The sequence below is a fragment of the Schistocerca serialis genome, chromosome 5, assembly GCF_023864345.2.
Source record: "Schistocerca serialis cubense isolate TAMUIC-IGC-003099 chromosome 5, iqSchSeri2.2, whole genome shotgun sequence".
Classification (NCBI taxonomy): domain Eukaryota; kingdom Metazoa; phylum Arthropoda; class Insecta; order Orthoptera; family Acrididae; genus Schistocerca; species Schistocerca serialis.
The window spans coordinates 379,967,375-380,092,701 of NC_064642.1; the positions used below are offsets into that span (position 1 = coordinate 379,967,375).

The 125,327-nt window shown below is 42.0% G+C and overlaps 1 protein-coding gene across 1 annotated transcript; it reads left to right on the top strand.

Moving 5' to 3' along the window:
• Positions 1-10,331: 10,331 nt before the first annotated feature.
• On the top strand, positions 10,332-64,097 carry LOC126481952 (gustatory and odorant receptor 63a). Its single transcript, XM_050105911.1, has 3 exons — positions 10,332-10,506; positions 43,251-43,504; positions 63,831-64,097. Exons 1-3 carry the CDS (start codon positions 10,332-10,334, stop codon positions 64,095-64,097), a joined length of 696 nt encoding a protein of 231 aa, XP_049961868.1.
• The last annotated feature ends 61,230 nt before the right edge of the window (positions 64,098-125,327 follow it).

The following is a 125,327-nucleotide window of genomic DNA, read 5'->3' on the forward strand; positions in this document are numbered from 1 at the left end:
ATGAGACTTAACATCTGAGGTCATCAGTCCCATAGACTTAGAACTACACCACTGGCCATTAAAATTGCTACACCAAGAAGAAATGCATATGATAAACGGGTATTCATTGGACAAATATATTATACTAGAACTGACATGTGATTACATTTTCACGCAATTTGGATGCATCACTTCTGGCCATAATAACGGCCTTCATACGCCTGGGAATTGAGTCAAACAGAGCTTGGATGGTGTGTACAGGTACAGCTGCCCATGCAGCTTCAACACGATACCACAGTTCATCAAGAGTAGTGACTCGCGTATTGTGACGAGCCAGTTGCTCGGCCACCATTGACCAGACGTTTTCAATTGGTGAGAGATCTGGAGAATGTGCTGGCTGGGGCAGCAGTCGAACATTTTCTGTATCCAGAAAGGCCCGTACAGGACCTGCAACATGTGGTCGCGCATTATCCTGCTGAAATGTAGGGTTTCGCAGGGATCGAATGAAGGATAGAGCCACGGGTCGTAACACATCTGAAATGTAGCGTCCACTGTTCAAAGTGCCGTCAATGCGAACAAGAGGTGACCGAGACGTGTATCCAATAGCACCCCATACCATCATGCCGGGTGATACGACAGTATGGCGATGACGAATATACACTTCCAATGTGCATTCACCGCGATGTCGCCAAACACGGATGCGACCATCATGATGCTGTAAACAGAACCCGGATTCATCCGAGAAAATGACGTTTTGCCATTCGTGCACCCAGGTTCGTCGTTGAGTACATAATCGCAGGCGCTCCTGTCTGTGATGCAGCGTCAAGGTTAACCGCAGCCATGGTCTCCGAACTGATAGTCCGTGCTGCTGCAAACGTCGTCGAACTGTTCGTGCAGATGGTTGTTGTCTTGCAAATGTCCCCATCTGTTGACTCAGTGATCTAGACGTGGCTGCACCATCCGTTACAGCCATGCGGATAAGATGCCTGTCATCTCGACTGCTAGTGATACGAGGCCGTTGGGATCCAGCACGGCGTTCCGTATGACCCTCCTGAACCCACCGATTCCATATTCAGCTAACAGTAATTGGATGTCGACCATCGCGAGCAGCAATATCGCGATACGATAAACCGCAATCACGATAGGCTACAATCCGACCTTTATCGAAGTCGGAAACGTGATGGTACGCATTTCTCCTCCTTACACGAGGCATCACAACAACGTTTCACCAGGCAACGCCGGTCAACTACTGTTTGCGTATGAGAAACCGGTAGGAAACTTTCCTCATGTCTAACTCTGTCCCCGTTGCCACATGGGATTCGTAGAATCTCAGTAGACACAGTTGCGTTTGTTCATTCTGCCATTCACGTTAAAAGCCTCGCTGTCAGTACAAAGAATACTTTTGTAAAGCTTAGGATCGGCTTCTCGTCAGATTGTGTACAACCGGCATTTGAATCTGACTGCAGAACGATTCTACTGCCGTCATTTTGTGTGGCACCTAAGGACCACGAAGATATACGGCTCATACGGAGACAAATAGGCAGTCATTTTCACTCTCTTTGTTTGCGAGTGGAACAGGGAAGGAAATGACTAGTAGTGGTACAGGGTACCCTCCGCCACGCACCGTATGGTGGCTTATGGAGTATTTATGTGATGTGTGTAGATGTAGATTTCATAAGCCACTACAGAGCATCTCCATTTATGCCTCGAAGTCAAGAAAGCATATATATGGCCTCCTTTGTAAGCTTGTTCCTACTATTCCATGCCCCTTGGACGTTTTTCCTTGAGCGTTTATCCGTGACTACACAAAACACTGTACGACAACATTAAGATCCTCTTCTTTAGTAACAGATTTGCCCTACCTCCGCTACTGGACCAGTCTCCCTAAATCTCAAATTTAATTTGCGAATATCTCGTCGGGATAGAGGTTTGATGTTTGGAGGATGTTCCGCAAACAAATCACAAACACCACTGTTATCATGGTCATGTTTCCACCACGTTTGTAATATAAAAACACGCTGTTCTGTAGTTACTTTTCTATTAATTGTTTCTCAGGTAACAAACAACACAATCTCAAACAGCTAGTGTCACGGTACACTCGTGAAATGTTCGTAAGGGAAAATCCCCACTTTAACGCTGCCACGAAGATGCAGTGTCCCATCGCTCATGCGCCGACTATAATGCCACGTTCGAACTCACTTAAATCGTGATAACCTTCCACTGTACCAGCAGTAACCGATCTAACTTGTTGACTTCTACAGGCGTTGCCGATAGCAGCTGTCACCAGCATCCTTAGTTTTTGTTTTGTGCATCATAGTCCTAGTTAGTTGTAAACGTGACAGCTGTACTATGGCCACCTTGTACACTGAAGCGCCAAATAAACTGGTATATTCAAAAACAGAGATATATAGGCAGAACACGGCGCTGCGGTCGGCAGTACCTATATAAGTCAACGAGTGTCTGGCGCAGTTGTTAGAGCGGTTACTGCTTCTATAATGGTAGGTTATCAAGAATTAGGCGAGTTTGATTGTGGTTTATAGTCGGCGCACGAGCGATGGGGCACAGCATCTCCGAGGTAGCGATGAACTGGGGATATCCTGTGCGACCATTTCACGCGTGTACCGTGAATACAAGGAATCCGGTTAAATATCAAATCTTCGACATCGCTGAGGCTGGAAAAACATCTTGCAAGAACGGGACAAACGACGACTGAAGAGAATCGTTCAACGTGACAGAGGAGCAGCCCTTACGCAAATTGGTGCAGATTTCAACTCTGGGCCATCAACAAGGGTCAGCGTGTGAACCATTCAACGAAACATCATCGATATGACCTTTTGGAGCCGAAGGACCACTCACGTACCCTCGATGCCTGCGCGACACAAAGCTTTACATCTCGCCTGGGGCCCGTCACTATCGATATTGGACTGTTGACGACTGGAAACATGTTGCCTGGTAGGACGAGTTTCGTTTCAAATTGTATTGAGCAGATGTAAATGTAGGGTCATGAATCTATGGACCCTGTATGTCAGCAGGGGACTGTTTAAACTGGTGGAGGCTCCGAAATGGTGTGGGGCGTGTGCAGTTGGAGTGATGGATGTGAGGCCCCTGATACGTCTAGATACAACTCCGACAGATGTTTGATCACAGGCAGGTGTACCAGTTTCTTTTGTTCTTTAGTGTATTACAGCAACCTCTGAAGGGACGACAAATATCTTATAACAGGTGTAAGACAGGTGTGGGACCATACTTGTATACGTGATGAACGTTGAAAGTCTTGAAATAAATATTGGTAAACTCCACCCAGTGACAAATTTATTCAAAATGAATGATTAGCTAGACGATATTGTGAATATACCTGCTATCGATAGGCCTAGAACGGATTGCCGGATAAATAACAGTGGAGAATTTCCTCCACTGATGAGAACAGGTGACACGCATCCGGAAATAAATGTAAGCCAGCAACCTCACCGAGAGCAGCCAATTTCACTCCATGGGGCGACATTAGATTAGTTTTACTGATGTGACAAGTCCTTGATTCTAAGGGCCTTAATTTTTACATATGGACATACAGACCGCTGCCTATGCATGTCATGTGCAGACAGTTTTTACTGAATGAACTGCTAATGCGAAGTTCGTTTGTCCTACTGAATAAGACTGGTTTAAATCCGTCGAAACCGTGGTCAAGGTTATTTGTAAACCACTTTTATTCCTGCTTTACTAGTTTTTGTTTCTTTGAGATGTCTACAGTCACCGATACACTTTACAATTCCAATGCTTCCACTGTCACGCTGAGCACATTAATCTGAAGCTAAATCCTCTTTATTGCTGATGTAGAGTCCTCAAGAGACTTTGTCGAATTCAGTTTTGATTTGAACAGCAGAACAATGCATCAAATGTTTATAACCTCTCGATAGAGCATTTTCTCGTCCGTATCCTGCAGCAGGAGTTACCTTGACCCCTTCAGGTCGTGTCAACAGTCAACTGCTTGTCACATCTGATTCGAATTTTGTTTACAATTGCTTCAAGCACAGCACCTACCAAAAATTATGTCATTTAACAAAATTATTTGTTGTGTTATAGAAATTTAACAGACGTATCACAGATCTTTCGAACTGTCACTCTTGAGAGGATAGCTTCGAAAATGAACAGGTCAGGTCCAGACTAAAGGTCGCCTCTATAATCAAAGTTGTGTTGCATAGCTAATTGTCCGATTTTATGAAATTTTCTGACACATTAGAACCGACTGGAGCTCGAACTCAGACCCCTTTCAATTAGCCCAGGGAAATTGAAAAAAAGGGGGGAAAATTTTATAAAGTTTTGAAACTTTGGGAAAACACTCTTAGGGGATGTATAAGCAAAAAACAGAAAAGTTCCCTCCCCTATTGGGGGAGCTTCCCCCTCCTCCACCCCTTAACCTAATTTATTTTCCTTTTTTCAAACTTTACGAGAAACGGTTCATTTAAGGAAGTTACCTACATGACAGAAAATATTTCTGGTAAAATTATACTCAGAGGGAATCAAATGAATGTTTAAGCAAGGTAATTAGTTTATGAGTGCTAAAATTTGAAGGTAAAAAAGTGAAATATCTTTTAGAGCAGACTTTTATTTACACAGGACAATTTTGCTTTATAGTCTTTTACTTTAGATTTGTGCAACGTAATTACTGAAATGAAAATCATTTTTCATGAAAATTAAGAATTACTGTAAAACTAATCAACAATTGCTTTTGTTGTAATACATTTAAATCAGATATGCAGCATGTAGACAATGAAAATACCACGGTATCTACCAAACAATTAAATTCTTGTCAATATGTTTTTTACATAAAACCCTCATCGAAATCTTCTGTCGAATCACTGCGAGGCACACTAGTGCAGCTGTGTCCACGACAGTTTTTGCACATTGTTGTGTAATGTGGGTCAGCCTTCACACATCCGCACTTTCTTCTGCAGCCTTAAGTGCAGCCGCATGAAATCAGTAGCAGTATTTTCTCTGGAGCTGGTGGTCGTTTCATGTGAATCGGGGAGTGGGATGAGTTTGATTCCCTCCCGCCCCAGTTTCTGGGACCCAAGTGGTTCCTCAGTCATAGCTGAACTTGTAAGTAAACTCGATAGTGGAGGCGTCCTGAATTAGTAGTCGGTGGAAAAAGAGAGTATGACAGCATTGTTTGCCTGACTCACAAGTACATTAAAATATTTAAATCGAATGGCATGTAAGTTGTCATCATCAGGACTTTCTACTGTTTTTGTGTAGAGAGAGAGTATAAATTTCTCTCCTGCTTTTGCAGTGGTATCAGGAGAGGAAGCAGGATTGTTGAATATCCGTGGAATATTACGAAGTTGGGGATATCGGTTGAATAGTTGGAAAGCTTGGCGCTTTCCTTTCCCAAACAAGGCTGAAGTCCTGTCGCAACCACATACTGCATGAAGAAACAGTATCGAATTCTTGCATTCAAGAATGAGTGAGGAGTTACGTATATCTTAAGAACTTTAATACTTAGCTCTAATGCTACCTTTACTTTTCTTCAGCAGGATTATGTCTGTGTCGTCTGGAGCAAGAGCGGTAAGTAGCACAAGAAGATCTACATCTTGACCCACTATAATCACTTGCTGGTAAAATTTTGAGGCATTTATTGCTTTTGCAACAGTTTCAACATCTGCATCGTCATCCGCAGTCCTGGTTTCAATACCAAAACTGTCTAGTTTTTGCACAAGCTGTGTATTAAACCTTTCCTTATTGCTGAGGTTACTGAGAAAGGCGGACTGTGATTCAGCACACAACGTTTCGTCATTATGGCGTTCAATAGTTTTTATGTCCTGAGAAGTTTCTGAGTATCCGTCAAATACAACAGCAATATCATCTTTATAATGTCTCTGAAATCGGCTATTAAGGTTTTATAAAGGTCACCAAAATTTCCATTCTCGAGCCACCCGACATGGTGGATAAGAAATCCTCCATCTATAACAAAGAACTTCGAGTCATTATTGTCAATATTCCATTCAGGTACTTGATTGAAAAGATTGTACAGCGACAATTTTTTTGTTTTGCTCATCAATCCACCGCTGTCAAACAGAGGCATTGGTACACTCGATAATTCGCACATGAAGCAGTCCTTTAAATCATCAGGTGAATGAAACGTGCACAGTATTCTCTGAAATAACTGCGTTGTATCTACTTCCGTTATATTTTTTAAAGCCTTACAGTTGACATGCTGGGTCGCTTAAGCTTAAGAGAACCAAATTTTGGCGAGACAGTTTCTTCACCAACAGACGTAGCTTTGAAGTAGTTTACTTCCTGTGAAGCTACTAATCCAGATCCTAATGAATACAGTTCTTCTTATAAACAAATTGAATGTGTTGTTGCAACCATAGCTGACATGTTCTGCGAATTTTCTCGTCAAGTTCTATCCTCCCACTCCTCAGTTGTCCGCCTCCGTAGCGTAGCGGTGGCGTTACCGCCTGTCACGCAGGGGGCCCGGGTTCGATTCCCGGCAGGGGACTAGGTGTTGTGTGTTCATCATTATTGACTCGCAAGTCGCCGAAGTGGCGTCAACTAAAAACGACTTACAATACGGCGGCCGAACTCCCCCAAATGGGGCCTCCTGGCCAACAATCCCATACGATCACATCATATCATATACTTCTCAGTTCAACATGTTGATCACTCGAAGCCGAATGCAAATTGGAGAACTGTTCCACAGCTTCACATATGTGATGGGCTATTGGTATACCGCAAATCAATCGGTTCAACACACTATCGGTGAAACCTCTTCCATGTGAAACACCTCAAACACTCTTGAAGTTCTTCATAAGTGTTTGTTCTATCGTCATGTCCGTCCACACTCCACACCAGTCCTTATCAGAGAGTCGAACCGTGAAGATGTCCTTAGTGAATTTATCGAACTTCGCGGGTTTCATGGTTTCTTTCAGTTTTTCCATGTCCTGGAGGTACAAATGAGACGCCTTAGCATACGGAAAGTGTCCAGTTGCGTGGAATATTGGTAGCATGCAACTCACACATTCTATATGGAGTTCCCAATTCCCCATACTCTCTGCCACTCAAATCAGAAATACAGTCTTTAATATGTTGCTCCTCCTCCTCCATGACTGCCATTTACTCCCGTATTATGACGGAAAGAGCACACATGAGTGCAGATTGAGCCTGAATTGCCCTCGTGTATGCATGACCAGAAAGTATATGGGGAACAGAACCTGCAGCATATACAGTCCCCAAAAGTTGAGAGAGTTCACTGTCTCTCATTAAGAATCTGTTGCTCCTAGAAAAGACGTTATCTAGTGAAAGCCAACTAATCAAATAACTATATTAGTGAATAGATCATTCCCTCCATTAACCTCCACTGCAACTACATCTTTAGCTTTCATGTCGAGTGGTTGACAAACGCCGGCTTGGGCTACCGAGCGGTTCTAGGCGCTACAGTCTGGAACCGCGCGACCGCTACGGTCGTCTCGGGCATGGATGTGTGTGATGTCCTTAGGTTAGTTAGGTTTAAGTAGTTCTAAGTTCTAGGGGACTGATGACCTCAGAAGTTAAGTCCCATAGTGCTCAGAGCCATTGGTTGACAAACGTCACGACACATGTTTGCTGTGTGGTCTTCTTGCTCTCCGTGATGGCATAAGTAAAATCAGTTAAAATAGCATTATAATCTGTGGGCGGGTTGATGAATGGAAGCACTAATACATTTGATTGCGTGTAAGGTTCTATACTTGTGATTTTCTCCGTAAAACTTTGCCATGCAGGAATAGAAATCTGTAAAAACTTTTCCATCCTCCAGGTAAAATCGTGATTGGTAGGCACTGTTGGTTTAGTAAATGATTGTTCCGAGTAGACATTTTGCAGAACGATTTCTTCAATTCCAACTCTATTCTGCCTTCGGAATGTTAGCGGACTAATTCTTTGGGTACTTGCTGTTTCAGTAGAGCTCGGCAAGACACAGAGTTTCGTTACTTTCTGATGTTCTGTCGCTTTCCCAGGAGTCACACACCTGATTCCACCTATAGCATGGAATCTACCTCTGCCCGTTATTGTTGCAATGTTGAAGTCAGCATTATCGAAAACGAACTGCGAGAAAGAATAATTTGAGATATTTGGTTTCCAGAACGGAACGGCAGAAGCCTCAAATAAAGCCGCAGTGCTGTATGAAGGGCAGAAAGCCATATTCGAGACAATTTCAATAATATTTTTTGATCCCACTTTACGAAACAAGTACACTGCAAGACCAAGTTGCAGTGGGGAGATAAATGAACGAGACCTGGTAGCTGACAAACGCATTGGATATTGCTGTACATTTTTTTAAAGGGGGCTGTTCACTACCTTTGACTACACCCTTCAAAAATTTGTGTAAAGTGTCAAGAACCATAACTTCAGCCTTCTCTGTAATGTCACTGATATCTGGATAGCCGACAATTCTGTAAAGTGTCATTCTTATACCTTCACAGACGATAGCTGCTGCTGCTTCTACTATTCTCTTTCTGTCGTCTTTTTCATTAACAGCTCGTTCATTGTACCATTGATTCAAAAGTTTGTGGCCACTGCCACGAAAACAACTGGGGGAGTTTTGTGGCATTGCGGCACACAAGACCCCATCATCGAAATGTTCAATCAGTTTGTTTTTCAGAGTTTATATAGTCATTGTCCCTCTTTCTGGAAGTCGTTCATTAACTTTCCGCTACAAATCGAGCAGTGAAAATTGACACTGCTCGGAACTATCCATAAATTTGCATAATTCTGGAAAAGTGGCATCAAAGTTGATATTTTGAGGGCGGCCTCTTTTTCGAACAGAGGAGGGGTTCGCACCAGTTTAGCGTAGCAATCTTGATGATAACGGGCTTCTGCAGCTACTGAACACGAAACACTGTTGGTGCGTTCGGCAACCTTTCTACCGAAATCATCATCGCGTTTCCTTGCTTTCTCAAGCAGTGTGTGTTTCACAGTTAAAGAGCGAACTTCAAACACTCCACGGCGTCTGTGGGGTGGTTTTTTTGTTTCCACCTCTATGTCACGCGTTTCAGCACATATGAAATGGTCTTTTTTGAAATTGAGTGGATAAGAGGAAGAGGATCTCAAACTTTTATCATCTGCTTGTGCAACATTCTGATTAATTAGTTTCCTTAATATATTCAAGTCGACATACATTATACACTTCAATCAGTCAAGCGTTCTGTAGAAGATTATGAGCCCCATCATTCCGTTCCTTGCTGACACGTATCAGAATTTCCAAGCCTTTCGTCACTTCCGAACCAGATTTACCACAAACAAAACAGGTAGTAGGGTCCAGCATTATTGTTTTCTCAGACCAGGCAAAAGAAATGAGACTAAGAAGAAGGTCTTCATAACACCACGAAATGATACTGTCACAAAAACAGAAGTCTCTGGCACTACAGTTCACAACATTAACTCAACGGAACTGGAGACTGGGTAGGAAGAAACGGCAGCGACAATAGTGGTAGGAGAGCGCTGAGTGAATGGGAAGGGGAACTTGCCGTTTTCATTATTGGCACATACCCGTGATTTCAACAATACTCAAAGAAATATCATCAAGTAGAATATATAGGCTACGAAATATTTATATACCCTAAATTTCGCTTTTCATTTAAATACTTTGCTAAGTAACAAAACTGCAAACTATTACGTTAGCAGAATTCAGTTCCAATTATCATACCCCATATACCAATTGTATAAATGGAAAGATGCACAAGATCTTTTTCGTGTACAGTTTTGCAAGGAATATATTTAATAATAAGAACTCCGTTCGAAAAGTGAGCCTTTTTGTGTACAATTTTAAAAAATGGTACAAATTGACTTTTGGAGGGGGTAAACGAGGGACGCCCACCCCCATACTAAGGGGAACTTTTCTGTTATTTATTACTACACCCTACATGAGTATTTTCCAGAACTTTCAAAACTTTATACATTTTCCCCCATTTGCTGATTTTCTTACTAATTTACCTGGAGTAAATGGGAAGTAGCTTAACAAATATACTACATCAGCATGCACCTATCACGTTCACGTCATATTTGCACTAACTACTTCCACTTCTGAAGGCTAATGACAGCTATTGTTCGAAGGATTTACCTTTACGCATTGCCTTCATCTTAAGGTTTGGGGGGAAATTTGTTTATCTTTATTTTTGTGTGTTTTACAGGGCAGTGCGTGGGCGGGGTTAGGAACTTAATTTGTTTTTGGTTTCTTCTTTCTTCAGTGCATTAGTTTCTTAAGGTTGCAGTGCTTTATCGATCGAGCATTGCAATGGGTCGATTTGCACTAGCAAATGACGACATAAATATCTGTTCCAGTGTGTCAAGAGCACACGTAACAGACCGTCTGGAGCACGATGAGAACCACAGCATGGGCCTTCCGCTCGCAGGTGACAGATAGCGTGCACTGCAGCGACGCTAGACCACAGAAGAAGAACGGTGATGCACTGGGGGTCTTCGCGAGTGACTTGAAACCTTCCCTCACACTGATGAAGGCGTTGGGTCTGCTGCCCATAAAAGGCCTGCAAACAGGTACCACTACTGACGTTGCCACGTTGTCTCTTTGCTTTTGGCAGCTGAACGAACTTTTACTTTTTTCCACTTTTCTCATTTATTTTACTGTTAACGAAGAAAAGTCTGATATAGATAGTTAATACTTTTAATAGTGTGTTTTCGGTGCTCTACCGTGTTGTTCCATTGCCTGATGCCAAATGTGGACTACAACAAGAAGATGTGCGATCTTTTGAACAACATTGCTTACAGACAGATATACGAAGCATATTTGTTAAGCAAGTACCGTTTTGCCACACCGCGGCCGCAGCGCTGCGGTCGGCGTTCTGCACGTGCGCACTGGGTACCTACATCTGTTGTCTACGCACTGATGCCATTACAATCTGATTCTTCCTTGTTTACGTTGTGTACTGAGTGTTTAAGATGCCTCCGATAATCGTGAGTCCCACAGATTGTGAAGTACGGGCTCTTATAAGATTTCTTAGTGCCAAAGGCCTAAAAGCTATCGATATTCATCGTGAGATCTGTGCAGTTTACGGAGAAAACATTATGAAAGATGGGATAGTAAGAAAGTGGGTGAGAGCATTTAAACATGGCCGCACAAATGTGCATGATGAACAACGAAGTGGGCATCCTTCGGTCGTTAATGAAAGTTTGGTGCAAGAAGTGGGCAATAAGTTGAGAGAAAACAGACGCTTTACGATTTCCTCCTTGCGGGATGACTTTCCTAACGTCTCTCGTAGTGTTTTGTATGGCATTGTGACCGAGCACTTGAATTACCGAAAATTGTGCGCACGTTGGGTACCGAAAATGTTGACGGATGTGCACAAAACCAAACGTTTAGACAGTGCATTGACTTTCCTTGAATGGTACCACAACGACGGTGCTGATTTCTTAAGCCAAATTGTTACGGACGATGAAACATGGGTGGCCTACGTCACACCAGAATCAAAGCAACAGTCCATGGAATGGTGGCATTCAGATTCACCCAGAAAAGTGAAGTTTAAGCAAACAATTTCTGCCCAGAAAATCATGTGCATAGTTTTATGGGCCGGAAAAGTAGTATTGCTTGTGGAATTTCTGCCTTGTGCAGCTTACTGTAAGACATTGCACAATCTGCCCCGTTCAATGTAGAACGAAAGACGTGGCAAGTTGAGCAAGGGCATCGTTTTGCTGCAAGACAATGCCCGTCCGCATGTGGCGAATCAGACCAAAGATCTCATCACATCTTTTCGATGAGAAACTGTAGATCATCCTCCGTACAGCCCCGATCTTGCGCTCAGTGACTGCCATCTGTTTCTGTACCTGAAGAAACACCTGGGCGGTCAGCGTCTTCAATACGATGACGAACAGTGGTGATGCAGTGGTTAACAAGTCAGGCGACAGACGTCTATGAGGAGGATATTCAAAAACTGGTACAACGTTATGACAAGTGCCTCAGTATTGACGGAAATTATGTAGAAAAGTGTATTAAGGTACAGGCTTTCATGCAAAAATAAAATTATTGAGATATCTTAGCACGTCTTTTTTTAATTTCGAAACGGTACTTATTTAAAAAAAACACGCCTTGTATACTGGTTCTACAAATAAAATCGCAAGACATATGGCGGCTCTTCTCAGTGGATTAGGCGTTTCAAGTAACTTCATTAAGGATCTTAGAACACAAGTAGTGGTGGCACCATGACTGAATAGTCTTACTAATGTACACAAGGGAGGAATTCCTCTAACACCTATAGTTAGAAATACTGGTACCCCTGCATACCAGTTGACAAGCTGTGTGAAACATATTCTTAGCAAATATGTGGGGTGCAAACATTAAATGGTAATTCCACTGACTTTGTACACCGCCTCATCAACTGTGGTCCTGGGATATGCATATTCTGATCAGTTTAAATGTAGTCTCCCTCTTAACGAGGATCATACTTTCTAATTCCTTGGAAATAAACACGGAAAAGTTCGAGCGGTATTTCACAGACTTTTAGCTACAGTCTGAAAAAAAGTGCATGAAATGGACAACAACTCGGCAGGACACCCGAAAGCACAGCATTAATTACTCATTCCAAGAAAACTTGAGAGATCACAGATTATGCACAAGCCAAAAAATTAGTCATGACTAGAAACCATCACGCTAATATTGGGTGACCTGAAAGCACGCCATTAGTCATGCCAAGAAGTCATTAATAAGTACACAGCCCAAAAATTAGTCATCACTAGGAATCATTACTGGGTGACACGACTTCTAGCCTTGATAATGTCCTCAGTCTAGAGAGGAAATGAGTCCATAAGTTTCTTTAGATATCTCAGGTAGGCTGTAAATGAGAGTTTCCGCACAGCCTTCATTGTTACCAAATTTTCTGTGGCCTACTTTGCTGTGTCACGTCAGGCAGCCTTGCCAGATTTCCCTCCTTACTACTCCCCACCCTTCTGACATCACAATCCAAGATGTCGAAACTACGTCACTTGCCTCACACTACTGACGTGTCTGTCGAATAGAAGAGGAACGTTTTTTTTATGTATACAAACAATCAGGGACGACTGCAGGCCGCCAACGGGTCTGTGGGTGCGCTGGTGCGAGAGCCATTGCATTGGTGAGGGCAGAATGACTGCCACGACTGGTGACTAGAGAGCCTGGCGCAGCATGACGCTAACTGCACGACCACCGTCTGCAAACTGTGTGACATCAGATAGTTTATACTATGACCAGACACAGCACAACCTCTGAATGCAAAGCTGTAGATGGTTATCTATTAGTAACACCTACTATGCCTATTTTCTTTCCTCAGGAATGAATTCATGTCTCTGCAAGACAGAAATGCAATAATGTGATAGAATCAAAATGTATAAACATTCTGATATACTCAGGCAAGAAGTATTTGAGTTTTTTGTGCACTCAGACACAGGATGATATTGAACTTTTTATCGCTATGTGTGAATTCACTCTTTACTGCCAAGTTTCTAAGCAATTACTAGCACCAGAATGCACGAACATTATGATACACTTAGTGAGCTATTTCTGGCGAGACACAGTGCCAAGCCTGCGCTAGAATACACAAATATTCTGAAGAGAAAGTCATGACCAATACAAAAGGACCAAATACCAATTTTCATCACATTTTCAGTTTAAATGTTAGCAGGAGTAGATATGATAATATCGAAAAGCTGTCATATGATGAATTCAACTCTTTTTGAGGACCCTCAATATTGTGGCAGTAAAGTAATATTATACTTGGGTGGAATCGCCTTTGTTATGACTCAGTTCTAACTGTGGTCTTGTGTGCTCAGAATACTCAAACTCCTGCAGCGTTGTTGGGTCGTCATAAAAACTACTAAGGTGACATCGCATGAACAGCGTAACTGCATAATAAGAGAGAGAAAACTTATTTGTAAGAAGAGACATTTAAGTCTTTAATATACAATAGCTACTGTGCTCTCAGTCAATAAATAACCTGGCAGCCACGTGTGTACAGATTTTACGAAAATTTGTATACCAATTTGATAGAGCTAATATGGCAAACTCTACATATTGCAGAAGAAACCATTGTTCAATAATATGATGCTTGCACTACATCGCTACATTATAGTGTGTACAAATGCAATACACCGGATGTAGGCGTAATCATGTTTATATATCCAGGTGTATGTAAGAGTTCATAAATAAAAATGTGTAAGACATGATTGTATGTCGTTTTTCCCCTATAAAATCACAGAGCGGGATGGCGCAGTGGTTAGCTCACTGGACTCGCATTCGGGACGATGATGGTTTAGTCCCGTGTCTGGCCATCCTGATTTATGTTTTCCGTGATTTCCCTAAATCGCCACAGACAAATGCCGGGATGGTTCCTTTGACAGAGCACGGCCGACTTCCTTCCCCATCTTTCCCTAATCCGATGAGACCGGTGACCTTGCTGTTTGGTCTCTTCCCCCAAACAACCCAACCACTTCCCCACCCCTATAAAATCCCTGGTATGCTAATGTAAACATGTAGTCATCACTATAACTGGATGTATGGAATATTCTCTTCACAAAGTCTTCGTAATAACTGACCAGTCTGCCAATACTGCAGAAAAATAGAAGAAGAATGGAACATTCCTGCTTGACGGTATACAATTGATAAATGTAGGTCCACTGGATTACAGCAAGACGAACGTTAATTTGTTATTGCTGATGCACCCAGATGGAGTTCAGTTCCAACATCTGTATGTATTTCCAAAAACATCATTCTAGCCTAAACACTATATACGACCATCAAAAAAATGTTTTGTATCACCCCAGTTCCCAGAACTCCTGAAGATAGACGTTGACGGTGGATATTGTATCACAGACAGAGTCCCTTTGACTGTTCAAAGATATCACTAAACCCAACCAAAGATGTAAACAACCATGCAGTTCAACCATGCCTAGAATTCCTATACCGTGGTTCGATCGCGTCCAGTTACTTTGCGCCAGGAAGGGCTCTCAACAAGGGAAGTGTCCAGACGTCTTGGAGTGAACCAAAGCGATGTTGTTCGGACATGGAGGAGATACAAAGAGACAGGAACTGTCGATGACATGCCTCGCTCAGGCCGCCCCAGGGCTACTACTGCAGCGGATGACCACTACTTAGGGATTATGCCTCGAAGGAACCCTGACAGCAACGCCACCATGTTTAATAATGCTTTTCGTCCAGCAACAGGATGTCGTGTTACGACTCAAACTGTCCGCAATAGGCTGCATGATGGGCAGCTTCACTCACGACGTCCCTGGCGAGGTCCATCTTTGCAACCACGATATCATGCAGCGCAGTACAGATTAACCCATCAACACGCCGAATGGACCGCTCATGATTGGCACCACGTTCTCTTCACCGGTGAGTGTCGCATATGCCTTTAACCAGACAATCGTCATAGACATGTTTGGAGGCAACTCGAACGCCTTAGACACACTGTCCAGCGAGTGCAGCAAGGTGGAGGTTCCCTGATGTTTTGGAGTGGCATTATGTGGGGCCGACGTACGCCGCTGGTGGTCATGGAAGGCATCGTTATGGCTGTATGATACGTGAATGCCATCCTCCGACCGACAGTGAAACCATATCGGCAGCATATTGGTGACACATTCGTGTTCATGGAGGCAATTCGCGCCCCCATCGTGCTCATCTTGTGAATGTCTTCGTTCAGGATAACGACATCGCTCGACTAGAGTGGCCAGTATGTTCTCCAGACATGAACCCTATCGGACATACTGGGATAGATTGAAAAGGGCTGTTTATGGACGACGTGATCCACCAACCACTCTGAGGGATCTACGCCGAATCGCCATTGAGGAGCGGGACAGTCTGGACCTACAGTGACTTGATGAACTTGTGGATAGTATGTCACGACAAATGCATCAGTTCAAGAGGACGTGCTACTGGGTATTAGAGGTACTGATGTGTATAGCGATGTCGACCACCACCTCTGAAGGTCTCACTGTATGGTGGTACAACATGCAATGTGTGGTTTTCATGAGGAATAAAAGGGTGGAAATGGTGTTTATGTTGATCTTTGTTCCAATTTTCTGTACAAATTCCGGAACTCTGGGGGAACCAAGATGATGCAAAACTTTTTTTTGATGTTTGTATAACAGGAGGTGTTGTCAGGTTGATGTTATAACATACATGCAATCCAGTGAAAGCAGCGATATTTCTCTGTCAGAAACACTAAAGCCAAACACTATGTGTATATCTGATGATATTGCAGTGGAAAACCAATATCAAACATGGAACTATTTCTGCTTCAGCTGTCATATGGGGTACATGTACTCATATTTTATCTGAGCCAAACATACTCTAAGATACTGAAGCAGCTCTCAAACAAAGTAATAAGATGGAATTTTCTCATTTTGAGAATACTGAAGGACGATCTGTTTTAGTTGTTAAAAACCATTCAACAACTAAGATTGCATAAAATACTCCTCTATTTAAGGCACCTGGTTTCAACAGACTTTGCTGTCATCTCCAGATCTCAAAATCTTTTTGTTGTAAAACATGTTTGCTTTATGCTGAACCTCGTGCATAAGACGTCAAATGGATTTTTATCCACCTTGTACGTGAGGTTCAGCGTAAAATGAACATATTTTACAACAAAGAGATTTAAGATCTGGAGATGACAGCTAAAGTTAGATGAAACTGGTTGTCTTCAATAAAAAAAAATATTTTATGCAATCTGAACTGTTGCATGGCTTTTAATAAGATAACATAAATTTAAAATATATTAATCAAGCACATGTAGAAACTGCCATGATGTTCAATGAATTTATGACTTAATGTGGAGACTGTTGTAATTACACACAGTATGGGTTTTTGGTTATTCATAAAACAAGACAGCTGTATGACAGGCGACACACATAAAACTTTCAAGAGTTGTTAAAAGATGGTGGCACATGTATAGTAAAAAAATGGGTAATTACACTATTATACATCACACTATATACAAATTTTCACACATGTCTCCCAACATGCAGTTGGAGAGGAAGCAAACTATCCGTTTGTAAGTCGACACAAGAATTGAGATGATCAGTGATAGCAACAAACTCCAATCTACAAATATTCAAACGCCCAATGAAGGTTTCAAATGCCATACTACAAAAATTGAAACACTCAACAAAATTCTAATGGACACAAATGCTTGAGTAGAAACCCATTTTCTAGTAATTTTGAAGTTAATCAAGTTAGTTGCAAGGGGTGAAAGAGTTGAAAAAGCTCTGAAGAAGTAAGAGTATATAAGTTGTATACTATCTGAAAGTCTGTTTTGTGTATACATCATGTCAACAAGACATAAAGTCATTTCAGCACGCAAGGCTATCCAGGGAAATTATGACTGCTAAGGTGAAGGCTTTTAGAAAGGGGGTAATGTCTCAGAGAAACGTTTAGGCCTATTACTGATTCCTTTGAACAGTTCTCAAAGGAAGATGATGGCTGCAAAGAAGAAATGCCATTGGCTCTTTCATTAACCATCACAGTGATAGTAAGGTAGATAGAATATATGGAGTAAGCAGGGAAAAGCTGTATATCTTTGGTTCACAACCCATAAGTTTAACCAAGCATGCAATACAGATTGACGATAGAGAATTTGAAAGAATGATAAGATTACTAAATCTGGCATTCTTGAAAACTCCAAACCTTGACAAATATTTACCAAAATATCCGGAAGTGTGTGCTCAACTATTATCTATGACTGACGTCATGGAGGAATCGAAAACCCAAACAGTGCAAAATACCAAAATACTAAAATTTTATTAAACTGGTGTTGCATGGTTGACCTGCTAATGACAACATAAAACAATGGACAGTCAGTCTCTGCAATGTATATATATAGTGATATTATGACAATCCTAACAGAATAGTTGAATGATTAAGACAGCTTATAGCACTGACCACACCAGGAATAAACCTCATTTGAATGAAATCTTTTCAATCACTTCAGAGCCTCAAGGAAAAGATATTACTGAATAACTGTGGCAGTAGTTTAAGAATTCCACGAAATATTCCTGCATGAACTTGTTATAATGTAAGCTTTAGATGACTTATGGGATGTGGATCTTTCATATAAAAGATAATATTCATGGAAAACTAAAAGTTTTAAAGATATGTTAATGATCATTGATACGTATTCCACATGTGCTTGGACCTTACTCGAGAAAACAAATATGTGGAAAGAGCTTTCAGAGACGACAGATCAATTGTTGCAGACAAGCATGAATTGCTGCCCAGGTAACCTTCAAAGTGACAATGACAGTGAGTTTTAAAACAGATATTTCAAGATAGTACCAGAGCAGTGTATTCGAGGTTCTCCAAAAGGAAGCAAGTATCATAGCATGTTTGAACGCAATGATAAAACCAAACATGGATTCATCTTAATCTCCAGAGATCACAGTATCACTGAATAATAAGTCTAACAATAAAAATAAAACCAAATGATGTTTGTGGTAATAAGCTTCTAAATAACATATACAATTATATTAAAGTGGTGGATCAGAGCAAACAGAAATTTAATGTAGGTGATTTAGTATATATTTTAAAATTCAAGACTACATTCGAGATAGAACATCTATCAGACTGGTAAATGGAGATATTTACAGTATTCAAGGTTCAGTGGATGAATCGTAGAACTTAGATTGTGGAGGATAGCAGAGGTAGCGAAATAGCAGCAGGTTTTGACACTGAAGAATTATACAAGGGAACAGACTAAATATGTTTCTCCTAGAGCACACATAATCAGTCATTGAGGAAATAAGGCCAGCACTAACTGTGTGATATAAGTAAAAAAAAAAGAATGGGAATAGTATTTGTCTACCACTTTGATTCATTCTGAGACTTAAGGCTGTCTGAAGAATTACACTGCTACTTTACAGCCATGTGTTCTACAATTTTCAGTGTTACCAAAACTTCAATTCATATCTGTGTAGACATTTATGCCTCATGTTTCTCCTGATGAATGCAGAGAACAACAACTATACATTAAATTTCTGTGTTGAATTCAGGTCCATGCTATAGATTCTTTGAGAAAATATTTGGATAAAATATAATCAATTGTTTCAAATTAAAATGTAATTTAGTTGCTGATGTCTTTAAAACAATGGTTCCACTATGTAGTATAATGGTTACAGAAGAGATACTCAAAAGTTTGGACTGTATTCCTGACGGGCTATCTACATAACGATTTTGTGACATTTTACCATTTCCTTTTCGATACTGCCATAGCTCTTGCATTCACTCAGCTCTGGATTTTCTTGGCTTTTTGGATTTCTTTCGACGTGAGCTTTCCTCTAACTTGTGTTTTCTATAGTTCCAAGAATACTTACAAGTAATGTGAGATGACATCTTTCGTTTTTTAGAATTTTCAATTTAATATCACTTTTCACATGTATTCTGGCAAACATTTTGTCTCTTTTTGAGTCCTTGTAGTGCTCCACAAGCTCTTCTCAATGACACCTGAATCAGTGCCCTGGATAAACACATTACTACGCTGTATAAATTGACATCTGACAATTGTACTCAAAACTAATTCATAAGAGTCACCTACAGCGGCTATACTGCTACATTTATGTGATAGGCGAAACACATATCGCATGACAAACACATACAGACATGACCTAACTGTTCTGGGTTCAACAACTGTTTATGCATTATTAGTCTCACAGTTATTAGCATTTCAAATCCGACAGTATTTTGTCATGCAATGTAGTTTGATCATCAAGCAAACAGATGTTAAAACGTAAAAATGAAAGTCACTACACATAAGTTTGTCAATTGAGCGTCAGGACAAATGTCATACACTCTGACTTTAAAAGAGTGATCATCGTTATTATGCACGACTTAAGAAAAGGCGACTGGATTACTGCATTGATAGGAACATACAACACATCTATAACATCGCAGCACCACACTGAAAACTACAAGAAGGAAGTGATGGAGTTGTGCAAATATCCCATCGTTCATGCGACATCGATGATTTAAACATACAGGGTTATTACAAATGATTGAAGCGATTTCACAGCTCTACAATAACTTTATTATTTGAGATATTTTCACAATGCTTTGCAAACACATACAAAAACTCAAAAAAATGTTTTGGGCATTCACAAATATTCGATATGTGCCCCTTTAGAGATTCGGCAGACTTCAAGCCGATAATCAAGTTCCTCCCACACTCGGCGCAGCATGTCCCCATCAGTGAGTTCGAAAGCATCGTTGATGCGAGCTCGCAGTTCTGGCACGTTTCTTGGTAGAGGAGGTTTAAACACTGAATCTTTCACATAACCCCACAGAAAGAAATCGCATGGGGTTAAGTCGGAAGAGTGTGGAGGCCATGACATGAATTGCTGATCATGATCTCCACCACGACCGATCCATCGGTTTTCCAATCTCCTGTTTAAGAAATGCCGAACATCATGATGGAAGTGCGGTGGAGCACCATCCTGTTGAAAGATGAAGTCGGCACTGTCGGTCTCCAGTTGTGGCATCAGCCAATTTTCCAGCATGTCCAGATACATGTGTCCTGTAACGTTTTTTTTCGCAGAAGAAAAAGGGGCCGTAAACTTTAAACCGTGAGATTGCACAAAACACATTAACTTTTGATGAATCGCGAATTTGCTGCACGAATGCGTGAGGATTCTCTACCGCCCAGATTCACACATTGTGTCTGTTCACTTCACCATTAAGAAAAAATGTTGCTTCATCACTGAAAACAAGTTTCACACTGAACGCATCCCCTTCCATGAGCTGTTGCAACCGTGCCGAAAATTCAAAGCGTTTGACTTTGTCATCGGGTGTCAGGGCTTGTAGCAATTGTAAACGGTAAGGGTTTTGCTTTAGCCTTTTCCGTAAGATTTTCCAAACCGTCGGCTGTGGTACGTTTAGCTCCCCGCTTGCTTTATTCGCGACTTCCGCGGGCTACGCGTGAAACTTGCCCACACACATTCAACCGTTTCTTCGCTCACTGCAGGCCGACCCGTTGATTTCCCCTTACAGAGGCATCCAGAAGCTTTAAACTGCGCATACCATCGCTGAATGGAGTTAGCAGTTGGTGGATCTTTGTTGAACTTCGTCCTGAAGTGACGTTGCACTGTTATGACTGACTGATGTGAGTGCATTTCAAGTACTACATACGCTTTCTCGGCTCCTGTCGCCATTTTGTCTCACTGCGCTCTCGAGCGCTCTGGCGGCAGAAACCTGAAGTGCGGCTTCAGACGAACAAAACTTTATGAGTTTTTCTACGTATCTGTAGTGTGTCGTGACCATATGTCAATGAATGGAGCTACAGTGAATTTATGAAATCGCTTCAATCATTTGTAATAGCCCTGTATAATTAAAACAGTCTGTACCAGGACTTGTTTCATGCATGATCTCCTATGTGCTTAAAACGGAAATAGGAACAGTAAAAGTTGTAACAGAATTTTGACAGGAAGGCTCATTAGTTTCAGTATAAGGTTTCTCAAAGGAGCAAATTTTGCAGCAGAATATTGATAAATTTTATGAGCCAGCTCAATCAGTAGGGATACAGTTGGTTTATGTTGGTTTATGCAATGTGTGTTGAGCGCAATGCTGCTACAAATTCATATCTCAACTACAAATTGATGCACACAATCTGCGGACTCATCCCTACAATAAGGCCAGGATGGACTCATCCCCACAGTCAGGCTAGGATGTAAAAGTATTGAGGCACCAGCTAATGCAAGACACTTCCCTGCGACTGTTCAGACATCTGAAGTAGAACATTGTAGACCAAGGCAGACATCTCATCGATTTTGATGGTGAAGAAATCATAATACATACATATAAAGCAGGATAGGCATACAGTACAAAACCAGCACACACAGCCAACAGTGCATCCCTTTGTAGTGGAAACACACGTTAACATAAGAAAAAAACCAGTTCCTTAAATCGCTTGGCTTGCAGCTGTGCAACTTCTTTGATGAATTGGAAATTGTTGTTTAATATAACTGCTCCAGTCAACTATGACTAATGAATTATACATGCATTGACATTCGTGATTCAGGAAATAAGATACGAAGTGAATGGGGCTGAAACATATCACACACGAAATGTAAGGATCACATTAACGGTAAAAACGTATGTTTCTACATCAAAATCAGATTTGAATGGTTCAGAAAATCCATACTGGTTTATGGAGAAAGTGACAGCAGGCGAATACAAATGAGTCAGGATGCATATACGTCTCATGGTGCTGTGAGCGTATACTTTGAAGCCAGGAAACATGTTCCCGTCAATGTAAAGCAAGAATTCATTCTGGTACATAGACAGTAATACATACATCCAGGTAGTGGCTGATCCTGAACAAAATAAAATTGTGCTTGACTAATTACTATGGAAATCGTACTGTCTCTGTAATCAAGGAGGAGTACTTAAAGCTCTTAAAAATATAGGGCTGCTATAAATGATTCATTCGTTTTCAAAGTTCTGTATCTTCCAAAGTATTAGATGTAAAAATGTGATTGCTACATGAACAGAACCACAAACTAACTGAATTTGTATTGTGCCCTCCAGTTGGCGATGCAAGTGCAGTGCCTTGACAAAATGGCGACAGTCCAAGGAAAGAGTTTTTATGTGTTACAATATGTGAGATGTTTCTCTGTTATGACAGTGCAGTTGCACTCAGAAGGGCTTGTGAAACCGAAACACCATTAAACAGAGCACTGTGTGGTAGTGAACAGAAAAGTACAAGTCGATCATGTGTGCCAGATACAACTGTGGAGAGAGTGAGGGAAAGTTTCGTATACAGTCCAAAAAAAAAAAAAAAAAAAAAAAAAAAAAAAAAAAAAAAAAAAAAGGGATGGTTCACGGAAACACACAATGCAGGAGGCACTTGAGGATGAACATTGCGCCTCCAAACTGATATTTAGTGATGAAGCGACCTTACATTTATCTCAAAAGTTTAATTCCTACAACGTGAGAGTGTGGGGCACTGAAAATCCTCACAAAAATATGGTACGTTCACGAGATTCTCCCAAGATTAATGTTTTTTGTGCAGTGTCATAGATGAAGCTGTATGGGCCGTTTTTCTTCTGTGAGAAGACTGGGATGGGTACCTCTTACCATGATATGTTCCAGTTATTATCGTTTACACAACTGACTGTTGATTCTGAGAATTTTATCTTCCAATAAGGCAGGGCACCCCCTCATTGAAATATTGATGTTTGTTGCTACCTAAATGACAAAAACTTCTGCATCGCTGGATTGAGTGTAGCTTGAAGGTGATGTGGCTCTGATACCCTGCCTTCCCTCAACACACCACGCCCCCTCTGGTACATTAGTGACTGTACATGACTGTATTTGTGTGTTCCCACTGTTAAGAACACTGAAACAGCTCAGGGAATGCATCAGTGCTGCTGTGATGATAATTGACAGTAGTTGCAACATAAAGTATGGAACAAACCTGATTATCACTTGGGCTGAGTTGTGTGATCAGTTTGTAGAGTCCAAAACGCAAGGTTGGTGAGTTTACAGTTCTACTCATGAGTAAGTCATATTTGTACATGTAATATTTTGGAAAGTATAGAGCTTTGAAAACAAATGAATAATTTATAGTAACACATTAAGTTTTCATTAGTGGGAGCATTTTGAATAATCCCTCTTCCAAATGCCTCCAGACAATCATGGACTGCTAAAACATCAATTAGAAATGCCTCAGTTAATTGTACTTGTGCCTCAGACTGACAGGAAGGGGAACTGTAAGCATAGCTTGAGCGAATTCAAAAATTGTATATTAACAAACACTAATGTTTACCTCAATTCACAGTTCTACACATGTGACAGTTTACGCTGGGGTAATAATGTCTACAACTTACTGATCGATATGTACACAAGGTTTTGTTCTCCTTATTATGAGAGAGAAGATGGACATCTGCTCAAAATAAAATAATTAAAGAAGTTTGCATCCATGGCCTTGATAAATTACTCTAAACATAATGAAACTATGAAAACGTGAGTAATACTCTCCATTCATTGGTAATGTACAGACTTTTATGAATTAATAGGTGTAGTACCACATCTCACACATTTCACAATGGCACCTCAAAAAAATGAACATTATAATTTACACTCAAAGCTTCCTCAACAAAAGTGAACAATCCGCATTTGAAGGTATTGGAGGTATTTGCTACCTTTGCGATTTTGGATATATTATCACGACATTCTCCACAAACGTCACAACATGAAAACCTTTCAGAGATGTTAAAATGCCTCAAGTGCATGGAAATGCACTGTGGAGAATGTGTAATTATCATGGAATACATTGGAATGACCCTGCAGTGGCTTATGAAGATACAATGACATCGCTTTGAACTTTTGATTATATTCATAAAATTGTCTGTATGAAAGGTAGCAACTAATCGTTATGGATTTGTGATATTTGCTTGATTACTGTAGTTAGAATTTTAGAATTGTACGGGTGCCCAACATTTCATCTACGAAGAAAGAAAAATTATTCAATTTCTTTTTTTGTATACTTGTGATAATGTGAAACTACTGTTAAGCTGTATGAAAATATATGATTTTTTAAAACAACATCTTGTGTTATTATTCCCTGCTACACTCAGCAGCACTGCACATACCTATCCCCACCCTTGCACACACTCATGGCTCATGTCTGATCCAGATACTGATTCACATGGTACTTCAGGTTTCTTTCCCACACCATGCCTCCTTTGACCTGAACCGTATAAGGTGAACTCGCCCATAGGTTTTATATCATTCTTCAGAGTGACGCCATTTTGAAGTGTAGCAACAGCAGGAGAAGCAGCAACTCCAGGGAATTGTCATATGGATGGTTACGTCCACAATGCTGTGTTATGTAAGCAATGAAAAATTTTGTTTGTTTGTGTGTATGTGTGTGTGTGTGTATGCAGTCATGATCTAACGATTTTTATGTTTCAGATTATGATGATGATGACGATGGCAACCAGTTGTCCATGCAGGTGGATGAAGCTATTGCATCTTTTTTAATGTGACGGATAGCCGCTCCAAAAGTGGGGTGATGGCTGGGCATTGCTGAACCAAACGAAGTAACTTATTATAGGTATGAATGAAAACTTGGTGGTGCATGCACCCAGACCATATGTAAGTAGAATGACTCGCTTTATAACATGTGTGTGTTAAAATAATAATATATGCCATACTCATGGACTGTTGTCTTTGTATGTTCTAGAAGCAGTGGGTTATAATGTGAGCCTGTTCACGGTTTCAGCACCTTCGATGTCACATGCCTGGCGTATTAGTGTGGAAGGGCTCCTACACATTGTAGGTGAGGATTTTGCGACACAGCCACCCACCTCACTTACTGTCAGGGACTGCATGCATATCCTTGATGATGAAGTGGAGGGTTGTTGGCAAGTCCAATTACAATCCCCACAGACAATATAAGGGACTGAAGGTGTAAGACGGTGTTAGACTAGTCTTTGCATAAGTACCAGTTTCCCTTTTTTTTTACACTTGTATACACATCCACAATTCTTATTCACAACTTTTCTTCTTAGAAATGGTGAATTATTGTGGTCTATCATCATCGTTGCCCAGACCATCTCCATTAGCACATACTGCCTACACCCACAACCTCACAGGCACCATGAACACCTACATCTGCAGTGCTGCTATCATCATCGTGAGATTATGCACCTTGAAACCGCTGCATATCTATGCCTGGATCATAATCCTTGCAGACAGCTGTGCCTGGACTCTCGGTCTCCAGAGATGGCTTGAATAGTAACAATAATCAGCTATTAGCCAGCAGCATCTTCTCTGCCTGTTTTATTAAAGATAAGCATCAAGTATGTCACGCCACAATACTACCATATTCAGTGATTCAGTGTGCACTTGGCAAAGGATATCGCCTGTCCTGATCGACATTCCTACTGGTTATCATGATTCGATTCTGTTCCTGAATACCTACCAACCGGTTTAGGGTTTAGAAGTTTCCTAGATCTTATATTATCAACAATATTCCACTATTAAATGAAATGCAGTGCTGTGTTACAAATTTTTAGTCGCAAAAAATTACATAGTCTGTAAAGGTCACATATGTTTGTGTTGGCACATTGGCATATTACAGTGGAACACCTGCATACTGAGTGGTACAGGAGGTCTGTTGTGACATGAAGACAGACTTGATTCTTTGAATTTCAGCAAAGAGATCCTTGGAAAGCCCTAAACAGGAACCTGTATTTGGACATTCACGCACATGTGATTCTTGAGTTTCTCCCGGCGTATTTGATAATCAAAATATCCACGGGTATGCTGCCGGTCTATAGTGTCCAACGGGCACAATATTTCGGCGATCAAACATGTCGCCATCATCAGGTGAACTGACGGACTGAGTTCCTGTGAACGTGCCGGCACGGAGATCCGTACGCTATGGCTGCTCAGCGGGAACTGGCGGAGTAAATCGAGCAGACGTATAGTTGTGACGACCACGGCGGACAGAGCCATCACACCGACGTCATCTCAGACGCCGTCGCAATCTGTTCCACCGCGCGACCGTGGCGCTGGGCGCGGACGGCGGAGGGAGCGCGCCGCGGGCGGAGGGTATTTAAATCGGCCGCCGCCGCGACCGAACCCAGTTCCCGCTGAGCAGCCATAGCGTACGGATCTTCGTGCCGGCACGTTCACAGGAGCTCAGTCCGTCAGTTCACCTGATGATGGCGACATGTTTGATCGCCGAAATATTGTGCCCGTTGGACACTATAGACCGGCAGCATACCCGTGGATATTTTGATTCACGCATATTTTGATGATTTCTTATATTGAGAGTCTTCATATATCTCTCTTCCAGGGGACAGAAAACAGGGTGTTATTAATGTTAAAAATTCCAACAACTTTAGATTTTCGTGGACACTTCTGGCTTGTGAGAGAGATTTTAAGAAAATGTTCAGCATATAGGTCAGTATCGTATGTGTTGTTTTTGTAGGTATAATAATCATGATCGTATCGAATTCCCCATCAAACTTCAGAAAGTTACAATATTTGAGAGGGAGAATTCTCACATGTTGATTCATGTATAGGCACAGAGAAGTGCGAGTCTAATGAGGATGATGTACAGAAAAGCAATGAGTGTAAGGTTGTTGAGAGCCTCCACTTTTTCCAGTTTACAGGTAATTGCAAGAAACATGCAGATCTCAGGGGACTCTAAGGGGGCTACTGCTAGATCTAGAACATGCCTCACCTAATTTTGCTTCCAACTGAATGCATAGAATGGTGCAAAGCATGTCTGTTTAAGGTGCATGAATTCATTTTATTCGGGAAATTAACACAACACCAGCAGCGTGTTCTACCCAGAACATGATATGCATAAAGATGTTCACTGAGGTGGAAAAGTTTTTAAAGTTTAAGAATTTCCCACACAACGAGCGGGTACCTTTTGTCACGTGTGCTTACTCTAATGCCTTTTGCTACTGTTGAGGGCTGTGAGGACAATGCCTCTGCTCACATACAACCCTCACAGAATGACACAATTTGAGCACTGTACTAGGTTTTATTTCACACTTTTGGGTTGTAATTATTTTAAATCTTATGACAGGGAAGAACTTGTGAAGTGTTTGTTCTCTGAGCATTAAGCACTTGCAAAGGAATTTGTTGAAATTAATCACACCAACATTGCTTTATCACACAGAAAATTCAATCACTGTTCGAGAAAGCAGCTGACTGTTATATTTATGGACTACCAAAAGCAAATACCAGTGAAGAATTGGTTCTGAGTCATTGCCACGTCATCAGTAAATTTTGCAGGGTAGTACACAATTCATGCAGTCCGAAGTGTAAACTCCTATGACACATATCTATTTTTTTCACAATTTGAGATGGTGTGATGCTCATTTTATTATTAAGCACTTGGTCGATTTCGGTTGAGCAATTCATGAGGTTAGTGTCCTAGTTGAGAGGACATAGAAATATGGTTTGTTTTCTAAGAGAACCACCAGTAAAATTATACTATGCTTCTTAGAATTGTTGAGATTCATGCAGGCAACAGAAACTTTCTGAAACCATTTATCAGGGGGATATGCACGTCTCACAAGCTGCACGTCTAGATGAGGCTTAGTTTTAGCTCATAATGGAGAAAAGGATCTTCTCCTAGGAATATCTGGATTCGATGGCAAAACTCTACAAAACTGCATTCCTGAAATATGCACATTCTCCAGCCAGTGCCATAACAGATGCTGAATATCAGCACAAAATACATTTTTGGCAGGAGTTTAATATATGTAACTTTGGGAGTTATGCTTTATGTGGAGGCATATGTATGCCCTCTTACTACATGCAGGTATTTTCATGAAATTCTGGTGTGTATGCAAGCAAATATGCTCGGAAACATACATGCTGGGCCTTGTTGTCTACTGAACAACACTAGGGTTATCACGTTACGCTATGCTCGGGTAGACCGGCGTCAAACTTGAGCTTTAGCCAGTACTGACATGCTGTTGTTATTTTAGCGGGGTATCTACGGTAACTTTGCCAATATGTCGATGGATGTTCCAAAAAGATAGTAAATGGCTAAATTGCATAACTAAGCAGCCATCGATTCAAGTTTTATCGTATATTTTAATGAGAACAACTTACTTGGGTTCATTATGCAACAATTTCTACCTCTTGGAGGGTTTCGATGGTTGACCTATGCTGAAATCAAAGGAGTAGATCTCTCAGCTGTGATGGATGATCCTGATGTGGGATATATTTCGAAGGTAGACTCTGAATATCCTAACAGCCTGCACAATGCACACAGCGATTTACAGCTATATTAGAACACCAAGTTGCACAATATGTTTCTCACTCAAAGTTGACGACAAAGCTGCAAAAAACAAAGTACTCAATACATTACAGAAATATGCAGTTGTGTCTCAGTTTTTGGTTGAAATTGACTATAACCACCTGCATTAATAAATTCAAGTAGAGTACCTGATTGCTGATGTATGTGGACAAAAACCTTTTTTCAGCCACAACATGTATTTTGCTAAGAATTTTTACAAATTAATGAATGGATTTTTAGAGTACTGGGCTAATGGGAAGCAGCTTGCATCAACCAGTCTGATATAGAAAAAAGCCAAAATTGCGAGATTCATTTTTTTTATTTAGCTGATTACTAGTTTTGGTTTATCTGAACCCATTTTCAAATCATCCAAACAGCATGCAAAACAACATTAAGAATGTATGTAGATTATATCAAAGTCAAGATTTTCCATGTACATTAGCAGGACAATGGGACTGGAGTTGTATATTTGTCCTGCCAATGTTCATAGACGAATTTGACTTTGAGATGCACATATGTACAGTTTTAACATGGTTTGCATCCCATTATGGAATACACCATTTTTTCTGTTTGGATGATCTAAAAATGGGTTCAGGTAACATGAAACTAATCATTAATAAAATAAAGAAACTGAGTCCTGCAACTTTTCTGCATGAAACATTAATGAGTAACTCAGTATTAAGTAAGGTAATTATGGTAATTTTATAAGGAAACATCATGATATTAAATTAATCAGTTGTTGGGAGTAATGTTATGGCTGGAGACAACTGATTGCCAAAACAACACTGAAAGGGCTACATCTGTCAAGAAGAATTTGGGGCTCTGGAAGTGGTGAAGGATGTAATACAGTTCACGGAAGCTGTTTATATCGGTATGTGCGTCAAAACTCCACATGTACCGCTCTCATTATGCGTTTGCTAAAACTCATTCTCATTTTGAACACCCAGAATTGCTTTATAAGGACACTTACAGCTTGATTTATTGGGTAGAGGGGTAAGGTGCAACCTTGATGCATTTGACATATATGGATACACAACTAACAACCCTGCGGCTTAAAGCAGGCAAATAATAAAGTTATCGTCGTGGTGAGAGACAAGTCGAGTGGATCGCATATCGAGCAGTTTGTGGGTCTATGACCCAAAATGTACCCATAAAATAGATTGTCACGTGCCTCCCTAAGGTGGGCTGAGGGTCTTCACTGTGTGGCTACAAGGGTTTCATGGCTGACGATTATTTGGTGTTGCTGTACAGTGCTGCATTAGGTCAATTTTCAGCTGAGAGCACATATTCTCCTTAGAGTGACACAGCAGAAGATCAGGATATTGTGTCACGGCAGTAAGGAGTCATTTGAGGTGAGATTGAAACCCTGCCTTATTTGCACTATTCACTTGAGTGATAAAGAGTGAGAGAGCGGATGTATGTGTGTATATGACAAAAACTAATGTATGCATGTTTGTATGTGGAATAGAATGACCTGTTTGTCATAGCATGTAATAGGCTGTCAGCCCAAAAAGTATCGTGACTGGATTAATAAAAAATATGGAAACATTAAGATAGTAGTTTTAATGCTTCAGGTGTTCTACATATTCTACATCTGATCCACCCAATCCCCAAATGAGTAAAATACACACAATGTTCATAAAACTATGTGAAACTATCAGAAAAGTTCTTCTTTTGGATGCTGTTCCACTCTTACATCACCTTAACTTGAATTTCGGCTATGTCGTAAGTGCATTAACACTTCATATGACTTTCTTTGCTTTGTCGTTTTGTGGCAGGTTTGTATTGGTAATATTAAATATGACCCATAATGACTTTTTACAGGAACAATTGTCAACATTTTGCGTTGACATCAAGTCGCAGCAGGCGTCCACAAGTTGTCGTTTTGATTTGAGGTCAAAGAGTTTAGTACAAACATTGTACCTACTTTTTCTTCTTCAAATAGATTCTGGAGCACGTGGAGATGTTGCTCCATTGAGCTCTGTGACACAATGTTGACACACTATTGCCCCAAGTCCACTACTTAAAATTGGCTGCTGACAACCGACTGGGCGAAGGTGCATATGCTGTTTACAGTCAATAGCTCAAACTGCCAGCATAACTATGGTGATGACGTCGTTTATACACCAGAACTAAAATCAATCACAGAAGTTCTTGGATGGATGATGTATAGGTGTTAGATGTAAATATTACATACTGTATATGTTTGAATTGCATACTGTGTATGTGACTTGGATAGTTTGAATTGCATACTGTGCATGTGACTTAAATTTTTTATACTCTAAGTATGGTTGTATATATGTGTTTGAACTGAATATTATGTATCTCATGTAGAATTTGTTCACACTATTAATTTTTTCATGCTATGTCAGTTATTAAGCTATTATTTGCACACCATGTGTGTGTAGTTTTGCACACTATGTGTGTTAGTTAACTGTTTCTGATGCACAGTATGCATACATGAGTGTAGTTGTTCCTGCTCTTGGCCACAGAAACCATGATGAAATTTAGTGTTGCATATTTTCCCAAGTACTCTTGTGAAAAATGAAGGTTAATCTGTAAAGTGTAAAAATGTGCTACACTAATTGAACCATAAAGTGTAAACTGTGCTATGACACTGCAACTGTTGAATTTCATCTCATGTAAAAATGTCTACAACAACAACTACTAACACTCTTATCTCCAACATTGCAACAATCTGATAAATCTAATGGGAAATATCTAAGACATACTGTAATTTGCAAATACACACACACACACACACACACACACACACATATATATATATATATATATATATATATATATATATATATGTGTGTGTGTGTATTGATACAATTATTTGTGCATTATAATTTGTAAAAAAGCATTGTTATTTAAAAAGTTTTTTTACTTTGTTAACAGCAAAAATAAATCTGTCTTGTTAAACCAAAGGCATTCCTTTTTCTTTCTGCATCAAACATGCTGTATTTTTACACTCATTCTACATGTATCACAAAATCTCGGAGATTGGGCCCAAGGAAATAGTAAAACTGCTTAGAGACAATTATTTATTCAGTTAGTATGGTTCGATGTAGTTAGATGCTCAAAGAATTTCAAATATGCATACAATTCTGCTTGAATACCTGGCACTGATGCTGATGTGTCATACTTACTGCATACTGATGTGCAACACTCTCTGAAATGCTTAGCAATGAATTCTTTCATTTGAAGACAAGTGTTTTAATGGTCAAGCTAAACGTTTTCATAAAATTCATATATATAAGGATACCACTCAGTACTATCGTCCGCCGGCCGAAGTGGCCGTGCGGTTAAAGGCGCTGCAGTCTGGAACCGCAAGACCGCTACGGTCGCAGGTTCGAATCCTGCCTCGGGCATGGATGTTTGTGATGTCCTTAGGTTAGTTAGGTTTAACTAGTTCTAAGTTCTAGGGGACTAATGACCTCAGCAGTTGAGTCCCATAGTGCTTAGAGCCATTTGAACCATTTACTATCGTCCACCATTTGCTGGATGGTTCTAGCATACGTCAACTTTGTGAATGTAGATTCCTGACGGCGTATGCACTGCGTGTTATTTTCACTGTTGTATAGTTTCACTGTCGCCATTTAAGCAATGTCACCACCATCATGGAACATTCGTGCCTTTTTTTTTTTATTCTTGCATATCTGATGCCATTTACAATCTGATAACGCCACTTTCGTGTAAAAAAATCGTGGATTATCAAAAATTACCACTGTATTGAAATCTCACTCTGAGGAATGCGTCAGCTGTTATGTTGAAGAGAATAAGAACACATTCATTCATCAGTGCATTGCGCAAAGCTAGAGGCTCAATGATTGGTGCAGATATTGGTGACATTGGAAATTCAAAATCTGGAAACAATTCTACGTCACCCCCCACAGACACACATCCACATACGCACAAACATACAATGAACAGAACACTGAGAGAGAGAGAGAGAGAGAGAGAGAGAGAGAGAGAGGAGGGGGGGGGGGCTTAATGCTTATATTCAACTCTGTGAGACAGTTTCCTTGTCTGGAATCGACTGAATGAATTTCTGACTCTTCATCTTTCACTATTATGCACAGAACACATCTGCTATGTCTTATACACAACAATCCCATTCCCTGGCTGTCTGGAGTATTAGGTGTGATGCCAGAGTAGTGGTAAAAGTAGGTAAGGGAGTGAGTGCAGTGACCCCACAAATAACATACTATTGGTGGAAAGCAGAACTACTGTCTGGAAGGCCATCTTGGATTCTTTTAATTTAGAACTTAATTAATTGACTAAGTAGTATAATGTAACAGCTGTTTACATAAGGGGACAAAACTATTAAAATACGAAACTAAATGAAAAGTCCAATAGTCCGATGTAGCTGTATTTATATAAGTCGATTAGACTTATATAAGTCGATTAGACTTTTAAGTTGCAGCTTCTGGAGCACATAATACTAAGTCATATGATACAGGAAGTTATTACGGAATGCCACAGAGTAACAGATGGCATGGCTAGGCAAAGTTACCACTCTTCTTCAGTTGATAAAAGCCATCACCAACGATGAATGTCTAATCTATGTTAAAATCACGAACTGTCATCACTTTACAGATTAAAATATATTTCTGGGTGGGTCTGTGTCAAGCAGCAGACGATGCTCATGGTAAATGTTACCCAGAAAAGTGTTGAGCCTGGAAGCCGACATCCTTCTGTGTGTTTGCCACCAACATAATAGTTATTGTACCAGCTGGCAACAAAAGCTGTGAGTTGTCCAGTATGTTGCCAGAGTGTGTGCAGTGGCTGCCATCCAGATAGTGTGACCATATTCATGTATAATTATTTTGCTATGGCTGCCCTGGTTTTAAAATTATCTGTAAGTTTGAACAAGTGGACTTTTTAAGTTTCCAAACTTTTTCAAACTTAAGACAAATGGACTGTTTCCACCATGTTCCATTTGTTGAATTTCTCACTTAAACTCAAGACAAGTAGCCTTGTTCCACCATCTTGGGTTATGATATCATAGGGGTGAGTGGGGGTGAGTGGGGAAGAGGAAATGTGGCAATGCTGCTTGACAGCAGAGGGGAAAGTAGGTCATAAGAAATCTGATAACAATGCATATCCAGTCGAAACCAGTCACTGATGATTGGCGCCCTATATGTGTTCCATCAGGTTCAGATAAGGCGAATTTGGTGACCGACAGCAACGTGAGTTCGCTATCATGCTTCTCAAAAGACTGCACCATAATTCTGGCCTTGTGACATAGTGAGCTATTCTTCTGGAAGACGTCGTCGGGGAAAACATCAAGTACGAAGGGGTGCATGTGTTGAGATGCAGGTGCTCGCTAATAATGTTCATATACTCTACAGTTGCCCCCTATAGCATAATACACCCCACCTAGTAGAGTTCTAATGAAGGAATTCACTTGAACAATTATAAAAGTAGAAAAGAAGCAATGTTAAGTACTGGGAAGATCAATGATTCTTCATTGAGCTTTCGTACACACGTTAGCTTCAACTTCTAGAACATGAAAATTTCAGTGTCAGCTTTGTAACTTACTAGCTATGGACGATATGTCGATACATAATAAAGGTCAAAAATTTGTATTATGGAAGGCTACAGTATGCAATAACATAGCTATAGCTGTGTCGGATTCGAACATGGAGCCCTGCCATCGTCACCTGATGTGCTGTCAATTGCATTGCCTGTGTTCATGGAAGACAGTTGGTAGCATAATGCCCACTGAGGCAGGGATTCGGTTTCAGATCTGCAACCAATACAAACTTCTAACTAATCACAAACGTTGACTGCAGCAAAAGATTAAAATACATAACATGTCAATGAAGAATAGCTTTACGATCCGAGTATTATAGCAACGAAATGTCCTCATAGTGATAACCAACTAAATTTTGCCACGCTATTTCATTGCAGAAGCTCGGTATAGAACAGCACCAAAGATGGTGCATTCGCTTAGGAAGCTGTGAGCTCAAAATGTGATTTGTTTAATGTTTTGAAGAGAAAAACCAGTAAGGCAATTTATGATAAAGTTAATACCCTCCACGAAGAGAATTCCTCAAAGCCTGACAATGTGGTTAAGTGGTTTAGTTGTGCCCGAACTTTCCTGGAAGACAGACCCAGAAACTGTCGTCCGTAGCTCTGCAAGGACCCAGGAACTGTCACCTTAGTAGAGACTCTGGAGCTTAAAAAGCGTCATTTATATCGAGACAGAACTAAGAAAGTGTACATTGGTCCTGGGGCAGTGATAAATATCATTCACAAGCTTGTTCGCATCAAAGCAAAGAAGGTGCCCAAAGAAAGCATTAATCAAACAGCTTTGCTAGCGCGGCGCTGGTGGCTGTTTTGAGCATCTGTGTCTCTATGGACTCGACTAAAAAATGCAGAACACTAAATGGAAATACTCAACATCGTTATAATCACATGAAGCGACGTCCCAGATGTAATTGGGGAAGCATGTACACTGTTTTTCTAGGATTGCCCTGTCAGCCGAGTATGCCAGTGAAGCGTAGGGGATTACTAGGAAATGTTATCGTTTCTAGATATCCGAAAGGCGTGGCACTGAACCTCATTGTTGACTACCAATCAATATATTATCACATAGAGTACCTTCGCAAGTACGTGACTGGCTTGATACTTGTTTGACGTATAGAACCCAGTAGGTTATGCTGGATGGACACGAAAGTAATGTTAAGTGTGGCACATGAAAGTGTAATAGTTTGCATGACGTTCTCTTCTTCTTCTTTTTCTTGTGCCTTAATGCTTCATTAGCGAAGAGTCGACACGGCTATGAACGGAGTTGGCATGGTTAATTTAAGGGGTTGCCGGATATTCTTCCTGTCGCCTCTCCATTACCGCCTGGGATGGAACATACGTACCCCAAACTGTCTGCGTGCGGTGTTACGTGAAAGTAAGCGAAAGTTTTCTAAATGCGTAGCGGTCGCTCGGTTCCAGACAGTAGCGCCTAGAACCGCACGGCCACTCCGGCCGGTCGTCGTGTAACTGAGGCCTACCTTGGGTACCAAACGGGATATGGGAAGCCACCTAAAAAGAACAACCCGGCTGCTTGGCCTGCACACGCACTCTCATCGACATTCCGCTGGGTGGATTCGATCCGGGGCCAGCACACCTACTTGTCCCGATAGTGATGCTTTGACACGAACGGCTACCCAGGCTGTCAACGTCAGTTATCTTCTCAATATCCACAAACGATTTACCGGACACCAACAGCAGCATTATCAGATTTTTCGCCTACAGGAAGGTACCTTTGTTGGACGATTGTAAGAAAATGTGGAAAGACTTCGTAAAAATTTTCAGTTGGTGTAAGGAGCTCTCTCTAAATATGTATAAATAGCAGACAATATCTGTAATAAAGGGAAAGAACAGAACAGTACCCAATTACCAGATTAGTGGTGAACATCTTGAGCATGTCACATCGTATAAATATTAAGTTGGTTCATAAGTTTCTACCGTTTTTGTTTTGCGTGTTGGTACGAGGTGGAATCCAAAATTTTCGGGACGGGTGCTGGCATATGGAAAGTAGGAGTAGTAGATCTTTGCACTGCTACGTGGCTAGAGCTGCATATCTGATAAGTCAGTGTGCGGAGTTGCATTCAGCTGGGAGAAAGTTTTGCGTGTCCATAGTGATTTCCGTAATGCTCTGTGCTTAGTGTGTGGCGATTTTACGATGGAACAGAACAGCGCATGTGTATCAAATACAGTGCAGATCTCGGGAAAAGTGCTAAGGAGACCCTTGCAATGATTCAACAAGTGTTTGGGGGACAGAGCATGAGCCGTATGTGTGTGTTTGAGTGGCTTGCTCGGTTTAGGGCCGTACAGATGTCGAAGATGATGCTCACACTGGAAGGCCCGCTAGCTGCACAACGCCAGACATTGTTGCCAAACTTCAAAAATCGTGCACCGAGCGGTTCTAGGCGCTACAGTCTGGCACCGCTACGGTCGCGGATTCGAATCCTGCATCAGGCGTGGATGTGTGTGATGTCTTTAGGTTAGTTAGGTTTAAGTAGTTCTGAGTTCTCTGGGACTGGTGACCCCATAGTGCTCAGAGCCATTAAACCATTTTTCAACAATCGTGCGGATCGACGTTAAACCATTTAAGAACCTTGCGGATGAAGTGGGTATTGGTTACTGGAAATGTCAACGAATGTTGTTGACTGACGAACTGGGCATGCATCGTGTCGCCACAAAATTTGCGCCTAGGATCTTGACCGCCGATCAGAAAGCACAGCGTGATGAAGTGTGCGCGGACCTTTGTCAGACCGCATCTGAAGATCCAACCGTCTTGTCACAGGTTATCACCAGCGACGAGAGATGGTGATGACCCAGAGACAAAGCAACAATCCTACCAGTGGAAGAGACCGGGCTCTCCAAGACCCAAAAAAGCGAGACAGGTGAAGAGCAAAGTGAAGAGCATGATCATCGTTTTCTTTGATACCAAGGGAATTGTGGACAAAGAATTCGTCCCACCCAGCCAAACAGTGAATTCCGCGTACCACTGCAACGTCTTGCGACGGCTCCTTGAAAACGCGCCCTGTCACATGCCCTTGCTCACCTGGACCTTTTTGGCAAAAAACAACTTGGCGGTTGCACCCCACCCACCGTACTCGTCAGATTTGACACCTTGCAACTTCGCGCTATTCCCAGAACTGAAACTCGTTGAAAGGCCGGCGGTTCGACGCTCTAGAGAGGATTCAAGAAGCATTGCTGGCGGTGATAAACATCCTCAAAGAACAGGACTTCCTGAAAACGTTTGACCAGTGGCAGAAACGCTGGGACTGGTGTGTACGTGTGGATGAGAACTACTTGGAGGGTGACGTTTTCAACAGATGGCAGCACCAGTCCTGAAAATTTTGGATAGCACCTCGTATTTCGGTTGCTGTGGGTTTATTTATCGATTTTAATTTCTTATTTGTATTTCACTCTTGCTGTTTGAGTTTACATGTTGTCATTTTGTCATATGGAAATAGCGAATGGAGCTGTGGACGCTAGAAAATGGAGCGCCAAGTGGAGAAATCGAAACATTTCCAACATATTCTTCTGTTTGAGTTCTGCAGAAGGATGACAGCAGCGGAGGCAGCCAGAAACATCTGCCACAGAGCACGGCAGGAAAGTAGTTTTCTCGTCTCGAGGAGGATCTTTTTGACGTTAGTGGCTCTCCACACTCAGGAAGACATTTGGGGTTTGATGAAGATCTTTCAAACGCATTAACACACATTGATCCGTGCCAATGTACTGGAGAACTAGAAAATGTTATCATTCCACCATCGTGCGACATTGCGTGCAACGGAGTATGTTCGAAAATCGGATGTGTGGGTACTGCATGATCTAAGCTAAAATAACAAAAATCAGTAAGTGGCCATATGTGCAGCTCTGCTTTCTCGGCACCAGTTAGCTGGTGAACAACACTTACCATTCCTATCCTGTATCGTTACTGGAACGATAAATGGTGTCCTTATCCTAACACAAGGAAAAGAAAGGAATTGTTGAACCCAAGCAAAGCAGTATCTCCCCGCACAAAGACCACAGAAGAGCAGCGACGATGTGGTGTACTACGAATTGTTTCCCCGAGGTGTAACCATCACTGTTGACGATCACTGTCTTTCACACGCAGTCCCAGAATAACGACCAGGAAGAATGCGTGAAGTGATGCTACTCCACGGTAACGAACGCCCGCATTCTAGTGGATTGACAGAAAACACTATACAGGACCTGGTGTGAGAAATCATTCCGCATCCACCTTATTCACCTGATCTTGCACCCTCTGTCTTTCACCTTTACCGCCCTCTATCGAACAACCTTCAAGGAATTTTCTTGCCGGATGACAATCCGTTCCGAACGTGGGTCGACGAGTTCTTCGCCTCAAAACAACGAGATATCTACAGTCGCGGAATCGAAAAGTTACCCCAGCGTTGGCATGCTGTTGTAAATAGAAAAGGACAATGTGTTATTGACGACTTAAGTCTCTGTCATGTGTATCTGTTGTGTTTATTAAACTTGTGGGAAAACGCTGCCCGATATTTGAAGGTAGTATTGAGAAAGAGAAATTTGTTAACATCGAGTATAGATTTAAGTGTCAGGAAGTCGTTTCTGAAAGTATTCGTATGGAGTGTAGCCATGTATGGAAGTGAAACATGGACGATAAATAGTTTGGACAAGAAGAGAATAGAAACTTTCGAAATGTGGTGCTACAGAAGAATGCTGAAGATTAGATGGGTAGATCACATAACTAATGAGGAGGTATTGAATAGAACTGGGGAGAAGAGGAGTTTGTGGCACAACCTGACAAGAAGAAGGGACCGGTTGGTAGGACATGTTCTGAGGCATCAAGGGATCACAAATTTACCATTGGAGGGCAGCGTGGAGGGTAAAAATCGTAGAGGGAGACCAAGAGATGAAAACACTAGCAGATTCAGAAGGATGTAGGTTGCAGTAAGTACAGGAGATGAAGAAGCTTGCACAGGATAGGGTAGCATGGAGAGCTGCATCAAACCAGTCTCAGGACTGAAGACCACAGCAACAACAACTGAGAACAGATATGAAATGTGACAGACGAGTAAAATCAACGTTAAGGAAGCCAGTTAGAAATATTTGTTGGTATGGTTCTGGGAGACTGCAGTATGTCTGCAATGGATGTACGATAGAAGACAATAGTGCGACCAATTGTAGAGTATTTTTCTTATTTTGGAGTGCTTAGGAAGTAGGAATCAAAACTGACACCGGCAGGATTCACAGACATGCTGATGGGATAGTAGGAGGTTGATATAGTCCACATAAAAGGGTTACAGAAATACTCGGTAACTTGGCAGAGAGACAACATAGTTCTCACGAAACCCCGCTAGACTAGAAGAAGACTGTGCGTCCTTTATGCTGTCACCATTGTATAATTCGCGTAGGGATCACAATAGTAAGATAAGAGCCATTGGTGGGTGTGCAGAGGCATACAGATACTCTTTTATCTCTCGCTCAATACGCGAATGTAACAGGAGAGAAAATCAACATTGGTACGAAGTGTCTTCGGCCGCGCATTGTGCAATGACTTGCTGTGTGTACATATATGCAGTTATAGATATCATGATCTCTTGATCAGACTGTGGGCGGCTGTCAAGCAAGCATATTGTAGGAAGCAGTCCAAGAGAACATTCCTTTTACCCTCCTCCATATGGCCAGTATTGTCAACTATACAGCGACATTTTCTTTCCTTCGAAGAGCCAGCTGTGTGGCAGGCTGCGCATGAGATACGGGGCGAGTCTTCAGCAGCCAGTGTGAAGAGATCATGCACGACTGTTTTACTGGTGTGCGCGTAAGAAGGCAAGTGATGGAGTGATACGCCATAGCAAGGGGCCGTGTACCACGTGATGCACCGGCCAATAGCGCCATTCTGACGGGTCTGTCCGTAATGTGCACTTTAGGTGCACATAGAACATTTACCACTGATTTTCTTGTTAGGTAGGTATGGTGAAGGTACTTTGCCGTTGCGATGTTCATTGTGGGTGGTATAAAGGACACACGCAGAGTATTATGTTGAGACGCGGCAACGATATCTTTCAGAATGAATAAATTTCTGTAGAGAAGCACAAACAATGGCCCACTGTGGCACTTACCCCAACGCTGCTACTCATAGTTACCAGGGTAGGCAACAGTTGTAGCGTACAGCGTGGGGCAGAGGCAGAGAGCACCATGTCGACGCTGCTAAGTATTATTTTCTCTTTTGCGCAGAACGCATCACGCTTTCGTATTCTTACTTACACACCACTATACTAACTATACTAACTATACTAACATTGAGTTACTGTTATGTTGTGAAAGATTAACTCAGAACACAACTCTTTAAAACAGCGAGTATATTACGAGGGTAAATCAATATCGGAACTTCCGTTTTAATCATTCTTAGGTTAGCAGTACTGCTTACTGCGCTAGCCAACGCTATATGGCACAGTTCTCTTCGCTTGCGGCCAAGGTCATCATATTCATTGCTTGCGGCAGCTTGCAGCATTTTCACATCAGTTCGCCCGGAAGGTCACAGTAAAAGCTGCGCAGAAGCAAACACGTTTTTGCCACTGTGCGCATGACGTCAGTGGAACACTTTGTGCCCAAATTTGTATGATGGAGACTGTGTCGTTTTCGCTTAGCTACTTTTGTCAAGTGGGTTAATTGCAAGTGAAAGTGCTTTGAGTGTGTGCAAGCAACGCCGGGTTGTACTGTTGTTGGCTGTAATTCTCACAATCGCAGCACTAAAGGGACGGGAGTAGTGCTTCATGCGTTCTCTCGTGATGCAAGTTTGCGGAGGATTTGGGTGTCGAAATGCTGTAGAAAAGTCGCGTTGAATGTTGCAAACGCTGCAATATGCCCTCGTAATTTCACAGAAACTGCATTAGAGACTTGCGTCCGGAACTACTAAATTTACCGCGGAAACCGTGCTTAAGAGTGAAGCATTTCCGTCATGTAATTTAGCTTGAAGTATTAGCACTAGTGCTAGCATACCATGTGTAACATAAGAAGGGAAAGATCCTTTCAACAAATGTGAGATCCATAGAAGAAGCATAGGGACTTTGCAAAAGCTGTCACCATGGGAGAAGGGCGCTGATCAATATAGATTTACACACGAAGTTGTTTCTAATACAGTAATTCAGATAAAGTCAGTTTACAGATTTATGTAGCGGCATTACGCAGGAGAAATGCTTGTATGAAAATTGTAAAAACGTATTAAAGATCTTCAAAGTCAGGTATCATCAACGAAACGACGTTTTCACAACGAAGAAAGTAATAAAAAAGTGCATTTGTGTCTGGAGAAATTAATTGAATACTGGGCAAAATATTTTCACTGAATCAAATCAGATGTTTGTTAGAGGGATCAAAACGGGTTCTAAGAGTCAAAGGGGACATTATCTGGTAACTCGATTTCCTTGAGCACTGTTGCGCAGAAAAGTTACAATTTTTTTCGAGGAAATAATTCGGATATTCCCTGCCTACAGTGTCAACCTTACCTTCTCGGATAAAGTTCAGTTTCAGTTGCCACTAGATATTTTGAAGGATGTTCTGGTTTGATTAACTAATTCAAATGCTTTCTACAAACAAGGCACCTGTATAATTTCTTGAACGAAAACGACAATGTTCACTTGTTAACTGAAGTTCTTTTGAACTTATGATGAATTTAAAATGCAAATGAGCGTTGTATAGGTCTTGTTTACTTATTAAAGCTTTTCTCAGAGCAAACTCAGTAAACTGAAAGCTCATTTGGAACTTTTACTTTGATCGAAAATTGCAAAAACAGACTATACTTAGCACGTTTTTTGCTTATTTTTATTCGATGGATACGTGAATTTAAAAATCAGCACTGTCTGTTAAAAAGTGGTGAAGTTACTCGATGTAGAAGTAATGTTCTAGCAATAGCAGAATATAAATTTGCATTTCCTTATTTCATTAGAAACTAAAACATACTAGAAGTACATCGCATAAATGCGCGGCCCGTAAGTTATAACGCTGTTGACGAGGCAGACACTGCTCTTTAGTGACGCCACAGCGTCAGCCAATAACAGCAAATAACGCTCACTGCCCAAACTAATTTCTCTACAGACCTCAACAACAGTGTTTCATAATGAGGTTTCTTATCGGGTGAAGCTGTACTAGGAGATGGAATCTATAGGAGAGTTTCGGCACAATTAAGGGGTAATGTCTTATTGTGCCAAAGTGTCCAGCTGAACAGCTGAAAAGCGGCGGAATAAGAGTGAAGGACGAACAAAGAGGAGGACGTCCAGCCACTTTCACCAATGTTGCCAACAAGGAGCAGTTCCGTGACCAGAATTTGAATAACCAATGAGTGCCGATTAAGTGGCAACTGAAATGGGAAGCACAAGGGAAAATTCTGGAACATCCCCTGGAAAAGGCGCCAACAATAAAGAGTCGAAGTTATACTGAAATGCTATGGAACGTGTCGAAGTACACAATTCCAAATGTGCACCGAGGCTTACTGTCAAACGCCGTTCTTTGTTTACATTGGAACGCTCTTCCACTTGTCAATATACATCTCGTGCTATTGGAGCGTCTTGTATACAGTCATGACCTCGCCCAGTTTGTTTTCCATTTGCTTAGTCCACTTAAAGATGACTTAAGAGGTCTTTGACTCACCTCAGATGACGAGATGAAAGAAGTAGTGCATACATAACTTGCAGCTCAATCAAAATAATTTTTTTCAGTGTGTACTGTGTTTTGGAAACGTTGAGCAACGACAAAGTGCATTGGAAATCAGGGTGAATATATTGAAAAATTATGTGATTGTAAATTTTGTACTGCTCTTGTAATAAATTAGAAATTTTTTAATTTATCCGCATAGCTTATGCTGATAATATGAACTTCGTGACTATCATTTACACTGGTGCATTTTAAAAAGACTTTTTTAAATTATTGTAAGGGAGAACTGCCACGCTGTTAAACACTGGACAATAATTACACATGTATTTTCTATCTTCGCAGCGAACCCTGTGTTCCGGCCAACTTCTGGTATCTTCATGTACTCGCTGGCGTGTTACCTGGTGATGTCTGGCTTGGCGACCTCCGTCGTTGGCTACGTGCTCATATACCTGAGGAAGCACCAAGATAACTATGATGGCAGCGTCTTCAACGTGATCTTACTTGTCTCTCTTGTGCCAGGCTTCTTGTTACACCCATTGTACTGGTTCGAGGCAAAGAAGGTCGTCGCACTTCTGAAGAAGTGGGCGGAATTTCAGGTACTTCTTCCTTTCTGGTGTGCCTTGTGTGAGGCTGTTTGTTGTATATCACTGAAATTAAGCTGAACGCTGGTAGGAGCTTGTTTCGCCTTGCTGATGGAATAAATTTACGGTATAGTGATGTGAAGAAGGAAGTCTAGTTACAATTGAAAGGAATATATTGAAATAGAACTTCTGCCAAAAATTATTATGGACTACCCAACACCTGGCAGAAGTGCAATGATTTCTGTTTCTATAGAAAAGTTTTGATGTGCCTACAGGCACAAAAAGTTTTTGGATTTATAACTTGCTTAAGAGTTACGAATACAAAATTATACTAATCAAAGCAGGGCAGTTAATCATTCTGCCTCCAGTTCACGCACAAGTGGCATGGAAAGAAATCCTAATACAGGACACAATGCACCCCAGTGATTTGTAGAGCATAGATGTGTATGTAGAGCTATTTAGGTCAGATAATTATCCTCCTCATTGTAAAGAATTATTAGTTTTCAGGTACAGTACTTTGAAATGACATGTGTTTTTGTCAGTGTTCAACTTAACTGACATACAATGAACAGAAATTTTGGTCATTCCTTTTATTTGAGGACAATTCTCCTTAAACTTTTGGTTTCTTAAGAGCTTGGACACTATTGTATGTAGCAAGTAGTAGTGGATGAAGGTGAATATGAGCACAGTTTTGAGTCCATCTGCATCATTGTTATGAGGGTTTAAAGTTTACACCTTAATTACTCCCCCACTCCTCCCCCCACCCATATGATGTCACTTTCTCCATCCATCACCCAACCCCAATCTGGCATGGCCACTTGTGATCCTTGGTTCAATCCTCAGCATAATTAATTTTCTGAAATTTCATCTGCTTTCCATGAATTTCGGGGTGCAGTTATGACATACTTAAATGATACTGTTGGGCTATTTCAATAATGTGTGAGGGTTCAGGAGTGTAGAGCAAGAGCCCCCACATCTCCACCACACTAGCATAGATATTGCAGAGCACTGTCCAACATCATGGAGATAGCCCATTTCCACTACTCAGAATTCTACCTGCCTCTGTCTGCAATGAATTTGGAATTGCGTGTTCTGCTGTCATGAACGAGTAAACTGGTCATGATGGTCGATGTGTAGGGTTCTCACTTTACACAATTATACAGACTGAGCAGTGACAGTATGGGGTTTCATTTTATGTATACAATTCAATGCAAACCCCTGCATAACAAGCAGTGACTGCTCCACCTAACGACATACACATACACTTCACACCAGTATAATTGCGTGTATTATTATTTAAGCAATTTATGAAGCACCAACATGCATGTGTGCATCTACCACCACACTTCTCTTTTAAGCACTGAAAACGTCAAACTTGACAAACAATGGAGAGAGCATGGCTACATCATTTACAATTGTACAGAATGAGCAGCTAATGCATTGCACACATGCATGCTCACATGTGACTGATCAAGACAGTGGCTACTACATATACTTCTGGAATATAAACAATTACTACTGCGTGTGGCAGCATGTCACCATGGCATGGCGCCATGGCACACACATGCGGCTGACAGCCCTCTGGCTAGAGTCATGGAGTTATAGCCTCCAAGCTATTGTTATGGGGATGTATAATGGTCGACTCTTCTATGGGTGACAGTGGTAATTACTGAGCGTCCCACCTGTTTGGAAAGTGAACATCTACTTTATACATACTTCTTTGCTGTAGAAAGGGACAGCTAATGCTTAACAAATTATGAGAACCTTAGGCTAAGTATGAAAAAGATAAATACTCTGTCAGCAGTTTATACTGCTGAAGAAACAAAACTTATTCATTGTACAATTGCTCGCAATTTCGGCAGCTGCCATAAATTTTGAGAATCATCACTCGTGTTCATCAAGCTGTTTTGTAAATTTGTATCAACTGAACCAACATACGACCTGTTTGTACAATGAAACAGATAGGCTAACATGGAGATGAAGTCAATCTTAGTTTGAAGTGAATCTGACAGTTCCTCATCTACACCTAACATTTGAGCAAGAACACACACGTTTTAGGTGATATACAATTTTTCATATTGTCTGAGACAGCGTTTGACGTGTAATCAAGAGAAGACAGGTTTCAGTTCACAGTCATTTAAGTTTGCTGTAGATCCCCTAAATTACTTCTCGCAGTTGGCTGAGTGGTTACTTTGAGTAATGAACATGTCAAATCCACCAGTGCTTGGCAGGAATGAAGATAGATACGAGTAGATCACTATCGAAACGAAAAATATGTAGCTGCACACCTCGCAGAATAGACAACGAGTAAAAACTCCACACGAAATTTATGACTACACAAGAATTCCTACCACATTTCCATAAACACACTTCGTAATGCAACAATAGTGCATATTATTGTTTCAATAATTTACAGTGCATGTGTTTTAGTGGCGGATCTAGTGATTCCAAGTCAGCATAAACAAATTAATGCTTATGTAAGCATGCACCATTCATTATTATTTGAACTGTTTTTATGGAGTGCAGTCACATGTGTGTCTTCAATATGTACTTAGCTAGAAAACTGGTAGGAGCTCTCACGGTCATGCTCTGCTGCAATGTTAATTACAAATGGTAAAAAAAGTTTTTCACATCCTCGGACTTTTATCTCGTTATAAAATTTGCAATTTTCTGAATAAAATGATATACACACCACTTATAATCTCACGTGGGAAGTATTTAATTTTACCTTTTAAATATAATCTACACCTATCCAAAATGTTAAAATTTTTATGTGCATTACTTTGAGAGCTAATAAGATCGGTAATTTTTTATATAGAAGGCTGTGGATTGTTGGCTATAAAGGTCATGTCCAGAAGAGTATGGGCACCAGGTTGAGGAAGTTGAAACAAAGTTTGAGAGACAGGAAACTTTCTGATGGTAAAACCATAAGAGGCAGGTTGACAGACAAAATGACTGATGAACTACAGCAGTATTATGAGATGGACATTACAAATAATACTGAGGATTTGTTGAAAATGAAGCAAGCAGTATGGGCTACCTTCTCCCACAGACTGTCAACTGATGAAAAATCAGTACACCACTTTTGCCCTCCTGGACCTGATTAATGGAGTAATTACCACAATGCCCAGTACTCAAACACTTCATACAGCTGTAAACATTCCATCCCAGCAGCAGTTATGGATATTATAAAACGTACTTACAGAGCCTTGACAAATCCTGAATTACTGAAGAATTGTCTGCATGATCAGACTCAAAATCCCAATGAGTCGTCCAATAATCTTATATGGACTCACTTAACAAAAAATGTTTTGTTGGAATGAAGACACTAAAGTCGGGGGTCAGTGATGTTGTTATTGATTTTAATGATGGCAACATTGGTAGGGTGAAAGTGATACAGCATAAGGGAATTAATCCTGCAGCAAACTGCATCAGAGAACTTGAATGGATGGACAAGGTTCACTTCGATGAAACAGAGTATGCAGCACAGTTGGCCACTATGGAGTACAGAAAGAAGAAAAGAAGAAAGAACTTGAAAAAAGATCAAGAGGTTGATATACAGTATGGTGCAGGGTGCTTCTGAGCGACTAAAAATAAAAAATTAAGCATATATTAAATGAGTTACAGTCTCGTGAAACTTTAGAGGTTGTTCCTGAATATTTACATTTTCTGTTGCATTTTCTCCCTAAATCTCAGAAGCTACTTCGAGTAGAGTATTAAGATTTTCAGGGAGTAACAACATACATATCCTGAGTCTACCGAAATAAAACAAGATCATAATGTTATGTATAGTTAAAATTATTTAGGATAACGTACAAAAAAGTACACAAAATTTTAACCATGTAATTAAAAAATTGTATTTCCGAAAGCAGTGGCTGAAATGCAATTATTGTAGTTCAGTAGACTCAGAACATACAATTTAAAGTCCTTTAAAAGTTTAATGTCAATGACTAGAGTGGTTCCTGAAATACAGGGAAGCCAAGTCACTAAATTTAACATTGTCGAGAAAGGGCGTTCCAACTCCCTTTAATAACAGATGTAAAGTGACAAACATACAAACAAAGATCCAGCAGTACTCTTACAGACATTATGAGTGGAAGGTTTGACTCACATCAAGAGCTCCAAGGTATGTGGAGCCCATCAAACTTACCAGTGTGTGGCAGAAACGAAGATAGACAGATCACTGTCACAAAGGAAAGCAACGCACTGTCTGAAAAAGAGTCGCATTACCACTCGACAGGCACAGCTATGGAATCTCAGGTTATAAAACTGAATCTTAGAAGCACCTATATGAAAAATCGATAACAAGTAATAACTCCATAGAATTTGACGTCACTCTAAAGTGCGCTAAATATGTTTGACAGTGTTCCATTGGACTATTATGGTTGACAGTTACCAAGCATACATGTATGGTGGTGCAAACTGAAAACCAGTCTCTCGCAACATGGGAATAAGAGTATCAGCTGTGAGGATGAAACTGGAACACTTCCACACTCGCACTATTCACTGGATAGAGACAGTGAATGCATGTGATATAAATATCTGTAAAATGTCTGGAATCATGTGATCTTTTATGTATGACTGTGTATAATTTGGATTAACTTCATGACTGTAGTAGTATACTAAATAGACTGATATACAGGGACCCGTGGTCTGGGGGTAGCGTCTTTGATTCATAATTAAAACGTCTTCGGTCCCGGGTTCGATCCCCGCCACTGCCTAAATTTTGATAAATAATCAGCATTGGCGGCCGAAGACTTCCGGCATAAGAAGTCAGCCTCATTCTGCCAACGGCCTTGTCAAAGAGGGCGGAGGAGCGGATAGAGGTTCAGGGCACTCTCTTGTCCTAGGGGTGGGAAATTGCCCCTAAAGGCGGAAGAATCAGCAATGATCAACGACATGAGGATGCAGAAGGCAATGGAAACCACTGCATTAAAGACACGTAACGTGTATCCACAGGACATGTGGCCTGTAATTGAAGAAGTGTCATGATGATCTCTCCATTGGCAAAAGATTCCGGAACAGTCCCCCATTCGGATCTCCGGGAGGGGACTGGCAAGGGGGAGGTTATCATGAGAAAAAGATTGAATAATCTACGAAAGGATAACGTTCTATGAGTCGGGGCGTGGAATGTCAGAAGATTGAACGTGGTAGGGAAACTAGAAAATCTGAAAAGGGAAATGCAAAGGCTCAATCTAGATATAGTAGGGGTCAGTGAAGTAAAGTGGAAGGAAGACAAGGATTTCTGGTCAGATGAGTATCGGATAATATCAACAGCAGCAGAAAATGGTATAACAGGTGTAGGATTCGTTATGAATAGGAAGGTAGGGCAGAGGTTGTGTTACTGTGAACGGTTCAGTGACCGGGTTGTTCTAATCAGAATCGACAGCAGACCAACACCGACAACGATAGTTCAGGTATACATGCCGACGTCGCAAGCTGAAGATGAATAGATAGAGAAAGTGTATGAGGATATTGAAAGGGTAATACAGTATGTAAAGGGGGACGAAAATCTAATAGTCATGGGCGACTGGAATGCAGTTGTAGGGGAAGGAGTAGAAGAAAAGGTTACAGGAGAATATGGGCTTGGGGCAAGGAATGAAAGAGGAGAAAGACTAATTGAGTTCTGTAACAAGTTTCAGCTAGTAATAGCGAATACCCTGTTCAAGAATCACAAGAGGAGGAGGTATACTTGCAAAAGGCCGGGAGATACGGGAAGATTTCAATTAGATTACATCATGGTCAGACAGAGATTCCGAAATCAGATACTGGATTGTAAGGCGTACCCAGGAGCAGATATAGACTCAGATCACAATATAGTAGTGATGAAGAGTAGGCTGAAGTTCAAGACATTAGTCGAGAAGAATCAATACGCAAAGAAGCGGGATACGGAAGTACTAAGGAATGACGAGATATGTTTGAAGTTCTCTAACGCTATAGATACAGCAATAAGGAATTGACATCTCTAAAAAGGGCCATCACAGAAGTTGGGAAGGAAAACATAGGTACAAAGAAGGTAGCTGCGAAGAAACCATGGGCAACAGAAGAAATACTTCAGTTGATTGATGAAAGGAGGAAGTACAAACATGTTCCGCGAAAATCAGGAATACAGAAATTCAAGTCGCTGAGGAATGAAATAAATAGGAAGTGCAGGGAAGCTAAGACGAAATGGCTGCAGGAAAAATGTGAAGACATCGAAAAAAATATGATTGTCGGAAGGACAGACTCAGCATACAGGAAAGTCAAAACAACCTTTGGTGACATTAAAAGCAACGGTGGTAACATTAAGAGTGCAACGGGAATTCCACTGTTAAATGCAGAGGAGGGAGCCGATAGGTGGAAAGAATACATTGAAAGCCTCTATGAGGGTGAAGATTTGTCTGATGTGATAGAAGAAGAAACAGGAGTCGATTTGGAAGAGATAGGGGATCCAGTATTAGAATCGGAATTTAAAAGAGCTTTGGAGGACTTACGGTCAAATAAGGCAGAAGGGATAGATAACATTCCATCAGAATTTCTAAAATCATTGGGGGAAGTGGCAACAAAACGACTATTCACGTTGGTGTGTAGAATATATGAGTCTGTCGACATACCATCTGACTTTCGGAAAAGCATCATCCACACAATTCCGAAGACGGCAAGAGCTGACAAGTGCGAGAATTACCGCACAATCAGCTTAACAGCTCATGCATCGAAGCTGCTTACAAGAATAATATACAGAAGAATGGAAAAGAAAATTGAGAATGCGCTAGGTGACGATCAGTTTGGCTTTAGGAAAAGTAAAGGGACGAGAGAGGCAATTCTGACGTTACGGCTAATAATGGAAGCAAGCCTAAAGAAAAATCAAGACACTTTCATAGGATTTGTCGACCTGGAAAAAGCGTTCGACAATATAAAATGGTGCAAGCTGTTCGAGATTCTGAAAAAAGTAGGGGTAAGCTATAGGGAGAGACGGGTCATATACAATATGTACAACAACCAAGAGGGAATAATAAGAGTGGATGATCAAGAACGAAGTGCTCGTATTAAGAAGGGTGTAAGACAAGGCTGTAGCCTTTCGCCCCTACTCTTCAATCTGTGCATCGAGGAAGCAATGATGGAAATAAAAGAAAGGTTCAGGAGTGGAATTAAAATACAAGGCGAAAGGATATCAGTGATACGATTCGCCGATGACATTGCTATCCTGAGTGAAAGTGAAGAAGAATTAAATGATCTGCTGAACGGAATGAACAGTCTAATGAGTACACAGTATGGTTTGAGAGTAAATCGGAGAAAGACGAAGGTAATGAGAAGTAGTAGAAATGAGAACAGCGAGAAACTTAACATCAGGATTGATGGTCACGACGTCAATGAAGTTAAGGAATTCTGCTACCTAGGCAGTAAAATAACCAATGACGGACGGAGCAAGGAGGACATCAAAAGCAGACTCGCTATGGCAAAAAGGTATTTCTGGCCAAGAGAAGTCTACTAATATCAAATACCGGCCTTAATTTGAGGAAGGAATTTCTGAGGTTGTACGTCTGGAGTACAGCATTGTACGGTAGTGAAACATGGACTGTGGGAAAACCGGAACAGAAGAGAATCGAAGCATTTGAGATATGGCGCTATAGACGAATGTTGAAAATTAGGTGGGCTGATACGGTAAGGAATGAGGAGGTTCTACGCAGAATCGGAGAGGAAAGGAATATGTGGAAAACACTGATAAGGAGATGGGACAGGATGATAGGACATCTGCTAAGACATGAGGGAATGACTTCCATGGTACTAGAGGGAGCTGTAGAGGGCAAAAACTATAGAGGAAGACAGAGATTGGAATACGTCAAGCAAATAATTGAGGACGTAGGTTGCAAGTGCTACTCTGAGATGAAGAGGTTAGCACAGGAAAGGAATTCGTGGCGGGCCGCATCAAACCAGTCAGTAGACTGATGACAAAAAAAACAAACAAAAAAAAACAAAAAACAAACAGATATTGATATACCGAGTGCATTTCATAACTCAGTACATAATGCAATTTTACAAACATGCTCATCTACAGAGACACACAAAATACATAACATTTAACACTTAATTCATAATTTACAAATGATACTAATACTGACATACCCCTAGAGCTGTGGTACTTAGTTTCAAGCGTTATTAAGGCTAAGGAAAATAATATATACTTCTGCCTTGGTGCCAGTGATGGTCGTATACATGTGTGACGTCATGCACATGAGCGCAGAAATCAGGAGTGTATATGACAGAGGCATAAAAAGCGAAATATATTTTTGAGTGTAGTTTCGTAAAACGCACGTTTTATCGAAGTATACTACAAGACTATTGTCCTCAGCATGCAGTAAGTGCGTGTCTCAGCATTCCATTAGAAGTTTTTATCCATCGTTATACTTTCTTAATCAGAAACCAAGTGAGCGAAGAAGGCAAAGAAAGGACGTCTCTGAACCAGAATAACTAATTTTTTCATGGAGATCACTCTGTATTTTTACGTTGTATACCCTCCTCTATTGTAGTAACGACGGATAGTTCTACACACCAACTTTTTCTCAACCTTGTCAGATTCGGTAATTTCCGTTTCCGTTTATATCCCTTTCTTTGAGGGTTAAATCACATGCTCATATCTAGAGACATGAGCACTATCGACTTGGGAATACCATTTTATGAACTTACATAAAATTTATATTGTTCTTGGCTTCTTCACTGTTGGCCAGATCAATAAAAAATCTTCAGTGTGTTCGATACAACAATTTTCGAATGTCTTTTCTCTCTCTTCACGCACACCAATCGAAGTAGCACTACACGTAAGCCCTGTTCCTGCATTTCGCTCACTACCAAACAAACGTCAATGCACTGTTCCGCGAAAGACCGAAACCACACATGAACGCACTATTCGCACGCAAACGCAGAACATTCAGCTATCGCTGACTTACTGCAACGTTAGCGGTTGATATGGGGCAACAGAGCTATGAGGTGGGTGAATCACAACACTTTCGCCGGCGGTCTATGAGAGAGGTTGTGAGCTTGACGTGTCTAAATTTGCGATAGCCACTCTAGATATGGCAATCTATGGAATAGCTACCAGACACATGCCAAGGAAGGGAGGAGTAGGGTGAGGGCCTCACACACCCTGCCCTATGTGCAGCACCACTCGGCAGCCAACAGCATGCAATGCAGTGGAAAAGATGTGATTTGGTGATGAATAATTTAATATATAACACCAACGTAAGTCTCAAATGTGATAAAGTATATGAACTGCCAAAAAACCCCAAAAATTTTAGCAGCTAGGTTCCAACAAACTTCTTAAAGACTGGCTCCCCAATCACATTGGTAAAATTCATTTGGGGCTATATATCCTTCACCATTGAACACTGGAACAAATCGATAGCCGGTTTCTCTTAAATAATTAAGATCCAACAGTTACTTGTAAAATATAAATAATGTATTAGAATTTCAAATTTGTTAAAAATGAGTTTTATGTTGAATACTATCCCACAAACCGCAAAATAAAACCAAGCCCTGGAACTTTCTACAGATTAAAACTGTGTGCCAGACTAAGATTAGAAATTGTGAACTTTGGCTTTTGTGGAAATTTCAGCACACTCTCCGATACTGAGTGAATATTCATTCTGGAAACATCCCCCAAGCTGTGGCTATGCTGTGTCTTCACACTATTCTTCATTATAGGAGTGCTAGTCATACAAGTTTCACAAGAGAACATCTGTGAAGTATGGAAGGTAGGATATGTACTAGTGGAAGTAAAGCTGTGAGGATGGGTCGTGAGTCATGCTTGTGTAGCTTATTTAAGAAGTGTTCAGATATACCAATAATTTCAGAGTCAACATCTATAAGCAGTTCACTAACTTTATCTCTAATACCTTGTATATTTTGATGAAATATACTAATTCCCTCATTACTCGGATACCTAAGCTTGTGTATGCCATGTACACATTTTTTTTCTTGCACACTATATGTGCTTATATGTATGTGTGCGTATGGGTGATTCTTCATCAGCTGCTGCTAGTCCTTATGCGCTGTATGTATTGTAAACATAAATCATTCTTCATAACTTTTAGTATAATTTATCTCTGTTAGTTTTGTATAGTGTGTGATGCTGTGAATATTATATAGTAGATCAGTTCATGTTACGTATATAAAAGCAATCTCTTTTTTTTGAAAAAAAGTATTGTTGCTGATGATAAACCACGAGTTAATTTACTATATCAATGTTATTATTATTATTATTTGATCCTTTTGAGATTACAGTTATTGTAGAACATTTTTATCTGTATGTATATATAAATATTCATTTAATTTTTTAGTACTGTCCAAATAGTTGTTTTCTATATGCCTTCAATTGGGCTTAAATCATATTCATGTCTGTATGTGAAATTACATAGATGGACATTGTTCAGTAAATTCAGCTTGCACTGATTTTATATTTACGGTCTCAACTCTTACACACTTTGGTACAAGGGGAACAGGCATTGATGCATTCCCCCTTGCTCTATATGTACGCTGTTGTTGCGTAAATACTCAAAAAATTCATGGTATGCCCCTCTTACATATGAACACCAATGACACAATCTACACTGATGAGCCAAAACATTAGGACCACCTGCTTAATAGCTTGTCTGCCCATATTTGGAACGCGATACATCACTGATTCCGCGTATCAGGTATCTGTCAGTTTTTTGGTAGGTTCGCGAAGGTATGTAGCATTAGATGCCTATGCACAGATCATGTAATTCGCGTAAATAACGTGCTACTGATCCGTATACGCAGTGATTGCGTCTGATAGCGACCCAGATGGGTTCCATAGGATTTACATCAGGCGAATTTGGTCGCCGAGACATCAACATGAGTTCACTATAATGCTCCACTGTGGCACGATTCTGGCTCCGGAACATGGACCATTATACAACTGATAGATAACAGCGCTGTCGGGGAAGATGTCAAGCATGAAGGGATGCAAGTGGCTCACAGCTGTCAGCATGTCTTCGATTACTACCACAGGTCCCATGCACATGCGGGAGAACGTCCCCAGTAGCATAGTACTGCTCCACCAGCATGTGTATGTGGTATGCTGCACATTTCCAGCCACTGATCACCCCGTTGACGGCATTTGTGGAGACGACCATCGACCTAATGTACCAAGATCCACCCAAAGTGCCGACACATTTTCATTGATTCATGGTCCAATCTCGGTGGTCCTGTACCCACTGTAATCATAAATGACGATGCCGTTGGATCAATATGTGACCACTTAGTGATGGTCTGCTGTGGAGCTCCATGTTCAACCATTGTACGATGAACAGTGTGCTTCAAAACACTTGGGCATGCACCAGCATTAAGCTCTCTGGACAGAAAGGCAACATATCACTATTTATCCCATTTTATAGGGCAGACAAGCCTTTAAACAACACGTTCCGTGAAGAGTCAGTGACATCTAGTCATTTATCTCCCAGTGATAGTTTCACTGTCCTTCTACCTCTTCCCATAGATGCACACGACAGTAGCATATGTACATTCGATCAGCTTCGCCGTTTTCTAGATGTTCACAGGCTCTGTGTAATAATAATCTGCCTTTGTCACAGTCGCTTATCTCAATGAACTTCCCCATTTGCAGCCCGTATCTTCGCCAGGGTGATGGCCTCTCCATGTATGCCTCCTCAAATACTTTCGTTACCGTGTCACATGCCGACAACGACACCAGGTGGCATACAAAGCCGCAGTGGACAGTGTTCATAATGTTTTGGCTTATCAATGTATTTGTCGCAGTTGATAATGCACATTACAGGTCTTTCAGTTAAACAACACTTGCATGTTTTAGATATGTATTTCTATCCCAAGAGGTTAATTCTAACACTGCTTCAGCACATTATGTATCTACTGTAGACACTTTACGATCAAACCTGTGAATGTCAATAGGAGTATGAGATGGGTCATACTCGTCAGTCATCTTCCTCTTATATTCCATCATACTGCACAGCCAGTCCCACTCATGCAGTGAATACTACACTTTAGCACCGACACACTGTGCATTTTCTTCTTCTATAATCACTTCAAAGTCTCTATCAGATGTTAGGCCTACCTTCATATATTTAGAACCACTAGTAGTGACATTGTATGTGCTGGTAAATAATGGTACTTTTGTGGGATTTGACTGCAGTGGCTGTGCTACGGCAATCAAATGATAAAGAGCCAACAGCTTGGGAAGATATTTTGCGGTTCACGCAGGAACACCTGTGTGCTCTCGCTTAGCATTTGATCAGCAGCTCATTGCTGCTGAGAATGTGTTACTGCACAGTTGAATGACACTAGGTAAGGAAGACATCCTGTGGACAGTGACTGCTGCTGTGATGTGCCCACATCTGTATCAATAACAATAATGAGACTTGAAACTTCCTGGCAGATTAAAACTGTGTGCCGGACCGAGACTCGAACTGGGGACCTTTGCCTTTCGCGGGCAAGTGCTCTACCAACTGAGCTACCCAAGCACTACTCACGCCCCGTCCTCTCAGCTTTACTTCTGCCAGTACCTCCTCTCCTACCTTCCAAACTTTACAGAAGCTCTCCTGCGAACCTTGCAGAACTAGCACTCCTGAGAGAAAGGATATTGCGGAGACATGGTTTAGCCACAGCCTGGGGGATGTTTCTAGAATGAAATTTTCACTCTACAGTGGAGTGTGCGCTTATATGAAACTTCCTGGCAGATTAAAACTGCGTGCCGGACCGAGACTTGAACTCGGGACCTTTGCCTTTCGCGGGCGAGTGCTCTACCAACTGAGCTACCCAAGCCCGACTCACGCCCCGTCCTCACAGCTGGCAGAAGTAAAGCTGTGAGGACAGGGCGTGAGTCGTGCTTGGTTAGCTCAGTTGGTAGAGCACTTGCTTGCGAAAGGGAAAGGTCCCGAGTTCGAGTCTCGGTCCGGCACACAGTTTTAATCTGCCAGGGAGTTTCATATCAGCGCACACTCCGCTGTAGAGTGGAAATTTCATTTTAGAAACAATAATGAGGCCCTAGGTATAATGACATACACACATGGTGATATTAACAATTAGAGATTGACTGACGAAATAGTTACGGACAGTCTTCTTCCTCTTCCCAGCTGATCGCTGCAGCTGGGGGCAGCGCTTCATGCTAGACAGCGAATAGTGGCGAACACGCAGGCAGCCTTATTATAAAACAGATGCTTGAAAGATGGGGGACTTCCATGCTGTAGGCTGCCGAGCAGGTGCTTGGAGGCGTGGGGGGCCTGGTTCACGTGGCTGTAAGCAGTTCCAGGAACGATCTTAGAGTTTAGAAAGTGCTGAGTCTGATGTCAGCAAAGTATGACAAGCACAATTGCCTGTGCGTGGTAGGATTCCTGGAATGACCTTGAAAATTGGAAAGTGCTGACGTATGATATGTCAGAACAAACACTGACCCACTACTGTTGCCAATTCTTTTCTTACACAGTCTTATGGAATTTCCATACAGAACTTTAAGACTTTTGCAAATGAATGATCAATTAAATAGGCTTGTTATGACAGTTTTAAACTCTGGGAATGGGTTTTCTGTTACTTGGTTCACAATGTACAGTACGCCAATGTAACCATTCTTTTTAAGCAGATCCAAATGTGTATAAAGGTTTTAAAACAGATTTTTCGTGTATCGTTTAATATAGTGTAACGACGTGGCATATTCAGGAGTGCTATGCATCAGGATGGGTGACAGAAGTGATGAGGAAGAGTGCAGATTCACGCTGGGAGTGCAGTGAAACAGTGATGGTATTGACAGATGTTTATGCAGCATTCCAGATTGCCTCAGGGGCGCACTGTGTGCTTGCCAATGCAGCCGGTTTAAAGAATGTGATGAAGCTCCAGTCACACCTGGTGACACCTGTTGCCCTCGCTTGTGGTGGCTGTTGCTGCAGCGCCCGTGGATCACCAGCTGCAAGGGCGAGTGCGGGTTGCCCAAGTCCGCAGGAGTCACGTCGGCTAAGCACCCCTGCATGTGCTCGTTGTTCCCATGATAAGTGCTCGGGTGCGTTAACTGATTCTAGATGTTCTGATGCTGAGCAGGGATAGACTAGGACGGTGGCCAAAGACCACTAGGTGGCTAGGAGGCCCCAAGGCCACACCTGCTCCAGCTGGATCATAGGCGGCTTGCAGTCCATCGGCCGAAGTCGCTCAGAGGGCGGATGTTGGCTTGGCGTCAGCTCCTTGCATCAGCGAAACTTCCCCGAGGTCCTGCAGCCGCCTCATGCTGGAACACGATGAGTTAATCAGTGGCAGTTTACCAACTGAGCCGGCTGGAGTGGCCATGCGGTTCTAGGCGCTACAGTGTGGAGCCGCGTGACTGCTACGGTCGCAGGTTCGAATCCTGCCTCGGGTATTGATGTGTGTGATGTCCTTAGGTTAGTTAGGTTTAAGCAGTTCTAAGTTGTAGGGGACTGGTGACCACAGCAGTTAAGTCCCATAGTGCTCAGAGCCATTTGAACCATTTACCAACTGATGTCTCTGAACCTCAAAAGCACGTCATTCCCTCTGGTTCAAGATGCAGGCAGAGTGGCAGCACGGCTGAATGCTTTGAGCTGCTAAGCTCGAGTATTTATACTCCTATAGCTACGCTTCTAACATAGTCCTACTGGAGGGGGAAGAGTAAGTCTGTTTCAGCGTTATTGTCCCGTCGGCTTTCCCTAGCTCGCCAAGTCCCAGCCATGGGTTGCTAGGGCCAGTTAAAATCGCAATGTGCAACTTTCTTGGTAGTACATAAGTGCCTGAGTTACAAAATATTACTTCACTGTTGGTCACACTGCGTTACTGTTGCGTGCACGCGACTGTTGACTGCAGATCCCTGTCTACCTGAAATGTTTCATTGTAACGAATACCATCTTGTGGATTACTCAGTTAACACACTGGGTGTGGTGGCCTCTATTGCCTGGCCCCTCGTAGGAATAAGAATTTTAAAAATTCACAATTCCTGCGCCGAATTTTTCCCTCTTTCGAATGATTAGTCCAGAATATTTTCCATGACAAGTTTTTAATTAAAATTACTCTTAAACAAAAAAACTCCACGACGTTATTGTTGGCAACATCCAGGTGAAACCATGAGTTGTCCCACATGTGATTCTCCCTTATACACATGAACTTATTCTCAAAGTACAGTCTATAGGAGCTTAATACAATAAAAACCTTAGTGTGATGCTTGTACTATGCACAGATTTTACTTATTCCCTCAGCCTATGCCAGCTAACTACTCGACTGGTAATGGATGTGTTGGTTCATCTATAGACTGTGCTTGCCTTAATTTATTATAGAAATAAAATATGCAAGTACCTAGTTGAAATACAGTACAAGTGATAGCTGAAATGTTTATGGATATAATACTGTGCTGACGATTTTCTTGAAAATTGTGGACATGTTATAATATTTGCTCCATCGAAACTCACCCCTGCTGTGATCTGATAATTTTTTTTTAAGTTTAAGCTTGAGGGTGGCATTAATTTGAATTAAATTCTTGGTGGGTAATACCCTTAGTGACCCTACAACGTATTCTGTTTCAATATCATGATAGTCATACCAGAGTATGTAACCGATAGCGGGAAGCCTTCCTGGCTATCTCACAAGCCATATTGTTAATGTTACTACCTCTTCCCTGCAGCTTTAAATTTCATAACCCTTCAGTTTTTTTTTCTCCATAGCAATTTTCCAACACTTGGAGTGATTTATTCTGGGAATTTGCTTTCTAAATTTAAGGCAATGACATAACAAATGTCCGCAGCTCGTGGTCGTGCGGTAGCGTTCTCGCTTCCCACGCCCGGGTTCCCGGGTTCGATTCCCGGCGGGGTCAGGGATTTTCTCTGCCTCGTGATGATTGGGTGTTGTGTGATGTCCTTAGGTTAGTTAGGTTTAAGTAGTTCTGAGTTCTAGGGGACTGATGACCATAGATGTTAAGTTCCATAGTGCTCAGAGCCATTTGAACCATTTTGACATACCAAATTCTGTATTTTGATGAGTTCTACCCCTCCTACTTTTTTTACTATGTGCATTTCATGTATTACTATGTGCATTTCATGTATTACCGGCCAAACCAGATTTTAGTTTCGCCTAGGCCAAACTCGTTCATCCTGTTACCGATAGGATAAAACAGTTTAGTCTAGGTCTAATCGGTTTGTCTTAGTTAGAATTTACATGCTTTAGGATCAACTGGTACTTCCTAGTCTGAACTAATGTCACCTAGTTTGTATCTTCTACAAGCTTTTCAAAGTAAATTGAATAAAGGAATAGAAATAAAATAGTCAATATGATTCATTGAAGTTATTTATTAACTAATCAGTAATTTCACATCTATCACTGGATCAACTTACATATATACATCCACAGAAACCACCTTATCTGCAATTTGCTTATTTACTTATTTTTGCAAGGTGTGCTTTGGTGGCACTTAGAATTACAGAGTAGTTTGTTTTTCTTACAATTGCATTTGTTTGTTGTACAGTTTTTCATGCAACTGCATTTCACAAAGTCTTTCCCTGATCCAACACAATGTTTTGTGTCTGCAGTCCTTACAGACATTTCGATATCCTGGTCAATATCTCCCACATCTAAGAACGTATGAATGCAGATGTCGAAATCAGTTTTAAAAAAATAAAAAAGAAGTTAAAAAATATTTTTAAATATTTTATTACAAAAAACAATGGAAAATTTTAATAAAATCGTACCTGCAATAATGTTTTTGAAGTACGCCATGTTTTGTACCAACTTTGTAGAGGCCCTCATCAGTCTTTTGAAGTTTACTCCAATTACGTTTCGAATGTCACCTCTGCCTTTATCTACATCTGGAATAGGTATGGTTACGTTGTCTGCAATGTCAGCTGGTGGATGGGATTTGTCAGAGGAAACTTTCATTCTTTTAGCTTGTTTTTTAAAATCTTCTGTCACAATTTCTCTAGCATTTTGAATGTCGTTTGTGTCAATTTTCACAATGTTATCGTCATCACTGTCTTCGTATTGTTCAGTATTGCTGTCATCTTCGATTGCCTTCTTTAGGTCATCTTCATCCTGAATATCATTTATGATTTCTTGACGCAACGAGGAAGTGAAAGGTCCTACTCTAGGTTCGATTCCGAATAATGCTTCGTAAGGTGATTGTTTTATGCCAGAGTGGTAAGCTCGATTTTTTTATGAATTGGACATACCTTAATCCTTCCGACAACTTCGTCGAATTGTTGTCCTTTAACCAAGAACTTATCATATTTTCAATGTCTTCGTTGGCACGTTCAACAGAACCCCGACTTGGCTGTACCTTGGTTTTCCATTCACAATTTGCAGTCCGGCCAAAGCTTAGCGAGTTCACTTATAACATTATTGACAAATCCTGAGCTGTTATGAGACTGAGAATGCACGGCGCCCGTACAGTTAGAAATATGTCATTCAAAAGATAAGCCACTGCTTCGGCCGTCTTTGATGTTAATGCACGAAGGAGAACAAAGTTTGTGAGATGGTCTTGCTAAACTAGAATGAATTTTAAATTCCCGTCTGGTTGTGTTTGGAAATCAATCAAATCGACTTGGCATCTGCTATTCAAAAAAATGGCTCTGAGCACTATGGGACTCAACTGCTGAGGTCATTAGTCCCCTAGAACTTAGAACTAGTTAAACCTAACTAACCTAAGGACATCACAAACATCCATGCCCGAGGCAGGATTCGAACCTGCGACCGTAGCGGTCTTGCGGTTCCAGACTGCAGCGCCTTTAACCATGCGGCCACTTCGGCCGGCATCTGCTATTCATTTCCGAATGGAGAACTGGCTTTGAAACAAGGCCACTTTTCTTTTTTGTCGTCTTTTGTTGACAAACATCACACATTGATAAATAGAGGTATATCATTTCCTTTGTGATATTGGCATACTTTTTTGATGTCTCGACTAACATCTTATCGCTACCACCATGACCCACAGCTACATGAGCTGCGTCAATCACATCATAAAGTTCATCACCTGGAGCAAAGTATTTTATATTTCCTTCACACCGAACAATGAGTTTTTTCACATCTCCAATTTCCAAAATAGCAAATCGTTTCAGTCTTATTTATTGTAATGATGTCCTTTTTTAAAACTTTTCCGTGCCTTCTACTTGTTTAACAACATCCGCATATTCGTCTACTGATAACACATTATAATGAGAAGACTTTTTGTTTTCACTCTGCCAAATTTCCTCCAGAAACTTTTCTCCCCACAGCTTTTGATTGGCTTGTCTATTACACGAAGGCTCATCAATGATGAAACGCCTCACAACAATTATGTAAGGTTATAATAAAATCTTTTAAATGCAACCAGCAGCTTAACACGCGCACTCGTCGATGCAAAATACCGTTCAAAACAAAGAACAGTGCGAGCGAAGAGCGGTTGAGAGGCGCGAGGGGCGAGCCAGAGATGATCGGGGATTCCCCGTTCGTACAGGCAGCGACACGCGTTTCGACTAGGCAAAATTAGTTCGAACTAGGACGTACCAGTTTATCCTAATGCATGTAAATTCTAACTAGGATATACCGGTTCGACCTAGGCTAAACTTTTTTACCCTATCGGTAACAGGATGAACGAGCTTGACCTAGGCGAAACTAGTTCATCCTAAAATCGGGTTTGGCCGGTAACATATGTATTTTATCTATGTTTTTCACTGAGTGCGTGCTTCTTCAATTTGTACAAAGTACAATTCTAAAGGTGGCAGGGGTAAAATACAGGGAGTGAAAGGCTATTTACAATTTGTACAGAAAGCAGATGGCGGTTATAAGAGTCGAGGGACATGAAAGGGAAGCAGTGGTTGGTAAGGGAGTGAGACAAGCTTGTAGCCTCTCCCCGTTGCTATTTAATCTGTATACTGAGCAAGCAGTAAAGGAAACGAAAGAAAAGTTCGGAGTAGGTATTAAAATCAATGGAGAAGAAATAAAAACTTTGAGGTTCCCGATGATATTGTAATTCTGTCAGAGACAGCAAAGGACTTGGAAGAGCAGTTGAACGGAATGGACAGTGTCTTGAAAGGAGGGTATAAGATGAACATCAACAAAAGCAAAACGTAGATAATGGAATGTAGTCGAATTAAGTCGGGTGATGCTGCGGGAATTAGATTAGGAAACGAGACACTTAAAGTAGTAAAGGAGTTTTGCTATTTGGGGAGCAAAATAACTGATGATGGTCGAAGTAGAGAGGATATAAAATGTAGACTGGCAATGGCAAGGAAAGCGTTTCTGAAGAAGAGAAATTTGTTAACATCGAGTATAGATTGAAGTGTCAGGAAGTCGTTTCTGAAAGTATTTGTATGGAGTGTAGCTATGTATGGAAGTGAAACATGGACGATAAATAGTTTAGACAAGAAGAGAATAGAAGCTTTCGAAATGTGGTGCTACAGAAGAATGCTGAAGATTAGATGGGTAGATCACATAACTAATGAGGAGGTATTGAATAGTATTGGGGAGAAGAGGAGTTTGTGGCACAACCTGACAAGAAGAAGGGATCGGTTGGTAGGACATGTTCTGAGGCATCAAGGGATCACCAATTTAGTACTGGAGGGCAGCGTGGAGGGTAAAAATCGTGATGGGAGGCCAAGAGATGAATACACTAAGCAGATTCAGAAGGATGTAGGCTGCAGTAGGTACTGGGAGATGAAGAGGCTTGCACAGGATAGAGTAGCATGGAGAGCTGCATCAAACCAGTCTCGGGACTGATGACCACAACAACAGCATTTTAAGTAATTGTACCAAAGTATTTTTACTGATACCGTATCTTGTATTTCTCTAGTAGATCCCTTGAAAATGACGTGAGGCTGAAACACGTAAGGCAGTGTAAAATTATTAAATACATTGGCCAAAACTAATAGCAGTTTTTGAGCCCTAATCATCGTTTACAGTTATCATTCTTAGTTTAAATATCGTGGCCATATTTCGTACATTTAATCCCGGAAAGCGATACAATAACTATGGACTCACTGCAGATACGAAAAGCGTGTATCTGCAAGGCACTAGCTGTAAACACTGATGCCAGGATTCTAAAGGTAGTATATTTATGTGCCCATTCCATTTCAACTGGCAGTCAATATTGGTCCCAAAAAATTGCGAGCGTGTTACACGATCTACGAGCTTATCTTCTACATTTAATTCGACAGTAATCTTTTCTGTCTTCAAACAGTGCCCTTTTTATTCAATGTTCTTCTATTGCTTGTTGACAGACCCTTTGATTACTCTAAAAGGAGATCAGGTGCTTTGTCAGTAATTACAATGTTGATGTCATCTGCGAAGAAAGACTGGTGTGCGGATGCATAAGGGAGTACTCTGTTGTGTTTTTAATTGCAGCTTCCTTTTTTTTCAGGAGATGTTTTTGAAAACTACTGGGACAAAACTGAATCTTGGCCTGCGGCGCCTGTCGATGTTCTTCACAATGGCGGTGCCACTGGTCGTGGCCCTGATAGTCATGGCGGAGCTGTTTATATTCAGCTTACCGCTACCGAGTCTCACTGTTGCGTATACCGTCACCGTCAGCATGCTTGGGGACCACGCCATTCTGTGGGTGCTGCAGTGCGCTGCCATCTGCCGGTCGTCGCAGTTAATAAAGGATTGTCTCAAGTTGGTAAGTTGAGCTCGCGCGGCAGGTATATTGTTTATGTGAAGGTGTGGTGTTTGTTCAATCGGACATGTCCGCAGCTGTGATACATTATGTGCCTCGCCCGTTCATCCTGTCAATGGGCAGGTGGCCGCTCCTTCAGCAAGGCCCGAGCAGGCACCCGTGGGCAAAGGCTTGCTGGTTATTGGGAGCTCCAACGTCAGGGGGGGGGGGGGGGTGATGGAACCCCTTAGGGAAATAGCGTACTGGGCTGGAAAGAAATCCAACGTGCACTCGGTTTGTCTGCCGGGGGACCTCATTCAAGATATGGAGGCGGCCTTGCCTGGGCTATCGAGCGTACGGGGTGTAGTCGTCTGCAAGTAGTTGCTCACGTCGACACCAATGATGCCTGTCGCTTGGGCTCTGAGGCGATCCTCAGTTCGTACAGGCGACTGGCGGAGTTGGTGAAGACCGCTGGCCTCGCACGCGGGGTGCAAGCAGAGCTATCTATTTGCAGCATCGTTCCCAGAGTGGATCAGGGTCCTTTGGTTTGGAGCCGAGTGGAGGGTCTCAACCAGAGGTTTCGTCGACTCTGTGACGGTCTTGGCAGCAGATTTCTAGACTTGCGCTATTGTGTAGGAATTGTAGGACGCCCCTAGATAGGTCAGGGATGCACTACACAAAGGTAGCAGAATACTTGTGGCGTGCACATGGTGGTTTTTTAGGCTAGGCAGTAGTGCGAGGTGTCCTGATGAACACTCACCAGTCGACGTGCTGGCAGGGAAATCAGGACGCGCTCAGTGTAAAGACACTTCAGCTATCAAGATACTAGCAGTAAATTTTCAGAGTGTTCGGAATAAAGTTCCTGAATTTACTGCGCTCCAGGAAGCGTGTGGCGCGCAAATTATTCTCGGGACTGAGACCTGGCTGAACCCTGAGATAGGAAGTTCTGAAAGATTTAGTGAGGGTTGGAACGTGTATCGGAAAGACAGATTAGACACCGTAGGAGGTGGTGTCTTCATTGCAGTTGACAAAAATATTGTGTCTACTGAGGTCGAAGTACAGTGTGATTGTGAAGTTATCTGGACACGTTTAACAGGGCTAGGGGAAATAAAGTTAACTGTGGGGTGTTATTACTGGCCACCAGGTTCCACCGTGACAGTTCTAGAATCATTCAAAGGGAGTCTACATTCTGTATCGTAGAAGTACCCGGATCATGCTATATTAGTCTGAGGCGACTTCAACCTACCTAGCATATACTGATATGTCTATGGATTCATTACATGTGGTACAGACAAGCCGTAGTGTGAATTACTTTTGAACACATTATCCGAAAACGGTCTTGAGCAGCTAAATCGACAGCCAACGCGTAATGGAAATATTTTAGATCTGGTAGCCACGAACAGACCAGACCTCATCGACGGTGTCAGTGTTGAGACAGGGATTAGAGATCATGATGTTGTCATTACGGCTATGGTTATGAAAGTTAAAAAGTCGGTCAAGAAGGCTAGGAGAGTATTCTTACCAGAAAGAGCAGATAAGCAGTTGTTAGCATGCCACATAGTAAATGAATTGACTTCATTTACTTCCGGTACGATGGACGTGGAAGAATTGTGGGCAAATTTTAAACACATTGTAAATCACACATTGGACAAGTATGTGCCGAAAAAGTGGGTTACGGTCGGAAAAGATCCACCGTGGTTTAACAGCGCAATTCGGAGAATCCTCAGGAAGTAAAGGCAGTTGCACTCGCGGTACAAGAAAGATAGGGAGAATGAGGACAGGCAAAAAAGTTAGTAGAGATTCGTGCTGCTGTAAAAAGAGCGATGCGCGAAGCATTCAACCACTGCCACCGTCCTACCTTAGCAAAAGATCTTGCCGATAACCCAAGGAAATTCTGGTCTTACGTAAAATCGGTAAGCGGGTCGAAGGCTTCCATCCAGTCACTCACTGATCAGTCTGGCCTGGCAACGGAAGAAAGCAAAACAAAAGCTGAAATTTTAAATTTAGCATTTGAGAAATCTTTCACGCAGGGGAATCGTGCACACATACCGCCGTTTGAGTCCCGTACAGATTGCCGTATGGAGGACATAGTGATAGACATCTCGGGGGTTGTAAAGCAGCTGAATGGGTTGAAAATAAATAAATCGCCAGGTCCTGATGGGATTACAATTCGGTTTTAACTAAGGTACGGGCATTTGGGATTGGTTCCCAAATGTGTGAGTGGCTCGAAGACTTCTTAAGTAATAGAACCCAGTACGTTGTCCTCGATGGTGAGTGTTCATCGGAGGTGAGGGTATCATCTGGAGTGACCCAGGGAAGTGTGGTAGGTCCGATGTTGTTTTCTATCTACATAAATGATCTTTAGGATATGGTGGATAGCAATGTGCGGCTTGCTGATGATGCTGTGGTGTACGGGAAGGTGTCGTCGTTGAGTGACTGTAGGAGAATACAAGATGACTTGGACAGGATTTGTGATTGGTATAAAGAATGGCAGCTAACTCTAAATATAGATAAATGTAAATTAATGCAGAAGAATAGGAAAAAGAATCCCGTAATGTCTGAATACTCCATTAGTAGTGTAGCGCTTGACACAGTCACGTCGATTAAATATTTGGGCGTAACATTGCAGAGCGATATGAAGTGGGACAAGCATGTAATGGCAGTTGTGGGGAAGGCGGATAGTCGTCTTCGGATCATTGGTAGAATTTTGGGAAGATGTGGTTCATCTGTAAAGGAGACCGATTATAAAACACTAATACGACCTATTCTTGAGTACTGCTCGAGCGTTTGGGATCCCTATCAGGTCGGATTGAGGGAGGACATAGAAGCAATTCAGAGGCGGGCTGCTAGATTTGTTACTGGTAGGTTTGATCATCACGCGAGTGTTACGGAAATGCTTCAGGAACTCGGGTGGGAGTCTCTAGAGGAAAGGAGGCGTTCTTTTCGTGAATGCTACTGAGGAAATTTAGAGAACCAGCATTTGAGGCTGACTGCAGTACAATTTTACTGCCGCCAACTTACATTTCGCGGAAAGATCACAAAGATAAGATAAGAAAGATTAGGGCTCGTACAGAGGCATACAGGCAGCCATTTTTCCCTCGTTCTGTTTGGGAGTGGAACAGGGAGAGAAGATGCTAGTTGTGGTACGAGGTACCCTCCGCCACGCACCGTATGGTGGATTACGGAGTACGTATGTAGATGTAGATGTAGAAGGTAGAGGAGGCCGAGAAAAAAAAGGAGAGAGAAGGGACTGTTGATGTCAGCTGCATCAGGACTCTAGAGGAATCAGCGATCACAGGTGAAAAGATGTGCCGAAAAGGGATTCTAACACAGGATCGCCTCCTTTCTAGGCAGTTGCGTTAACCTCCGCGCTACCCGAACACAGTGTTCATCGCAACTGCGGCGACTGTCTCGTCACGCCTCTTGGCCAACCCACACTCCCATCTAGTGCCACCTATGGTTCAAATGGCTCTGAGCACTATGGGACTTAACAGCTGTGGTCATCAGTCCCCTAGAACTTAGAACTACTTAAACCTAACTAACCTAAGGACATCACACACATCCATGCCCGAGGCAGGATTCGAACCTGCGACCGTAGCAGTCGCGCGGTTCCGGACTGCGCGCCTAGAACCGCGAGACCACCGCGGCCGGCAAGTGCCACCTATCCAGACATCTACATCTACATCTACATCTACATTTATACTCCGCAAGCCAACCAACGGTGTGTGGCGGAGGGCACTTTGCGTGCCACTGTCATTACCTCCCTTTCCTGTTCTAGTCGCGTATGGTTCGCGGGAAGAGTGACTGCCGGAAAGCCTCCGTGCGCGCTCGAATCTCTCTAATTTTACATTCGTGATCTCCTCGGGAGGTATAAGTAGGGGGAAGCAATATATTCGATACCTCATCCAGAAACGCACCCTCTCGAAACCTGGACAGCAAGCCACACCGCGATGCACAGCGCCTCTCTTGCAGAGTATGCCACTTGAGTTTGCTAAACATCTTCGTAACGCTATCACGCCTAACAAACAACCCTGTGACGAAACGCGTCGCTCTTCTTTGAATCTTCTCTATCTCCTCTGTCAACCCGATCTGGTACGGATCCCAAACTGATGAGTATAGGTCGAACGAGTGTTTTGTAAGCCACTTCCTTTGTTGATGGACTACATTTTCTAAGGACTCTCCCAATGAATCTCAACCTGGTACCCGCCTTACCAACAATTAATTTTATATGATCATTCTACTTCAAATCGTTCCGTACGCATACTCCCAGATATTTTACAGAAGTAACTGCTACCAGTGTTTGTTCCGCTATCATATAATCATACAATAAAGGATCCTTCTTTCTATGTATTCGCAATAAATTAAATTTGTCTATGTTAAGGGTCGGTTACGACTCCCTGCACCAAGTGCCTATCCGCTGCAGATCTTCCTGCATTTCGCTGCAATTTTCTAATGCTGTAACTTCTCTGTTGAAAGAACAGGCACTACGCATTCATATACGTGATTTGCCTCAATGAGCAACGAATCCACCTTCTTCAGTGCGGATGCACAATTGTGTCTGACCTCCTGTAGGAATCTCGAAGTAGCGAGCGTAGAGAACACGGGCAGGGACTTGCGGATGGGAGGCGCTAGGTGGTGAGTCAGCTGTGAGGCGCGCTGAGGAAGTCTGCGCAGTGGCAATAAACACTGTGATCGGGTGGCGCAGTGGATCCCGAACCCAGTCCGGCACACGTTCACTCGTCGCCGCTGATTCGACGTACAGTCCCGATGCAGTTGACGTCACTAGTCCGTTCCATCTCCTTTCCTTTTCTCCCCTCCACCTTCAATTTACAGTGAACTGTTGCCTTTCTAGTGGAAATGGCGTAACCAAAATGTACGATAAATATTGCTGGTTGATGAAAGAGTGGTATAACAAATATTGCTGCTCTAACCTTTCTAAGCCTCCGATTGTTTTTTGACTGACGTGAGTACATGAAAATGTCTCTTCAGAAAAATGACTCTTTTATTCAAAATTGTGACCCAAGAAATAATCCACAACCCTTTCTGACCACAGTTTCATCAACATATTCCAGAGTAGGCGACGCTTACATTGCGTAATTCGAAGAAATGAGGGCAATAATGAATGTTTGAGTGAATTTAAGATCACAGTTACTTCTAGAAAGTTCATAACCTGGTCTGGTGAGCATGTAATTGTAGGTAGACCTACAAGGGTGTGTCACTCATTCTGATAGCCTATTACTTATCAACACAACAATCTGAAAAATACGAACTTTGGGGACAAGAAGAAGAATATGTCCAAAAATCCTTCGTTTTCAAGTGATTAAAGTTTACAAATGATTGGAGATCATCAACACATAAAATTATAATAAATGCTCGAAATGTCCCTCTCTTGCTTCTAAATACACATGCACTCGTCTAATCACGGACAGTCGCACCCTATCAAATACTCTCTGATGGCTTCGAATGATTTCAAAGGCTTTTATGAGACTAGAGTTTCTGCCTTCAGGTGGTCTGCTGTATATAAATATGTGTAAGGTGTCCTTGTAGATAATAATCCAAAGGATTGAGTCCGGAGAATGTGATAGAAATGGTCCGTCCTCCTCTACCTATACGTATGTCATAGCAGATAACAGCCACTGCATCCCTAACACCGAGACTGAAATGTGCTGGAGCTCAATTGCGCATAAACCAAATGTTTCTTCTTTTTTGCTTGAGCACATTTCTAGTAGGTCTTGGAGGGCGTTCTGAATGAAGTCCATGTATCCAGAATGAGATTTTCACTGTGCAGCGGAGTGTGCGCTGATGTGAAACTTCCTGACATATTAAAACTGTGTGCCGGACCGGGACTCGAACAAGGGACCTTTGCCTTTCGCGGGCAAGAGCTCTACCAACTGAGCTCCCAAGCACGACTCACGACCCGTTCTCACAGCCTCAATTCTGCCAGTACCTCGTCTCCTACCCTCCAAACTTCAGTTCTGCGAACATTGCACAACTAGTACTCCTGGAAGAAAGGATGTTGCGGAGACATGGCTTACCCACAGCCTAGGGGATGTTTCCAGAATGAGATTTTCACTCTGCAGCGGAGTGTACGCTGATATGAAACTTCCTGACAGATTAAAACTGTGTGCCGGACCGGGACTCGAACTCGGGACCTTTTCCTTTCGCGGCCAAGTGCTCTATCACATGCCCACGAAAGGCAAAGGTCCCGAGTTCGGGTCTCGGTGAGGCACACAGTTTTAATCTGTCAGGAAGTTTCCGAAGTCCATGTAGACTGCACATGTAAGACGTGCTGGTAGAATGTATGGCCCTCCCAGGCAACTGCCGATAATTCCAGCTCACACAGAGATCTTAAACAGATGCTGATGTCTAGTTGTACTATAAGACGAGGAATATGATCGGTCAACATGGATTGTTTGTGGAAATTTGTCATTCCCTCTCTTCGAAACTTTGGTTCATCTTTAAACAAAACTGAAAAGATAGACAATGGAATGGCAGTTTGTGCAACAATCATGGATGATCAGCAGGCATTAGGCTCTGTGGACACTAAGGATAATACGGATACGTGAACTGCTTGTGAATTATCCTCCATGCTGAAATCGAAGATTTGTCATATGCCATGGCCACATGTCTTGCGTTGATACCTGCGACAGCCCGTAGAACATGCTCTTACTGGTCAGGCGTACGAACAGCACTTGATCGTCCTCGATCCTATCTCGGCAATGCTACGAAACACAAATCGAAAAGATGAATGACTCGGCTGTCTTCGCTCTGGAAACAGAGTCTGATATAGAACTGAAGCCTCACGTGCATTGCCATTCGCTCGGCCATACATAAAAATCGCATATGCCTACTCACGAAATGAGTATCCTGTCATACTTGAAAGGAGCACTTTTAGTTAACTCACGCCAGTAGCACTTGCACACAAAGGACACACTGAAGACAGACGAATGGCGAAAGTAAACATGCTCTTCGTACAGTCATGGTCTTTCACTCGTCCATCAATATGGAAGGCGTGCTGGCTTCCCTGTAGGAATGAGATGTAGCCAAAGCCTGTGCGAAGAACATGGATCATGATCTACCTCACTGAACTAAGTCAATTTGGACGTAACTAAAGGCATATTTAAGAACCTGGAACATTGCAGACAAAATATTACGGAAAGCTGAAAAATGGATGCAGCAATCTTATTACATTTCTCGTAGTTTGTAGCCTGAGAACGGCCATCAGAAAGTAACCTCAAATTAAATACCGACATTCTTTGAGATAACTGAGACACTGTTATAGTTATACTACACAAAAAAAATTTTTTCTTGTCGTTTGTTATCGGAGTACATCGAAAAAGTTTAAAGAAAGGCAGCAAATTTTGTATTATCGTGAAGTATGGGAGAGATTGTCACAGAAATGATACAGGATTTGGGTTGGACATCATTAAAAGAAAGGCGTTTTTCGTTGCGACGGAATCTTCTCACGAAATTCCAATCACCAACTTTCTCCTACGAATGCGAAAATATTTTGTTGACACCGACTTACATAGGGAGGAACGATCACCAAGATAAAATAAGGGAAATCAGAGTTCGTACGGAAAGATATAGGTGTTCATTCTTTCTGCGCGTTATACGAGACTGGAATAATAGAGAATTATGAAGGTGGTTCGATGAACCCTCTGCCAGGCACTTAAATGTGATTTGCAGAGTATCCATGTAGATGCAGATGTAGATGTAGACTGTCTGTCTCTCTGTCGGTATAAGACCCCTTTTTCTCAGAAATGGATAAACATATCAAGTTGAAATTTATATCATCATCTACGTTCCCTTGATGATGTAAAAAACTGAAGCTTCTAAGTGAATGGAATCAAAAGATATGGTCGTTTATTGCCACATATTTCGACACTCGCAAATTCGCTGATCATAACTCCTCATTGACCTAGAATCATGAAATTTGACAAGAACCAAGGTTTCACAGTACAAGTAAAGGGAAAAATACGAAAATTGTGAATCTGTAATTATATCAGACGAAAAAAAATTGTCATTTGCAGTTTGACTGTCTGTCTGTTCGTTTGTCTCTTAAGGATCCTTTTTGTTCAGAAATGGGTAAGCGTATTAAGTTGAAATTTTGTCACATACTATCATCAATTGTGACTTGACGGTGTAATAAATGTAAGCTTCTAAGTCAATGCAGCTAAGAGATACGGCCATTTATGTCACATACTTTGATGCTCACAAACTCACTCATCAAAACCTACAGGGTACATCTCGTTACTTAGAATGATGCCGGCCGCTGTGGCAGAGCGGTTCTAGGCGCTTCAGTCGGGAACCGCGCTGCTGCTACGGTCGCAGATTCGAAACCTGCCTCGGGCATGGATGTGTGTGATGTCCTTAGGTTAGTCAGGTTTAATTAGTTCTAAGTCCAGGTGCGTGCCTCAGCGATACAGATAGCCGTACCGTAGGTACAACCACAACGGAGGGGTATCTGTTGAGAGGCCAGACAAACGTGTGGTTCCTGAAGAGGGGCAGCAGCCTTTTCAGTAGTTGCAAGGGCAACAGTCTGGATGATTGACTGATCTGGCCTTGTAACAATAACCAAAACGGCCTTGCTGTGCTGGTACTGCGAACGGCTGAAAGCAAGGGGAAACTACGGCCGTAATTTTTCCCGAGGGCATGCAGCTTTACTGTATGATTAAATGATGATGGCGTCCTCTTGGGTAAAATATTCCGGAGGTAAAATAGTCCCCCATTCGGATCTCCGGGCGGGGACTACTCAAGAGGATGTCGTTATCAGGAGAAAGAAAACTGGCGTTCTACGGATCGGAGCGTGGAATGTCAGGTCCCTTAATCGGGCAGGTAGGTTAGAAAATTTGAAAAGGGTAATGGATAGGTTAAAGTTAGATATAGTGGGAATTAGTGAAGTTCGGTGGCAGGAGGAACTAGACTTCTGGTCAGGTGACTACAGGGTTATAAACACAAAGTCAAATAGGGGTAATGCAGGAGTAGGTTTAATAATGAATAGGAAAATAGGTACGCGGGTAAGCTACTACAAACAGCTTAGTGAACGCATTATTGTGGCCAAGAGCCATGTATGGAAGTGAAACATGGACGGTAAATAGTTTGGACAAGAAGAGAATAGAAGCTTTCGAAATGTGGTGCTACAGAAGAATGCTGAAGATTAGATGGGTAGATCACATAACTAATGAGGAGGTACTGAATAGGATTGGGGAGAAGAGGAGTTTGTGGCACAACTTGACCAGAAGAAGGGATCGGTTGGTAGGACATGTTCTGAGGCATCAAGGGATCACCAATTTAGTATTGGAGGGCAGCGTGGAGGGTAAAAATCGTAGGGGGAGACCAAGAGATGAATACACTAAGCAGATTCAGAAGGATGTAGGTTGCAGTAGGTACTGGGAGATGAAGAAGCTTGCACAGGATAGAGTAGGATGGAGAGCTGCATCAAACCAGTCTCAGGACTGCAGACCACAACAACAACAACAAGTCTAGGTGACTGATGACCTCAGATGTTAAGTCCCATAGTGGTTAGAGCCATTTGAACCATTTGAACTTAAATTGATGAAATTTTCTAAAAAGCAAGGTTTCGCAGTACAATAAAAGGAAATGTCCGAAAGTTATTCATTCGTAATTACATCACACGAAAAAATATTTATTTTGTTATTTGTTATCCGACTCAAAACATGGAATTAAAACATTCTCGAAAGTCATAGAATTTCTAGGACCATTATATCACCAGTTTCAACGTCAATAACAGGCAAAAATCGTCAACCCTGAAGATAAGATACAGAAATCAGGGCTCGTGTGGAGGTATATAGATAGTCGTTTTTCCTCACTCTGTTTACGAGTGGAACAGGAAAGGAAATGACTAGTAGTGGTACAGTGTACCCTCCGCCACGCACCGTACGGTCGCTTGTGGAGTATCTGTGTAGACGTAGATGTGGATGCCCTGAATGGATGCACTGTGTATACAGGGTGTTACAAGAAGGTACGGCCAAACTTTCAGGAAACATTCCTCACACACAAAGAAAGAAAATATGTTATGTGGACATGTGTCCGGAAACGCTTACTTTCCATGTTAGAGCTCATTTTATTACTTCTCTTCAAATCACATTAATCATGGAATTGAAACACACAGCAACACAACGTACCAGCGTGACTTCAAACACTTTGTTACAGGAAATGTTCAAAATGTCCTCCGTTAGCGAGGATACATGCATCCACCCTCCGTCGCGTGGAATCCCTGATCCGCTGATACAGCCCTGGACAATGGCGTATTGTATCACAGCCGTCCACAATACGAGCACGAAGAGTCTCTACATTTGGTACCGGGGTTGCGTAGACAAGAGCTTTCAAATGCTCCCATAAATGAAAGTCAAGAGGGTTGAGGTCAGGAGAGCGTGGAGGCCACGGAATTGGTCCGCCTCTACCAATCCATCGGTCACCGAATCTGTTGTTGAGAAGCGTACGAACTTCGACTGAAATGTGCAGGAGCTCCATCGTGCATGAACCACATGTTGTGTCGTACTTGTAAAGGCACATGTTCTAGCAGCACAGGTAGAGTATCCCGTATGAAATCATGATAACGTGCTCCACTGGGCGTAGGTGGAAAAACATGGGGCCCAATAAAGACATCACCAACAATGCCTGCCCAAACGTTCACAGAAAATCTGTGTTGATGACGTGATTGCACAATTGCGTGCGGATTCTCGTCAGCCCACACATGTTGATTGTGAAAATTTACGATTTGATCACGTTGGTATGAAGTCTCATCCGTAAAGAGAACATTTGCACTGAAATGAGGATTGACACATTGTTGGATGAACCATTCGCAGAAGTGCACCCGTGGAGGCCAATCAGCTGCTGATAGTGACTGCACGCGCTGTACATGGTACGGAAACAACTGCTTCTCCCGTAGCACTCTCCATACAGTGACGTGGTCATCGTTACCTTTTACAGCAGCAACTTCTCTGACGCTGACATTAGGGTTATCGTCAACTGCACGAAGAATTGCCTGGTCCATTGCAGGTGTCCTCGTCGTTCTAGGTCTTCCCCAGTCGCGAGTCATAGGCTGGAATGTTCCGTGTTCTCTAAGACGCCGATCAGTTGCTTCGAACGTCTTCCTGTCGGGACACCTTCGTTCTGGAAATCTGTCTCGATACGAAAGTGCCGCGCCACGGCTATTGCCCCGTGCTAATCCATACATCAAATGGGCATCTGCCAACTCCGCATTTGTAAACATTGCACTGACTGCAAAACCACGTTCGTGATGAACACTAACCTGTTGATGCTACGTACTGATGTGCTTGATGCTAGTACTGTAGAGCAGTGAGTCGCATGTCAACACAAGCACCGAAGTCAACATTACCTTCCTTCAATTGGGCCAACTGGCGGTGAATCGAGGGAGTACAGTACATACTGACGAAACTAAAATGAGCCCTAACATGGAAATTAAGCGTTTCCGGACACATATCCACATAACGTCTTTTCTTTATTTGTGTGTGAGGAATGTTTCCTGAAAGTTTGGCCGTACCTTTTTGTAACACCCTGTATACATAACTAAGTTTTTACGGACCTCAGTGGGCGAGTCTTAGTCGGTCATTACCATGAACTAGCCATAGGTTATCAGTTTTCCCGTGCTAAGGAGTGTCTTTCTACCCTTATGCTTCCAAATATGACTGTGAATGCAAGCGATCCATTTGAGGCACAAGCCACTGGAGCTGCAGCCGCCCCTGTTGGCAGACGCTGCGCCGGAAGAGCGGCGCGGTGAGCCTGCGTACGCTGGAGGCGCTGTGGTTGCGCCTGTCGCGGCTCTGCACGGCCACGGCGCAGGCACTCTCCGCCGCGCACCTCCTCGCCACGAACATCTGCTCCATCGTCTTCCTCATGAGCGCCTACGGATTCCTCATCAGCTTCGACAAACCCGACCTGCGTCTCATCGCCGGTGGTCTCGGCGCCTACGCCGTATTCAATGTCATCTACCTGGCCACGATCTACAATACCGGCTACAGTGTTGTCGCAACGGTACGTTCGCCTTAATGTAACCTTGTTCATAATTATAAAAGAACAAAAATCGTGAAATATATGCAAGAGATCAGGGTGCGCTATTACTGTGAATGCCTACCTCTATCGGCAAAAACGGAACCCTTATACACTGAAGAGTCAAAGAAACTGGTACACCTGCCTATTATCGTGTAGGACCCCCTGAACACGCAGAAGCGCCGCAACCCGACGTGGCATGGACTCGACTAATGTCTGAAATAGTGCTGGAGGGAACTGACACCATGAATCTTGCAGGGCTGTCCATAAAACAGTAAGAGTACGAGGGTATGGAGATCTCTTCTGAACGTTCCATGACATCTCAGATGTGCTCAATAATGTTCATGTATGGGGAGTTTGTTGGCCGGCGGAAGTGTTTATAGAAATGTGTTCCTGGAGCCATTCAGTAGCAATTCTGGAGGTGTGGGGCGTCGCATTGTCCGGCTGAATTTGCCCAAGTCCGTCGGAATACACAACGAACATGAATGGATGCAGGTGATCAGACAGGATGCTTACGTACATGTCACCTGTCAGAGCCGTATCTAGACGTATCAGGGGTCCCATATCATTATAACTGCACACACCCCACACCAATACAGAGCCTCCACCATCTTGAACAGTCTCCTGCTTACGTGCAGGATCCATGGATTCATGAGGTTCTCCCAACACCCGCCTACATCCGTCTGCTCGATACAATTTGAGCTGGCCAGGCAACATGTTTCCGGTCACCTACAGTCCAATGTCGGTGTTGATGGGGCCAGGCGAAGCGTTAAGTTTTGTGTCATGCAGTCATCAAAAGTACACAAGAGGGTCTTCGGCTCAGAAAACCCTAGTCGATGAAGTTTCGTTGAGTGGTTCGCACGCTGACATTTGTTGATGGTCGTCCATCACTGAAATCTGCAGCAGTTTGCGGAAGGGATGCACTTCCGTCATGTTGAACGATTCTCTTCAGACATCGTTGATACTGTTCTCACAGGATCTTCTTCCGGCCGCAGCGATGTCGGAGATTTGTTGTTTCATTGGATTCCTGATATTCACGGAACATTCGCGAAATGGTCGTACGGGAAAATCTCCACTTCATCACTACCTCAGAGATGCTGTGTCCTATCGCTCGTGCGCCGACTATAACACCACGTTCAAACTCACTTAAGTCTTGATACTTGCCATTGGAGCAGCAGTAACCGATCTAACAACTGCGCCAGACACTTGCTGTTTTATATAGTCGTTGCCGACCGCAGCGCTTTAGTCTGCTGTTTACATATCTCTGTATTTGAATACGCTTACGTATACCAGTTTCTTTGGCGCTTCAGTGTACGATCGCTTTATTGTCCGTCTGTATGTTCGACTGTTAAGACCCATTTTTCTCAGGAATGGGTAGTTGTATCAAGTTGAAAAATATGTCACATACTAAGGTCTATGGTCCATTGGCCGTGTAAGGACTGCAACCTTCTAAGTCAGTGCAATTGAAAGATACGGCAATCTGTGCCACAAATTTTGATACTCGTAAAACCACTCATCAAAACCTATAGGACACTTCCCGTTGATCTAGAACCATGAAATTTGGAAAGACACAAGGTTTAACAGTTCAAGGGAAGGGAAAAAAATTCGGAAATCGTTAATCTGAGGTTAGGCCACACGATTCTTTTTTTTTCTTTTTTTTTTTTTTTTTTTTGAATGATGGTTGGCCCTGTGTTCCGCATGTGAACAGTGTCGTGAAACAAAAATTAAATCTTAATGAATTGCTGAATTTGAAATTAAGACTGAGTCTAATTAAATGCCAAAAGAAACTAATTCTCTCCTCAGTGAAAATTATTTAACTTATACTGAACAACATTATGAAAGCTACGTAACATGAAGTGCAGTGTCTGACCTGAAATATCCGCGAAATAAAATGCTTTCACCCTTCACTGGAAATTAATCTGGTTACTTAGTACAACGCCTGAAAATTCTGAGAACTTAATCTTTGCTCAAAAGAATGCAAAATGATATCTCTCTTGAAAGAAGTGTAACTTAAGTCTTGCTTAGTGTGTTATTTCGTGTTTGGGGTACTGACATTCTCGAAAGCCAGTAGAAACCAGCAAACGCAGCAGCAAAGAATATAATCTAACCTAAATTTTTCTTTGCTTTTCAGAAACAACCTGTGACTGTGTGTGTGGCACAAGGTGCAATGTACACACGACAAAGTACTCAAAACTTATTAAGAATGATGGAAGAGGGTTTCACTTTAAAGAAAATCGTTCTTGAATAACTGAACTTTGATTATTGTCAAAAAATACTGTACAACATAAGAAGACTAACAATTATGAAATTTTTCTCATTACAAACATTATAGACAATTCAACCAATTAGGTAATTAATGACATAATGAAAATAAGGAGAGGAAATTAACAAAAATCATGAATACTGTTAGTTATCCTTCAGTTGATAGTTGTGGCAAACAAACGTTTCATTCTTACACATGCATACCTGTACATTACCTTGGAATATTACTCCAAAAATATTCTCTCAATACAATCAGTAAAATAGCTTTGAAAATAATTTTTCATCTCCATAATAAAGTATTCCAGATAATTTCTCCAAGATTCACAAACATCAGATCTCCTTCTCTTTTTGTAAAGTTAATTGTTCGCTACTGCGCCTCTAATAAGGATGCCCCAACACTGCACAACTGACCCGCAACCAGCCGCACCATAGGTATTACATCAAACACAGAGTCAAGGATCTTATCCATTACTCGAGCTGCGCACTCATGCATATTTGTCCGAGTACGGTAAAGGTAAATTATTTACAATGTCAGAAAATATATGAAAACCTTCCATATGGTCAATTGAGGATGTAAAAAATACAACTTCCTAAGTCAGTACAATCAAAAAATATGGTAAATTATGTCACATATTTTGATAATCGTAAACTCCCTCAGCAATACCTATGGGGTAATTCCCGTTGACCTAAAATCAGGAAAATTGGCAAGATGCAAGGTTTCACAGTACAAGTAAGGAAAAAAATCCGAAAATTATTAATTTGTAATTGTATGAAACAAAATTTTTTTGGTATTTCATATCTGGCTCTCAGTTTGTCTCTTAAGACTCCTTTACCTCAGAAATTACAGTAGCAGATGCAAAAACACACAAAAAATATAATCTTAAAATTTGACATTGAAACATTCCCGATACACTTGGAATTGTCGGGATTGATGTCCTACCAGTATCGACATTGATAACAGGCAAAAGTCATCGCGATTCTTGATTGCCCAGGTGGATGAAGTAACAGTACACAAAATTAAGTTTGTATGGAAGCCTCAGAGCGCGAGAACTAGTCGCAATTGACCAATTTTTCTTTTATTTTTATAATTGTAGCCATTAAAATTGCAACACCAGGAAGGATGGCAGATAATGAAACTTTCTAATCATGCATATGCAGTATAGTGGGAACAGTACACTATTTGTATGTGAATTGGAGATATAATTTGGAGATTTACAGGGTGCGAAATTTGCTACAAGAGGATGCCACTTCTGTTAGCTATAGTGGCTCTGACATAGGTGTACAGCTAGCCGACTGCACAAGGATGACGGATATGGGTACGACGCACAAAGGAATTAAAGACAGTGGGTATTTATTTACATTAATAGGGCAATTTGAAAATTTGTTCCGGACCACGATTCGAACACAGTTCTCCTGCCTATTAGGGATATGCGCTGACCACTACGTCATCTGGACACAGTGATCACCACAGCTCCATGGACTACCCTGTTAGAGTCAAATCCTCAACTTATACCACACACTACTGATGTAGAGCCCCTGTTCGTTAGACTCATTACTCGCGGCTTCTCGCCGATTCCCATAACAGTTCGAGCTTGATGTCCATCTGCACTGAAGGATTCACTGGCCGTTATCGCCTTAATTATATATGTGTACTGTGTATTTAAACTGGGGACCTAGAAACGATGGAGAGACTTCGTCCCACCGTAGCCCAGAGTGGTTCACAGCCCCACAACAAGCCGCAGGGATTATTGTGCCGTTCGACCCCAGTGGACCCCCCCCCCCCCCCTCCACCGGGGACGTCTCATACCAGACGAATGCAATCCCAAATGTTTGCGTGGTAGAGTAATGGGGGTATACACGTACATGGAGACTGCGTTTGCGCAGCAATCGCCGACATAGTGTAACTGAGGCGGAATAAGGGGAACCAGCCCGCAATCGCCGAGGTAGATGGCAAACCGCCTTAAAAACCATCCACAGGCTGGCCGGGACGCCGGACCTCCACACTAATGCGCCGGGCACGCCTTCCCACTCGGGGAGCAGCGCGGTAGACTGCGCAGCTAGCAGGGCGAGCAATTATATAGGGTGGTCCAATTGATCGTGACCGGGCCAAATATCTCACGAAATAAGCGTCAGGCGAAGAAACTACAAAGAACGAAACTTCTCTAGCTTGAAGGGGGAAACGAGATGGCGCTATGGTTGGGCGGCTAGATGGCGCTGTCATAGGTCAGACGGATATCAACTGCGTTTTTTAAAATAGGAACCCCCATTTTTTATTACATATATGTATAGCACGTAAAGAAATACGATTGTTTTAGTTGGACCACTTTTTTCGCTTTGTGATAGATGGCGCTGTAATAGTCACAAACATATGGCTCACAATTTTAGACGAACAGTTGGTAACAGGTAGGGTTTTTAAATTAAAATACAGAACGTAGGTACGTTTGAACATTTTATTTCGGTTGTTCCAATGTGATACATGTACCTTTGTGAACTTATCACTTCTGAGAACGCATGCTGTTACAGCGTGATTACCTGTAAATACCACATTAATGCAATAAATGCTCAAAATGATGTCCGTCAACCTCAATGCATTCGGCAATACCTGTAACGACATTCTTCTCAACGGCGAGAAGTTCGCCTTCCGTAACGTTCGCACGTGCATTGACAATGCTCGGACGCATGTTGTCAGGCGTTGTCGGTGGATCACGATAGCAAATATCCTTCAACTTTCCCCACAGAAAGAAATCCGGGGACGTCAGATCTGGCGAACGTGCGGGCCATGGCCATGGTATGGTGCTTCGACAACCAATCCATCTGTCATGAAATATGCTATTCAATACCGTTTCAACCGCACGCGAGCTATGTGCCGGACATCCATCATGTTGGAAGTACATCGCCATTCTGTCATGCAGTGAAACATCTTTTAGTAACATCGGTAGAACATTAGGTAGGAAATCAGCATACATTGCACCATTTAGATTGCCATCGATAAAATGCGGGCCAGTTATCCTTCCTCCCATAGTGCCGCACCATACATTAACCCGCCAAGGTCGCTGATGTTCCACTTGTCGCAGCCACTGTGGATTTTCCGTTGCCCAATAGTGCATATTATGCCGGTTTACGTTACCGCTGTTGGTGAATGACGCTTCGTCGCTAAATATAACGCGTGGAAAAAATCTGTCATCGTCCCGTAATTTCTCTTGTGCTCAGTGGCAGAACTGTCCACGACGTTCAAAGTCGTTGCCATGCAATGTCTGGTGCATAGAAATATGGTACGGGTGCAATCGATGTTGATGTAACATTCTCAACAACGATGTTTTTGAGCTTCCCGATTCTCGCGCAGTTTGTCTGCTACTGATGTGCGGATTAGCCGCGATAGCAGCTAAAACACCTACTTGGGCATAATCATTTGTTGCAGGTCGTGGTTGACGTTTCACATGTGGCTGAACACTTCCTGTATCCTTAAATAACGTAACTATCCGGCGAACGGTCCGGACACTTGGACGATGTCGTCCAGGATACCGAACAGCATACATAGCACACGTCCGTTTGCCATATTGATCACAACAGCCATACATCAACACGACATCTACCTTTTCCGCAATTGGTAAACGGTCCATTTTAACACGGGTAATGTATCACGAAGCAAATACCGTCCGCACTGGCGGAATGTTATGTGATACCACGTACTTGCACGTTTGTGACTATTACAGCGCCATCTGTCACAAAGTGAAAAAAGTGGTCCAACTAAAACATTCATATTTCTTTACGTACTATACGAATATGTAATAAAAATGGGGGTTCCTATTTTAAAAAACTCAGTTGACCTATGGCAGCGCCATCTAGTGGGCCAACCATAGCGCCATCTGGTTTCCTCCTTCAGGCTAGACGAGTTTCGTTCTTTGCAGTTTTTTCATTTGATGCTTATTTCGTGAGATATTTGGCCCGGTCACTATCAATGGACCACCCTGTATATGTGGTGTCAGTTCCTTCAGACATGTCCGAAAGAACGGACACCACATACAGATATGGGTACGTCATTTCCTGCTGCTTCAGCTGTATGCTAAAAGTTCATTTATCACAGTTGCTGCCAAGTGGTGATGTAGCAGTCTCTGAGCAATCCATGAACAAATGTTTTCAGTGGGTGGAAGATCTGCAGATGGTGCTAGCCAGGATAGCATAGACAATATACAGTCTTGTGTTAACTTGTTGAATGTTAAAGTCACAGAGATCTAGAAGACAGGGCATAGATACCGGTCTTAACACGTCAAAAATTTAAATCTCCTGTTTAAATTACCGTCTTCATGAACTAGAGGTGATCTTGATGTGTAACCAATGGCAGCTCATACTGTCATGCTTGTTGCTGAGTTGCGAATGCAGTCTGAGAACTTTCGTTGTCTTCGGAGCCTCCCCATACAGACATGTCCATAGTGATGCAGTGCAGAGCACAGTGACTCATTGGAAAGACGATGTGTAGTCGCCAACGTTCGCAAGACAGACACCGGATTCCGACCTACGCACAAGCAATTTCGCAGAACGATAAACGGTACTTTCCATAGGCCTTAATCTTCTAGATGTCGAATTTAACAAGTACTGATAAACGATTTTCCTTCTTACAAAAGACATAAAACGATGTCATCAAAGACAACCAAGATTTAAATACTATTTCCGAATGAAAAACACACTGCGTAATCTTTCCTTAGATACATTTTTGAATGGTGTTTATTCTAACTAACATGTGTGGCTGCGCTGAGATTCGAACTACACTCATGCTCATAAATTAAGGATACTGCTGATACATGGTGAAACAACGCTCTGGTCGGCGGTTTTCGGTTTTAAACCACCTGGGGGTATGACCATGCGATGCATTTGACTTGCAGTCGTCGCGCGGTGGCGCTGGCAGCAGTCCACATACGCAGAGGTGTGTTGGTGCACGTCAGAGTACGGTGCAGCGAGTAAGTGTGCAGGCGTTTTCAGACGTGATAATGGTGACTGTGTGTTGAAAATGGCTCAAAGAACACATATTGATGACGTTATGAGGGGTAGGCCGACTGGAGGCTGGTCAAACACAGCAGGTCGTAGCACGGGCCCTCCGTGTGCCACAAAGTGTGATCTCAAGATTATGGCAACGATTCCAGCAGACAGAAAACGAGTCCAGGCACTACAGTACGGGACGTCCACAGTGTACAACATCACAAGAATACCGATATTTCACCATCAGTGGCCGCAGATGGCCAAGGAGTACTGCAGGCAGCCTTGCTCGGGACCTTACTGCAGGCACTGGAACAGTTGTCTCCAGACACACAGTCTACAGACGACTGAACAGACATGGTTTATTCGCCTGGAGACCTGTAAGGTGCATTCCACTGACCCCTGGTCACAGGAGAGCCCGTAAGGCCTGGTGTCAAGAACACAGTCCACAGTCATTGGAACAGTGGTTCCAGGTTATGTTCACGAACGAATCCATGTATTGTCTGAACAGTGATTCTCACCGGGTTTTCATCTGGCGTGAACCAACGTCTTAATGTCCTTGAAATGGACCTGTATGGAGGTCGTTGTCTGTCGGTGTGGGGTGAGATTATGATTGGTGCGCGTACACCCCTACATGTCTTTGATAGCGGAACTTTAACAGGTCAGCTGTATCGGGACGTCATTTTGTACCAGTACGTCCGCCTTTTCAGGGGTGCAGTGGGTCCCACCTTCCACCTGACAGATGATAACGCACGGCCCCACCGATCTGCCATTGTGGAAGAGTACCTTGAAACATAAGATATCAGGCGAATGGAGTGGCCTGCCTGTTCTCCAGACCTAAACCCCATCGGGCACGTCTGGGGTGCTCTCGGTCGACGTATCGCTGCACGTCTTCAAACTCCTACGACACTTCAGGAGCTCCGACAGGCACTGCTGCAAGAATGGGAGGCTATACCCCAGCAGCCGCTCGCCCACCTGATCCAGAGGATGCCAACCCGTTGCCCGGCCTGTGTATGTGTGCATGGTGATCATATTCTATATTGATGTCGGGATACATGCGCAGGAAACAGTGGCGTTTTGTAGAATATTTGTTTCGGGACGGTTTTCTCAACTTATCACCAATACTGTGGACTTACAGATCTGTGTCGTGTGTGTTTCCTATGTGCCTATGCTCCTAGCGCCAGTTTTGTGTAGTGCCACATTGTGTGGTACCACATTCTGCAATTATCCTTAATTTATGAGCATGAGTGTATTTCGACGTCTAAGCATGTAGTACTCGTTTTGCCAATTTAAAGTTTGTTACATGACATCTACAAGGCCGTCAGTGTTCTCATTCCACCAAAGGGCTCTGCCTGGTAGCAGCTAAGTATATGTTCTTCAGCGGTATAGCTATAGATTACAGTAAAGTTGAATATAAAGTTACAAGAGAATTTTATTAATTGATGTTATTTAAATTGAAGGTGGAAGGGGGAGAAAGGAAAGGGAAGGAACTAATGATATCAACTGCATTGGGATTTTATGTGGAATCAGCAGCAATGAGAATGTGTGCGGAGCGGGACTTGAACCGGGATCTCCTGCCTAGTAGGCAGTCGCGTTAGCCATTGCGCCACCCGGTGTCAGTGTTCATCGCAAATGCCCCAACTATCTCGGTACGTGCCCCCTAACGCCACCTATTCGCTGTCCCCGTCCCTGTCCTCCAGTCTTGCTAATTTTTAGATTCCCCTCCACCTTGAAGTTACATTATACACATCAAAAAAAGGTTTTTCATCATTCCAGTACCCAGAACTCCTGAAGATAGACGTTGACTGTGGATATTGTATCACAGGCACGGTCCCTTTGACTGTTCAGAGATGTCACTAAATCATCCCAAAGATGCAAACAACCATGCATGAGCAGCGCCTATTAGACGGACGGGCTCTGACAGCCGATCAGTTCCAATCGTCCCACCAGGAAGGAGGTAGACGGCTCGTGTTGTCTGTAGCTCAACCTTGCCTAGATGGTCAATACCGCGGTTCGATCGCGTCCGCATTGTTACTTTGTGCCAGGCACGGCTCTCAACAAGGGAAGCGTCCAGGCGTCTCGCAGTGAACCAAAGCGATGAAACTTCCTGGCAGATTAAAACTGTGTGCCCGACCGAGACTCGAACTCGGGACCTTTGCCTTTCGCGGGCAAGTGCTCTACCATCTGAGCTACCGAAGCACGACTCACGCCCGGTCCTCACAGCTTTACTTCTGACAGTATCTCGTCTCCTACCTTCCAAACTTTACAGAAGCTCTCCTGCGAATCTTGCAGAACTAGCACTCCTGAAAGAAAGGGTACTGCGGAGACATGGCTTAGCCACAGCCTGGGGGATGTTTCCAGAATGAGATTTTCACTCTGCAGCGGAGCGGAGTGTGCGCTGATATGAAACTTCCTGGCAGATTAAAACTGTGTGCCCGACCGAGACTCGAACTCGGGACCTTTGCCTTTCGCGGGCAAGTGCTCTGCCATCTGAGCTACCGAAACACGACTCACGCCCGGTCCTCACGGCTTTACTTCTGACAGTATCTCGTCTCCTACCTTCGACACTTTACAGAAGCTCTCCTGCGAATCTTGCAGAACTAACACTCCTGAAAGAAAGGATACTGCGGCGACATGACTTAGCCACAGCCTGGGGGATGTTTCCAGAATGAGATTTTCACTCTGCAGCGGGGTGTGCGCTGATATGAAACTTCCTGGCAGATTAAAACTGTGTGCCCGACCGAGACTCGAACTCGGGACCTTTTCCTTTCGCGGGCAAGTGCTCTACCATCTGAGCTACCGAAGCACGACTCACGCGCGGTCCTCACAGCTTTACTTCTGCCAGTATCTCGTCTCCTACCTTCGACACTTTACAGAAGCTCTCCTGCGAATCTTGCAGAACTAGCACTCCTGAAAGAAAGGATACTGCGGAGACATGGCTTAGCCACAGCCTGGTAGAGCACAAGTGTGTGCAGTAGGTTAGCGAGGTTACGTGGGGTGGGATGGGAATGGGGCTAAAAAAGGGTGTGTAGACGTGAGAAACCGAAATGGGAGTAGTTTTAGGTGCGTGTGGCTGTGAAATGAAGGTGAAATACGGGATGGGCTTTAAGTGTTTTTTGTCACAGGATGTGGGGATTTTGAAAGTGGTTCGTGTTTTGAGAGCTATGATACGAACTGGATTATATCATTTGGTGGTGGCTGTACAATAAACTATTTAGATGGTACTTTATGTGTCACAATACGTTTAAATTAGGCCACATAATATTTTGCATATAAAAGTAATAGAAAAGGCCCTGAAATAAGGATAGAAATCAAACTTCATCAGAAACTATCAGAAAAAAGAAGTAAATACCAAGAAGAGAGAATAATCAGTACGGAATGTATCTTAAATTTTATTCTGAATTGTAACCTAGAGAGGCTCTATCGGTTTCAGTTCTAACTTCGTTGTGAAAACAAAAGAAAGTAGAAAGAAAAAAGTGTATCGGGTTATAATAGCATTTTCACATGTGCCCCCATTTTATCATGCGATGTGCTCTCAAACTTCTCATAATAAAATATTTCTAACACAAATAAAAAATGATTTTTTTGTGGACTTCATTTGTTTATCCAATCCAACATATGTAGATACGGTTAATAAAATTAAATAAAGAATGTCATTATAGGAAACTAGCACAAGAGTAATCCTCATATAATTCCTAATACAAGTACAAATACTCGTACAAATAAATATCTCTAGGCAGCGAAAGAGAAAAAGAAAAGAAAAAAGAAGTCTACATTACATTAGTACACAAAAAAATAATACTATTAACACTATGCATAAAAGCGTAATTTGCATTTCTTGTTTCTGTTTTTTAGTGCGTGCATATAACTTTCTCCCAACAACAATTCCTCGTTCTGTAGTCCTTATATACAACTTCTCTCCTTCTGCCTGGTCACAAATGCGTCAGAAAATAAAAACTGCAGGCAATGTATGAACCTATTCCTTATCACTAACATACATTATTTGGGGACGGAGTCTTTTGCAGTTCTGTGTTTACTTGCTGCATCAAATTCTAACAGAACACAAAGCTTTCGCCGACAGGGTCTAAGCCTGTCTGTTCTGAAAGTGGCGCGGCTACCACTTTTAGCCCCAAAGGACGACATCTGATTGGCTCGATTACATCATGACGACATAATCGAAATGGCACATACTGAGATGGCGCCCTGTACATGCATAGATTATGGCTGTACTGTCTATCCAGCTTCACTTGCAGCGCAATCACTCACATCAGGCGATAAACTACGAGAAGTCGTCCTGTGTGCTCTTTCTTCATTAGGTGCTCGCTTCCATGCGCTGATAAGTACATGGCCGGTGTCTCTATTAAAGCTTTTATCACGCAGTCTAGTGACACAGAGTTCTTATAGTTCGAAGAGTGGGTCAGAATTCCATTGTGTTCAAATACAGTTTTGGGCTTATTTAACAGGGAGTGTTCGGGCATGGCTCATTTTTCAATAATATGGTATTTAACGTGACGTTGATATTCAGCATTGAGATTGGAAATAATCTATATAAGCTGTCCCAATGTAACTGCTGCGACGCTCACAAGGACTAGTGTAAGTCCCTTGTACTCTCACTCCGAGATTATTTTTAACGACCTAGGTGAGGCAATGATCTATCTGATTACTTGTCTATTTAGGATCTTATCTATTTAACTAGTTGTTGTATACAGAATAAAAGCCTCGCCGTGTGTCGGTCCTTCTGGTTGCGTTGAACAGTATTGCGTCTTGGTGTCCACAACATCGTTGACGTAATATCACGGACTGATTAACTGTTTCTTCTGAGATGATTGACTGGAGAACCGACAGCACTCACAGTTGATCTAGGTGGAATACTTGTTTGTGTATTTTACACAGACCATACAACCAGGGTGGCCTGGATCCTCTTGGCTTCCAATTCTCCACATTTTCCTCAGTGACGCTTGGGTGCTTTAGTAACTTCACTGTCTTCTTGCTCGGTGCCAGTGAGGGATCTGGTTTAAGAATGTGCTAAGTGTAATCGTCCAGTAACAGACACATTTTATTACGATAATCAGTTGCATTGAGGATAACTGTAGCATTCCTCTCGTCGGCCGGTAGGAAAACTAATTCTTCATCTATGTTCAACAGTTTCAGTTCTTGTTTTTCCAGCCTGTTAGCATTGGACTTAGGAACTTGTCTGTCGTTAGAATTCAGCTAGTAAGAAGCCTTACCTCATCTGCTGCTTCCTGAAGATGATGCCGCACTGCTTGTTCCACTCCGCTGATAATCTTGGGCAATTGGCAGTCTTCAGATTAAGCGCTGATATGGTGGCTTCGTCAAGTTCCTTATGGAAGAAGTTGATCACAGTACGCTGAATGCTGCTAGACCAGTCAGTCCCTTGTTCACAATTAAGACATTCAAATTTATTTGACTGTTTCACCGTTATTTGCTTAAATTACCTAGTTGATGTGCAGCTGAATTCATGTCTACCCGTTCCCAGTCCCATGGTGAGAGAAAGTGTGTTGGTTTTGGCTTAAAGCCCCAAGCAGTGCAAATGAGGATGTCCCCACTTGCGCGAACTCACTTAACCTCAACTTGAAAGAATAGTGGCACCACTACTTCCTCGAACTACCTCAGATCAGAACTCTTCATGACGCGATCTCCTCCTAGTACGGCAGTTAGAAAGCTGGTCACTAACATGTATTTTTCAGCATGCCTCACTAATGTATCAGGTCGCAATACGTTATTTTCAGGAATCAGCAGTCTTGTAAAACAGCAGTTGACAACTTATCTTTCAAAATCTGAAACCTAAATCATGCAAATAAATGGAGTATTTATTGCTAATTATTTGCAGTCGTAAAATGTAATTAATTAATTTAACTGTGCATGGCAGTCTGAGCATTTATGCGACAAAGCCGGCGGCAAGAAGTGTGCACAATATGGCGATGTGAAAATTTGTAGCTGCATTGTAAAGATAATAAATGTTATGACTTGTTTTTGACGAAACAATTCGGGGAAAAATTTTATAAATATGCATGTATATCATTTTCAACTTCTCGCGGCGTAATGAATAATCCATTAAATTTCGGGCATGCAGCCGCGCAAATAAAATTTCTTCTACTGATATTTCGGCCGCGTATCGTCCGGCCATCTTCAGAGCGAGTTCCAAGACTGACGACAAGGTGCCCAGATTTTAACATCCACCTCTTCTTTTTGGGAATCTGTATTCAAGGAAGCCATAGAAATTCGATTAGCCAACAATTTAATAAACAGAGACAATGGTTTTAATTTGGACAAAGCATGGAATCCGGCTCTTGGAGTAATTAAATTGCAGAGAAGTCCTCACCGTGTCACCGCCGCCGATCAAACATCGATAAGCATATCGAATGTCCGTACGCCTTCGCCACAGGCGGCGTAGCATCTGTGACCCACATGCGCAGTACCGCCGCGGTGGAGCATATAAGGCCGCGCTTGGCACCTTGTCGTCAGTCTTGGAACTCGCTCTGAAGATGGCCGGACGATACGCGGCCGAAATATCAGTAGAAGAAATTTTATTTGCGCGGCTGCATGCCCGAAATTTAATGGATGCATGTATATCGTTCTCAAAAGAATGCTACTGATTCACGAAGCACACATGGGTCCTCAAAATCGCAAATACGAATAAGATTCTCACAAAGCGAAAACGGAATCATATGCTCCCAATACACAACTTCCAATAAGGCAATAACTGTTTCATAATGCAGGAGAGGATGATAAATCTGAGTCTACAACACGGTATATTGGAAAGATAATACTACGTCCAATAATTACCTTCTATTTAACGAAAAGTGAGCAACTTATGAGCTTCCATTTCACCACACAAAAGGATATCATAGCAAGTGTTACCACAGAATGTTTACATCTTAGCTGTACAGGTACTTATAATGCACTTCTGGAAAAACTTATTCATTCACCTAATTGTCACCCATTTTATTCATAGTTGTCGAAACTTTGAACCAGCTCACATTGACATCAGACAAATTCAGACTGCCTCTCAAATCGAACAGAACGTAACTGGACGGGAATAGGAACCAGAACAGAATGGCGAATACATATTCGAACTACAGCACCTCATGGGTTCCGAAAGAGCGAAAATTTCCCATTCGATGATGGTCTAAACTGGCCTCCAAAGATATGAAATACTTCAACGGAGAGACAAAGAGACCGTTCAAAGACTTTATTTCTACTAGTCAAAGCTGTCTACAGTAGAAACACGCAAAGTGTTGCGAACACAATTCACAATTGAAGAAAACTAAAAGTGAAATTGGGAATGTTCAAGCATCTTTCTAGCTGTTAAAGGTAATCTCAGCCTGAGAGTACCGGTAGTGACAATACTAGTGATTTATTAGGGCGTGCTGAAGAATAATGCTTCCAAAATTTTTATGCGAAAACCCTTAAAACTTTTTAAATAAAACAAACGTTATTAACTTAAAAATGGTTCAAATGACTTCGAGCACTATGGGACTTAACATCTGATGTCGTCAGTCCCCTAGAACTTAGAACTACTTAAACCTAACTAATCTAAGGACATCACACACATCCAAGCCCGAGGCAGGATTCGAACCTGCGACCGTAGCAGTCGCCTGGTTCCAGACTTAAGTGCCTATAACCACTCGGCCACGATGGCCAGCATGCGTGGACAAACACTTCGAATTCGAAACTCGATTTCAACACACTGGTTCTCATGAGCCGACATAGTTACGTTACGCATTGCCATGGCACACGCAACAGTTTGGAGCCCTCTAGCGATTGAAGGCTGCAGATATGTAGACATGAAGAATAAAGACGAATGTTAAAAAATTCTGTTTTATTTAAAAATCTTTAAGACTTTATACATAACAAATTCGGAGACGTTACTTTTCAGCATGCCTTCGTATAATATTTTTGTTAGTGTGGTAGCAGTTACATCGGCCTGTCTACATGAACTATTGCCGATCACTGTGTTGAACATATGCATTACTATAAGTACAGAAATTTTGCAAAATAAGCTGTGCCTCACCATATCCTGTTAAATAAACCCGGGATTATGTGTGAACATACACTACTGGCCATTAAAATTGCTAAACCACGAAGATCACGTGTTACAGACGCGAAATTTAACCGACAGGAAGAAGATGCTGTGATATGTAAATGATTAGCTTTTCAGAGCATTCACACAAGGTTGGCGCCGGTGGCGACACCTACACAACGTACTGACATGAGGAAAGTTTCCAACCGATTTCTCATACACAAACAGCAGTTGACCGGCGTTCCCTGGTGAAACGTTGTTGTGACGCCTCGTGTAAAGAGGAGAAATGCGTACCATCACGTTTTCGACTTTGATAAAGGTCGGATTCTAGCCTATCGCGATTGCGGTTTATCGTATCGCGACATTGCTGCTCGCGTTGGTCGAGGTCCAATGACTATTAGCAGAATATGGAATCGGTGGGTTCAGGAGGGTAATCCGGTACGCCATGCTGCATCCCAACAGCCTCGTATCACTAGCAGTCGAGATGAGAGGCATCTTATTCGCATGGCTGTAACGGATTGTGCAGCCACGTCTCGATCCCTGAGTCAATAGATGGGGATGTTTGCAAGACAACAACCATCTGCACGTCTCGGTCACCTCTTGTTCGCTTTGACGAAACTTTGAACAGTGGACGTTACATTTCAGATGTGTTACGACCCGTGGCTCTGCCCTTCGTTCGATCCCTGCGAAACCCTACATTTCAGCATGATAATGCACCACCGCATGTTGCAGGTCCTGTACGGGCCTTTCTGGATACAGAAAACGTTCGACTGCCGCCCTGGTCAGTACATTTTCCAGATCTCTCACCAATTGAAAACGTTTGGTCAATGGTGGCCGAGCAACTGGCTCGTCACAATACGCCAGTCACTACTCTTGATGAACTGTGGTATCGTGTTGAAGCTGCATGGGCAGCTGTACCTGTACACGTCATCCAAGCTCTGTTTGACGCAATGCCCAGGCGTATCAAGGCCGTTATTACGGCCAGAAGTGGTTGTTCTGGGTACCGATTTCTCAGGATCTATGCACCCAAATTGCGTGAAAATGTAATCACATGTCAGTTCCAGTATAATATATTTGTCCAGTTAATACCCGTTTATCATCTGCAGTTTCTTCTTGGTGTAACAATTTTAATAGCCAGTAGTGTACGAAAATTCTGGCCCACCCTCCAAACTATTTGGACAGTGATTAGAGAGGCAGTGGAAATTGGACTGTCTGATAAAAACAGCAGCAGAGACACCAGCCATGCATTTACCAGTGGATGGGACTGTGCAATTGATGAATATGAAGAACATGAACAGAGGACGACTACTCGTAGCTGTGAATGATGGCGCTGCAAGTAACATTGGGCAGAGAGTGCAGACATAATCTCTGGATGTAGAGGCTGCCACGTCAGCACATGCCATTTCAGTGATGTCATTGTGATTTAATCCAACCAGTCAGATGTAGTTCTTTGGGTATAAAACTGGGAGCGTCACCAGTTCCGTGACAGGCAGACACTGATGATGGCGATGATGGAGGCAATCATAAAAAGTTTTGCATTTTATCCAAATTTGACATGGCCAGTATACCAAGAACTTTGCATCCAGTTTAATTGTGTATTACAGATTCTTACAAATCGTAATTTCATCTAAAATCTAATTCTTTTTCTTTAACTGATAATTATCCATCTTTATTACATCTTAAGCAATTTTAAAAAAGAAATATCAATACGTTAAGCACTTATCATTCTATAAGATACGATGTGCCTTGAGTAGTCATGCAAATATTCCTTCAGAACTTACATATGTATATCTTCCAAAGCAGAAATACACATTACACCTCAGGTAAGTTCTTCTCCTGGACCCAAATCTTTCTAGTATCTGTCAAAATTTTTGCATTATCATCTTTTTTATCTGCACTGTAACTCCATATTCTACCATCTTTTCAATTTCTTTTTGTAGTGTCTCTCTTTACACAAGTTATAGCATAAGTTTTTATTGGAAAGGGCTCGCATGGTTTTATGTCCAGTTTGTATTCAAAATTCTTAACTTTACCTAGTCTGTCAAAAATAATTCTCTATTTGTGAATAAAACTTTTCAGATTTCCTCTTTCTGGTGCTTACATAATCCCTCAACTTTAGACGTTTAGTTCTTCAGTTTTTCTACAATTCCACTTTCTTCATTATCACAATCATATCCCAAGTTCATTTCAAATTCCCCAAAATCATTTTATATTGGTATTACTTGTACCTCGAAATGTCCTAATAAAATATCGGCATCCACTATCAAATCACAAAATTTATGCCCACTTTAGACCAGTCACACACAATATTAACAAATCTGTCCCACAATTAATCTCTGCTTTACATTCTGTTAACAAATCCATATCTGGAATGATACCTATACATAACCCAGTTACTAAAAAAGTCTTTACCTAACCCATGACCCCAAATTCAAATTCTAAAATGTGTCTAACACTTCAAAAATTTTCTCTAATTAAGTAGTAGCATCCACATATTCTACTGTAAGAGTTATTGTTTTCGGTACTACTACCACTACAAGCTGCTAAGTTTTCTGTTTATTCATGGCAACTGGTAACAATGATGGGCCTGGAAAGTTTGGCCCACCCCAGTATGGCCATTTAATGTCACAGAAATTCGTTTACCAATTGGAACTCTCCCCTTCTGCAATAATCTCTATTATTATCTCTACATTTAATTCAACTTCTTCCTCCTCTAGCCCTTACATTTATGAGCTTCATTATACTCATCCCATTCCAGTTTTCATGATATAATTCAGAATTTCTATGTTCATGAAGGGAACAATTTGTTTGCTATCTATCTATATTATTCACTCCATTTAGGAAATCCTTAATATTATAATTATGGTCTATTAATGCATTCATCTTATTAGGAGGCAACTTTTCCTTAAGTATTCCGTTGTAAGAGCTAAAAGCTACATAATTAACAAATCAATTAAAATTGTACCAAATATCAATTAAGTCATAAAATCAGCTGATGGGTTTTTGTATTTAATGCAGCTGAAGACAAAAATAGGACGGCCAGGAGGTGAATTAGTGTCCAGCTTCAGATACTATGAGAAGGTATTGTGTATCATGGAAAGATTCAGTATTAAAATTCCGAAACCATACATCCCAAGAAGTGGAAAAGAGGAAGATTAGGATCATCAGAGACAGAACACAAACTTGGGAAATTTCAAGAATGGAGAAGGAAGCTGGTTGTGCTCTTTCCAAGCATCCATCCCAGCATTTGCATGGAGTGTTTTAGGAAAATCACATGAACCTAAATGTGGATGGGTGAACAGAGATTTGAACCACAATCCTCATTAGTGAGAGTTCAGCATGCTAACTACTGTGCACCCTCACCCAGTATTCTGAGAAGACAGAGCCAACATACAGCATGCTGATACATACGATGGGAGAACTAGAGAAATTAGAGTCAATGCTGACAGTTGTTCTAAAAGAAAAGAAGAGATTGGGTCGATGATCTAATGACAGATGTGTAGATGACTCGAGAAAATACACAAAAGCAGCATGGATGTATATTGCCGAAGATTTAATTTGTGGTAAAATACAAAAGGTTTTTTCTAGCATGGGTATCAAATGGCTTAACATTCTCAAAACTTTAAAGATCGCGATCAAACACAATTTTTTTCGTTATAATGAATTTCGCTCTCTTACAATGATCAGACTTTTTCGTTGATTGCAATATTACATGTGGCTACTGCTAGGTTCTCAATATCAAGATGAATTTAATAAAAAACAACCCCATAAGAGAATCTACAATGGCAATTAATAAGGGACTAATTCTAAAAAATCCTTTTGTATTTGAGGAAAGCATACACCACATAATAAAAGAAAGTAAGTATATCTTTGTTGCCATTGGAATTTAAATATTGTACCCACGTACTGAATTGGAGTTATCTACAAACCGTGAACTGCATACCTCTTGAAACAGAACCCCTGTCAGAATTGTCAATTATCGCTGAAATTCAGTTTGAAACGCCTTTGCACAGCAGAGATATAATCAAGTATCTGAGTGTCACCAAGCAAATTCTCACATAATCCTGTGCACGGATTGTTAGATAAAGATTTGAATAAAAATGCAGCTTACCTTTTATTCTCCATTGGACACGCGGCAGATGGTATAGTTTCTACCCAAGAAAACTGTAGAAAAGACTTCACTGCTCTCTGAATTCGTCATAATAATGTATTTTGTCTCTATCAGCTTCTGAATAAATAGCTGTGATAGGTCTACCTCTTCCAGTGTGTATATAAAGATGTAATCATCTCGTTTGGCGAAGTCAATGGTTCCAAATTATTTTAATTGATTGCTTCTCTCCCTTCGCGGAAAATTTTTTTTTTTTTTGGTCATCAGTCTACTGACTGGTTTGATGCGGCCCGCCACGAATTCCTTTCCTGTGCTAACCTCTTCATCTCAGAGTAGCACTTGCAACCTACGTCCTCAATTATTTGCTTGACGTATTCCAATCTCTGTCTTCCTCTACAGTTTTTGCCCTCTACAGCTCCCTCTAGTACCATGGAAGTCATTCCCTCATGTCTTAGCAGATGTCCTATCATCCTGTCCCTTCTCCTTATCAGTGTTTTCCACATATTCCTTTTCTCTCCGATTCTGCGTAGAACCTCCTCATTCCTTACCTTATCAGTCCACCTAATTTTCAACATTCGTCTATAGCACCACATCTCAAATGCTTCGATTCTCTTCTGTTCCGGTTTTCCCACAGTCCATGTTTCACTACCATACAATGCTTTACTCCAGACGTACATCCTCAGAAATTCCTTCCCCAAATTAAGGCCGGTATTTGATATTAGTAGACATCTCTTGGCCAGAAATGCCTTTTTTGCCATAGCGAGTCTGCTTTTGATGTCCTCCTTGCTCCGTCCGTCATTGGTTATTTTACTGCCTAGGTAGCAGAATTCCTTAACTTGGCTTCGTGACCATCAATCCTGATGTTAAGTTTCTCGCTGTTCTTATTTCTACTATTTCTCATTACCTTCGTCTTTCTCCGATTTACTCTCAAACCATACCGTACTCATTAGACTGTTCATTCCGTTCAGCAGATCATTTAATTCTTCTTCACTTTCACTCAGGATAGCAATGTCATCAGCGAATTGTATCATTGATATCCTTTCACCTTGTATTTTAATTCCACTTCTGAACCTTTCTTTTATTTCCATCATTGCTTCCTCGATGTACAGATTGAAGAGTAGGGGCGAAAGGCTACAGCCTTGTCTTAGACCCTTCTTAATACGAGCACTTCGTTCTTGATCGTCCACTCTTATTATTCCCTCTTGGTTGTTGTACATATTGTATATGACCCGTCTCTCCCTATAGCTTACCCCTACTTTTTTCAGAATCTCGAACAGCTTGCACCATTTTATATTGTCGAACGCTTTTTCCAGGTCGACAAATCCTATGAAAGTGTCTTGATTTTTCTTTAGCAAGGCTAAAGTCAGAATTGCCTCTCTCGTCCCTTTACTTTTCCTAAAGCCAAACTGATCGTCACCTAGCGCATTCTCAATTTTCTTTTCCATTCTTCTGTATATTATTCTTGTAAGCAGCTTCGATGCATGAGCTGTTAAGCTGATTGTGCGATAATTCTCGCACTTGTCAGCTCTTGCCGTCTTCGGAATTGTGTGGATGATGCTTTTCCGAAAGTCAGATGGTATATCGCCAGACTCATATATTCTACACACCAACGTGAATAGTCGTTTTGTTGCTACTTCCCCCAATTATTTTAGAAATTCTGATGGAATGTTATCTATCCCTTCTGCCTTATTTGACCGTAAGTCCTCCAAAGCTCTTTTAAATTCCGATTCTAATACTGGATCCCCTATCTCTTCTAAATCGACTCCTGTTTCTTCTTCTATCACATCAGACAAATCTTCACCCTCATAGAGGCTTTCAATGTATTCTTTCCACCTATCTGCTCTCTCCTCTGCATTTAACAGTGGAATTCGCGTTGCACTCTTAATGTTACCACCGTTGCTTTTAATGTCTCCAAAGGTTTTTTGACTTTCCTGTATGGTGAGTCTGTCCTTCCGACAATCATAACTTTTTCGATGTCTTCACATTTTTCCTGCAGCCATTTCGTCTTAGCTTCCCTGCACTTCCTATTTATTTCATCCCTCAGCGACTTGTATTTCTGTATTCCTGATTTTCGCGGAACATGTTTGTACTTCCTCCTTTCATCAATCAACTGAAGTATTTCTTCTGTTACCCATGGTTTCTTTGCAGCTACCTTCTTTGTACCTACGTTTTCCTTCCCAACTTCTGTGATGGCCCTTTTTAGAGACGTCCATTCCTCTTTAACTGTACTGCCTACTGCGCTATTCCTTATTACTGTATCTATAGCGTTAGAGAACTTCAAACGTATCTCGTCATTCCTTAGTACTTCCGTATCCACTTCTTTGCGTATTGATTCTTCCTGACTAATGTCTTGAACTTCAGCCTACTCTTCATCACTACTATATTGTGATTTGAGTCTATATCTGCTCCTGGGTACGCCTTACAATCCAGTATCTGATTTCGGAATCTCTGTCTGACCATGATGTAATCTAATTGAAATCTTCCCGTATCTCCCGGCCTTTTCCAAGTATACCTCCTCCTCTTGTGATTCTTGAACAGGGTATTCGCTATTACTAGCTGAAACTTGTTACAGAACTCAATTAGTCTTTCTCCTCTTTCATTCCTTGCCCCAAGCCCATATTCTCCTGTAACCTTTTCTTCTACTCCTTCCCCTACAACTGCATTCCAGTCGCCCATGACTATTAGATTTTCGTCCCCCTTTACATACTGTATTACCCTTTCAATATCCTCATACACTTTCTCTATCTGTTCATCTTCAGCTTGCGACGTTGGCATGTATACCTGAACTATCGTTGTCAGTGTTGGTCTGCTGTCGATTCTGATTAGAACAACCCGGTCACTGAACTGTTCACAGTAACACACCCTCTGCCCTACCTTCCTATTCATAACGAATCCTACACCTGTTATACCATTTTCTGCTGCTGTTGATATTACCCGATACTCATCTGACCAGAAATCCTTGTCTTCCTTCCACTTCACTTCACTGACCCCTACTATATCTAGATTGAGCCTTTGCATTTCCCTTTTCAGATTTTCTAGTTTCCCTACCACGTTCAAGCGTCTGACATTCCACGCCCCGACTCGTAGAACGTTATCCTTTCGTAGATTATTCAATCTTTTTCTAATGGTAACCTCCCCCTTGCCAGTCCCCTCCCGGAGATCCGAATGGGGGACTATTCCGGAATCTTTTGCCAATGGAGAGATCATGATGACACTTCTTCAATTACAGGCCAGATGTCCTGTGGATACACGTTACGTGTTTTTAATGCAGTGGTTTCCATTGCCTTCTGCATCCTCATGTCGTTGATCATTGCTGATTCTTCCACCTTTAGGGGCAATTTCCCACTCCTAGGACAAGAGAGTGCCCTGAACCTCTATCCGCTCCTCCGCCCTCTTTGACAAGGCCGTTGGCAGAATGAGGCTGACTTCTTATGCCGGAAGTCTTCGGCCGCCAATGCTGATTATTTATCAAAATTTAGGCAGTGGCGGGGATCGAACCCGGGACCGAAGACGTTTTGATTATGAATCAAAGACGCTAGCCCTAGACCACGGGTACCCAAAAAATAAAAAAGTAAAGATGCATCAACTATTTATTTGCTATAGGTACCCGAGATCGATGTTCCAACCAGTCCTACACTGAATGAAAATTTCGTCATATGAAAATGGAATATACTATACCTACAACGATCTTCCTTGGATCACACAAAAAATTGTAATTCATTTGATAATTGAAAGTGGACTGTAGAACAATTTCTCGTTCGTCTAATACTGTCTATGGTGATCGTGTGAACATGAAAAATAAATGGATTGTCGACTAGTGATATACACTGTGGTAAAAGTCGCCCTACAAACAATCTGAACAATATTACATTTCTAAGCAATGAGTTTCCCACTTTTTGACAGCCAGATAGAATCAGGAATGGTTGCAAATTGCAGCTTTACTGACAATCTGAACAATATTACATTTCTAAGCAATGAGTTTCCCGCTTTTTGACAGCCAGATAGAATCAGGAATGGTTGTAAATTGCAGCTTTACTGGTATATGTTCTAAGTTAAGGTCAAACGTTCTTTTATCTGTCACTGTTGATGGAACGTGTGTTAGGGATTTTGCTGTTCATTGCGAGAGAGATACAACTTTCAAACTTCAAAAAGGGCTTTGCTCAATCAAAGGTCACACAAGTAATGATCTTTACATACTATGAAAAATACTGTGACAAATATTGTAATAGAACCCATCACAGACATTATTTATTTATTTATCTGTTATTTTCTTTTAGTCTGTTATCTAGATACAAGAATAAGTCTTTTGCAGATGAGGTAGTACATTTCCGTGTAACACATGATATTTTAACACAGACTTTCGAAGTATAATGGATCAGTATGGTATTTGAAAAAAGAAAAGAAATATATGAGGAGAAAAATACTCCTGTTGGAGAGCGAAAAAGCGAAAAGACTCTGAAAAGTGGGGAACCAGATACCTCGCTTTTCATTCCACCTTCCTCACCAAAAATTTTGGCATGCAAGGATATTTTCGCTCTTTTAACACCGAACATTCTACATCCTTTTACCCAGTATCTGTTTGTAGCGAGTCTTCGCATTCAGCGTCTTCCTCTTACGACCACTGTCTATATGTCTCTCTCCCACTGTCTTCTTTTCTTCCCACTGGGACTTTCGCCTGTCTCTCCCACTTTTACTACCTTCTTCCATTTGTCTCGTTCTTCCTTACCACTGTCTCCTTCTCTGCCACCTCCACTGTCTTTTTGTTCTACTGCCATTGTCTTTGTCCCATTATTTTCTGTCTCCCATTGCCCCTGTCTCTTTCTTACTCATTTGCAGTCTGATGTCTTTCTCTGCAACCACCATACTCTCCTCTCCACACATGTCCTTAGGGCTGGTTTGCTTGGGGTTTTGACCTCGAAACTGGAAATCTTAAAGACATGGGTGAAGGGTATGGGGGAAACTGGGCAAATTGTTCTTGTTAAAGTTCGCCGGTCTGGGATGGGGGTTGGGGGGTACCTAGACCCCCAAGTCAATGTATGGTCTCCACTCTTTTATCTTTTTCATTTCCTCTTATTCTCACGTTGTTGCTCCCACTGCTATTATCTCCATAGATCTATCTTCCTATTTTATTGCAACTATCTCTCACCGACCACAACTACCTCGTCTTTCTTTGCCTCCCACTGTTAATGCCTTCGTCCACCTCTTTTACTTTCACTCGCGCTCTCTCTCTCTCGCACCATCACTGTCTCCTCTCTCTTACTCTCCCATTGGAACTATCTCTTCTCTTTTCCACTGCCACTGTCTCTCTACTATTGTCTTTCAGTACAGAAAAGCGTGAGTACGTTACGTGCCAAAATTATTGGTGAGAAAGGCGGAATGAGGGTTCAGGCCACTGGTTCCCCATTTCTATTTCAGAGGTCAGTAAAGTTTTGACAGTTTATGTATATACCTCGACACACTTATATGCTTTGACACATACGAACAACAAATAAGTATGCATAATATAAGGTTAACACAAAATCGTCTCTCATCCAATGCAAGTTCACCTTACACTACTTTACATAAAAATGCACAACATTTTAGGCTACACCTAAAGCATACAGGAAAATACGGTGTTTGATTTCCAGGTACAAAGAATTTGGTATGACCAAATAATTTTTTGTAAGGTCTGCATGCCGTCAGGTGGTACTATCGAATAATCTCTAGATCAAGACAGCCTGTAGAAGTATGGACTGCCCATTATACACAGACAGCGCGTTATAAAGTTTTATTGCCGTAAAACTGCTGACTAAAAACATAGCTTCCTGACCTCAGAACTTTTGAGATGATCACAGAACGCTTTCCATGTGTTCACTATATTTTTTAAAACTGCATTTTCACCTCAGACCGGATATTACGTGCATATTTTAAGTGCCTAAGTATGGTAACTTTGAACATCCGAATATCGGTAACGGATAATATGATCGGAAAATGGTTCAAAGTTCCACGGAAACATCATCTGAAGAATTATGGTAAAAAGTTTTATGACTTGCCACGAATAGAAGTTATAGAAGTGACCATCACCACAACAGGTACTTTTGCTACCCAAAACTAATGGTTTTTCGTGTGTTCCTTGATAAAGGGTGAAGATTTTAGAAAATGAGAAAATGGAGTGCCTAAATAAACTTCTAAAGCGTGTGTAGCTATAATTTGAGCCACTTACTCTGGTTAGTAATTTAATTGCAAAAATGGCTAAAAATAGTTTTTTTTGTTTTCTGTGTAAGTTCGCTAACTTTGAGCCTCTGGATGTCCGTAACTGTTAATGACATAGAAGTTTTGAAGTTATCCGAAAACATCTTGAGAACATACTGTTCGACGATTTACCAGAAATGGAAAGTTTCCTCAGGAACTCTATACTATAGGATAGCTACAATGGGCCCGTTCTTCCAATAGGTATAAAAATTGTCACTACGCCAAGCGCTATCAAAAACACTGGAGCCGTTATCTCTGTGATCAATAGAACCTGTGGTATGACCCCTGAAAAACGGCATTTTCGTGAGCAGCTTTTTGGAATATTTCAGTACTGTGCACTACCGTGCACAGAGCGATCCATTAAATAATCGCCGGCCGCTGCGACCGAGCGGTTCTAGGCGCTTCAGTCCGGAACTGCGCTGCTGCTACGGTCGCAGGCTCGAATCCTGCCTCGGGCATGGATGTGTGTGATGTCCTTGGGTTTGTTAGGTTTAAGTAGTTCTAAATCTAAGGGACTGATGACCTCAGATGTAAAGTCCCATAGTGCTTAGAGCCACTAAAAAATCAACATACCATCCTTTGGCCATCTGGCGCACAGAGATATGCTGATCCATAATCCAGTGGGCAGATGCTACTGTTCTACTGTACTGTGTCGTACTGCTACATCACAGAATTTGTAGTTTATAATTCTAAACTACACTGCACTACACAATACTACACAGCACTATAGTACTTAGTGTCTGAAGCAAGATTTGGTTTCCTCCTTTTGTTGGGATTCTTAGTCCCTGATGCACTGAAGCACAACTCGTGGTTCACGGGGTCTATGCTGTCATGCAATCCGAAATGTAGAGATTGAGAGAGAGCTGTCATGGTCTCAGCAAATGCAGAATTTGCTGTCCTGGTCAGTAGCATCTAGTATATTGGCACACTCCCACACGACGTGGTCCAGGGTGGCGATTATTCGACATTCACAAGTGTCTGTGGTTGATGGTTGGTTGATTCGGGGGAGGTGACCAAAGAGCGAGGTCATCGGTCCCACCGGATGAGGGAAGGAGGGGGAAAGAAGTCAGCTGTGCCCTTCCTAAGGAATCATATCGGCTTGTGGCTGAAGCGATTTAGGGAAATCATGGAAAACCTAAACGAGGGCGGCCGGAGGCGGATTTGAACCGCCGTCCTCCAGAATGCGAGACTGGTGTGATAACGACTGCGCCACCTCACTCGGTAAGTGTCTGCCATGCGTCGGCGTATTTTCAGTGTTTTGTATGGATATCCTTGGCAGCCACCTTCACAGAAAGATGAACAAAGAAACGTCAATTACCAGAAGTGGGGCCACTCTTTACCAACAATATCTGTCACCCACACAATAAAAATTTCGTAACTAAAGAAAAAAAAAAAAAACTCTACGTTACCAGCATAATTCCCAAAGTTGAAACATCTATGGATGAACTTAACTATTCCTTTTCCTGAAACACCGCTGCAAATTGAGCTACACGACCGTGCGAAAAAGTAAAGATGATCAGAAAACAAACTCGGTTTCTGAAAATTGTGGAGACTATATTGAAGAACAAAGAGAAACTATAACTTGAATATCAAGCATCAGTCTTACAAAGCCTGACGTAACCAAACCATTTCTGTGTGACTTTGTCCACCATGTCTTGCGCGGCCTGTCAAACGGACGTGTTCCATGAAGCCATCTCACCATTACAGTTTAGGCTCGAAGGTGTTCAGCTATGCTAGCTAGCCACATGTCGTAGCCATCGAAGTCTTCTCCCCTTCACTTTCATGTTAGGTTGACTCAACATTTCCGCCACTTCTTCCTTTTCCCTAGCTAGCAGTATATCGCACACCACTGTAAATCGTCCTTAAGGTATTTACTCTGTAAAATTACCGCCTTCTCGTCGTCTGTCACTGTGATACTGTGGGTCTCATTTCCTTATTGCAGCACTGGGTTTAATGCTGTATTGAAAATTATGTAAACAGTGGAATCCACCAACAATGAACATAACTTGCAACTGGAAGTTTGGAGTCTCCTGCCAAGTGTTGTTGATTCTGTTATCGATCAGCAGTCGGTGCACGAATTATATCAGAATCCTCCTCTATATTAGTTTTTCTGTCAGAAGTCAGCGGCTTGTGGCATTACTCAGTATTAAATGGTTCAAATGGTTCTGAGCACTATGGGACTTAACATCTGTGGTCATCAGTCCCCTAGAACTTAGAACTAGGGGACTAACTAACCTAAGGAAATCACACACATCAATGCCCGAGGCAGGACTGCGACAGTAGCAGCCGCGTGGTTCCGGAATGTAGCGCCTAGAACCGCTCGGCCACCGCGGCCGGCGTTACGAAGTGATTTCCCCAAGTTTAAAATAAATATATTGCAAGAAAAAAATTAGTACACCTTCTTAGAGGTTTTCAGTTCACTCAAGATTTATCGATACAACAGTGCATATGGAATATATGAAATGATTACATTTACAGGCGAATAGCACAAGCGGTTTCAAGGTATCAGGTATCAACTCATGCTGAAACACCCATATTAGTATGTAGTGTAGCCCCCACGGGCATCCACTGGCATCCAGTCGATCGTACTGATGGCGGATACTGTCCTGAGATATGTTATGCCACGGCTGTTCGACTTGTCCACATAGTTTGTATGAATTATTGGCTCACGAGTCACTTCTCGCCCCATCATATCCCACATCTGCTCTATTATAGGCAAGTCCGAGGATCATGCTAGCCAGGAAAACTGCTGCCAGTCCTGCGGAGCTCGTTGAGTTTCATGGGTAGTGTTTGTATGGGCGAGCATTATCCTGTCGGAACAACACATCATCTTTCTGTTGCAAGAACGGGAAAAGAACAGGTCTAGCAACACTCAGCACGTACCGAGCGCTGGTTAGCATCTCGTCCAGAAACACCAAAAGTGAACGATAGTTGCAGCTTATCGCATCCCAGACCATAAGGCATGGACTGGGGCCAGTATGTTTCGGACGAACGCACTCTACGAGATAGTGCTCACTATATCTACGTCGTATCCGCAACGACCACCACTTGCATGCGGGCAGAATCTACTTTTTTCGCCGAAGACCACTGTGAATCTCCCTGCTAAACTCGCAGGACAGGACAGGTAGTTTAAATTGTGGAAAGGGGCCAGAATAAGCGGCTGTCAGTTACACTCGAACATACAACTTTATTTATTTGACCAAACATTACAAGGGACAAGAAAATTAAAAAACAACACAGCATTAATTTTTGGAACTTAATTACTGACTGAATGCGCCATACTATCTCATGCCTTAAGGGCAAGACCACTTAAATTTAAAATAGGCTAAAAGCCAGTAACTTAAGACTCAAACAAAAATCAGAAATGTAAAAGGCAGAAGGCCCTACCTTAAACCAGTTCTTTCAATTAGGGTGAAGGCCCAAACAATCTGGCACCTTAAGAGCAAAACAACTTTAATTTAAAAATCGGCTGAAGGCCCATCACTTAAGACTCAAACCAAAATAAATTTTAAAAAGGCCAAAAGGCCTTATCTTAAAACAGTTCTTTAATTAGGATGAAGGCCCAAACAGTCTGACACCTTAAGAGGAAAACAACTTTAATTTAAAAATCGGCTGAAGGCCCATCACTTAAGATTCAAACCAAAATACATTTTTAAAAGGCCAAAGGCATTACCTTAAAACAGTTCTTTAAATTAGGATGAAGGCTCAAACAATCTTACACCTTAAGGGCAAAACAACCTTAATTTAAAAATCCAAATACAAACAACAAGAACAAATAAGAAAAGGCAGTACACCCAACGGCGCCCAGAAGTTTTCGAGCGTCGGCCTGGAATTCAAACACTAACGCTCGCTTAGGTGAGACAGGCAGTCGGCCCAATCGTTCTCGATCCGACGACAACCAAACAGGGCGTTCAGTGGAACAACATAGAAGGTATTGGTGCCCACAACTGATTATACATTGAGCTGTCTAACTACACACCATGCTGGATAGCGACAACACGATGAGGAATATACACTGCCTGAATTTACGTCAACGGCCAGGGAAGGTAACCGGAACGTTAACGGCCACAAGGCAAAAGATTCCGCTGGTGCACTTCAATTCAAAATAACCAAGCACAGTTAAACTCCACCGAAGGGCGGATAAAATTTGTCAACATGAAAACACGCGTTGTTGCTCGGGGGAATGTCCAATAGCCGACAACGAAATCCAAACGACACAATGTGAACAGTCGTGACTTGCTGGTAGATTAAGTTAAAACTCAACTTTCGTGTCCAGGAGCGGTGAGCCACGGACCTCTAGGCTACGCGCCGCGGAGATTTCCTCGCTGCTCCATGCCAACCGACAAACCCCTCGCACACAGCACAGCCGGAAACTATAAGCGCCAGGCCAAAGATAGTACAAGGTTCGAATATCGATACACACCGCTTGCTGCCACTCGCGGAGAGGAAGGATAACAGCATAATCGCGATAACCGCGGGAGACTAAACACAGAATAGCAATCGAGGTTTAATGCAACGCATAGCATGAGCCAGCCACGGCTCACATTGCGCGCCACTCCATCTTCCAAGTGATCCTCTGACGACACCAGTCGAGCCGTGCACGTCGATGCTGTTTCATGAGTGGAAAACAGACTAGAGGAGTGCGTGCCCGTAGTCCCACTGGTAATAACCACTTTGCAACAGTTTGCGCTGACACGTCTGGGCTCACAAACCCTCTTATCTGTGCTGTGGTAGCTGTAAGATCTGCCATTGCCGCCCTTACAATACGACGATCGTGGCGGGCGTCTGTGCTGCGTGGACGTCCAGAACCTAGCATACGGGTATGAAATGTTCACATGACCACTGATTCCTGCATCGTTGCACAACTGTCGCAGCACCCCTAACTTGTGTGGCAGTTTGCCGAAAGGACCATCCCGTCACTCGGAACGCCGCAATTTGACCCCTTTCAAACCCTCTCAGTTGCCTGTAGCATGCACGAGTGTATCTCACTGGCATTGATGCTGCTTGCTGCACGCGCTTGCACCACACTGAGCCTTCTGGCTATGAGCATTCTCTATTTTAAGAGTAGACACAGAAGGCACTCTGGTAGCTCTGGCACTACGCTATCTGTTGGCGGATGACGTTGAAACGTTTATCGGTACATCTTCTATCCACAGCGCGGCATATGCCGTACTCGGATCAATAATGACATCGTCTTATCAGGCGCACTAATTTTTCCCCGCCAGTGAATTTATAGGAACAGTGAATAGAGAATCACCAAACATAATGCCCAAACTTTCAGAGCGGGACCATTTGTTCCACTGGTTAAGGAAATGTTTGACGGTAGTCATCATAATCATTTCGCCCAAAAAGATGCAAATTTCGGAGATTTTAAGCTGCACTTGGACCGATAAGACCAGCGAGTACAAAATAAATGCCCAGTCTTTGGAATCGGTAACATCCGTCAAGTATCTGGGTGTGACTATTCGAAATGATCTCAAATGGAATGATCAGATTACACAAGTAGCGGGTAGAATCCTGAAGCGATGCAGTCCTCCAACAAAGGAAATTGCTTACAATACTTTAGTTCGTCCAGTCTTAGAGTATTGTTCGTCTGTATGGGACCCGTACCAGTTGGGTTTGATTCAAGAGATTGAGAAGGTCCAAAGAAGAGTGGCAAGATTCGTGACTGGTACATTTAGCCATCGTGAGAGCGTTACAAATTTCATTGGGAGTGTGAAGTGGGACACACTTGCAGATAGACGACGCGCTAAACGGAAGGGGCTGCTCACTAAATTCCGAAATCCGATTTTCGCCGAGGATGTAGAGCAGAAATTATTAACACCAACTTTCAAATCGCGTAATGATCAACATTCAAAGATAAGGGAAATTAGATCTCGTACTGAAACGTTCAGACAGTTGTTTTCCCTCTCGCGATCCGCGAGTGGAATAGAGAGGGGGAAACACACTACTGGCCACTAAAATTGCTACACCACGAAGATGACGTACTACAGACGCGAAATTTAACCGACAGGAAGAAGATGCTGTGATATGCAAATGGTTAGCTTTTCAGAGCATTCACACAAGGTTGGCGCCGGTGTCGACACCTACAACGTGCTGACATGAGGAAAGTTTCCAACCGATTTCTCATACACAAAAAGCAGTTGACCGTCGTTGCCTGGTGAAACGTTGTTGTGATACCTCGTGCAAGGAGGAGAAATGCGTACCATCACGTTTCCGACTTTGATAAAGGTCGGATTGTAACCTATCGCGATTGCGGTTTATCGCATCGCGACATTGCTGCTCGCGTTGGTGGAGGTCCAATGACTGTTAGCAGAATATGGAATCGGTGGGTTCAGGAGGGTAATACGGAACCCAGTGCTGGATCCCAACGGCCTCGTATCACTAGCAGTGGAGATGACAGGAATCTTATCCGCAATGCTTTAACGCATCGTGCAGCCACGTCTCGATCCCTGAATCAACAGATGGGGACGCTTGCAAGACACAACAACCGTCTGCACGAACAGTTCGACGACGATTGCAGCAGCATGGACTATCAGCTCAGAGACCACCTGCGGTTACCCTTGACGCTGCTTCACAGAGAGGAGCGCCTGCGATGGTGTACTCAGCGACGAACCTGGGTGCACCAATGGCGAAACGTCATTTTTTCGGATGAATCCATGTTATGTTTACAGCATAGGATGGTCGCATGCGTGTTTGACGACATCGCGGTGAACGCACATTGGAAGCGTATATTCGTCATCGCCATACTGGCGTGTCACCCGGCGTGATGGTATGGGGTGCCATTGGTTACACGTCTCGGTCACCTCTTTGTTCGCATTGTCGGCACTTCTCCAGATCTCTCACCAATTGAAAACATCTGGTCAATGGTGGCCGAGCAACTGGCTCGTCACAATACGCCAGTCACTACTCTTGATGAACTGTGGTATCGTGTTGAAGCTTCGTGGGCAGCTGTACCTGTACACGCCATCCAAATTCTGTTTGACTCGATACCCAGGCGTATCAAGGCCGTTATTATGGCCAGAAGTGGTCGTTCTGGGTACTTATTTCTCAGAATCTATGCACCCAAATTGCGTGAAAATGTAATCATATGTCAGTTCTAGTATATTTGTCCAATGAATACCCGTTTATCATCTGCATATATTCTTGGTGTAGCAATTTTAATGGCCAGTAGTGTATTACTCTGACGCGCATTGTGCCCTCCGCCACACACCGCTTGGTGGTTAGCGGTGTAAATATGTAGATGTAGAGCAAGATAGTGCTAGGGTTCATTAAGGGCATTCAATGTTCTCGAGTGCCGTATTGTAGTGCAGCCATATTAGACTGTGTTATGGGTTAAGTTGCGTGTGTGGGAATCAGTAGTATGGGTTCTACAGCATCGCGCTATACACAGGGTCGAGAACGCTTACAAAAGAGGAATATTCTTTATCACTTGATGCCTTGCGTACAGTATTTCGATGTCAAAGAGCGAAGAGCTAACCGTGGCTAGTACTCAGGCCGTGACGTGCACAGCAGTACGCCGATAGCGGCCACTAGCGGTGGTAGCCATCTTGCTAACGTTAAGTCAGCTCGATGAAGCCACAGTAGCTTACCGTACATTCGACCAGTCACTGCTGCGCCTTTGGTCGAATGCACGATACTGAAGGAATACTATTACAGGCGCAGCTGGGAGCATTTATACTCCTTCTGGCTCAGTGTGTTACTACGGATGGTAATGTACAGTCACGTGATGGGTGGTGCAAACGCCACGTCGTGTTACACCATGCAGCAGCCCAGTCCACCACTGAAGGCAGGGTGGCTGGCCCACGTATCACTTGGCTGTCCGCGGAAGCCTGCCTGAAGCTAAGGCAGCAACAGAGGCGAACTGTAACATTCGGATGCTGCACTACACTTTGAGTCGTAAATGTAATCTACGCACATCCATCAGCATCACTATGATGCTGTAATCCAACGAATGCCACGTCTTAACCATCTACTCCACGGAATGACGGAACCATCTGTCTATAGCTGCTTATGTGAGATTTATCGGCGGTAAGCAGTACCATCAAATAGCTGGTTCATAAATTAAATATACTTTGTACCTAGTACGAAAGGAAGATCTTTTCGCTGCTTTTTTCACAGCCCAAGGCTCTTTTTTTCATTTTCAGGAAACCGGTTTCGGCTGTGCTATCTTCAGCTCGGCTATTAAACAATGAAATTTTATTCCCCTGTATCGGGTCTGGATATAGCATAGCCGAAATTGGTTACCAGTTTTAGAGTTCCCTGATGAGTCGATGAAGTTTCTAAGACGTTATGTCTGACAGTATAAAGGACTTTTCACTGAAATCCTCATAAACAATATTCGCTGTCTTACTTAGTTTGAACAAGCATTTTTAATTTTTGTGGTCTTAACGTGTGAGTTAAACTGTAATATTCATAACAAAATGTTTTCTTTATTGTCTATTTCCTAGTTTCCTTTTTGTTCCAGATGAATGACTTCTGTGACGAAGAAATTGATGATTTGATTGCTAGGGACGAAAACATTCGTGATGAGGTATGTAGAATCTCAAATAACCATTGTACGTAGCGATTTGTTGTTCATAGTTATACTAAGAACTCCGAGACTCATAAAGCATAAAAACTGCGAGGTCTGTTTGAACAATTACAGATTTTTTCGGGAACGACGGGTTCTGTATACATCACAGCCGCTCCAGTAACCTCATTGTCACATATAGTTACTGTTTGTTTAATTCCCAAGCTATAGCTGTTTGAATGGAATATGGTACAGTGTTCGCGGCGATTTTTTCGGTGTGCAATTTGTAGGAACAACGCTGCAACGTGATCTTTTGTGGAACCAGGACAGACATTCACCAAACGTTTCAAGAATGCTTACAGATTTGCTGCTGTGAACTGTTGACAATAGTTCTTCCAATCAGACAACTGTCGTCAATTAAGTGAAGGCAACCCTCGACTTCACATTCGTAATGCTGCACGTGAATCGTCATCTTGGAGAGAATTTACAGAACAGGAATGAATCGAAATTGGCCCATACCAAAAGATTTTAGCGCGAGAATTAGATATACACGAAGCTGCACCAAAGTTTACTCCTCGTTGAATGATCAAAGAGTAGCAGGAACATCGAATGTGCGCTTGAAACGAACTCTTTGAGCAATACGACAACATCATCTCGGGAGAGAGTTTTAGTTAAATGGCTATGGTAATCAGATAACGGCCCTGTCACCCCAACGGGTTGGCAAAGGATATCCTCTCCCTAGAATGTTACGACAGTCTCGAGCCAGTGGCGGCTTCTTCGACGTCTGTGGAATTATGCATGTAGAATTTTTGGCTTTAGTTCAAGCAGTCAACCCTTGTTATTAGGTAAGTTTCCCAAGACTGTCCCAAAGACAAGGAGCGAGTTAGCCATGCACCCGTTTTCGAAAGAAATCTAGAACAACGCTTTCCGTCAAAAGAATGCAGTCTCTGTACTTTAGAATTAATATCCATTCATGCAGGCCCAAAAATCATTACAGGCTATAGGTGTGTGTTATTTTAGACAGCCACTAATTTTGTGCCTTCCGTAGTCCAGGGGTACCCAACTCTTCCTGTGGCCGCCGAGTCACGTTGGCAGTCCAAGCTGTGTGAGAAGCTAGCCAAAGAAGCAATGGAGTTGGCAACATTAACACGAGGCATCCGAAGTAGGACACAGGTGCTACGCCGTATCGAGAATAAATGGGAAGAATGATGGCACAATACTGCACAGTTCAGTAAACTACGGACGATAGCCAATTCCACACCGGCGCGGCAGACATCAGAGTGGAGCTCAAGAAGAGAAGCTTTTGTCTTATTTCGTGTTATAATTGTACTTACAAAACTTGTTCATGAATTTATACTGCAGTGTGCCTGTGGCGCTGCCCTAACGCATCGCCACATACCCGAATGACTGCACAGCTACACAAAACATTAGACGCCACTTGGGTGTAGGAAACCAGCTACCACAGATTCTAGCGGATGTCGTACTACACTGTCTACAAATTAATGGCTTTGACGACAAGGTTTGAGGCCAGAATCTTTAGATGTAGGCTTAAGGTGTGGGAGAAGGTGGGAAGGCCTCTCACCGTTTTTTAGCCCCGAGGTGCCATCCAATCCGTTCTTTGTTCCTGAATCTAACTTAAATAATAAAATACTCTTCTACTCCTAATATTGGACTCAACAGATACAAATTACGTGTTTTTTTAAAATGATCTTGGTTTTTATCTTATGGATCGTTAAATTTTATTAGTTAAATTAACCATTCATGTACCAAGTGCGATACGTATGATAGCATTACTAATATGAACAAAAAAGTCTCGTACCTGAGTATTCGACACTAAGAGAGGATTAAGGGATTAATTATCCATTTAAGTACGGTCTTTTAAAACCATAATAATCATCATCATCGTCATAATCATCATCGTTATTAGGCAAGACAATTTGAAAAAAAGATGCACTGAAGAATTCGCAAAAAGGGGCTACAGTCGTGACAATAACTTATGATTTTTTTTTCAGCATGACAATACACCCACCCAGTCAGTTTCGTCAAGGAAAATTTATACCGAAGTTATATGCCCGTCCTCAAGCAGCCCCCCTTTTATTCTGTTCTCACTCAATGTGACGTTTTCCTTTCGAAACCAAAATTAACGATGTTTCGACAACATTGATGAAGTTAAATGAAATTCGTCATGGTCACTGCAACGTATGAGAATAAGTTTTTCAAGAGTACATGGAAACACCGATGGGATAAGTGTGTGGCTAGTGGATGCCTTGAAGGTGACAAGGACATCTATACTAGTGAGCCAAAACATCTCAGCCACCTGCTTAATAGCGTTTTGGTACATCTTTGGACTGCTGTACAGCAGAAATTTTGCGTGGCACAGAACCCACAAGTCTTTGGTGCTTTTCCGGTGGTATGTGGTACCATATGTTTATGCACAGGTCAAGCAATTCGCGTTCGTTATGGGCCGCTCATTTGTGCTCGCGGAGCGGGCTGTCGATAGCATCCCAAAGATGTTCCATTGGGTTCACATCAGCCGAATTTGGAGGATAAGACACCAACATGACTTCACTAGCAAGATTCTGGTCTTGTGGCAAGGACAAATATCGTGAAGGAAGATATCGTTGCCTCATTGAAAGACACGCATTAGGTGATGTAGGTGATCCGCAATAATGTCCACTAATTTAAAACGTTGAACAGTGCTGACATGGGCGCTGGATAAACGTTTAATAGACACCAGGTGTAAGACAACTGTTTTATTGACTCGCTTAGAATACACTCATCATCAGGATATCTCGAAAAGGTTACAAAAATAAAGAGTAGTACAGTGATAGCACCTAAAAGACAAACAAGAAAATACAATAAAGTGTGCACAAAAAACGCATACTAAGTCAGGGATATGAACAGCCAATATGTAATCATGTGAATATGACACATACCAAAATGTAACTGAGTGCACAAGACATGACATAGCGCCCAAGATAACAAAGTGGCCACTAGGTTGCAGCAGTGGTATCATATCATGGCACGAATGCGTGAGAAAAATGTAATTTAAGATAGAGGGAAGATGTAAAAGAGTGGTGATACGTATGACGAACCGAAGCAACAAAACTGAAATGAAACAATATACCACAAAGGACATTTCTTGTGTAATGTTGCTAAACAATACATTGTATGTAACTGAAATGACAAGGGGAGGGGGGAAAAAGGGAGGAGGACAAAACATCAGTGATCTACCCCTCCCGAATGATGAGCTCCGCTCTGACATCTACCCTTCCTACCAACTCTAACCCCATCTTCCTCCTGCCTCCTCCTCAGGGCTCCCTCTCCTCCCCCTCCATTCTCCTGAGTGGCTTTCCCCTCCTACACCCCCTCCCTCTCTTGTGCTCCCCTTCAGTGTCTCTGCATTCCCTCCTGCCTTGTCCTACCTCTTCACCTCCTGCCCCACCAGTCTCCTGCCTCTTGGTGTACCCGCTGACACCCCTCCTCTTTTCATCTTGCCCCCTCCCCTGCTGCCCCTTGCTCTCCCCTCCATTTCCATCCTCTCCGGCCTCTCCCTTGGCAGGTCCCACCTGGCAGTTTTATTCTTCATGGGACCTGGCAGTATTATTCTTCATTGTGTGTGCTCCAAATGGGTTTAAAGTTTGCTGTTCTGGAGTGTGCCTTCAGTGTCTTCTTTGTGTTTTAAGAATCGACACCTGTTGTTTTTAACTTTATGTCGACTTTTTAAATTGTCCCACCATGAACGTCTCCATGTTAGTGTATTTTTACCTCCATTGTCTCCCCTTACTCTGTTTTATGTCCCCCTTTTTTATCGCCTTATATGTAACATTTTACTCTCGTCTTAGTTGTCATGTCTTTCAGCTGGAGAGCGGCCGATTGTGCTGCTGACAGCAATAAAGAGAAAAACATCAGTGATGAAGGATAATTTATTCTATTACAGAGATGATTAAAACAAAGTAAAAAAGTGTAAACATGTTTAAAAAATAAAATTATGTTTTGTACGAAATATGCAATAGTCGTAAGAGTAAAATGTGACATCATCAAAATTACATGGAAATGACTTTGTGTGTTTTGCAGAGGTACCTGTAGAGAGGTAACAGGCTTACAAACGAATACAACAATTTTATCTTTTATTGTAGGATAAATACAAGTACGAAGGAGCGAAGGACCAACTAATCCATTAATCATCTAGCGTGTCGCAGAATAAAGTACATAGATACAGTTTGCATATTACATTGTGCAAAAATATGGAAAAGTAGAGACGCCACAGCTGATAGGAGCTGAGCAAGAACGGAACACCTTAACAGGACCAAAACTAAAAAATACTGTATATGACCACAACTTTCAGTAATGGTGCCACTTTACCGTTAAGTGCTTGAGTGCCTGACGAAACAGACAACGATATCACAAAAAACAAAGCAACAAACAAAGAACATAACAAATTTAAAAATTACTGATTATGTGCTATTAATAAATACCAAACTTAAGCAAAGAGTAAGGGCCAACAATAAAGCATCTCTAAAACAACGAGCCCCTATCACAGTAGATTAATGAGACTGGAGCAGGGGTAAAAAGGGAGGAAGATAAAAAGAATGGAAATCTTATGTGAAAGTGTGATTGGAATACGTGTGAGTGATCATTGGTGAAGATCAAGAACTAACTGATGTTAATCTAAGTAATCAGCAGGTCGTCAAATATACTGAAAAATCCCTATTTGCTCAGTGATCACTTAAGACGAATTTTTAGATTTATGTCTGTGGATTTCCAGTTTTTCAGCTATATCCATATTCCACCCATTAGGTTCGATGTACAAAATGTCCATATTCTCATTTATAGCTGAACGTAAATGGCCTTCATTTTTAAGGGTCGGCATCTGACTAGTTCTAAAACGATCTGTATTGGGCCCATTACTTTTCTCATGATATGTTAATGATGTGTCAACTATTCTTTCCCATTTCATGTATCATAGGCTGAATGCCTCAGTTTCACCTAAGCGCAATTCCAACAAACTTGTGCACAGCCCTCCAGCTTGTAAATGCTGATTTACTCGTCTTATCAGAGTGGGCACAGAAGATGTATTTGAAACTTAACCCATATAAAACACTAGTAATATTAGTCGCTGACAAAAGACTTATCACCCATCAGCTCAAAGAATCACTTCCACCCTCAATCCTAAACTGCTCAGAACTAACCTTTTGTTCTTCTGAAAAGAACTTGTGTATAAATTGGGACCAAAACTTAAATTGGACTGAATATAGAACTACAGTCTGTAAGAGGGTGATGGCGTCACCTAATTCACCATATAAATATAAAAAAGGGTTCCTTTTCGAGCTTGAAAAGGATCTCTCAGTATCTCTAATATCCCCGTACTTGATTACGGTGATTTTGTTCTCCAGTGACTTTCGTATGACAGTTCACGTCGGTTGGAATTGGCAATGAATGCTTGTGTACGATATACTTGTAACCTAACGATATTTCTACCATATCACTCTTGCCTACGGGCAGCTATCATGGCTATGTACCAGTAAGCGTAGATAATATCATACTCGGTGTTTTCTCTATCATCTTCTCAATAGTTATACTCCCTCATATTAATCTTCATTCCTTATATTACTACCCGAATAGCATAGCACAAATACTCCCTCTCAACAAAATAAAACGCTCTCTGTGCCATTACATAACTCTGCTATGTTCTTTAAATAATTTTCGGTATCAGGAACCCGACTTTGGAACAATCTTCCTGAAAATATCAGAGGAATTAAATTCCTTTTAAACCTCAAAAGAAAACTGGTGATCCATCTCTTATCACAATAGCTCTCTCTTCCATAGACTTGTCTCCTGCTCATTCTGTCCACATCCCCACCCTCCACCCCCACTGACATAACATTTTCCCCCTTGTTTACTGAGTCCTCTATTTGAATTCTGTTCCCTCCTAACCATCATTATCACTATCATTTCAGTCTTCTCTTCTTTCCTTATACCTTCCCCTTCTGATAATACTAAACACAGTTTCAAATGTGCTAAGCTAAACTATACCATTCTTAATGTCCTTTTTTATTATTATTAGTGGCATTCTGTGACTGTTCCTGTATGGTACGTGTTGTTCGCAGTGAGATGTAAGAAAAGGCGTTAAGGTCCTAATCTGGTCAGGCTAAATAAGCAATAAATAAATAAATAAATAAAGTCACTTTTGTGACCGTTACACTCACTGTACAGTACACTGATGTATACTTTCTAATAATTTCGTCTCATTGCAATTACATTCAGACAGCTCCAATGTTCGTATTTCATCTCTAGTTGACCGCCTTCATCCATCATCGGTTAAGGAGTTGTTGTATGGTCTGAGACGGTTTGATGTGGCGAAAAGAATTAGTTGAACCAGCAATGTGAGTATCAAGGGGCGGATTAAGTTTTAGTTGTCAGATCGAAAAAATGAAGTACTGATTAATTTTGGTTTCACGTCTGTATTCCTTGTATAAGTTGAAATCCCATAGCCAGAACACCATAGCACGCCGCTAGAGCAGCAGAAACAAAATGGCTCTGCCCACTAATAAAATGGATGTTGGCTGCTCCATTTTCTTTTGGATCCTCTAACTGACATGTGCCTACAAGCAAAAAATTAATTAAATAACTTTTTTCGTGGAGGTGAGTTAAACTTTATAATTACCCCTCGTACTATGTTGTGAGTGTGACTCTAACAAAAGTAATTTAACGGTTTCATTAGAACTTTGGAGAAATTTACCATTTTTTGTAATTTTTCTTTCTTTCTTCTATAAATAATGTTATGTAGATTTTATGCTGATTTCACATCAAACGGTGTCTCAGTTGACTGTGGACTTACTTTTTTACAGTTACATAAATTTATGCACGCTGTGAAGCTAAATCAGCCATCTGTAAGTTTCGCCGGGGTCGTAGATGTCCACAGGAAGTTCATGTCTTCGGTAAGTACTACTGCTTCAAACTAGTGGATGAAATTACGAATGTCTCCACCATGTGGATGGGCATAGCTGTTGAAGGATTTTGATCCTCCATGGCTGATCACTGAATCGATGTCTCATGAAATTATAAGAATTGTTTGCTAGTAGGTTTTTTAAAAATAAAAGCTTCCTTGGTTATATTCCTGAAGCCTATAAATATCAAGCAATTTTTTTGTGTCGTTCAGATTATGAATTGTGTGTCTCAAGCACAAAGAGTTAAGCAGCTTCCTGTTGACGTAAATATGAGCGAAAATTTTTCTGAAACCGTAGCTGTGTCTAGGCAGTACACAAAACCTACGTTACCGGCATGAAGAGGTAATGAATAGAATCTAAGAGAGTAGTACAGCTATGCCGACTCCAGTGCATCTAGTCAAAAAAATTTCATTTGTTTATATTTGTGACATCACATGTCACATCATCTTATCCAATACAGCATCATCATGATTCCATGACCCTTATCAATGATACATTATGTATAATATAGCTGGTAAAAACAAAGATATGACCTACAGAATACCATAGGTGTAAACAGGCTGTAACCACACAACCTTGTTGATTCAACTTTCAAGTAATGTTATTGTGAAATAAAGTTTCATAATTAAACAACTTCATAAATATCTGTTTTAGCAGAAGTTTAACATCTACTATATCTCCACCACCACCACCAAGTGAGCAATTTTATACAGTAGTGTCACGGCAACGCAGTCATCGATGTCATATTGAAATCAAGACTACCAGATGTACGTAGTGAATCATAATTCTTTAATACGTTGAATTATGTGCTTCAGAATTTGAAATATTCTACCGAACTACGTACTTTCCAAAGATAATCTGAAGAGGGAAATGACGCCAAAACAGGCCTATTGTAGTAAACAATATAATCGAACATAGCAGCATCTTGGTCTCCAAGCAGAATATACTGATATTTTTCTGTTCAGTAATTCTGGATCCTTCAGGGCATGTTTCATTGTTCCTGTTACCCAGTTTTAGAGGCAGTGGCCAAGCAGAATATACTGATATTTTTCTGTTCAATAATTCTGGATACTTCAGGGCATGTTTCATAGTTCCTGTTACCCAGGTTTAGAAGCAGTGGAGAACACTTATTAAATGCAAGGGCCATCTCTTAAACATTCATTGAAACAATGAAAGAACGACATTTGTTTAATAAATTACTGTACTGTTTCTCAAAACATCTGGACTTAAACTTTATAAATTCTTGTATTCGTTATAATCTATTGTGGAAAAATATTTTGCAATCTGATGTTGGTTCCTCAAAGTAACTCTGAGTTCCTCTGTAGCAGCGATCATGGCTTTACAACACAAAGCGGGAAGATGTGGCATGAATACGTCTTATTCGTGCCATGAGTTATCACTGTACATACTTTATGATAAAACACCTGGCGTGTCATTGTAATGCCTCGATTTTTTATGCATATTGTACAGTCATCATGTGAGAGATTGGTGTAAGCATTGTATAGCGTAACTGCCATTGCCCAGTTTTATGTAGCTGAGGATGGCAATACATATTGCCCAAAGTAGTAGTCCAATAATTATGTTAACATATTGATCTTGGCAAATAAATTGGTTTTCAAAGAAGGATAAAATAGAAAATTACAGATCGCCTCCTGCACTGAATGATCATGTCAGGTGACCGTTTAATCAATGTTTTACTACGTCATGTAATCAAGTAATGAGTGGAAAATGAAAACGTTTTAAGTGTCATTGTTTTACAAAACGCGTTTTCAGTGCTATTCTATTCTCGATACTCTGTTGCATGTCCCTATTTTAATCAAGGTGCCAATCACTGGTGAAATTGTTTCATACATGCCTTAATAGATGACGCATGGTCTTCAAGACAAGCAGTGCTTCACTCTGGAGTTCCAAGTGCCATGCCTGCATGCCATTTAATCTGGGATGGTTTGAAGAGATAACACGCAGGTTTTTGGTGAGTGGGCACAGCCTTTTGAACTGCGACAGTGATTTTGCTGTTATAGAGCAACAAAATAAAGTAACAAAGGCCCTTGTTTGCAAGATTTACAGAAGATCGTTGAGACAGCTAAAGTTACGAATCAATTTCATTTAATTCCATTGCATACAAATGCCTTTTTTGCTTTTAAAGATGCTGCTGCAACATTGTTGTAAATCCAGGCGTGTCGAATCTCCAGTGCTTTATGATCAAAGTGTCTCACACTCAACAATCTCAAATAGCTATTGAAAATTATTACTTTGAATAGAAGAAAGGAAACATGTCAGTGTGTTCAAAAGAGGAAAGACTGGAAGATGTATGCCACGCTGTACTTCATCTGAAAGATCAGTCGAGTTTATCAGTTGCAAAACAGAAAGACTTGCGACGATGTCAGTTCTTCATCGATAGCACAGGGAGTTTTGTAGAATAATTTTCAACATCTGAACCCAAGAATGGTATTGTGTGCGAAACGGAAGTCAATACTGAGAGAATTTTTCCTTGAATTTAATTTTTTTAGTCTCTTGTAATACATTTAAAAGATACACTAAATATTTTTGTGGACCATAGTTCCACTAGTTAAACTATTATCACTATATTTTTTCTGTTATATTAAGACAAATAACACGTAGTTCCTCTGTATTAAGGGCACTTGAAACAAAAGTTTCGTACTGGCACTAGAACCAATCGGTTCCTTGGCATGGCACTTAGCACGTTCTTAATAATTTTTTTTTTAATTTTCTATTCCATCAAACTATTTTTTGTAGTACTGAGATGGACAGAATAAGAATATCTTCTTATCTTTTTGGATGTACGAAGAGAGATATTCTGTTTCTTGCTATTCCTGAGAAATGTGTGATTGAACACTTACTGTTAGAAACTTTTCAGTTTCCACCCTTCAGCTGTTTCACGTGTTGTGTGGTACCTAGCTCTGTCAAGATGATGAGTGATACCATATTTCAAGTTGTTTTTCCTGATTTCATTGATGATTCAGGACAAACATATTGTTGAAACTACTTGGTGAAGGAACTATTCTGTTGTTTTTGATTCATCTTCAAACACAGAAACAACTGACTGATGGACATATTTATCCTATTTTAGTCTCCAGTTTCTACGCTGTGACGCTGTATATGGTATTTTAATTTCCTCCAATCTTATTTTTTATCCTTTGTTACATGCAGTTGGGTCCTTAGGATAAAAGGATGGTACTCACTTATTGAGTCTGGGTTACCAATACAATATTTATACATTTACTGATAACATCAGCAGATAGTGCCATGCAGATACTTGACTTGTGTAGAAAAGCAAGATGCAATCACCAGGTCCAGAAACGTAATGCTTCCAAATTTCAATTTTAACAGCAGCCACAACTTATTAATAAAAGTCTAAAAATTAATTAAGATTTAAATGAATTTAACATAATCTGTAAAACAACAATAGAATAAGGAAGAGAGTCAGTATTAGACAACCTCAAATCTTTATTAAGTCTAAAACAACAAATGTTTACCATAAATACTACAACAACTAAAAACAATAGCTTACCTTTTGAGAGAGCGTAGGTGTTTGCCGTTTGAATACCCTGGCATAAACGTGAGCCCTGCCAGACGAACTTCATTCCACAACTGCACATACAAGGCACGAGAAAATATCATAGAAACTGACCCGAACACTTTAGTATTAGAAACAGAAAACCGTCATGGCTTATCTATCAATAGTAAAAACTACTCATGGTGCACACTACCAATATAACAAACCGTTAATTACAAAGTAGAACATTCACCGACGGAAAAAATCGCAATACCAAGGAGTTGTGCGACATAAACCAAAGTTGGTGCGCGTGTTTCTACATGTGAAAGATGATGTCTCTTCCAATTTCGCGAGTCACATGAGGATGTGTTCAAATGTGTGTGAATTCCTGAGGGACCAAACTGGTGAAACCATCGGTCCCTAGACTTACACACTACTTAAACTAACTTGACCTAACTCATACTAAGTACAACACACACACCCATGCCTGAGGGAGGACTCGAACCTCGGGCGGGAGGGGCCGCGCAATCCGTGACAGCCGGCCGGAGTGGCCGAGCGGTTCTAGGCGCTACAGTCTGGAACCGCGCGACCGCTACGGTCGCAGGTTCGAATCCTGCCTCGGGCATGGATGTGTGTTAGGTTTAAGTAGTTCTAAGTTCTAGGGGACTGATGACCTCAGAAGTTGAGTCCCATAGTGCTCAGAGTCATTTGAACCAAGCCAGTTCGTGACATGGAGCCTCAAACTGTGCGGTCACTCCGCGCGGCTACTATCAAATTCAAATGGCTGATCTGAGGTCATCAGTCCCCTAGAACTTAGAACTAATTAAACCTAACTAACCTAAGGACATCACACACATCCATGCCCGAGGTATGATTCGAACCTGCGACCGCAGCAGCAGCGCGGTTCCGGACTAAAGCGCCTAGAATCGCTCGGCCACAGCGGCAGGCCGGCTACCACCAGGATGCAAATCAGGTTTGTTTTAACTACACACTGCAACGGTAGTGAACGTTAGTTACCTTTGAGACTGGACGTGATTAGTTGATGTTGGTCAAGAATGACTTTAAGGCGACAAAGGAGCCATTATCAACACCTCACTGAATTTGAACGAGGTCTTGTAATAGGGCTACGAAAAACTGGATGTTCCTTCAGCGAAGAAAGACTTGGCAGGAATGTAGCCACTGTACATGATCGGTGGCGGCGGTGGTCACTAGAATGTACAGACGAAAGAAGACTTGGCTCCGGACGGCCAACTGGCACTACCGAGAGGGAAGACCAACCTGGTCACAGAATGGCTCTGGCGCATCGTACTTCATCTGCAGCAGCAAACTGTTACAAATCGTTTACCTCGAGGACAGTCCCGAGACAGAATTTATTGCAGTGACCCCAAAAAACCGCCATTTGCGACTTCAGTGGTGTCAAGCGAGAGCTCATTGGAGGGCAGGGTGGAGGTCTGTTGTGTTATCCGATGAAAGCTGGTTCTGCCTCGGTGCCAGTGAAGGCCGTGTGTTCGCAACAGAAGGCCACCTGAGGGCCTACGACTAACCAGTCTGTCTGCATGCTAGACACGTTGGACTTACACCTGGAGTTATGGTCTGGGGTGCGATTGCGTATGACAACATGATCACTCTCGTGGTTACCCAGGCACCCTGACTGAAAATTCATGCATCAATCTGGTGATTCGACCTGTTGCAGTGCCATTCATGAACAGCATCCCAGGGGATGTTTTCCAACAGCATAACGCTCTTCCACACACCGATGTTGTAACCCAACATGCTCTGCAGAGTGCCAACTTGTTGCCCAGGCCTGCTCGATCACCAGATCTGTCTCCAGTCGAGAACATAATGGACATCACTGGACGACAACTCCGTTATCCACAAACAGCTTTGACCGTCACTGCATTGTCCGACCAAGTGCAACAAGCGTGGAACTCCATCCCGTGAACTGATCTCTGGCACCTCTACAACACAATGCATGCACGTTTGCATGCTTGCATGTAATATTCTGGTGGTTACACCGGTTATTAATGTACCAGAATTTCACATTTGCAATGGATTATCTCTCGCTTACATTAACCTCTGGCTTGAAATGTTATGATTGAGATGTATTAGCTGGGCAAATGTATTCCAGAAATTTCATTACTCTAAACTGTCTTTTGGTGTTACGATTTTTTCCGTCAGTTTATAAAAGAATCCAGGAAACCAACTGTCAACTAACGAAATACAATTAGTACCAGATTTGAAGCTATATAGGAAACATAATACACTGTAACCAACCAGTTCCAAATCATCAGTAATTAACACAGTCTAGCGACACACTGTTTATGAGTTGTAGATAGATAATGCAGGTTTTAGCAAAAAACAGATTACAGTACCTGTTGAGTATACAACGCTGCTTGGCACAGCTAACTAGATACACATCATGGATGCAAAATAACTCTGTGCGTCTGAAATCCGAGAAAAAATGGCAACTACAACCAATAGGCTTATTCCACAGGTTCCAGCGCCTTAAGTCTGCTCAGCTCCGTAGTTCCACAATAACTTCTGTGCATGTGGGCAGCCTCACGTAAACAAGTCCGCTCTCGATTTGTGACCAAACTTCTATTGTCGCTTTGCTCACAATTCGCCCTCTCAGCCCTCTGCGCTGACAGTCGAACACTTCCTCTGCCAGAGAGTCACGCCACACAAGCCAGTGCAAACCGAAGGAAGTAGTGCCAACCTGGGAAACGTAGACAAAATAGAGCCACACTTGGCACACCTTACACCAGCTGACATGACCAGTTTTTAAGCTACGCTCAAAGAGTGCGGATCCATTGGGAACAGAACTTCTTCACAGATAAACGTTCGTGCAAAATAGAATGTGCTGCAGCCTTCGATATAGTAAGGAAACGTCTGTATCAGGTTAAGTCACGTGTCGGTCCTCTTCAATTAAATATAGCACAGCTTCGATATTTGGAACAACAAATGATTTTGATTGGCCTACAAGAAATTCATCACTGACATAAGCATTGCCTCAAAGGTATTGTGCAGACCAATTGTTAGCAGCCTTTTCTGGATACGAATGATTGTCGCTGGTTGAACGAAGGGATTCGAGGCATTGTTGTGGAGTTAGGCCGTTTTAAAAAAATGTAAAATATCATCTAACGAAACCCTTCAAGAGGAATTTCAACTTTTTCACAACAGTGGTTTTTCAACACTCTTTCTAAACAATCTGCTTGGCCAATTTATGAGCGTCTGTTTCTTTTTCTTCTTTGCAGCGCCTTCCCGTTGGCCTAGGGTCTGGTTTTTTGATCAATGAGCGCTCCAACGCTTCTTATGAATTTATGCTTTTGATCTTAAATCTGCGTTTGTCGTTTCCAGTCACGGTTTTCCATGTTGTCTCTGGCCTTCGATGGTGAGATGATATGCTGAGCTGTCGATTGAACTGAACGGTACCTGCATGATCTGTCTAAACTAACGAAGTGTCCATTCTTGCATCTTCTCATTGATTGGAGTCACTGAAGCTAATTGTTCGATCACTTTGTTGTTGATATGGTCTACCATAGAAGTGCCTAATGATCTTCTCAGTATCCGCATTTCCACGACATGTAATGAGTGCACAGCACTTTTCGGTGCAGGCCAACATTCGGTACCATACAATGCAGGTGGCCTCACCATTTTTGTCTATTTCTCAACTAGGGGGGTTAACGGTTTCCACGGACATTGTATTGGGTAAGCCACACCTGTCCCCAAGGTCATGCCAAATGGCGGGCACCTCATGGAGCTCAGTCTTTGTTTACTGGATATGGATTTGGTAATCCCAGATTTCCTGAGCTGGGGTCTGTAAGTGCCACCAGTCCTTTGTAACTACGCTCTGGGCACGCTGCAGCAACGCGGATGGCGCGGCAGTGGAACGATGTGTGTCACAGGGAATTGGGATCTTGGCATAACCGCTTGGGTGGCGAGGACAACACAAACTCCTATAAAAATACCCTCATTCTTAACGTGTGTTGTGCACCGATAAGATGCAAAGCTGTTGAGACAGTGAAATCGTTAGCACGCGACTTCTGGAGAACATGTCGCATCTCAGTTATACAAGGCGTACCTAGGCACGCCAGATTCTGCCTGGGTGGACGCATGAATCCCTAGAGTCTCGAGTGGACCAAAATGGTTTGCAACAAGAATAAAATATAAACTCCCAGTGGAGTGAGCGGATCACTGGAAGGTTTGCATGTCCACTCTACAAAGAGATCTTCGGTAGACACCCAACCTGACACATCTGCTCCATTGATGAATAACAGTAACAGAATGCATGATAATTTTTTCATTATTATGAAGATGGAGTAGGGCACACTCGGGACAATATCCCAGTTCTATATGCAGGAAGTAGTGGAGGAAATTATTGGAGCTTCTAAGTCTAACAAAAGAGATTAGTATCCTGCTAACAGCGGCAATGACATCCAGTCGAGTGCCTAAATTACTGCAAAGGAAAAAGCTAGGGAGATATCCTCTAGTCGTTGAAATGCAAAAAAGTCCTCAATTAAAGCAGAGCCATCATATCAGGTAGTGGCCTTATGTACCTTGACCTCAATGAACTCTTAGTGGAATGGGAAAGTGAAGGTACAAAGGAGGCGAGAAAATTGTTGAAAGATTGGA

What these genes read in the sequence shown, in the direction of transcription:
- LOC126481952 (XM_050105911.1), top strand. Translation starts at nt 10,332, where the DNA reads ATGAGAACCACAGCATGGGCCTTCCGCTCGCAGGTGACAGATAGCGTG. An exon ending in CATAAAAGGCCTGCAAACAG is followed by an intron (nt 10,507 to 43,250) that starts GTACCACTACTG and finishes CTATCTTCGCAG; the next exon opens with CGAACCCTGTGTTCCGGCCA. An exon ending in AGAAGTGGGCGGAATTTCAG is followed by an intron (nt 43,505 to 63,830) that starts GTACTTCTTCCT and finishes CTTTTTTTTCAG; the next exon opens with GAGATGTTTTTGAAAACTAC.